The following is a 144,179-nucleotide window of genomic DNA, read 5'->3' as shown; positions in this document are numbered from 1 at the left end:
GCATCCAGACAGGCCAGGATCCCAAAAAGCCAGTCCATGCAGACGAAACAAGACCCAGTGCCACTGTCAATGGCTTCTTAGTCTTCATTTGGACCTTGGGGGCTCAATCAGCCCCCATGTCAACCACATTCAGAGAGTCCGGTTTGATCTCATGCTCGTTCAGTCCCGGTCCAGCTGGCCTTGGTGAGCTCTCATTCGATCAGACCCCTTGTATCAGTGGGTGAACGCACCCTTCGCGGTCCTGACTTCCAGTGCTCCAATGTGGGTCTCAGTTTCTATCTTCATCCATCGTCAGATGAAGGCCCCCTCTGATTTTGCTTTCCTTGCTCACGATCTCGCTCCCTCTACTTCTCATTTGGGCGTAGGGAGTTAAGTCCAGTGTTCCAATATGTGTCTCTGTCTCTATCTCCATCCATCGCCATATGAAGGTTCTGTGGTGTTATGCAAAATATTCATCAGTATGGTTATGGACCAAGGCCAGATCAGGACCAAGGCCAGATCAGGCACCCTCTCCTCTGCTGCCCAGAGTACAATCTGGGGACCTCTCCTTGGGCCTGGGAACCCCTCCAGAATCAAATCTCTTGCATACCTTAAAATGGCTCCCTTAGTTGAGATATAAACTTCCCTGCTCCCATAACCATCCTTCGTCCCTCCCCCCTCCCATTCCCCCAATCCATCCCCCATCCTCCCCCTCTCCCCTCTCCCTAACCATCTCCCTGTACTTCCGCCCCCCCAACCCCACACTGTCAGTAAGACAAAAAGGCTACCTTCGGACTGGGAAAAGATCTTCACCAACCCCTCATCAGACAAAGGTCTGATCTCCAAAATATACAAAGAACTCAAGAAACTAGACACTAAAACTCTAATTAACCCAATTAAAAAATGGGGTACTGAACTGAACAGAGAATTCACAACAGATGAACTTCGAATGGCCAGAAGACACTTAAGGACATGCTCAACCTCCTTAGCGATCAGGGAAATGCAAATCAAAACCACTTTGAGATACCATCTTACACCTGTCAGAATAGCTAAACTCAAAAACACCAATGATAGCCTATGCTGGAGAAGATGTGGAGTGAGGGGAACACTCATCCATTGTTGGTGGGAATGCAAACTTGTACAGCCACTGTGGAAATCAGTGTGGCGGTTTCTCAGGAAACTGGGAGTCAACCTCCCTCAGGACCCAGCAATTCCACTCTTGGGAATATACCCAAGAGATGCCCTATCATACTACAAAAGTATTTGTTCAACTATGTTCATAGCTGCATTATTTGTAATAGCCAGAACCTGGAAACAACCTAGGTGCCCCTCAATAGAGGAATGGTTAAAAAAGGTGTGGAACATATACACATTAGAGTTTTACTCAGCGGTAAAAAACAATGACATCTTGAATTTTGCATGTAAATGGATGGAAATAGAAAACGCTTTACTGAGTGAGGTAACCCAGACCCAAAAGAGGAATATGGTATGTACTCACTCATAAGTGGTTTAGCCATAGTTAAAGGTCTTTGAGTCTATAATTTGTGATCCTAGAGAAGCTGAATAAGAAGGTGAACCTGAAGAAAATCATATAGTTATCCTCCTGGATATTAGAAGTAGGCAAGATTACCAGGCAAACTAAGGGTTTCCTTTTTAAACCACAGATTGTTAAATAGATTTACCCAAAAAAGGATAAAATGTATGCATGTCTATAAATTTGTTTTTAAACCGAAGGAGGCAATTTTCCAAAAGACTTCCTTTTAGAAGTACAGAACCATCAGATCTGTAGAACTGCTCGTCTATAAACCGGCATTCACCACACCAGAAACATGACCATGGGATTTTACGTTAACAAAGAAAGTTTAATAAGGAGCAACATTTAGCTCTTTTTGATGCAAAACTCAAAATAGGTTTGGAAAATATATTAATGAGATTTTTCATCCTTACACTGTGTGTGTGTGTGTGTGTGCACGCGCACACGCGCACACGCATGTGTCAAAGGTAACAGAACAAAGCAGAGTGGAATGAAGAATTAACAGAGCGTTTTTGGAAATAATTTTCACAGTATAATTATAAAGTAGATTGCTAAAGCTTTGTGAAATTATATTAATTAATTCTGTATCTTTACATTTATATAAAGAATGCCAGCATTTTCCTTTCAGAAGAATTTGGAAAGATTAGAAAAGGGTAGTTACCAATTTGATTACCTTTCTAATAATAATCAAATGAGGACTACATGTGACAGAAATTGTGGGCTTAGCCTATGTCCTAGAACACATTTGTCTCAGCAAAGCTGAATAGTTACTTTCCTTTTCAATTTTTGTTGTTTTTCCTTTAGGTAAGTTAAATAAAATGTTTCATTAAAAGCTCATATACATCCAAAAATCTAGTTAAAAAGAATCACCCAATCTATTCTTTTGTATTACACACTCAATGCTGACATGGCTCATGTTCAAGCATTCATTATATCTCATGGCATAAAGTTGAAATCTTATGTGGCCAATGAGATGTAGGTGGGCAGTAGTGGTGCATGCCTTTAATTCCAGCAATCAGGAGGCAGAGATAGCAGGTTTTTGTGAGTTTGAGGTCAGCCTGGTGTACAAAGTGAGTTCCAAGACAGACAGGACTACACAGAGAAACTCTGTCTCAAAAAGCAAAAACAAAAGATGAGTTCTATTCTTTTGCCATCAGAAAAAAATCATTCTTTTAAAAATTATTCAACTTTTAAAATGAAATTTCTATTTTATATGTATGCAATTGGTTTATTTTGACTCAAAATCAAAAGACTCAGACATCTGAATATTAGGATTATAACTTGCTTTGCAGATTTCAAAAATGGGATACATGAGTTGAATAAAGTTTCTGGACATACCTCTTTTTCTTTCACGTTGTCTAAATGGTCTAAATATATGATTAGGAAGAATTAGTTATTTCATAATATTTCTCAGAAGCAAAAGATATATTTTGCTGTTTTTAAAATAGATAACAGGCAATAATAAATGTGTGTCTTGAAAAAATGCATTTGTGAGAGATTTAAATTTTTACTGCTTCCTGACTAGATTTTTCACGGATGAAAGTATATTACACAGATACATCAAGGATTGTACAATGGTTTTGCTTAGCCAACAGTTCTAATATCCTCCCTCATCACTGTCTTCAGGAATCAAACCATGCGGTTTGGTGTGTTTCTTTATCAGTCCATTTGAAAGTAAACAATATTTTTTTCTTTGAAATTTGGCATCAAATGCTTTCTGCCTTATAATACAAAAAGCATATGTACTGTCAAGCATTAGGAACATATGTAATCTGAGAATGTAATTTATGAAAATCTACTTGTCCTTCCCTTTCTAATTTATATTATGATGAGCAATTCAATGAGCTCACATAATGAGATGTACACTTCAGGAACTTTTCATTCAATTAGTCAATACCACTGAGTTCCAATTCTCTTTTTTTGTTTTTCAAAGTTTATTAAAATATAAAAGTTTCCATTTTCGCCCCTCCTCCCAACACCCTCCCACTCCCCCCACTCCCTCTCCTCTTCCCTCTCCATCCCTAAGAGCAGTCAGGGTTTCCTGCCCTGTGGGTAGTTCAAGTTCCTCCCTGCTCCCTCCAGGACCAGGAAGGTGAGTATCTAATCAGACTGGATCCCCAAAATTCCAGAATATGCAGAGGAAACAAGTCCCAGAGTCATTGTCAATGGCTTTTTAGAAAGACTTCGGGCCAGCCACATTCAGAGAATCCAGCCTCCTCCAGAGAATCTGGTTGGATCAATGCGGCGCGCTTCCTGACCAGCAGGAATGAACGGCCACGAAAACGAGATTCCTTCCCTATCACATCTTTATTCAGAGTCACTTGGTTGAGGAAAATTGGGGAGAAAAGACTCAGAGAGAGAGCGAGCTGAGAGCACAGGGACAAGAGAGATTAGAGAGAGCAGGAAGCCAGAGAGAACCTAGAGAACCTAGAGAGAGGAAGCCAGAGAGAAAGCAGAGCCCAGAGGCAGCTGTTTTTAAACAGTGGAGAGGCTTGAATGCTGTCCTGATTGGTTAATACCATTTGCTGGTCTGCGCATGTGCAGGCAAGGGTTCTCAGCCCCACATGGCTAAGCCAGGTATGGACTTGTATACCTCCAAACTGCAGGACCACCTGTGCCTCCAGGTGGCTCCCTACAGATCAAGCGCTCCTTCAGTCCCAGTCAACTGGCCTTGGTGAACTCTCATTAGATCAGTCGCCTTGTATCAGTGGGGGATCGCTCCCCTTTGCCGTTCTGATTTGCTTTTTCATGTTCTTCCTCCTTCTGCTCCTCCTTTGGACTTTGAGGGGCTCAGTCCAGTGCTCCAATGTGGGTCTCCGTCTGCATCGCCATCCATTGCCGGATGAAGGTTCCCTCTGATCTTGCCCTCCCTGCTCTCGTTCTTCTTCCTGCTGCTTCTCGGTTGGACCTAGGGAGTTAAGTCCAGTGTTCCAACGTGGGACCCCATCTCTATCTCCATCTATTGACAGATGAAGGATCTATGGTGATAAGCAAAATATTCATCAGTATGGTTATGGGCCAAGGCCAGTTCAGGCACCCTCTCCTCTGTCCAGAGAACAATCTGGGGATCTCTCCTTGGACCTGGGATCCCATTTACAATCAAGTCTTGGGTCTATAATTAGTGATCCTAGAGAAGATAGATAAGAAGGTGAACCTGAAGAAAATTTATATAGTTATCCTCCTGGATAATAGAACTAGGCAAGATTGCCAAGCAAAGTCGGGTGCATGGAGGGTGGGGGAGTGGAAGTAAGGGAAGATGGTTAGGGTGAGGGGAGAGGGCGAGAATTGGGGATGGCTTGGGGGAATGGGAGGGGGGAGGGAGGAAGGATGGTTATGGGAGCAGGGAAGTTTATATCGCAACTAAGAGAGCCATTCTAGGGTTTGCAAGAGACTTGATTCTTGAGGGGTTCCCAGTAAAAATTAAATAAAAATAAATAAATAAAAAGAAAAATAAAAAAAAGAAAAAGAAAACGCTTTACTGAGTCAGGTAAGCCAGACCCAAAAAGAGGAATAAGGTATGTATTCACTCATAAGTGGATTCTAGCCATAATTAAAGGTCTTTGAGCCTATTATTCGTGATCTAGAATATTCGTGATCTAGAAGCTAAATAAGAAGGTGAACCTGAAGAAAATTCAGGTAGTTTTCCTCCTGAAGATTGGAAATAGACAAGAGTTCCAGGTAACCAAGGGTGCATGGGGGGTTGGGAGGGTAGTTGGAAGGGTAGGAGGTTAGAGAGAAGGGAGCAGGGGAGGAATGGGAAATGCTCGGGGGACTGGGGGGGAGGGAGGAAGGATAGATATGGGTTCAGGGAAGAATATATCTCAACTGAGTTCCAATTCTTTTCTTTTCTCTCCAGTTGTTTTTGACATCAGAACCTGCACAGGGCTGGGGAGATGGCCCTATCAGTAAAGTACCTACCTGAGTCCTCCCAGGACTTAGCAGGACACAGAGTCTAATTCTAGTGCTGGGGACGGGAGGCACAGGCTGATCCCTAGGACTTATTGGTTAGCATACTTAGCCTACATGATGCGCTTCATCACAATGAGAGGTGATATTCTGTCTTCAGAACTATGTGGACAGCTTGAGTTGTTCTCTGGTCATCACATGCACATGCATCTATATACTATGGACAGATGTGTACCTGTACACAATAAACCTGCACACATGTGAACACACACACAAGCTAAACAAAAGGTAATAACTACTTTTATTTGTAAAAATTCTTGCATAGTAGATGTTAATTTGATACAATAGATAAAAACAAATGGCATAAAAATGATTGCTGTAGGTCAGAGATGTCAAACAAAAATACGACACTGATCACTGTGATCTTAGAAAAGCACTGGGTTCTTCTGACGTGGTTTATTCATCAAATAAGTGTGTACTAAGAGTCTCTGTTTTACACTTTCATGAATCATAGCTAAGGTCATTGCTTATTCTTATTTTAGTACAGTAAGTCAGAGAATGATACTCTCAGTTTTCCAGTGCTATGAGCTTTTCTAAAATTATTGTGTTTAGGTGGTTTGAATTTATGTTACCTGGTTGAACAATGTCAGAATTTTCCAAAATCAGATAAACATTTCATTAATTAATCCAAGGCATGTTGATTGAAGGATTACATCTTGTTAGAATCAGAGTTAAACTTCTAAGCTTTGCATTTTGAATCTATCTGTTTGAATTTTCATTATGGACAGTTGAGGAAGAGAAAGAGTGTGACATAATGAGGGTCAATGATAGCCAGTGAAGGCAATGTTGCTTTCACTAGGAGTGGTTAAGTTGAAATATTTGGCTTTTCAGGAGTGTGTACATGTTGACCTAATTTATCATTATTCAGAATGATAAAATTAAAGTTGTGGGCACGCTATAGGACAAAGAGATGGGAACAGGTAATATTTAATTTTACTATTTCTGGGCAATGTTCTAATTCTCACAATTCTCAATGGTTTCTCTCTGAATCCCCAATTTTCTCTTCACCTTCTAAGAATCCCATCATGTTCAAGCCGTTCGTAGAATCTGCTCTAAAGACCTCTCATGTTCGTATTAACCCTAAATCACAGTTTCTTGTCAAAATGTCTCTTCAGGACAAATCTAAACTATATTTCTTTGAAAACTGTCCATAAACATCCTTAACAGTTATACACCATAATTTTGAGTCTGTAGCTCTATTTAGTTTTTGAGAATGATCAGAAGCCATCCATTATTCAGACACATAAAGTTTAATATTTTTCCTGTATATACTGTAGGGGTGATCTGGTTTCCTCATATGTTTTTAATAGTTGTTTTTTAAAGACAGTGTCTTGTCATATTTTGAGGCTAGTTTTGAACTGATAGGAAAGTGACACTCTTAGGTTAGCATCCCCACTATTTACACTGCATAATGTGGCAATATATCTGACTCCAGTCTATGTTCTGTAGTAGGAGGACTGCTTGTTGTTCCTGGCTGCTCAGCTCTGAATAACCACACAGAAACAATATTATTTAAATCTATGCATGGCCAATTACTTAAGCATACTGGTGCTAGCTCTTATATCTTTGGTTAACTCATTTCTATTATTTTATGTTTTGCCACAAGGATCATGGCCAACCAGCAAGTTTCCAGATAGCAACTCATGTATTTCCCCTCTAGTAGCTCCATGGCATCTCCTGACTCTGCCTTCTACCTCCCAGCATTCAGTTTAGCTTTCCCAGCCTTGCTCTGTTCTTTCCTGTTATAGGCCCAAAGCAGTTTCTTTATTAATCAATGATAATCACAACATACATATGGGAATCCCACATCACCTTCCCTTTTTTGTTTAAATAAAAAGGAAGGTTTTAATTTTAACATAGTAAAATTACATATAACAAGACAGGTATCAAGCAAGAATTACAGTTACATCATTTATATCTATATTATTTTTTATAATAACTAAGGAAAACTATAACTATGTATCAATTCTTCAACTCCATCAAAGACCGCAGAAGGATATAATAATACCGAAGTAAACAGGAAGTGCATTGTAGGCAGCTTCCAAAACTCTAGAATTGACAGAGTCATCTCACTGCCTGTTCAGTCACCCAAAGTTCTTCGGTAATGTTGTGGGCACGCATCCTCAGCCTACTCGCCCATAGTATATGGCAGATTTTTTCATGAAGCAGGAAATTTCAAAGACAGCTCCACTAATATTAGCAATTTGTCAGTTGCTTTCTTCTGTGTCCTGCAGAATGTCTGGGAGATTCTTTCATAAAGCAGGAAACCCGAAGAACCATCTCACCATTAGGCAAATTCATCAGTCATTTTTCTATGGGTCCTACAAGTTCAGTTTATACAGCCTATCACCAAACAGTCCAGGAAAGAGCAGTTTCTTGCCCAAATGGAGCCTCTTCAATGCCCATCATTCTCTTAAAGCAGTTGGTGCTGCCAGGAGCAAATATGTCTCATTGTCATGAAAAATCCTATGAGTTCTTAAAACATTTTAAATGCCATATTCTGAAGGTCTCTGAAATATTTGACTAACACTTTTCTAACTGAAATATATCTCTATATATCTAGAAAACCTAACATGACTATGAGCTTGACTATTATAGATAGCTATCTATTAACCTATATTTCTTAATTACACATTACATTTTAAATGATCTACACAAACACAATGTCTTACTCAGGAACAGAAATATACATATAACAAAATTGATCTTAAATTTGTATCAATAAACCAAGATCAATACCAATGCAAATCTCTATGGCATATCCCCCTTTAAATGTAAACAAACATTTATAAACAATATGTGGATATTTGGACATAGTTCTATTCAAACTTCTTCCTTCTTTTTGTTGGGTAAAGTATTTTTGGGGGTGTTCACAGTGACTTTTTTGGGGATCTTGGTCCATTAAACCAAATTAGTCTGGAATTAATCCGCAGGTTCTTATCCTTTGTGGAAACAAAAGCAGAACCTCTTTTCCAGATTAACATATCCTTAGATCCAGATTCTGAAGTCATGATACCTTTAAAATATATAGGTTGATTTGAATTAGCAGCCCATACATTGAGTTGTCTCTCTGTACTTAGCCCCTTCACAGTCAAAAAATTCAATGAAAACACAATAATATACATAATCCACATGCTCTGTGTATATTTAATCTTTACTTAAAATAGGCTTATTTTCCTTTCTTTTCTATAATATTTATTTTATTATCTTTACTGCTTTAATCTATGACTGTACTCTTTTACATTACATTTACTGTCTCTTTTTCTTTTTGTTTTCTCTCCCAAGCCTATGTACATTTTTAAAAACACACTGTGTCTCATTTAGAGGTATTTTATGTCTGAATCTGTCTTTATTGTGTACATGTAATCATATTCTGACCAGAAACACTCTTTTTATTAAAATGCTAAGTGGGCTTAGTTAGGGTCAACATGGCCCTGCCTACTTGTTCCACTCAATCCAACACGGCAAGAGGCATGTTTGCTGCCCCCAAGAGCCACTTGTTGGTGCACCCCAGGTCTATGCCACCATTAAACAAGTTGTTGCACAGACCCCATTTAAGTGTTCCATAGTCAGACCTCCTGAAAGAGTTTGAGCCCTTTGTGTTGGTGAGTCTGAAATCTGCAGCTTTTTTTAAAAAAGAAGCTGTGCAGTTTTTACTGCACCTTCCTTGCAAACATAGCCTATCTGAAAACTTGCTGCTAGCAAGAAACTGCTCTTGGCTCCTGTTTTTGTGGGTCTAGAGACCTTTAAAAAACTTTCTTTAACTTTCTGTGGAAATTTTTTTCCCCATGCTGGTGCACCAATTTGTGGTAGGATGACTGCTTGTTTGTTCCTGGCTGCTCAGCCACGAAATAACCACACAGAAGCTATATTATTTAAATACCTGCTTGGCCAATTACTTAAGTTTAGTGCTAGCTAGCTCTTATATATTTGCTTAAACTATTTTTCTTATTTTATATTTTACCATGAGAATCGTGGCCTACCAGTAAGGTTCTAGATGGCAGCTCACATCTTTCCCCTCTGGTGTCTCCATGGCATCTTCTTACTCTGTCTTCTTTCTCCAAGCATTCAGTTTAGTTTTTCTGCCTAGCTCTGTTCTTCCCTGTTATAGTCCCAAAGCAGCTTCTTTATTAATCACTGGTAATCACAGGATTCAGGCAATGGTAATGGTAAACACAGAGGGGAATCTTACATCAATGTTCAAATATTCTATGGTCTACCAAACAGATGCTAGTTGGGACAAAAGGAGATAATAGTTACAAATGAGACAGAGCATGAGATACCTTCTGCCAGCATCCAAATATATCCTGAGATCACAATTCCTGTGAGTGTCTGTGATTCTTCAGGTCAGAGGTGACAGTACGCAGATCTCATACATCCCAGACAAAGCATCGGAATTGAGTTTATTTTTTAGTTAGTTTTAGAGACCACCTTAGGGATCAGCATGCATCAGAAATTTTCATTTACACTTGCAACAAAAGACAATCAGAATTCAGAAGGAAAAGGAGATAGGTCTGAAGGACCATTGGGATTAATTTACTGAAAAGAGGATGTAAGGAGTGGTAATCAGCACAGGCAGAAGATGCTATCATGCTTGGACTTGGAAGAACAATGTAAGGAGGGAGATTGCCCAGACTTCCATGAACTCATTTTCAAAACACCATAACTCAGTTAATTTCTTTGTTGCATTCACTACAATATTCCGGATTGCTAATGTCTCCCTCTAAAATAAATCTGATGAGACTTGAGGAATGTGTTTAAGAAGGTTATTATTCTTTTAATGTAATAACGCTTCTTATTGTCAAAAACTCAATCTGTGTTTAAAAGCTGTTGTGTATGACATATGTTACATAAATTAATTCCTTGCATGGTTCATTCAAGTTGTCATATCTGGAATTTGAATTTTACTTTATCTGGTTCTATGATAAGATTAACTTCATGTTATAGAAGAAAAAAAGTAACCTAGAAATATTAGGCAAGGCAATAAATGTTGGGACATGATATAGAGTGGAGGGAAGATCTGATCAAAATCAAATAAGTGCTGTTAGTCAGGGGGAGTCAAATTTAACTGAATGGAGACAAGTTCTGACGCTGCTTGTACTTACTAAAATTCACCAGCTCAGTGAAAAATCATTTATAATATATACATACATATATATTATATATGTATAATATATACATATATATGTATATATATATATATATATGAGTTATATGATAATGGGAATTGTGAACTGGCACAGGATAGGCCATATACCTTTACTTGGAAATGGTAAACAAGGTTTGAAGCTGTGAGGAAACAGCATAACTGAAGCCTTCAGCTGTTGGGGGAGGAAGAAATGCAGTCAGTTTGGGAGGAAAGGTGATTGTTTGAACATAACATAAATGAAGCATAACTTCTATGAGTTTCTGAGAATCATTATCTCCTTCCCTGAGCATTCCTGACAAGCACTGTTTCATGCTTGTAGAGGTGTGCGTATCCAGGGACCCTCTATTACTGCAAGAGGAAGGGTCCAACACTTTACTTCTTGGACTTTCTTGTAGACTATTGAACTTGAGATCCAGGCTAGATGGAGTTCATACTTGCTTTCCTTTAACCTAGAACATTATGAAAATGCAAGTCACTTAGGAGACTAGCTGTGAAGGATAGCTGTCCGGAGAAGTCAGATCACTACTGCCCTGGAGAACTGTGACTATGCCACTTAAATGGATATCATAGATAAATAGAGACATTGCACTTTCTTTGTGAAAGGTCACATAACTATCTTACAGAGATTAAAGTGTTCATTGTGCCACGTGACTCATTTCTTCATTTTTACTAATCTTGTCCATTGGTAGAAAGATCATGACACAAGAAAGAATCATTCATCATTCCAGCTTCTCTCAAAATCTGAGGGTTTGAAAATTATCAGGCCTGACAATGGTCATGAGTTGTGTAACAGCTTCACCTTGTGGATGGAAAATGCAATTGTTAGAAGCTAAGAGTGACTTTAGTGAATTGCTGAGTTTGGGGATAAAGTCTCTAAAGACACAATCAAGATTCAGTGAGGTCATGGGAGTGGAACCCTACCCTTATAGAACTGCTGTCTGTTAAAAGAGTCTTCTCCCCTCCCGTTCTTTTTCCTTGCTGTCTTACCCCCTTTCTTCCCTTTCCCTCTTTCCTTTTCTATCATCATTCCCCCTACCCCCAACTAAATAATTCCTTTACAGACATAAGGTCGAAGCAGCAGCAGCTGGTTATAAGCCAGCAGGAGTGGCCTTACCAGACATTGACTAGATCAGTGAGAAAATATTGTTTTGCTGTTTATAGCATTTTGATTTTTAGGTCAACTCTAAGATACTCAGTCTCACTTTTTATATGCAACCTCTATGGATTCTGTTCTGTGAACTTGGAAGTTAAGAGCAATGAAGATCCTATTACTCTGCTTGGTCTACTGGCAGATGAAATACAATCCTAATTAATCTTAATAATAAAAACCCAGAGTCAGATATTGAGGTAAAAGCTGAAAGGTCAGAGAAGTAAAGGACCAAACACAGTCACCACTTACCTTTCTGCTCAGACCAAAAAAGGGCCAAGATCTTGTCTATGCCCCTCCTTATCACTTCCTCTCTCCACCCAGCCTTATCACTTCCTATTTCGCTGTACAGACCGCCAGATCTCTATGGTTAACTAGTGGCAAGCTCCACCCTCTGCTTTCCAGGCAAACTTTATTTGTCAGAAGACAAACAAAATATCACAACAGGCAGAGACAGACTTTTTAAATAAAGGACTTGGAATGAGTAATGCACAGTCTGATATCAAAGGACTGCGATGACACTGGATAGGATGTTAGGGAGAATACAGCAGTCCTTTTTGTGCAGAGAGAGCTTTCTTTACTTATTGTTTTAATTTTATGTATGTATGTATGTATATATGTATATGTGTATAAATATGTGTGTTTTACTTACAGACAACTATAGGCAACATGTTTGTGCAGTACCACAGAGGCCAGAAGAGGGTGTCGAGGACCCTCTGGAACTGTGGTGACAGAGAGTTATGAGTTACATGTAAGTTCTAAGAGATGAAACTTGATCTTCTAGAGAAGCAGCCATTGTACTCTCTCTCCAGTCTAGAGATAACAGTACTTAAAACATTCACCCTCCAACTCTCCAGGAGACATTGTACAGCAACTAATGGCTAAATCATAATCCCTCAGTCCTCCTTCTCCAGGGCAAGACTCCAGTCCCAAGTCAGTGACACAATGGGACAGGGTTGGTGTAGCATGACGGCTGGCTTGTTGGGGTTTCTGTCCCGCCCAGTACCCCAACAAGCCGGCAAGTCCCAAGGAAAATCACACACAGGACTCCATAAGATTATAAAGCTGATTGGCCCATTAGGTCAGGCTTCTTATTAGCTCTTATAACTTATGTTACTCCATTATCCTTATCTACATTAGCCACATGGGCTTAGTACCTTTCTCAGTGTGACAGCTTACATGTTGCCTCTTCGGTGGTCTGCGCAGGAATGGCAGAAGAACCCCTGCTTCCCAGAATTCTCTTGTTCTCATTGCATCACCTCTACTTCCTGTCTGGTTTTCCCGCCTATACTGCCTGCCTGGCCAATCAGAATTTTATTAAAATATGATTGACAGAATACAGACAATTCTCCCACATCAGGTTGGCTCCCAGAGCTGTTTTTTATCATGGAAAACAATCAAAGCTGCCCTTCCCCAGCCCTGTTCCTTCCATTACAGCCATCATTTCTGGTCCACATGATTCAATAGTTATTTTACGGTGAAAACCAAAAGATGAATCAGATTTTCAGGGTGATGCTTTTCTCTAAAGATTAGTTCCAGGTCCCCATTCCTCTCCACCTCAGAAGTTGTGTAGGGTTCTGGTTGGCCCACCCTGCACTTATATCACAACTCCTAGTCATGAGCAGCAGAATCTTTCCCACAAAGTATAAGACTACAAATAGGTTTCTGACCATACATCATCTCTACAATGGAACTCTTACCCCAAATTCCTACTGTCTGCCCAAAGTATGAGCCTTCACTCTAAATGTTGCACCTCACATGATTATATATAATTACTTCACACATTACTTCATAGTGTTAAAGATGAGAGATGTTTGATGATTGAAAGTTATTTTGGTTTCTCATATTAACATTGACACTGACTGAAAGAAAGGACTATGCTTCATAAAATGACTACTTGGGGAAACTGTCAGGTTGAAATTTATTTAAAACTGAGCTTCAGTCTGAGTCTTATCTAAATGTAACATGAAGTTACTTATTCTTATAAACATTGATTGCTCTTCATAATATTTATAACTAGTGTCTGTATGATTTCTTCCTGTGAGTTACCACTGCTTTAATTTATGACTAGGGAGGAAGGCTCAGTCATTATCTTCAGAAATGGAGCCTCTGATAGATTGACTGCCCCAATTAGTGGTCTTATTCTAATATGTACATTGGCAGCATAAAGTAGAATCAATAAGTTTTAAAGTGACACATTGAGTTGGCAAGGAGAAGAGGTGGAAGAGTTATGGGGGTGTCTCTGTTAGGGTTTTATTTCTGTGAAGAGACAATATGGCCATGGTAACTCTTATAAAGAAAGCCCAGTTACCTAGATTCAGTTCATTATCATCATGTTGGGGAGCATGGCAGCATGAGCACAGACTGGAGAAGTAGCTGAGAATTCTACATCTTGCAGGCAACAGGAGGTCTGGGTGGTACCCTGGGGCAGTTTAATGACCCAGTATATGATCTCATTAGGTGTAAAGTTACATGTCTCAATTCTTGCATTAGAAATAATGGTGAGATAAGAAGCCCATAGTGGCATTAGGATGGACCTGCTGGACATAAAGTATGATTTCTAAGTTTTAAATTTTAAGTGAATTTTTAGACTCTACTAGGCAATGGGTTCAGTTGTCACAGGGATAATGACTCAGAAGGACTTCCTGTGTCGTTAGTTAAAGGCCAGAAATGATTCCATTTCTGTGCTGGGCCCTTTTGGGACCTTGAACTACACCCCAGCTCTCAGGATAAGCTGAAGGCTGTAGGACCACTCTTTAGGGGAAGTATTAGCTAATGAAGAAACCTAAGTTACATAAAGTTGCTGACAGCAGCCCGTTCCCACACAAAACTTCCCCTATCAGCTGGGTGATATCAGCTGGGTAATATTTTAAGCAGTCCCTGCAGATAGCACAGGGTCAGTAGATATCTGGAGGGTGTAACCAGGGGAACTGTTGCTATCCCCCTTAGATACTAACAGCCTATTAGGAACTATCAGCTGAGCTTTACCTCACTTTTAGCCAATTGTGATATAGGATGCATAGTTTTATATCTTGAGACTGTAACCTTGTGATTGTTTTATGGTTTTTGTCTTTATAAACCCCAAACAATAGTAGATGGGTTCCTTCTCCCTCCATCTGCAGTGTCAGACTCTGAGGCAGAGGACTGGTGATAGCCTGTACTGAATAAATGAAACCTTGCTTTTGCATTTGGAAGTGTGGCTCCGTGGTGATCTTCTTGGGCATCCATAGACTCGGGCACAAAAATTAGCCACTACTGTTTCTATTCTGTTGGTAACCCAAGCGAGTTCCAATTTTCAAAGCCCCTTTCTATAAATTTCTAATTTATCTACATTGTCCTGTTCTCTGATGGAAAATTTCCATTATACTAAAAAAGGTTATATCTTCTACCCTTTCCTTAATAATTTCTCCACACACTTTCATGACTTCTGGCTTATTGTGATTCTCTTTCAATTCTGTTAACCTTTTTGCTTTCATTCTTTTTGGCAGGGTTTGGTTTTTCAAAACAGGGCTTCTTTATATAACAGTACTAGCTGTCCTGGAACTCACTCTGTAGACCAACTGGCCTTGAACTAACAGAAATCTGCCTGCCTCAGCCTCCCACATGCTGGGATTAAAGGTGTGCCCCACCACTGTTCAACATTTGTTATCATTCTTATAGAGACTGATGGTTTAGGATTCTGAGGGTTGTGCTTAAGAACATTGGATTTAGGCTACTGTGCTGATTAGTTTTGTTCACTTGACACAAACTTGAATCACTGAGAAATAAAGTGTCTCAACTGAGGAACTGCCTTTATCAGATTGGTCTCTGGGTATGTCTGTGGGGAATTTTCTTAATTAATTATTATTGATATGGGTGGTATCATCTCTGAGCAGGTGGTTATGGGTTTGTGTAAAAAAGAAAACTGAGCAAGCAAGTAAACAGCATTTCTATATGGTATTTGTTTCATTTCCTGTTGGATTTCCTGACCTGATGTCTCTCAATGATGGGCTGAATCATGGCATTGTAAGCCAAATAGACTCTTTCCTTCCCAAGTTGGTTTTGGTTAAGTGTTTTCTCACAGCAATGAAAACAAACCAGGATAGACATCTTGGTTTAATATGGAATAATTTTATAGACTAATTTAATTTTACAGCTTTCCTTTCCTTTTTTATAGTTGTCTTATTCACTGTTATATTGCTATGAAGAGACAAAATAACCAAGGAAACTCTGATCAGAAGAAAGCATTTAATTGGGGACTTCCTTACATTTCAGAGGCTTAGTATGGTATCATCATGGTAAGAAACATGGTGCTAGAGCAGTTGCTGAGATCTACTTCCAGATATGCAGTCAGAGAAAGAGCTGGGTTTGGTATAGGTTTTTGAAACCTCAAATCCCATGCCCACCAGTGTTTAAACACCAAAACTATTTAGTAATATTGTTCCACTGGGAGTCACTGTGGCCTCAGTGAAATCAGTCCAATCATGCCCACAAACTATTTGGTTACATAAATATGACTTTCAAACATCTACCTGAATGTTCCTCAGCTCTTTCTGATAATTATTATCAGAAACAGTGGACATACATCAGTTTCTGAAAGACCAGTTTCCATCAGAAAGACAAATGTTATGAGACCATTTCAAAGACTTTGGACCCTTCCCCTCAGGGTAGGAGTCTCAGCTTATTGTTGTTCTTTGTGACACAAGGGCTCTTTGCAGTGTATATTGAACTATTTTGTGATTAACTATTTACAGCTTTTTGTTGTGTAGTCTTTTGCTCATTTCAGCTACTACATGCCCACCCTTCCTATGTGTTTCTCTCAGTCAGAGGTAGGTGGTGGATCCATGAATACTACCCCTGAAAGAAGGACTAAATGAAGGAGGCATTCAGGGATATCCTCAGCCCAGGGATAGTATAGACACTGCTGTGGGACAATGGTCTTGTACCCTGTAAAGATTTGTCACTTGTATTGGTTTAAAAAAACACTGACTGGCCAGTAGACAGGCAGGAAGTATTGGCAGGGTGACCAGAATAGGAGAATTCTGGGAAGAGGAAAGGTTCAGTCTGCACTTGTCACCCATAAACAGAGGACTATGTTGAGAATACCTCACTGATAAAAGGTGCAAAGCCATGTGACTAACACAGACAATAATTATGAGTTAATGTAAGATGTAAGAGTTAATTAATAAGAAGTCTATGCTAATAGGCCAACCAGTTCATAATTAATGTAGGTCTCTGTGTGTTTCTTTGGGACTAAATGGCTGCAGGACCAGGCAGAACAGAAACTTCTGTCAACAGTTTGTGCCAATGTGACCAACTAAATCCACTGAAAACCTGAGAGAGTTCCCTTTTGAGGAGGGGTGATGCCCAAAACCTACTTCAAGTCTGGAGGCTTCTGTGCCCATTTGGGATCAAGAAGAAAGTAACTGAGACCATGCCCATGGCTCAGCATTCTCTGCCTGGGCAGGCAACAAATCAGCTCTGCTAGGCATGCACAGGCAGGATGGTATGGCAGATTTGGGCTGCCATACACAGAGGTATTTCCAGACTACACAGTGAGTTGCTTGGTGGATTTTCCTTTTAGTTAGATAAAAAGGGTTTATGTGCTGTACAATCAGAGTTGAAGTGGTGAGGACAGCTCCCACCCAGAAGTCCCAGAGAAGGCAGTGAACTAATTGTCTCGGCCATATTAAAAGCCTGAGAGAGGCAGATCCAGCATACAACATTGATGAGACCAAACTGCTTACCATTTTAAAAGTGCTCCTGACCAGAAAATTATTATAGATATTCAATAAAGACAAATTCAGGTGTAAGATGGTATCTCAGAGTTGCTTTGCATTAGTATTTTCCTGATGGCTAAGGATGTTGAACATTTCAAGTGTCTTTTGGCCATTTGAGATTCTTCTGTTAAGAATTATCTGTTTAGTTATGTACCTCATTTTTTAATTGGATTATTTGGAATTTTGATGTCTAATTTCTTGAGTTCTTTATATATTATGGAGATCAGTCCTAAGACCCTAAGCACTAGAGGAGAGGATGCCCAAACTGTCCTTGACCTGTTATCAGACTGATGAATATCTTAAAAATTACCATAGAACCTTTGTGTAGCAACTGATGAAAACAGAGGCCCACATTGGAGCACTGAACTGAGCTCCCAAAGAACAGTTGAAGAGTGGGAGAAATGAGAATATGAGTAAAGAGGTCAAGATCATGATGGGGACACTCACTGAAACAGTATACCTGACCTAATGGGAAGGAACAAGCTTAAGATGAAACTAGTCCCTCTGAATGTTGACAGTTGCATGGCATGGGCAGACTAAGGGGCCACTGGAATTGGCACCAGGATTTATCCCTACTGCTTGTACTGGCTCTTTGGGAACCTATTCTCTTTGGATGAAAACCTTGCTCAGCCTAGATAGAGAAGGGAGAAACTTGGACCTTCCCCAAACCAATGGGTCTTACCCTCTCTGAGGAGTAGATGGGGTATGGGGTGGACAGGGGTAAGTGGAGGGAATTGGAGGAGGGAGGTAGTGGGAACATGGATTGGGTATGTATAATGAAAAAAGATAGTTTGTTTCCTTTAAAAAAAGAAAAGAAAAAAGACAAATTTAGATGCAAAAGACCTCTAAATGGGTCACAGTGTTGGATAAATGTATATAGGCTTAGGAGAGATAAAAAACAGTTAAAGAGTAAATGGTTTTTAAGAAAAACCAAAAACTTTAAAGATACAGAGTATAGACAATCATAGATTAAGTGATGTAGAGACAGTCATAGATTAAAAGAGTAAATAGAAAAATAAGCAATGCAAAGATGAAATATACATGGAGAATCTGGATTATGCATATTATTGCATTTTCTTTAAATTTTTTGACTGTGAATGAGCTAAATACAGAGAGACATCTCATTGTATAGGCTGCTAAGTAAACCAACATGTATAATTTAAAGATTTCTTGACTTCCACAGCCTCCCTCAGCTTCTACGGCAGGGTCTTCGGTGTTCCACGGGACACTTCCCTGCCCCCACTGTCGTCCTTTGGTCTCCTGTGTCCTTGGAGTACCGGCTGTCCCTGCTTCAGTGCTGAGGAGTTCCATCCAGAGAGGAGGAGATGGGCAGGCACCAATGCAAGAATTCCTCAAACAACCTGAAAGGCAACATGACATCAGCAGAATACAGGGATCATGAAACTAGAAGAATTGAACACCCTACTTCAGAAGAAATAGAAGAAATCAACTCTAAGCTGAACTTTATGAAAATAATAGAGGAACTTAAAAATGAGGTGAAAATCTGCCATAAAGAAATGGAAGAGAAGTATAACAAAAAGATTGAAGAAATGAGTAAAGAAATGGAAGAGAAGTATAACAAAAAGTTTGAAGAAATGAGTAAATCCGTAAATGAAACCCTGGGAAACCAAGAAAAAACAATCAAACAGGTAATGGAAACAGTTCATGATTTGAAAACTGAAATGGAGGCAATGAAGAAAACACAAACCAAGGGCCGGCTGGCTATGGAAAATCTAGGTAAATGAACAGAGACTTCAGAAACAAACATAACCAACAGAATATAAGAGATAGAAGAACGAATCTCAGACTCTGAAGACACCATAGAGAAAATAAACACTCTGACCAAAGAAAACAGCAAATCCAACAAATTCTTATCACAAAACATTCAGGAAATGTGGGACACAATAAAAAAAAAACAAATGTAAGAGTAATAGGGGTAGAAGAAGGAGAAGAATTTCAGATCTAAGGTCCAGAAAATATATTCAACAAAATTATAGAAGAAAACTTCCCCAACCTAAAGAACGATATTCCTATGAAGGTTCAAGAAGCATACAGAACACCGAATAGACTGGATCAAAAAAAAAATCCCCTCGCCATATAATAATCAAAACACAAAACATTCAGATTAAAGAAAGAATATTAAGAGCTGCAAAGGAAAAAGGTCAAGTAACTTATAAAGGTAAACCTATCAGACTTACACCGGACTTCTCTATGGAAACCATGAAAGTCAAAAGGTCCTGGATAGAGGTACTGCAGAAACTAAGAGACCATGAATGCAAGCATAGACTACTATACCCAGCCAAGCTATCATTCACTATCAATGGAGAAAACAAAATATTCTGGGATAAAAGCAAATTTAAACAATAAGTAGCCACAAATCCAGCCTTACAGAAAGTATTAGAAGGAAAATCACAACTCAAGGAATCCAACATTGCCAATACTGCCTACAATAACTCAGACATCTAGCGACCCTTCACAGGAACATCTCAAAGAAGGGAAACACACACTCTACAACCCAGAAAAAAGGAAAATATCCAGAGTCAACAACCACTGGTCATTAGTATCACTGAATATCAATTAACTCAATTCACCTATAAAAAGGCACAGACTTAGAGATTGGATACAAAAACAGGATTCAACATTCTGCTGTTTACAAGAAACACACCTCAACCACAAAGACAGACACCTACTCAGAATAAAGGGTTAGGAAAAGGTTTTCCAAGCAAACAGACCTAAGAAACAAGCGGGTGTGGCCATTCTAATATCTAACCAAATTGACTTCAAACTAAAATCGATCAGAAGAGATGGAGATGGACATTTCATACTCACAACAAGAACAATTCATCAGGAGGAAGTCTCAATCCTGAATATCTATGACACTAATATAAAGGCACCCACTTATGTAAAAGAAACACTTCTATAGCTCAAGGCAGTTATCAAACCACACACAATAATAGTAGGAGACTTCAACACACCTCTCTCACCACTGGACAGGTCAATTAGACAGAAAACTAACAGAGAAATACGAGAATTATTGGAGGTATTAAATCAAATGGACTTAACAGACATCTATAGAACATTCCACCCAAATAGGAAAGAATATACCTTCTTCTCTGCAGCTCATGGAACCTTCTCGAAAATTGACCACATACTCGGTAACAAAGCTAACCTCCACAGATATAAAAAAATATTAGTAACCACCTGTGTCTTTTCAGATCACCACGGATTAAAGTTAGAATTCAACAACAATGCTACCTCCAGAAAGCCAACAAACTCAAGGAAACTGAATAGTAAACTACTGAATCACCCCTGGGTCAAGGAAGAAATAAAGAAAGAAATTAAAGTCTTTCTTGAATTTAATGAAAACAAAGACACAACATACTCAAACCTATGGGACACTATGAAAGCAGTGCTAAGAGGAAAGTTCATAGCACTAAGTGCCCATTAAAGAAAACGGAGAGCACACATTGAAGACTTAACAGGACACCTGAAAGCTCTAGAAAAAAGAAGCAGATTCACCCAGGAGGAGTAGAAGACTGGAAATAATCAGACTGCAGGCTGAAATCAACAAAATAGAAACACAGAAAACAATCCAAAGAATCCATGAAACAAAAATCTGGTTTTTGGAGAAAATCAACAAGATCAACAAACCCCTATCCAAACTAATAAAATGGCAGAGAGAGAACATGCAAATTAATAAGATCAGAAATGAAAAGGGGGACATAACCACAGACACAGAAGAAATTCAGATAATCATTAGATCTTGCTAAAAAGCCTGTATGCCACAAAATTGGAAAATGTAAAAGAAATAGACTGGTTTTTAGATAAGTACCATATACCAAAGTTGAACCAAGAACAGGTGAACAATCTAAATAGACCTGTTAGTCACGAAGAATTAGAAACTGTTATCAAAAACTCTCCCTACCAAAAAAGCCCAGGACCAGATGGTTTCAATGAAGAATTCTACCAGAACTTCCAGGAAGAGCTAATACCTATACTCTTTAACGTGTTTCACAATATAGAAACAGAAGAGTCATTGCCAAACTCCTTTTATGAAGCTACAGTTACTCTGATACCAAAACCACACAAAGACACAACAAAGAGAGAGAATTACAGGCCAATCTCACTCATGAATATCGACACGAAAATTCTCAATAAAATACTGACAAACCGAATCCAAGAACTCATTAGAAAAATTATACATTATGATCAAGTAGGCCTCATCCCAGACATGCAGGGCTGGTCCAACATACGCAAATTTATCAATGTAATCCATCATATAAATAAACTGAAAAAAAACCATATATATGATCATTTCATTGGATGCTGAAAAAGCATTTGACAAAATTCAACACCCCATTGTGATAAAGGTGTTGGAGTGGTTGGGGATACAAGGATCATACATAAATATAATAAAAGCTATCTACAGCAAGCTGACAGCTAACATTAAATTGAATGGAGAAAAACTCAAAGCCATTCCACTAAAATCAGGAACATGACAAGTCTGTCCACTCTCTCCATATCTTTTCAATATAGTGCTTGAAGTTCTAGCAATAGCAATAAGACAACATAAGGGGATCAAGGGGATTCAAATTGGAAATATGAAATTAAACTTTCTTTATTTGCAGATGATATGATAGTGTACATAAGCGACCCCCAAAACTCTACCAAAGAACACCTACAGCTGATAAACACCTTTAGTAATGTGACAGGATACAAGATAAACTTCAAAAAATCGGTTGCCCTCCTATACAAAAAGGATAAAGAAGAAGAGAGGGAAATCAGAGAAGCATCATCTTTCACGATAGCCACAAATAGCATAAAATATCTTGGGGTTACTCTAACCAAATAAGTGAAAGACCTATTCAACAAGAACTTTAAGCCTTTGGAAAGAGAAATTGAGGAGGATACCAGAAAATGGAAAGACCTCCCCTGCTCTTGGATTGGGAGAATCAACATAGTAAAAATGGCAATTCTACCAAAAGCAATCTATAAATTCAGTGCAATCCCCATCAAAATCCCATCAAACTTCTTCACAGACCTTGAGAGAACAATAATCAAGTTTATATGGCAAAACAAAAAACCCAGGATAGCCAAAACAATCTTATACAATAAAGAAACTTCAGGAGGCATTACCATCCCTGACTTCAAACTCTATTACAGAGCTACAGTATTGAAAACAGCTTGGTATTGGCATAAGAACAGAGAAGTCGACCTTTGGAATCGATTACAAGACCCGGATATTAACCCACAAACCTATGAGCACCTAATTTTTGACAAGGGAGCTAAAGGTATACAGTGGAAGAAGGAAAGCATCTTTAACAAATGGTGCTGGCATAACTGGATGTCAACCTGTAGAAGGATGAAAGTAGATCCATACCTATCACCAGGCACAAAACACAGGTCAAAATGGATTGAAGACATCAACATTAATCCATCCACTTTGAACCTGATAGAAGAGAAAGTGGGAAGTAATCTACAAGATATAGGCACAGGAGGCCTCTTCCTAAGTAGGACCCCAGTAGCACAGACAATAAGAGAAATAATGAATAAATGGGATCTACTGAAACTGAGAAGCTTCTGTAAAGCAAAGGACACTGTCAGTAAGACAAAAAGGCTGCCTTCTGACTGGGAGAAGATCTTCACCAACCCCTCATCAGACAAAGGTCTGATCTCCAAAATATATAAAAAACTCAAGAAACTAGGCACTAAAACTCTAATTAACCCAATTAAAAAATGGGGTACTGAACTGAACAGAGAATTCACAACAGATGAACTTCGAATGGTCAGAAGACACTTAAGGTCATGCTCAACCTCCTTAGCCATCAGAGAAATGCAAATCAAAACCACTTTGAGATACCATCTTACACCTGTCAGAATAGCTAAACTTAAAAACACTAATGATAGCCTATTATGGAGAGGATGTGGAGTGAGGGGAACACTCATCCATTGTTGGTGGGAATGAAAACTTGTGCAGCCACTGTGGAAATCAGTGTGGCGGTTTCTCAGGAAACTGGGAGTCAACCTCCCTCAGGACCCAGCAATTCCACTCTTGGGAATATACCCTAGAGATTCCCTAACATACTACAAAAGCATTTGTTCAACTATGTTCATAGCAGCACTATTTGTAACAGGCAGAACCTGGAAACAGCCTAGGTGCCCCTCAATAGAAGAATGGTTAAAAAAGGTGTGGAACATATACACATTAGAGTTTTACTCAGCGGTAAAAAACAATGACATCTTGAATTTTGCATGCAAATGGATGGAAATAGAAAATGCTTTACTGAGTGAGGTAAGCCAGACCCAAAAAGAGGAACACGGTATGTATTCACTCATAAGTGGATTCTAACCATAATTAAAGGTCTTTGAGCCTATTATTTGTGATCCTAGAGAAGCTAAATAAGAAGATGAACCTGATGAAGATTATTTAGTTATCTGCCAGGAGGTAGGAAATAGTCAAGAGTCCCAGGTAACCTCGGGTGCATGGAGGGGGTGGGAGGGTTGTTGGAAGGGGAGAGGGTTAGAGAGAAGTGAGTAAGGGAGGAATGGGGAAAGCTCGGTTGACAGGCATGGGGGGGGGAGGAAGGATGAATATGGGATCAGGGAAGAATATATTTCAACTAAGGGAGTCATTTTAGGGTTTACAGGAGACTTGATTATATATGGAATCCCAGGTCCAAGGAGTGATCCCCAGATTGTTCTCTGGACAGAGGAGAGGGTGCCTGAACCAGCCTTGGCCCATAACCATACTGATGAATATTCTGCTTATCACCACAGATCCTTCATCTGGCAATGGATGGCGATACAGACGGAGACCCACATTGGAGCACCAGACTGAGCCCCCCAAGGTCCAAATGAGGAGCAGAAGGACGAAGAAAATGAAAAAGGAAATAAGGACTGCGAGGGATGGTATCACCCACTGATACAAGGGGACGGATCTAATGAGAGTTTACCAAGGCCAGTTGGACTGCGACTGACCGAGGACATGATCCAACCAGATTCTCTGAATGTGGCCGGATTCTCTGAATGTGGCTGGCCTGGAGTCTTTCTGAAAAGCCATTGACAATGACACTGGGACTTGTTTCCTCTGCATATACTGGATTTTTGGAATCCAGTCTGTCTGGATACTCACCTTCTTGGACCTGGAGGGAGGGGGGAGGAACTTGAACTTCCCACAGGGCAGGAAACCCTGACTGCCCTTAGGAACGAAGAGGGAGGAGGAGAGGGAGTGGGGGGAGTGGGAGGGTGTTGGGAAGAGGGGCGTAAATGGAGACTTTTATAATTTAATAAAATTACTTTCAAAAAAAATTAAAAGGAAAAAAAAGAAAACAGCTTGGCATTTGCATAAGAACAGAGCAGTCGACCTATGGATTCGAATAGAAGACCCAGATATTAACCCACAAACCTATGAACTCCTGATTTTCTACAAGGGAGCTAAAGGTATACAATGAAAGAAGGAAAGCATCTTTAACAAATGGTGCTGGCATAACTGGATGTCAACCTGTAGAAGAATGAAAGTAGATCCATATCTATCACCATGCACAAAAATCAAGTCCAAATGGATAAAAGACATCAACATTAACCTTACCACTTTGAACCTGATAGAAGAGAAAGTGGGAAGTAGTCTACAAGATATAGGCACAGGAGACCACTTCCTAAGTAGAACCCCAGTAGCACAGACAATAAGAGAATCAGTGAATAAATGGGACCTCCTGAAACTGAGAAGCTTCTATAAAGTAAAAGACACTGTCAGTAAGACAAAAAGGCTACCTTCCGACTGGGAGATCTTCACCAACCCCTCATCAGACAAAGGTCTGATCTCCAAAATATACAAAGAATTCAAGAAACTAAACCCTAAACTCTAATTAACCCAATTAAAAATGGGGTACTGAACTGAACAGAGAATTCACAACAGATGAACTTCAAATGACCAAAAGACACTTAAGGTCATGCTCAACCTCCTTAGCCATCAGGGAAATGCAAATCAAAACCACTTTGAGATACCATCTTACACCTGTCAGAATAGCTAAACTTAAAAACACTAATGATAGCCTATTATGGAGAGGATGTGGAGTGAGGGGAACACTCATCCATTGTTGGTGGGAATGAAAACTTGTGCAGCCACTGTGGAAATCAGTGTGGCGGTTTCTCAGGAAACTGGGAGTCAACCTCCCTCGGGACCCAGCAATTCCACTCTTGGGAATATACCCAAGAGATTCCCTATCATACTACAAAAGTATTTGTTCAACTATGTTCATAGCTGCTCTATTTGTAATAGCCAGAGCCTGGAAACAACCTAGGTGCCCCTCAATAAAAGAATGGTTAACGAAGGTGTGGAATATATACACTTTAGAGTTTTACTCAGCGGTAAAAAGCAACGAAATCTTGACTTTTGCATGCAAATGGATGGAAATAGAAAATGCTTTACTGAGTGAGGTAACCCAGACCCAAAAGAGGAATATGGTATGTACTCACTCATAAGTGGATTCTAGCCTTAATTAAAGGTCTTTGAGCCTATTATTCGTGATCCTAGAGAAGCCAAATAAGAAGGTGAACCTGAGGAAAATCATATAGTTATCCTCCTGGATATTGGAAGTAGACAAGATTGCCAGGCAAACTTCGGCGCATGGAGTGGGGGGTGGAAGTAAGGGGAGATGGTTAGAGAGAAGGGAGAGGGGGAGGTTTGTGGATCGCTTGGGGGAATGGGATGGGGGTAGTTAGGAAGGATGGATATGGGAGCAGGGAGGTACATATCTCAACTAAGAGAGCCATTTTAGGGTTTGCAAGAGACTTGATTCTGGAGGGGTTCCCAGGCCCAAGGAGAGGTCTCCAGATTGTTCCCTAGGCAGCAGAGGAGAGGGTGCCTAAACTGACCTTGGCCCATAACCATACTGATGAATATTTTGCATATCACTATAGAACCTTCCATCTGGCGATGGATGGAGATAGAGACAGAGACATACATTAGAACACTGGACTTAACTCCCTAGGTCCAAATGAGAAGCAGAAGGAGGGAGAACTTGAGCAAGGAAGGCAGGATCAGAGGGAACCTTCATCCGACGATGGATGGAGATAGAGAGAGAGACCCACATTGGAGCACTGGACTGAGCCCCCAAGTTCCAAATGAGGAGCAGAAGGAGGGAGAACATGAAAAAGGAAGTCAGGAACCCGAGGGGGTGTGTTCATCTACTGATACAAGGGGACTGATCCAATGAGATCTCACCAAGGCCAGCTGAACTGGGACTGAAGGAGCATGTGATCAAACCGGATTCTCTGAATGTAGCTGACATGGGGGCTGACTGAGAAGCCATTGACATTGGCACTGGGTCTTGTTTCGTCTGCATGTACTGGCTTTTTGGGATCCTAGTCTGTTTGCATGCTCACCTTCCTAGACCTGGAGGGACGAGGTAGGAACTTTAACTTCCCACAGGGCAGGAAACCCTGACTGCTCTTAGGACTGGAGAGGGAGGAGGAGAGGGAGTAGGGGGAATGGGAGGGCATTGGGAGGAGGGGAGGAAGTGGAAATTTTTATAAATAAATGAATAAATAAATAATAATAATAAAAAGATTTCTTGACTTCAAAATTTAGGTCTGAGGATATATTGCTTTGGAAAAGAGGTTCTGCTTTTGTTTCAACAGAAGATGAGAACCTGTGGATTCCTTCTAGACTAATATGGTTTGATGAACCAAGAGGCTCTTAAAATCTCTTTTAGAAGCTGATGACCCAGATGATACATCATTTCAGAGGACCTCTGATGAAGTTTTCTCTGAATTATACATCCAGAACAGCTTTAAGACTACTGGTTGAGATGGTCAAGCCTCACAGAATATTCTAGTCAGGACTTTATCATATTCTAAATTTTCTTTAGGTCCCCATAAGATTATCAGCACCCTCAATAAGCAGAATGTATATACCCAATTCCCCAAAATAGATTATGGGTATTTGTCTTTGTTTAGAATATTGATTACAAGTTGTTATGGATAATGCTCAAAAAAAAACTAAACAAAGGAGATATGATTCAGAGTTCTTGTTATAAAAAGGGGGGAAGGTGCTAAGGGAAAATGGTCTTGTACCCTTTAAAGATTTGTCACTTGTATTGGCTTAATAAAATGCTGATTGGTCAGTAGTCAGGCAGGAAATATAGGTGGGATGAATAGAATAGGAAAATTCTAGGAAGAGGAAAGGCTCAGCCTAGTCATTACTCAGACACAGAGGTTGCAAGATGAGAATGCCTCAGTGATAAAAGTTACCAGGCCATGTGGCTAACATAGACAAGAATTATGGGTTAATGTAAGATGTAAGAGTTAATTAATAAAAACCCTGAGCTAATAGGCCAATCAGTTTATGCAGGCCTCTGTGAGTTTCTTTGGGATTGAATGGCTGAAGGACCCAGAGAGGTAGAAACCTCTGTAAACTGGATACAAGTTTCCATGTACTTGTATCCCAGAACAATAACTTACACACATAGCTAGAAACAGAAATAGATACAATTTATTAAGGAAAAGGTAGACTACTTCTAATAATGGGAGTTAGAGAGTGAGTTGGGGTGCATGCCTTTCATCCCAGGAAAGTGGAGACAAGAATATAAGGTCAGTAGAGACAGGATGCCTACTCCCATTCAGTCTGAGGATTCATAAAGTTAAGAAATTTCACTAGTGGCTACCGCTTTGCTTCTCTGATCTTTCAGTTTTCACCCTAGTATCTGAATATGGATTTTTATTTAATAAGACAAATTAGGATTGCCCTTCATATATGTCTTGTTCTTTTCTTTTCCTTTTTCCCCTTTGGTTTTTTTCACACAGGGTTTCTTTGTGTAACTCTGGCTCTTCTGGAACTGGTTCAGTAGACCAGGTTGGCCTTGAACTCAGCAATTCGCCTTCCTTTGCTTTCCAGTTGCTGGGATTAAGGCCTGTGCCACCTGCCTGACTTCATTCACTGCCCTTAATCATGTTCCATTTGTTATGCATTGCTCAGGTAGGAGAAAGGTTCCTTTAGGTTTTCCTCTATCAGAAGTCTCACCTGCTAGGATAAATTGTGGCTTTGTTGAACATACGACTTTCTTAGGAATCATTGAGGACATTTTTCCACGTGACTTTCTGGTTTGTAAAATTTTTACTGGCTGTGTTCCAACATCTGTGTCTTCACAGATTTTCTGAGCAAGATAATAGATAAACTACTAAAGAGTAGTCTTTCGTTGTCCCACGCCTAGGTTAACTGGGAGCAAGAGCCTCCAAACTATCCATTCTTTTAAATCTTACATTTACTATGTTTGGCCTTCAAGTTTGTTTTTGAAAATCCTGCAGGTCATTTATACTAACTAGTCTTAAAAAAAAAACTTAGAAAACAGAAAAGCACATCTGGTTTCTTTTGCCTTTGATAAAACAGACTCACTTTGAGGATGGTATTGAATCACAAATTGTCAGTTATTGGTCATTTATTTAAAAACAATTGACTTCAACTTTCTGTTGGTATTGTACAAGCCCAAGATAACATATTTTTTAAGGCTTTGATAATTAATTTGTACAAATTATGGAGAACACACCAGAAAATAAGCCAATATGTCTTATTTAGGGTTTACATTGCTACAACTAAAAACCATGACCAAAAAGCACATTGGGGAGGAAAAGGCTTTTTCAACTTGTTCTTCCACATTCCTGTTCATCAGCAAAGGAAGCCAGGACAGGAACTCAAGCAGGACAGGAACCTAGAGGCAGGAGCTAATGTAGAGGCCATGACCATCCCCATTGATCACTAATTAAGAAATGCCTTAGGAAGCATTTCCTAAACTGAAGCTTCTTCCTCTGATGACTCTAGGCTGTGTCAAGGTGACATAAACCTAGCTAGTACACAATAGTATTTAAAGCAAAGAATTAGTCCAATCTGGTTTAAATGGTCTACTTTTTTCTGACTCTTACAAGTCAGGACCCATAGTAGAAATCAGCAGTAACACTTATCACTCAATCCTGCAGTTACTATGCAGTTGAAAAGCAAGGTTCAAAAGTTTACTGGTAATGGACCTAGCATACTCTCATCAACTCTGGAGATACCTTAGTTAGTGGTGACTAACTTTCTGAACTAACAAATCTCTGGACCCACAAATTAAAGGAACCAAGCTTTACTTAAAAAATCAATTAAGAGACAGGAATTCCTCTTTCAGATGTTGCATTGTTTTTCCTCCTGCTAGGATCTGGAGTGACTTGAATAAATCTACAAGAGTTACCTGTAGACGTCCATAGACCATGCTGCCATTGGTGATCATGTTGATGTGAGTGGCCTGTGCAGTCACCCAAGGCCATGTAATGTGTAGGCATGTGCTGCTGCTAAAGACCATGTTTGGAACTGTGGCCCTAAAACTGCTGGAATCTATGTAGATGTCTATGGTATGTGTTTCTACCAAAGACCAGATGGATACCTGTGTTCTCTGGCTCACTGGAGGCCATGTTGATGTCTAGCAGCCATGCTGTCACTGGGACCATACTGATATGAGTGGCCTGTGCTGCTGTGGTGACATCTGAGCCTAACCTGCAGCAGAGGGTCATGTCTAGATCTGTGGGGGATTTGTGCTGATGTGCATGGCTCAGGCTGCTGGCGAAGGTCATGGAAAGCTGGCCCTTGTCTTGGGCACCAGAGGGTTGGTCTTGACCCTAGTGAGCAATCTCAGTTGGAGAAATAATCCCTCCTCCTAGGAGAACAGGTTTTAGTGTCATGGTCATGAGATAGCTGGCCATGAGACCCTTGATAGCACTGGGAAAACTGTCTTCCAGCTTGCCAGTCCCTGCAATAGGAGAACTGGCCTGCACTCGAGAGATCTGCCCCACACCTCACTATCTGTGCAGGAAAGCTGTGAGGGAGAGTTGGCCCTGACCTTCACCTGAGTAGAGGCCCAGACTGACCAATTCAGCTACCACATCCAGGGCCATGAGTTGGATCACTCCAATATCTACTCCACTTATTACCTGTTGGAAAACATGAAGGGATTGGGCTCCACAGGATCTCCATGACTCAGGACAAAAGCAAGATATCCAAGAGAGGTTTCAGTGAGGATCTAGTATTGGTGGTGTACCAGAAGGCCTTGAATCAGCAACTCATCACAATGAACATTTGCTAGTAAGGCAATTTGGGCAAAGGACAGACTGGGTTGACACATTGGTTGACAAATGAATATGTGATGGAAAGGTGGAAAGACGGAGACACAAAATTTTTTTCTTTCCTTCTTTCTTTTTCTTTTTGAATTATTTTTGTTTTTGAAATTTTCTTTTGTGGAGACTGTAACATGAATAATAAAAACCTAGAGGCTTAAGATGAAAGATCAGAGAAGCAAAGCAGTCAAGTTCTTACCTCTATGAAATCTTCAGACTGAAAAGAAAGCGAGTTCCTGTCTTATACCACCTTATGTTCCTCTCTAGTGCTTGGATTAAAGGCATACACTACCACCACCCAGCCTCTAAGGCTAACTAGTATGGCTGCTGGGACTAAAGGTGACTGCCACCACTGCCTGGCCTGGATGGCTGACTAGTGTGACTAGCTTTGCATTCTTATTTTCAGGCAAACTTTATTTATTAAAACACAAATAACTTATCACCATAGGGGGTTACAACGGTGGAGGGTGGACATTGAAGTACTGGGAAAGGAGTTGGATTGGGGTATATGATGTGAAATTCCCAACAAATCAATAAGATTTATGTTAATGTCAAAATATGTGTTAAGTATGCTGAAGTGTGGCTCTCCACAACTAATAATTTCTGGTGGGGGGCTGTAGGTAGGTAAATACTCAGTTTATTTTAAGGGCTGACCACTGCGACTTTGACCATTCTCCAGTGGGTATACGGACAACACAAATTGGATTAGTGTTATTTTGTTCTCTTTTTTTCTTCCTTTTTTTTTTGCAGGAAGAAAGGACACAAGTGGCGGGGTCTGACCTGGGAGGACTGGGAACTGAGTGTGATTGGGGTACATTATATTAAATTCCAAAGTAAGCAAAAATATTGTGTTGGAAAAAACAAAGAAAGCAAAATCATTTAAAAGATAAGATTTCTTGTCTTATATGTTACATTATTTTTCCTTCTGTTCAGATTTGGAATGATTTGGAGAAATCCCAAGAGCTATTTATTATAGCCACAAATGTGTTGTGTTAGAGGTTCATAACTACTGAAGAATCTGCAGGACTCAGTTCATACACTGTATAAAATAGCTGGCACAAAACCAGAGGAGCCCACAATAAAAATCTGTTACTACCTCCTTATTTTGAAATAGGAGATATATTTACCTAACTACATGAAAGTTCTCTCCCCACTCTTACCTATCTTGGAGTAGAGTCATGAAGGCAGCTGGTGTACAATGCATGTCGTATTATTTCCCTGGATTTCTACAAACGAGGCACAGTTGCAGGATGCTGCTATAGCTTAAGCTTCAATTATTTCTCAAATTTCCCCTATTACCTAGCTTGCCAAGAGTCTGGGCTTTACAATATTTGTGTCTTTTCTTCCTCTTTTTTGGTTATATTTTTATTATTTAATTATATTTTTACTCTCCTCCAAGTTCTTCCAAATCCTTTTCTCCTCTCTACCCCTAAAATGTTTAAGTTCTTTCTCAAAAATCAAACACAAATCCAATCTAACAATCCCTAACCAAGAAAAACAAACATCTCCCAAATAATTCCACAATCTGTGAACAGACAAAAGCACACACATAAAACAAAGCTGTGGAGTCTGTTGTTTGTGGTCAGTTACTCCTGAGTATGAAACCTGTTCTAGAGTGCTAGGTAGTTCCAGTGTCACTCTATTAGAATAAATGTCCCCTTTCCTAGCAAGTATAAGCAACAGTTCAGTTGTTAACTTTTACCATTGTGGCTTGATATTTATTTGTTCATTTACTCATTTTTAAAGAATATAACAAAATACAATATAATAAGATAAAACAAAAATTATCACATCAAAATTGCACAAGAAAAGTAAACTGAAGGAAAAGAGCCTCAGAGTAGGTACAATAGACAGAGACCTACTGTTTCATAAACCCAGGAAGTCCATAGAACAATAAGCTGAAAGCCATGATGCACACCCACAAAGACTTGGTGTACACCCATGCAGGCCCTATGCATGCTGTTTCAGTCTCTGTGAGTTCATATAAGCTCAGCTCATGCTGATTTAGAGGATCTTGTTTTCTGGGTGTCTTCTATTCCTTCTGGATCTTACATTTTTCTGCCTCCATTTTCATGGGGTTCCCTGGTTTCTGACGGAGGGATTTGAAGGTGACATTCCATTTATAGCTGAGTGTTCCAAGGTCTCTTGCTCTCTGCATAATCTATGGCTATAGATCTATCTATCTATCTATCTATCTATCTATCTATCTATCTATCTATCTATCTATCTATCTATCTATCTATCATCTATCTTTATATCTATATCCATCCATCTATCTATCTATCTATCTATCTATCTATCTATCTATCTATCTATCTATCTATCTATTGCCATCTGCTGCAGGAGGGAGCCTCTCTGATGATAGCTAAGCAAGGCATTGATATATGAAAATTTCAGAACATTACTAGAAATTATTTTATCATTACATCTACCCCTCATTTTACTTTTTTAGAATTTATTTATTTTAAATTTTGTGTTCATTTTACATATCAGCAACAGTTCCCCCTCTATCCCCTCCTCTCACTTTCCACCACTTCCTCCCACTTGAGCCCCCATCCACTTTCCAGAAAGGGTAAGGCCTCCCATAGGTAGGCAACTAAGCATGGCACATCAAGGTGAAGCAGTAACAAGCCCATACCCCCTCCACCAAGTCTGAACAAGGCATACCACCATAGGGAATGCAACAGAAATAAACCCTGGTCCCAAAGTCAGCGGCCCCATAAAGAGAACAAGCCACACAACAGTTGCCCCCATGCTCAGGGTCTTGCTTGGTGCCATGCAGCCTCTCCAGCTGTCAGTCCAGAATCTGTGAGGTTCAACCAGTTCGGGTTAGCTATCTCTGTAGGTTTCCCCATCATGATCTTCATCCTCATTTCTCATATAATCCCTCCTCCATTTCATTGACTGGCCCAGTTCTTAGCTGTGGATCTCTGAATATACTTCCATCAGTTACTGGACAAGGTTTGATGCTGACAATTAGAGTAGTCAGTAATCTGATTACAGAGAAGGGCCAGTTCAGGTACCCTCTCCACTATTGCTAGGAGTCTCAGCTGAGGTTACTCTTATAGATTCCTGGGAATTTCCCTAGTACCAAGTTTCTCCCTATCTCATGATGGCTCCCTCTATAAACATACATCTTTCATTGCTCTCCCTTTTCTTTTCTCCCCCAAGTTTACCATCCTATTCCTGCACGTTCTCATCTCCCATCCCCTCCCTGTTACCTCTCTGTTGCCCCTAGTTAACTCAGGAGATTTCATCTATTTCCCTTTCCTAGTACTGTCTATGCATGTCTCTCTCAAGGTCCTTCTTATTGCTTAGCATCTCTAAGACTGTGGATTGTAGCCTTGTTATCCATTGCCTTACATACAATATCCACTTATGAGTGAGGACATACTGTGTTTGTCTTTCTGGGTTTGGGTTACCTCAGTTAGGATGAATTTTTCTAGTTCCATTCATGTGCCCACAAATCTCAATATGTCACTGACTTTTACCACTGAGTAGTACTCCATTGTGTAAATGTACCACATTTTCTCTCTCCATTCTCCTGTTTAGAGGCATCTAGGTTATTTCCATGTTCTGGCTATTACAAATAATGTTCTATGAATATAGTTGAAGTCTTTGTGGTCTGCATCCTTGGCATATATGCCCAAGAGTGGTATTGCTGAGTCTTAAAGTAGATTGATTCCAAATTTTCTAAGAAACTGTCATACCTATTTTCAAAGCAGCTGTGTAAGTCTGCATTCCCACCATTAGTGAGGGAGTGTTCCCCCATTCTCTTCAACATAAGCTGTCATCAGTGTTTTTGATCTTAGCCATTATGACAGGAGTAAAATGGTATCTCAGTGTTGTTTTGATTTGCATTTTCCTGATGACTAAGGCTGTTGAGCAATTCCTTAAATGTCTTTTGACTATTTGAGATTCTTGTGATGAAAGTTCTGTGTTTAGAACTGTACCCTATTTTAAATTGAATTATTTGGTATTTTGATGTTTGGTATCTTAGATTCCTTATATATTTTGGAGATGAGCCCACTGTCAGATGTGGGGTTGCTAAAGATCTTTTCCCATTCTGCAGGTTGTAGTTTTGTCTTATCTATCATATCCTTTGCCTTACAAAAGCTTTTCAGTTTTAGGAGTTCCCATTTATTGCTTGTTGCTCTCAATGTCTGTACTATTGATATTATATTTAGGAAGTAGTTTCCTTTGCCAATGTGTTCAAGACTACTTCCCACTTCCTTTTCTATCATATTCAGAGTAGTTGGATATTCACAAATCCAGTATAACTGAATTTATATTGAGGTCATTGATTCACTTGGACTTGAGTTTTGTGCATGACAATAGATGTGGATCTATTATCATCCTTCTATATGTCAACATCCAGTTATGCCAGCACCATTTGTTGCAGATGCTTTCTTTTTTCCTTATTTTTAGCTTATTTGTCAAAAATCATGTGTGTATAGGTGTTTGAATTAATGTCAGGGTCTTCAATTTGATTTCATTGATCCACATGTTTGCTTTTATGCAAATATCAAGCTGTTTTTATAACTACAGTTCTATAGTAGAGCTTGAAGTCAGGGGAGGTGATACCTCTGGAAGTTACTTTATTGTACAGGACTGTTTTAGTTATCCTGGGATTTTTCTTGTACCATATGAAGTAAAATGTTGTTCTTTTGAGGTCTATGAAAAATTGTGTTGGGATTTTGATAGGACTGCATTGAATCTGTAGATTGATTTTGGTAAGATTTCCATTTTTACTATGTTGATCCTACTTATCAAAAAGCCTGGGAAATCTTTCCATTTTATGATATCTTCAATTTCTTTCTTCAAAGATTTGAAGTTCTTGTCATACAGGTCTTTCACTTGTTAGGTTACTGTTATTCCAAGATATATTCTATTATTTGTGGCTTCTGTAAAGGGTGATGTTTATCTGATTTCTCAGTCCATTTGCTATTTGTACATAGGAGGGCTACTAAAGTTTTGGCGTTAAACTTGTATCCTGGCACATTACTGAATGTATTTATCAGCTGTAAAGGAGATCCTGCTAGAATTTTTGGGGTCTCTTAAGTATACTCTCATAACATCTGCAAATAGCAAAGTTTTGACTTCTTATTTTCCTATTTGTATCCTCTTGATCTCCTTTTCTTGTCTTATATCTCCTCTAACTTCTTTTTTTTTTGTAGTTCTACCTACAGCATCAAGTACCATATTGAATAGATATAGAGTGGGCAACCTTGTTCCTGATTTTAGTGAATTCAGTTAAGCTTCTTCTCCATTTAATTTGATGTTGGCTGTCAGCACGTTGTATATCGCTTTTATTATGTCTAGGTATGTTCCTTGTATCTATGCTCTCCCCAAGACTGTTGCTACGAAGTGTTGATCAATTTTATCGAAGGTTTTTTCAGCATCCAATGAGATGATCGTGTGTGTGTGTGTGTGTGTGTGTGTGTGTGTGTGTGTGTGTGTGTGTATTTTTTATATGGTGAATTACATTGACAGATTTTCATATGCTAAACCCTCCTTGCATCTCTGATGTGAAACTTTACTTGATCATGGTATATCATTTATTTTTTGATGTGTTCTTAGATTCAGTTTGCCAGTATTTTATTAAGTATTTTTACATCAATGTTTACGAGGGAAATTGATATATGACTCTCTTTATTTATTGTATCTTTGTGTGGTTTTGGGTAGAAGGGTAATTGTAATCTCATGAAAGGAGTTTGACAATTTTTTTTCTGATTTTATTATGTGGAACTATTTGAGAAGTATTAGTTCTTTAAAATACTCATAGAAGTCTGTGCTGAAACCATCTGATCCTGGGCATTTGTTGGTTGGGAGACTTTTAATGACTGCTTCTATTTCCTTAGGACTTCTATGTCTTTTTAAGTTTCATATCTGGTATTGATTTCATTTTGGTATGTGGTCCCTATCCAGACAATCGTCCATTTGTTTTAAATTTTCCAATTTTGTAGAGTACAGCTTTTTTAAGTATGACCTAATAATTCTCTCAATTTCCTCAGTGCCTGCTATTATGTCTTTTTTTCATTTATGATTTTGTTAATTTGGATAATCTCTCTGTCTTTTGGTAAGTTTGCATAGGGGTATATCTATCTCATTGATTTTCTCAAAGAACCAACTGTTTGTTTCACTGATATTTTTGTATAGTTCCCTTTATTTCTATTTTATTGATTTCAGATTTCAAGTTGATTATTTGCTATTATCTCCTTCTCTGGAGTGAGTATGCTTTTTTTCCCTAGATGTTTCCAGTGGGCTGTTAAATTGCTAGTGTGAGATTTCTTGGAATTCTTTATGTGGGTGTTTAGTGGTATGAACTTTCTTCTTATCACTGCTTTCATAGTGATACATAAGTTTGGGTATTTTGTACATTGATTTTCATTGAATCCTAGGAAGTCTTTAATTTCTTTCTTTATTTCTCCCCAGTGGTGATTCAGTTGAGCATTATTCAGTGTCAATGATTTTGTAGGCTTTCTTTAATTTGTGTTGTTGAATTCTAACATGGTGATCTGATAAGATACAGGGTTTTCTTTTGTATATTTTGAGATTTGGTTTGTGACAAAGTATTTGGTCGATTTTAGAGAGTTTCCTGAGATGCTAACAAGAAGATAATATTTTTTGTGTGTTTGAGGTAGACTGTTCTGTGAATGTCTTTTAAGCCCATTAAAACTAACATCTGTTAGTTCCCTTTTTACTCTGTTAAGTTTCTGTCTGGCAGACCTGTTCTTTGGTGAGAGTAGGGTGTTGAAGTGTATGGGGTTTGAGGTGTGATTTATGCTTCAGTAATGTTTCTTTTACGTATATGGCACCCTTATATTTGAGGTATAGATGTTCAGAATTGAGATTTTATCTTGATGAACTTTTTCCTGTGATGAATATGAAATGTCCTTCTCCATCTGTTTTGATCAATTTTAGTTTGAAGTCAATTTTGTTAGCTATTTGGCTAGCTATACAAGCTTGCTTCTTAGGTCTGCTTGAATGGAAAAATTTTTTTCAAGCCTTTACCCTGAGGTAATGTCTGTCTTTAAAGTTGAGTTGTGTTTCTTGTATTCAGCAGAGGGATGAATCCTGTTCTTTTATCCATTCTGTTAGCCTGCATCTTTTAAAGGACACATTGAGTCCATTGATATTAAGTGATATTAATGACCAGGGATTGCTAATTCCTGTTACTTTTGCTTTTCTCATTAATAGTGGTAGTGTGGTGTGTGTGTGTGTGTGTGTGTGTGTGTGTGTGTGTGTGTTTCCCCTCTTTGGTATTTTCTGGTGTGAGGTTACTACCTGTGTTTTTCGAGTACAGTTAAATTCTTTGGGTTGTAGTTTTCTTTCTAGTACTTTCTGTAGAACTGGATTTGTGGATACGTATTGTTTAAGTCTAGTTGTGTCATGGAATATCTTGTTTTCTCTGCATATGGTGATTGAAAGCTGGGCTGGCATCTGTATTCTCTTAGTGTCTTCAGAATGTCTGTCCACGACCTTCTTGTTTTTTGAGTCTCCAATGAGAATTAAGGTATATTTCTGATAGGTTATATCAGATTGGTTATATCTGATAGGTTATATCTCTATATGTTACTTGGCCTTTTTCCTTTGCAGTTCTTAGTATTCTTTTTTTATTATGTATGTTTTTTATTTTGATCATTATGTGGTGAGGGGACTATTTCTTTAGTCCACTCTATTTGGTGTTCTGTAAGTTTCTTGTAATGTCATAATCATGTCCTTCTTTAGGTTGGGAAAGTTTTCCTCTATGATTTCATCGAATATATTTTCTTTGCCTTTGAGATGTAGCTCTTTTCCTTCTTCAATTCTTATTATTCTGAGGTTTGGTCTTTTCATTCATGGCATCCCATATTTCCTGCATTTTTTGTGCTAAGAATTTGTTGGGTTTAACATTTTCTTTGACCAATGAATCTATTTTATCTATTGTATCTTCAATGCCTGAGATTTTCTCTATCATCTCTTGTATTGTGCTGGTTAAGCTTGCATCTTTATTTTCTGTTCATCTACCCAGATTTTCCATTTCCAAAATTCCCTTGGCTTGGGTTTTTTGTTATTGCCTCTATTTCACTTTTCAAGTCTTGAACTATTTCCTTCACCTGTTTGATTGATTTCTCTTGGCTGTGTTTAAGGAATTTGTTGATTTCTTCCAACTTTGTCTTTTCCTCCATTTCTTTAAGAGAATTTTTCATTTCCTCTTTAAGAATGTTTCTCATCTTTATAAAGTTATTTTTAGGTCATTTCTTCTGCATTAGGATGTTCTAGTCTTGCTAGTGTAGGACAACTTGATTCTGGTGGTTCCACATTTCTCTTCATATTGTTGAGTATATTGTTGCACTAGTGTTTATGCATCTCTGCCTCCATTTGGTGCAGGTGATACCTTTAGCTCTGAGAATGCTCTACCTTCAATTGGTGCCGGTGGTACCTGTGCCTCTAGGGGTGGCTTATCATCCAGTCTGAAGAGGTGGAGTCCTTGTCTCTGGGGGCTATTCTTCATGTGATTAGTGTGGGTAATGTCTTTGTTCTGGAGCCTCACTTCATACAATCTGTTCAGGTGGTGTCTATGCCAGAAGCCTCCGACAGTCCAATCGGTGCAGGCAGTGTCTGCGTTTCTAGGAGCTGCTAATGCCAGGGAGGGTGGTTGGGGTTGGCACAAAGAGCTGGTCATGTGATTACAAGGCCCAACTGGGATATGGTGATGGAGAGGCCTGAGCACAGGTGCCTTGCCTGCTGGCAAGATAGTGGGGCTGTAATCAGTAGGGAGAGGTCTGGGGCCTAGAGTTGGTGCTGTCCCAAGTGGGAGACCAGTCACTCAGCACTTTGTACAATCAGTTCAGGTGGTACCTGTGTCTTTAGGAACTACTGATACAGAGGGGAATGGTGGATTTTGAAATATAATGGGCCTTGTAGATTACAGAGTCCAATGGGGGTGGTGGTGGAGAGACAGCCTGCAGGCACCTTTCCTACTGACCTGTGCTCATGGGAGACCCATCAATTAGCACTTTGTGCAGTTGGTTCAGGCAATGTCCCTGTCTCCAGGAACCACTAGTGGCATGGGGAGGGCATGGTTCTTGTTTGTCATTTGTATATAGGGGGACTATGGATATTTTTTGAGTTAATCTTGTATTCTGTCATTTTGATGAAAGTATTGTTGTAGGAGTCTCCCAGTAAAATTTTTAGTGCCATTTATATATACTCTCATATCTTCTGAAAATAAAGACATTTTGGCTTCTTTCTTTCCAATTTCCATCCCTTTGATCTTCTTCAGTTCTATTTCTCTAAGACTTCAAACATAATATTGAAAAGATATGGAGTGGATAACTTTGTGTTGTTCCCGAATTTAGTGAAATTTCTCCAAGTTTCTCTCAATTTAAGGAGATGTTGGCTATTGGTTTGCTATAACTGCCTGTATATTAGCCTAGCTGTTTCCCTGCCTAGAGTCAGCTTCTTTTCTTTAGATTCTCAAGATCAAGCTTGTTTTGATTCTTGAAGCTGCAATCATAGTGTGGGGAAAAGGGACACCCTCAATGGAGTGATAAGCTTTACAAGAGTAGATACGTATCCCACCAGTCCATTCTCAGAGTTCTCATGAAGATCTATGGTGCGTCTCTTTTCTCATTACTCCAACCTAGGCATCCTGAGACAAATCTCAGTCTTCATAGGTGAATCAAAGACTGGTTTCAATCTCCAACAGTCAAACTCATCCTTACCCTAGCTGGAGTTTTGACTAATTGTTTACACTTATATTGCCTCTGTTCCAGAGATAAGTCTATAGTCCATGTTTTGAGCATATTTGGGCTTTAGTCTTTTACTTCAGTGTAGGGCCTGATCTGCTCTTACTCCCTGGGGTGCATCAAGGACAGTTTTGGTCAGCCAGCAAAGCTTCCTGCTAGTTCTTGTGCTCACTCTGCCATAGCCTGATGATTTAGCTGTAGGGTATTGTTTCATCTTTGGTATGGTAATTTCCCACCTGCCCGGGAGGAGTTCCTACACAGTGTCAGGTTCCCCGCTACCTGGGAAGGAATTCCTTACGGTGCCAGGTTCCTTACGGCGCCAGGTTCCTTACAGCGCCAGTTCCATATGGCGCTAGGTTCCCACCTGGCTGGGAGGGAATTCCTTTACTGGGGCCAAGTATATCAGTTTTGCAAAAAGCTAAATAAAGTGGCATTCGGCTGATCTCCTGACGAATGACCCAGGTCGCTTGTGTGTGTATCTTTTTTTCAATCTCCAGGCCTTTGCCCAAACTTGTGTAAGATACGGTTGCACACAAACTGTACCGAGAGGGTAACACAGAATTGGGTGTTACAATTGGAGGCACCGCTGGGATCAGCAGCAGCTACAGTCGGAGACTCGTCTGCAGAGACCCATCTGCGAGATTTGGGAAATAGGGATCCCTAAGAGATTGCCCTCGGGACGCTGGCCAGCCGGTAAGTGGTGAGGGAGTATTGGCTTATGGGTGCAAGTAATTCTGTTCCAGTGTTAAGGGGCTGGTTAAAGGGCCAATTGATAGTGCTTTTAGAGAAGCAAGGCAAGTAAGGCACCAGTATTAAAGTATAGACAGCACAAGAGTTCCTTAAGACAGTTTTCTTTTGTGTAAGGTATTTAATTGTCTAATTTTTTGAGATAGTTTAGTCCCTGGTTTCTACATACAGGGGGCTTTAATATTACTAATTGGTCACAGGTAAAGTTAAAAGCTTTGAAAGAATGAGGGCCAGAAGTTTCCATAGCTATATTTTCGCTATGGCGATTAGTCAGAGATGCTCTTCTCAGTAATGATGTGATAGTAAAAGAACAGTTAGAGATTTTGAACAAAACCCTTGAGGAGATTCAGAAAGCAGAATCTGTGAGTTCTATTAAGAGTTTCGAAGAGCAGGAAGTTAGGAGTGTTGGGGATATAGAAGAGGAAGAAGAAATTCTAGAAAAGGAGATCGCACTTTTAAAAAGGCAGTTAGAAAAAGAGGAAAATGAGGAAGCAAACAGATGTCTCTCGATGAGACCTCCACCGCAAAAAACTTTCTTTGCCACTTCTAATCATGGTACTACTGCTTCCACCCCTATAGACCGAGAGGTGGAAATATGAGAGATTCAAGACAGACTAAATAATCTAAGTAGGGAGAGGCAGATTTATCCTGTTGTGGAAATTATTGATCCACAAGAACAAAGGACCAGGTAGCATAACCCTCTGGCCTTTAAGGAGATTAAGCAGTTAAAAGAAGCAGTTGTGGCCTATGGAGTGCATGCTCCTTTCACTGTGGCATTATTAGAATCCTTTGCAAAGCTCAACCTTACACCCAGGGACTGGATGCAGCTTTGCAGGGCTTGTCTCTTAGGGGGAGATTATTTGTTATGGAGAGGTGATATGCAGGAAAATTGCAAGAAGACCACATGGAATAATGCCATCGCGGGTTTCCCCCAGCATAACCTTGACATGTTAACTGGTGAAGGACAGTATGCTGGCTCAGCAGCACAGATTGCATATGATCCTGTGATTTATGCTCAGATAGCTGCTGTGGCTGTTAAAGCTTGAAAAACTTTACCTAACAAAGGAGAAGGAGAACAGCTTTCTGAGATCTTTCAAGGATCTTCAGAACCTTATTCTGAGTTTATTGACTGCCTTTTACAGATGGGAAGTTGAATTTTGGGGGATGTGAGCTCAGCTATGCCAGCCATAAAGCAATTAGCCTATGAAAACGCTAACAGATTTTGTCAAGAGGTTTTGCACCCCCATAGAAATGGAGACTTAAATGACTTTATCCGATTATGCAGGGACATTGATGGCACTCATGTGGTGGGTCAGGTAATTGTTCCTTCCCCTAGGGAAGGTCAAGGCAGAACTAGATCTCAGAATTGTCTTCATTGTGGAAGGTCAGGATACTTCTAAAGGAACTGCCCTGCAGGTAAAGGGGCAATTTCAGCCCAGGGAAAAAGCCAGGTGTAGTGACACGTCCCTTCAATCCCAGCTCTTTGGAGTCAGAGACCTACAGATCTCTGTGAGTTCAAGGCCAGCCTGGCCTACAGAGTGAGTTCCTAGAACAGCTAGAGGCAGGATGCGTAGTGGCATCCACTTCTCTCTGGAATACTCCTATCTCTATTATTAATAAAAAAGGTCTGGTAAATGGAGGTTACTGTAAGATTTTAGAGCAGTAAATGGTTGTATGGACATTCTACAGGGGAGTCCAGATCCTACTTCCTTTCATGAGTTGATAATCTTTCCCTCTCAGCATAGTCCTACTGGAGTTTTTTGGCAGAAAGGACCCATCCTATGGGTACCTGATAAGGTCATTACACCATATACCCAGGCAGAAATAATTTGGCTGCAGAATTTTGCTGTAGATTGGACCTTGTTTTTATGCACTAATCCCTCCTGATTTTGACATTCAGCCTGTTGATGCTAAATCTGCTCAGGTGGCTGAATTGATCGCTGTACAAATGACCCTAGAGAAGTATGCTGACATTCCATTTAACCTTTTTACTGACAGTCAGTATATAAGCAAAATTCTTATGCCTTTGGAAACTGCAGCTTATATTGCTTTTGTATCTTGAATCCAGATGCAGTTATTGGCTATTCAAACTTTGCTTTGGGCCCGATCTGTTCCCATTTACATAGGACATTTGCGGACTCATAGTGACCTCCCTGGTCCCTTGAGTGAGGGGAATGCTTTGGCTGATCAGCTCACTCGCCAAATTTATGCAGTGAGTCAAGAATCTTATGAAGCTGCAAATAAAGCTCATAATAATTTTCATCTCAATGCTGGGTCTTTAAGATTTCATTTTAAAATATCTCGAGAGCAAGCTACTGATATTGTTAAAAAAATGCCCTTTTTGTACAGAACTTTTAACTGTTCCCCATTTCGGAGTTAATCCTTGTGGACTTGCTCCAAATCATTTGTGGCAAATGGATGTTATCCACGTTCCTTCTTTTGGGCACATGCAATATATTCACGTAACCGTGGATACATATTCTCATCTCATTTTTGCCTCAGCTCATACAGAAGAAAAATTACGGGATGTTAAAAGTCACTGTCTCCAGACTTTTGCCTACACGGGAGTTCCAAAAATTGTGAAAACTGATAATGGACTAGCCTACATCAGCACTGGCTTTGCTAAATTTTGCTCTGAGTTTCCAATTTCTCATAAATCGGGTATACCCTATAATCCTCAAGGACAAGCTATAGTAGAACGAGTGCATCATATGCTCAAAGCTTATTTGCATAAAATAAAAAGGGGGATTATGGTTCCACCCCCAGAGACCATTTGTTCTTTATTTTATACATTTTAAATTTTCTGACTTTTGATGCTCATTCCCAGACCGCTGCTGAGTGACATTGGCAGCCAAATTCTTTTGGGATGCCTCATGTTAAATGGAAGAATCTAGCAGATGGCACCTGGTATGGTCCAGATCCTGTACTAATCTGGGACAGAGGAGCTGTCTGTGTCTTCCCGCAGGATGCTGACAATCCAATTTGGGTGTCTGAGCCTCTGGTGTGTGCTGTGGATTTTCCTGTCCAGAAGCCTGAAGACAGGACAGAACCAAGAGATCCAACAGACACTGACCTGCCAACTGAAGAGCTGCTGGGGTCCTGAGAAGCTGGCTGTGGTGGTCCAAGTGCCAAGGACTCTTCCTTTACCCATCTACCCTTCCCATGATATTGACAGCCATTGCTGTGACTGTCAGAGCGGCTAATGCTGCTGGATTTTCCCTTAATCAGTTAGTTGCTTCTGCTAGGCTATGGACACCCTCTCAGGGCAGGTTGCAAATGCCTTGGCCGTTCAAATAGAGCTAAATTTACAATTGAATACTGCAGTTAATTTTACAATTGGTTGTGGTTTTTGACCTCTGCTATGTTACAGGAAAGGCTTTTGGAAGTCATTCATGGACCCTGGAGTACAAGATTTACAAATTGGCTATCAATTATTATTCTAGTTAACTATACCAGGGTTCCTTCCACCAGTGCTGAGACCTTACTTAAAGGGCTCCATTTTGGGCAGACTTATTAAGGATTGAGCAGGCACAGTCTTCTTTTGGAGTGCTTGTATGTGCTGGAGCATCATCTTCATGATTTCATGGTGAGAGAGCCAAAGGCAAGCTCAGGTCAATGTTGCCACGTAGCAAGTCCTCTTTGCTACTGTCCCGGAGTATCTTTCAGCATAAATCTGGCTGAACTTGGTGATGGGTGACTAGTGAGCCAATGACAAGTAAGATTTTTGGGGGGCTGCCCCAACCTAAGGCAGGAAATGTGTTTTGACCTGGATGCTTTCCCACGATGGGTAAAGGGTATTGCCTGATGTCCAATGCCCCCCAAGACAGGCCTAATCATATAATTTATACAAAAGGGGGACCTGTAGGGCCTGGTCTGCCCTTACTCCCTGGGGTACATCTCGAGGACAGTTTTGATCAACCAGCAAAGCCTCCTGCTAGTTCTTGTGCTCACTCTGCCTCACCTGGTGATTTAGCTGTAGGGCATTGTTTCATCTTTGGTATGGTAATTTCCCACCTGCCTGGGAGGAGGTCCTACATGACGCCAGGTTCCCCCCTACCTGGGAAGGAATTCCTTACAGTGCCAGGTTCCCCCCTGGCTGGGAGGGAATTTCTTTACTGGGGCCAAGTATATCAGTTTTGCAAAAAGCTAAATAAAGTGGCATTTGGCTGATCTCCTGACGAATGACCCAGGTCTCTTGTGTGTGTGTCTTTTTTTCAATCTCCAGGCCTTTGCCCAAACTTGCGTAAGGTATGGTTGCATGCGAACTGTACCAAGAGGGTAACACAGAATCGGGTGTTACACTTCAGCATCATAAAATCATTCTTTTACACTCTTCTGAAGAAACTCTTTAAAAATCCTGACTTTTTTTTGCATAAAGAAATTTGGCTTGTTTTTTTGTTTTTTGTCTTTTTTTTTAAAAAAAAATATAAACCTGAGTTGTTATTCAGGTGAACAGTGCATGTAGTGGGAATTTTCTTTGGGTCTAAAGCTCAAAGCAATGACTTTTTTCCTTGAGTTATTATTTTCATAACCTTAAGAACAGAATTATTTGCAGTAAATGAACAGTGAGGAGTTGAGAGAGGTTAGAACAGTGGTTTTTCTAGCTTCCTAATTCTGTGCACCTTTAATACAGCTCCTCATGTTGTGGTGACCCCCAAAGTGAAAATTATTTTATTGCTACTTGATAACTAATTTTGCGACTGTTATAAATCTTAATGTAAATATCTGATCTGTGAACCCTGTGAGTAGCTCAACCTACAGGTTTAGAATTACTGAATTAGAGTATAAATGAAGGAACAGAAGCATGTCTGACACTTCCTGTTCCCATCATCCTAGCAGACATCTTGGAGGGTGGAAAGAAAGTTGGGGTTGTAAAATGAATTCATTGCTATGGGAAAATAAAGTGGTTTGGTGGGATTTTGGGCACCCACTGGCTTTAGGAAGCACATAAGCTTCATGATCTAGACAGAGGCTTCTCACAGATTCATAGAAAGAATCTGTTGGGAGAAAGGAGACTTATCAACCAAGGAAACATGTTTTTGTAAAAGGAAGGAGCAGTGGGCTGTGTTCCTGCCCGAATCCTGGCTAGCTTACCCCTGAAATAATTACATGGAAACTGTATTCATTTAAAACATTGCTTGGCCCATTAGTTCCAGCCTCTTATTGGTTAACTCTCACATCTTGATTAACCCATTTCTATTAATGTGTGTAGCACCATGAGGTGGTGGCTTACCAGGAAGGATCTTAACCTGCATCCATCTTGGAGAGGAGAGCTATAACGTCTGCCTCACTGCCTTCTTCCTCCCAGCATTCTGTTCTGTCTTCCCTGCCTACCTATATTCTGACCTATCAAACCAATCAGTTTTCTTTATTAATGAACCAATGAGAGTAACACGTAGACCGATGACCCTCCTCCATCATGTTTTGCTATCTGTAGGTTGTGCAGAGACCTCTCAGGATGTAGCTTTTGTGAGTTGTCCCCTGTGTTGAGTCATTTCTATTCCTATACATATCCCCTCATCAATACTCCAGCTAATCATTCCAGTCAGTACTTATTGGTTCACTAACTGGGACTCCAGAGCAGTTGTTACTTTAGTCTATCACAGGTTCCTGATTTGGGGTGAGTAGACATGCTTGTACATCATTGTGAGTGTCACCTCCTTTGGAAAAGTCTGTCACACGATAGGGACAAGTACAAAAGAATTTGTGTCTACTTCCTGGCCGGCTTAGCAAACAGTATAGGTGTGGATCAGGACAGTGCTAGGTGTTTTTTTGTTATTGTTGTTTTGTTTTTTTGTAAACTTGGCACAACTTGAGTCATCTGAGAAAATATCTTTATCAAATTGGATAGTAGGCAATCTGTAGGGGCATTTTCTTCATTAGTGGTTAATGTGGGATGACCCAGCCCACTGTGGATAGTGCCACCCTCAACAGGTGGTCCTAGGTTGTAAAAGAAAGCAGGCCGAACAAGCCATGAGCCCAAGCCAGTAAGAACATTCCTCTATGGCTTTTGTTTCAGTTCTTGCCTTAAATTTCTGCCCAGACTTTTCTTCATGATGGACTTCAACTGTAAGCTGAAAAAAACATTTTATTCCCAAGTTGCTTTTTGTCATGTTGTTTTATCTCAGTACTAGAAAGAAAATTAGGATGGAAGGCATTTGCTCCAAAAGCACTGGACTATGAGGTTTATGCCTCTTTACAGGTAATTTAAAATAGCACCTACTTCTCTCACCCATGGCCTTTACTGACCCATGCTCTGGTGTGTGTGTCCCAGATGTTCCTCTCTCTGTCTCTGTCTCAACTGCCTTCCTTTCCCCTCATTTCCCTTTCCCTCCTTCTCGCCATATAATTATTCTGCAAAAATGGAAGCTACATTTTTAGACTAAGTACAGGCAGAGCATCAGCAATAGCAGTAGTACAGTGCAAGTAGAATAGCTGTGAGGAGGTTTATAGTTACAGAACAGGGGATGGTCTAGATGGTTTGTAAGTATTGGCTAACTTGTTTTTCTCTTACAGTAGTTTTTAGACTAAAGATGGAAGTATAATTTGAGTTTATAGGCAGGAAGAGATATGACCAATTTGATTAAGAAAAACTAAGGTTCTGATTAACCATCAAATTTATTCAAATTTTAAATTTTTTTATCCAAATATAGAACATTTATTTTCTGTTTAAAAAAATGGGGGCACTGATGCATATTAAATAAGTTTCATGCTTTGGAGGCAGCTTCAAATCCATCTCTTTTTGTTTACTTCAGTATAATCCCGAGGAATGTGTTAGTAGTATGTTACTCCTTGGCCCTCAAGCCTTTCCTTCCCAAACCCATTAAGTTTGAATTTTAATTCATATCTTAGAATATCAGAAGCTGTCATATTCATCAAAATCAAGCTCCTTAAACAAACTGCATATCAGAATATCCTGATAGAAACAATATTATTAAAACCAAAATAAAATGTCATTCCTATAACATTTAACCCACCTTGGCAATAAGTCTTCAACAATAAAAGAGTTCATTGTGATGAGTGTAGTGGCATTAGATAGCATTAGTTTGTTTTCCATATACTCAACTTGATTTTTAACTGTAATATGGAAAGTAAAGTGATGTGCCATAATTGACCCTCGAAAATGCTGGATGACAAATCCTACCCCAGGTCAGAGGGATATAACTAAGTTTACTTGGCATAGCAGGCAGGTTCAAAGGGTTCTCTCTCTGAGTGGTTGAAGCACACAGGGAATGTGTGATGGCTATTCTTGGTTACCAATTTGACTACCTCTGCCATTAACTAAAACCAAAAAAAAATGGAGGGATTTTTGCTTAATTTAAAATAGAGAGATCCACTTCTAATCCAGATCTATGATTGTGGGTACTGGTGAGTTGCAGGTCTGGAGACCTTTTACTCAATATTGTTACTCATCAAATAGCTGCATATTGCCCAACTCTGTGTTTAACTTAACTTTGTAGTGATCATTAGATAAAACCCTTTAAGGATTTGAGCTTCCACCGTTCTAGAGGCTACGAACATCCTAAGGAACATATGAAGCCCACAGCAGAGATTTCTATGCTTTGCTTTGGACTGCTGCCCTAAGTCCTACAAACATTTTTAAAGAAACACGGACCTGGAGGGAGGGGGGAGGAGCTTGGACTTCCCACAGGGCAGGAAGCCCTGACTGCCCTAAGGGACGAAGAGGGAGGAGGAGAGGGAGTGGGGGGAGTGGGAGGGTGTTGGGAAGAGGGGCGGAAATGGAAACTTTTATAATTTAATAAAATTTACTCTAAAAAAAAAAGAAAAAAAAGAAAAAAAAAAGAAACACAAAAATTTGTGACTTTTTTGTTTTATTTCTAGAAAAAGCTTATGAAATTGTTACCATATTAGAAAGTTGTATTTGGGACAAACAGAATTTGTGTTCTTTTTCCACGGTCACTAACATTTGGCTCCTGAATAATTTTTTTCTTATTCTTTTTGAATTGAGTATTGCTGTTTTGTATCAACATAATCTAAGGGTGTCCCGCCCTCTCTCATTTGCTCACACACACTCTCTCTCTCTCTCTCTCTCGTGCTCTCTCTCCCCCTGTAGTCCTTTCCTTGGTCTACATGACTTTTGGTCACCAACTTGCATTGCCTGTATTGACTGGCCGTCTTTGTATGAACTGGCACGGGAAACTATCTCAGCTGTGTTTATAAATTGCCAAAAGGTGTTGTGGAAGAAATTTTTCTATGAATACTGTAGATTAGATTATGGTATTTTTAGTTAAATGAGCATTGTACTGAAGGAAACTGGATTCCTTGCTTAAAACTCTGAGATTCATATCTCCATGAACTATTTGATTCCTTCCATTGTTTTTGCCATTTTGAAGATATGAAGAATGAAAGGAAAATTACGTATTTGAAAATTAAGAATACAGTTTCCTGTCATCAGATTGAAGAACCATTGACATCAATATTTGTTAGATTATTATGGCTAACAAATAAGACTATTATAAACTATCAAGGTGACTAGACTTTAAGACTAGTTAAGAAAAGCTGGGAACTTAGTTTATTATAAAGCATCAGAATATAATCTGTTTAGTTTTCATTATGTTAGCAGATAGCATGAAGGAAGTCAATCAGATTCTGGAGAAACAAAGTTTTCATTTCTTTCCCATGCTCACTACATATCTCTTCAGAGTATTCAAACTGTGCTTATTATAAGGCTAAAAAAGAAGAAGAAACATAGTTCAATGCATTTACTCAAAGTTATATTTTTTTGGTGCTGTTGGAAGTAAATAAAAACAGGAAGAAATCAATGCAGGACTTCATGAGCAAAGAAAGGATGGATTCAGGTGATGCAGAAGTTTGCCTTCTCAGGGGAAGCTTTCCTGAAAGGATTAATTGCACATTTCAAACCAAAGGCAATTCATTAGGAAGGTTGCTTGAGGATATACTTAGCAATAAATTTTACGCAAAGCATGGTTTCCTTGCATGTTGGCTTTATCTGGGATTCTGGAAGAAGAAAACCAAATTTGCCTTTATCACGGAGCTCAAAGGCAAATGTGTGCTTGATGCCTGCGTTGTAAGCCCAGTCTAAAGAAGAACCTGATGTTGGGTCTGCAAAACAGAATCAGTAAACATTTCATTAGAGGCAAGATTATTTTTTTAAGACATGGAGATTGTTGATGCAGAAGAGATAGCACAGTTGGTGAAGTATTTGCAGTGTAAAGATTAAGTCCTGAACTTGGATTCTCAGCACCCATAAAAGAGTCAGATGTGGTGGCTCATGCCTGTAATGACAGTGTGTTGATAGGGTCCCCAGGGCTTGTTGACCAATGAGTGGCCTTGTCTCAAAAAAATAAAGTATAAAACAATAGAGAAAGAAACCCAGTGTTGGCTTCTGGCCTCCAAACTCAACACATACACACACACACACACACACACACACACACACACTCAAAATTGCATGTATAAAATTAACAATAAAAGTACTTATATGTATGGGTAATTGCAGTAATGTCAAAATAGTGTAAACAGTACAGAAAGCACTTACTATCTACCATATATTTAAAATATGTACCACATTCAAAACTTTTAATTTTTTCTTTCTTTTATTACTTTAAAATTAGTGTAAAAATATAAAGTGATTTCATTATGACGTTTTAATATATATCTTCTTTTACACCTTTTTTCACACTTTTGATCTCTTGTCATTTATACTCTCAGAGAAAATCGTTTACAGTTATAAGACCAAGAAAATTCAAGTTAGTTACTTTAAGGATATATTTAATACTCTAATTTTAAACTTTATATCATTTTTGAAACTTTACTAAAGTTGTCATTATTTGGAAAAATGAGTAAAGATATAAACATCTACAGAGAGGTTTCTCTCAATGTGTATGTGTGTATATATTTACAGTGTGTATGAAAATGCTTGCTAAATATAGGTGCATACACATGTTATATAGCATACTCAAACAACATACTGTTAGTGCATGTATATGTTTTCCTTTATACAGTGCAATAGTACTTTCATGTGTAAAATAATTGATGTTTTATTATACACTTAATTGATACCAATATTTTAAGTTTGAAAAAGAAGAAGTTAAATATTTTATAAATAAAGAAGGGATATTTGGGTCGGAAGGGTTACAGTTCAATTATTCAGTAACTACTTATGGCCACTCATATGCCCAATAGACTTTACATGGGCTGAGCACAGTAATGAATCTATCTAATTCCAACAGTACAGAGATTTAAACAAGAGCATGGTGTGAGGCCAGTGTGGGCTACATTGTAAGACCTTACATCAAACAGAAAAATAAACAAAAGCAAAAACAAACTTAAAACAAAAACACACTACCTAACCAACCAAAACAACCCCCAGAACAATACATTTATTTGTCCAAGAGAGGGCAGACAATACAGGGTTACCAAGGTGACTTATTGTTTCAGGATCTTTCAATTTAAAGAAGAGACATAGGGGTAAAAACCTTAGTGTAGAGCACAGCTGTAATTACCACAGGAAAGGAGTATGACTTGGTAAAGATTTGAAAGAGAAGCAATGTTGTGCTTGGTGAGCAGGACTCATACTCAGACATGTCAAATTCCACTTTCATTATGCAGATCATATTCAGGAACTAAAGAAATATATATATACATATATATATATATATATATATATATGTATGTATATATATATTTCCAGGTGGAAGTAAAGAAAGACATTCTGGCAGGTGAATACCAACAGTTAAAAATCCAGGAGCATTTTAGGGACCTGTGAGGTCTGTTTGGGCTGGAGTTAAATAAGCAGTGAGTGGGAAATTTTGTAAATTTTATAGGTTCAGACTGGTTTTTTTTTGAGAGGCAATAGGCACTTTCATATTCTTTATACTATATGCAATAACAAGCCTTGGCAAGGAAGTCTAGACAGCAAAATGGTAGGCACCATGAAGTGAAAGGCAGAGAGAGCCAGAATAGAGACAACACACCAGAAATAGCAATGGGGTAATGGATAGCCTAATTTGATAAAACTGTCTAAAATTTCGATCTATGTAGTGGGAAAAATCTGTATTGCTAACAAAAAATTGGGTGAAGTAATGAAATGGGAGGACCAAAGAAGAGAAAGGAAGTGGCATTTGGTCTTATTAGGGAGACATTCAGGAAGGAGGCTAGGGAAGTCAAACTGTTACTAACAAAGTGATATGTGCAGAGGTGATGCATATATACTTAGGATTATTTCCTTGTTGGTGGATGGATGTTTGGTTTTGCTGTGATACTATTTGATAATTAACATAACTTCTTCTTTTATTTTGCTTAATTTTTATTTTTTTATTTCAAGCTGTCTATATAGTTAGATTAGAAATCAGTTTTTTATTGTTTATATTCAACTATATAATTTTTTCAGTGTCCCTCACTTCCTCACCCTTTCCTTCTACCCTCTCTCAAGGTCCCATGCTCCCAATTTATTCAGAAGATCATGTCTTTTCAATTTCACATGTACATCAGATCCATGTATGTCTCTCTTACGGTTCTCTTTATTGTCTATGTCCTCTGGTGTTATGAATTGGGGACATTTTTTGCCTTATGTCTAAAAATCACTTATGAGTGGCTTTACATGAAATACATATAATATTTATTTTTCTGGGTATGGGTTACCTCACTCAAATTGATGTTTTCTTGATCCATCCATATGCCTGCAAATTTTAAGATGTCATTTTTTTCTGCTGTGTAGTACTTCATTGTGTAAATGTACTACATTTTCCTTATTCATTCTTTGGTTGAGGGGCATTTAGGTTGTTTCCAGGTTCTGTCCATGACAAATAATGCTGCTATGCACATAGTTGAGCATATGTCCTTGTGGTATGATTGAGCATCCTTTGCGTATATACCCAATGGTATTGCTGGGTCATAAGTGATCCCACAAATTCTACCAAGGAACTTCTACAACTCATAAACGTCTTCAAAAATGTAGCAGGATACAAGATTAACTCAAAAAATCAGTAGTCCTCCTTCACACAGATGATAAATGGACTGAGAAAGAAATCAGAGAAATATCACCCTTCACAATAGCCACAAATAAAATATTTTGGAATAACTCTAACCAAACAAGTGAAAGACCTATATGACAAGAACTTTAAATCTTTGAAAAAAGAAATTAAAGAAGACACTGGTAAGTGGAAAGATCTCCCATGCTCTTGCGTAGGTAGAATTAACATAGTAAAAATGGCAATCTTACCAAAAGCAATCTACAGATTCAATTCACTGCCCTTCAAAAGCAATCCACATACAGATTCAATGCAATCCCCATTAAAATCCCAGCAAAATTCTTCACAGATCTTGAAAGAACAGTACTCAACTTCATATGGAAACAACAACAACAAAACCAGGATAGTCAAGACAGTCCTGAACCCTAAAGGAACTACTGGAGACATCACAATCCCCGACTTCAAACTCTACTATAGAGCTACAGTGCTGAAAATAGCTTGGTATTGGCATAAGAACAGACAGGAGTACCAATGTAACTGAATATCAACCCACACATCTATGAACACCTGATTTTTGACAGAGAAGCAGAAAATATAAAATGGAAAAAAGAAAGCATATTCAACAAATGGTGCTGGCATAACTGGATATCAACATGCAGAAGAATGAAAATAGACCCATATCTACTTCCATGCACAAAACCCAAGTTCAAATGGATCAAAGATCTCAACATAAAACCAATCACACTGAACCTCATAGAAGAGAAAGTGGGAATTACATTTGAATGCCATGGCACAGGAAAACACTTCCTAAATATCACCCCAGTAGCACAAACATTGAGACAAATAACTAATAAATGGGTCCTTTTGAAATGAGAAGCTTCTGTAAAGCAAAGGACATGGTCAACAAGACAAAATGGCAACCTACAGAATGGGAAAGTATCTTCATCAACCCCACATCAGACAGAGGTATGATCTTCAAAATATACAAAGAACTCAAGAAATTGGCCATCAAAAGAACACATAATCCAATAAAAATGGAGTACAGACCTAACAGAAAACTCTCAACAGAGGAATCTAAAATGGCTGACAGACATTTAAGGAAATGCCCAACATCCTTAGTCATCAGAGAAATGAAAATCAAAAACAACTCTGAGATTCCCTCTTAAACCTATAAGAATGGCCAATATCAAAAAACTAATGAAAACTTATGCTGTAGAGGATGTGGGGTAAAGGAAACACTCCACCATTGCTGGTGGGAATGCAAACTGGTACAACTACTTTGGATTAGAAAATTAGGAAACAACCTACCTGAAAACCTAGAAATAAGTTTCTTATAGATGACACATTGATAATAAAAGCAAGTTATCTTTAATCTTTACACAATGAATTTTAGAGGAAAGAATAGTTTTTGATTCAATCATGAGGACATGTTATTATTACATTATGTATGAAGATATGCATATATCTCTTTTATCCACTAACCTATCTCTTCTCTCTACTTCCAGTCCACTATCCTTTCCTCCTGCACTTCTCAGCCTTTTTCTGTTGTTATTTTCTTTGTATTTAGAAAGATTCCTTTAGCAGTTATTTAAAGGTAGATCTGAAGGTAACAAGTTTTCTGTTTCCTCTGTCTATTTCCCTTTTTGCTCATCTGTAGTACCTAAGTTTGCCAGTCCTTTATTTTCAGCATCTGAAATTACATTGTTCTTTTTGATCTTCATGGTTGCAATGGAAAACAGTCAAATAAATGTTTTGGGGTAAGTCAGAAGACACTTTTCTTTGAAGGAGTGTATAGGAATCAATTCTAGTTCCATGTCCTATTTATGGTAAGGTTAGGACCTATGACAGGATAACTAAAATACTTTCATTAACTTATAGCTATAACTCCTTTTAATCTTTCCTTATATTGAAAACAGATTTTTTCTCACATAATATATCCTGATTATGGTTTTCCCTCTCTATACTCTTCCCAGTTCCTTCCCAGTTCCCCTCCATTTGGATCTACTCCCTTTCTGTCTCCAGTTAGAAAACAGACAGGCTTCTAGGGGATAATAATAAATAAAATATAAAAAGATAAAATAAAAATCAACACATTGGAACTGGAAAAGAGAGACGGTGAAAAAAGCCCTAGAGAAGGCACAAGACTCAGAATTTTAACACTCAGTAATTACACAAAATTATTAAGCTGGAAGTGATAATATAAATGCAAAAGACCTGGTGCAGACCCATGCAGGTCCTGCACATGCTGCCTCAGTCTCTGTATTTCATATAAGCTGTGCCTATGTAACTTAGAGGACATTGGTTTTTTTTTTTTTGGTGTACTGCTTCCCTTCTGGCTCTTACACTCTTCTTGCCCTCTCTTGCACAGTGTTCCCTGAGCCCTGAGGGGAACAGTTTGATGGAGACATCCCAGCAACTATAACTCCTGCTATAAGAAGAGAAATTACCTTGATCCACAGAGTTTGGTCTTTGGAAAAATAAAATAATGTTTTGATTGTTCATTTTATTATTTGAAAATAAGAAAGCTTATTTTCACAAATAAGTCACAAAAACCAAATTAGGAAAGTCATATGCACAGCAGTGAGGACTTTGGTTTTGTTATAATTTAACCTTGTAATTCCCTCGCCAGTCTTTGTAACTGGGAAGGAGTATTTGCTCATGGCTTGGTGTGTTTTGTGAGGATTAATTTAGATCATGAGAATTAAGTGCTGAGCCTAATGGCTAGCATATTAGTTGACAAACAATTACAAATGATACTTAGAACACATTCTGAGACTTGACAAGTTATTTCCTCCTGTTTTTGAGAATGGAGGTTTATATGAACCTAGCCATGCTCATTTTTAACTTATTGTCTGTGGCTGCATTTGAATTATAATTCCCCAGTTGAGGCTCTATTGAGTTTCAATAGAGCCTATTCTAGTATTAAAGTCAAAACAAATAGCTGACCTTGTGGAAAGTTCATTGATTCCACGTAGAAAGAAAAAAAGATAAGAAAGTTCTGTAAGGCTAAGCAAACTAAGTAAAAATCCAATAGCAAGGAAAGTCTATAATATTTTTGAATGTGTATAATATTAAAGCATTAGAAATTGTGATGAGGATCTAAATAAAAGAAGAGAACTCAAACCTTACCAACTCCTTTCTTACTATACCACACATATTCATTTACCTGTAACAGGAAGAATGGATCAGAGGGAAAAGAGACTATGAGTCAACACATGCACTTACTATAGATTAAGGGGAAGACATTACTAGAATGGAGACAAGGACAAAGGAGAGAAGATTCAAATCAACTTAAATAGATGAAACTAGATGCTGCCTCTGCCCCAATTAATTCTTGTTCTGGCAAAGATTAAACATTCTGTTATGAAACAGAACAGTAGATGAAGTAAGCTATAAATTTCCACTGATTTAATAGTTTATCTTAATTTTATAGGTTTGTAGAAATTCATTGTGATTTGTTTCACAAACTGTTCTAACTCAGAAAACAGGCAAGCCTGTCTTTCAGGTGCACATATAATGTAGAGCCTCTTGCAACAGCTGGAATCTATAATCTACAAATTTGATAATTTTATTTACTAATAACATAGAGATAGATAAACAACCATAGTAAATGAGAGGAAAAACTTACACATTTTTGATGCTATTGGGCCATAGGTGTAACGGGTTTCATATCTAGTTGAGAGAACATCAGTCGCAATTCTTGAAACCTTTAACTAGAGAGAAAAGTGAGATTGGATTACAGAATACTATATGAATACATTTTTTAGGAGTTAAAAACCAATTTTACAGGTTATTTAGTATTGGAAGATCAAAATAATATAATTGACTAGGTAAAAATATTATCAAAGTGCAATCAATATGGAATAATGTTGCATTTTATCTCTTTCTCTGTATCCTTTTAGAAATAGTTTAAAGATTTGTATATAAATGTTTGAATATTTTGCTTATATGTATGTATGAGCATCACACTGGTGCCTGGTGCCCATGGAGGTCAGAAGAGAGTAACAGATTCCCTGTAACTGGTGTCAGAGGGTCTTCTGTCTCTGTGTTGCTTTTATTGGTTAATGAATAAGGAACTTCTTTGAGCCTACAGCAGGGAAGAACAGAACTAGGCAGGGAAAGCTAGACTGTAGGGTGGGAGACTAAAGGGTGGAGTTAGAGAGAAGCCATGGGGCCACCAAAGACAGATGCTGAGAACTTTAGTCAGTAAGCCACAGACACGTGGTGATACACAGATTAACAGAAATGGGTAATATTAATATGTAAGTGTTAGCCAATAAGAAGTTAGCACTATTGGGCCAAGCAATAATTGAACTAATATGGTTTTTGTGTGGTTTTTTTTGGGTCTAAGACAGCCAGGCGGCTGGGAACCAACAAGCAGCTCTCCTCTGACATGTAACTGAAATTACAGACAGTTGTGAGCTACCATGTGGGTGTTGGGACTCAAACTCTGATCATCTTCAAAAACAAGTGCTCTATACAAAGAAACCATCCTTTTCTGGTGTGTCCTTTCTTTCAGATTCTCTTTTGGATTCATATATTCAAAAATCATTTTCTTCCATCCCTTTCTCTGTAATAAGTTCATTATTGATACAAAATTTTCTCTACTTGTGTAATAGAAGAAATGTAGTTAATTCATTTTTTAATTCTTCATTGACTAAACTTGTGTGTGCCATTCATGTGTGGGAATCTTATTTAGAATACTGCATAATAGCCAAACACTTGACCACTGAACTGCATCTCTGGTATAGCTTACTCATCATTAAAATGGTCCTGTTTTTTAGGGTTTCTCCTGGTATGGCACTTATTCATATTTAATCAGTTGCTTGTAGTAGAAAAGTAATTGTTGAAATGAATGCTTATGAATACAGTATTTAATATATTTGAACTCCAAATGATTGCTTTTCCATTGCTATGTATAATGTATTTGATTAAGGAATTTATTTTAATTAATACATAAATAAATATGCTGCTGTGTAAAACTTTCAATTTACTCAGAAAGACTTGCTATGTATATCTGTGTGCATTTTCATCCCTACCTTTCTTTCACAATATGCAACTGCCTTGCTGTATCTGCACAAATTAAATAACTTATGGGTTAAGTTTCTTAGCTAGATTGGATCATACACTACAGTGCAATTACAGAATACTAATGTATTTTCTTCATGTATAGATAATTAATGGTTTCTTGAAATCTCAAATTTAGCTAATATTAAATGCCACTGTGAAGAATACAATTGAGTAAGGTCGAGATAAAAAGTATGACCCAAATTTCTCTTAAGTTGTTTTGAAATGTCTGAGTTACAGCATTAACTATGTCTGCTACCTACTATGCAATTTGGGACACCAGACCTTGTATGCTGCCCATCTTTTCTTCTACAGTAATTCAGGAGAGTTACCTATGTATGCAGGTTAACTATGTGTTTATGGTGTTTTTTCTAAAGCTTATATGATCAAATAAGATGCAGAGAAAGAAAAATAATTTTAAGTGGATCACTGATTTGAAATGATATCATATTATTACTGACAGAGCACTATAATATTCTTGTGTTTTCTATATAGCAGAAGAATTTATTGTTTCAGATTATTAATAGGGAAAATTGTCTTGGCTCTCTTTCTGTCTGGGTGTCCAAAAATTAGAACTAGCTGTCTCTGCTGCTCAATTAGGCTTTTACTTTGCATGGTTTTATAGTATAACCCAAAAAAGTATTAAATACTATTGTATTAGAATTCTATTTTACTGTATATATTAGAATTCTATATCTAGATCATTCAGTATTAGAATTCTATTCTAGTTGGTCTAGATTCTTTTTCCTTATAAATTTTTTCTTATAATCACATATAATATTTTATTGTGTTTATAACTATCAAATAAAATATTTAAAGATTTAACTAAAGAGTAAACTTCACTAGTCCTAATTTTTGGTATTTAAAATGTGAGGCCTTGGTTTGGTGGCAAAAGTGTATTTCTAGAATTTGGGAAGCTGAGGCAGGGTAGATGGTGAGTGTAAGTTGAGGGTCTGTCACATATTGAACTCAAGGCCAGTCTGAATTACATACTGAGACTTTGTTTCTAAACAACCAACCAACCAAAGTGAAACCATTTTAGCATACCTCAAAGCTGTTAAAAAAGAGATTCAAAATTAATGATGGTGTAAATGTACACACACATATGTGTATGCATTTGTATATGTATGTATTACATACCAGATCATCATAGTTGGGTGGCAGTTTGGATGTATAGCCATACGGAAATAACAGCACTTGGGAGTAGGCATGAAAGGTGATATAAGCCTTGATTGAGTTCTTATGTCTTCGAATGAAGTTAGTGACAGCCTTTGTCTCTTTTTCAGACTCTGCTGCAGGGCCCCTGTATACATGCAGGCATGGGTTTGCAGTGTTTGAAGAAGCTACAGAAGAAATGTGGATGAGATCACAATGCTCTGCCCACTAACACCACCCCTGCCTCTTTTGGTTCAACTAAAGTTTAAGACATGAGATATCTCCAGTTACGTGGTCATTAGAGGTTTTGTGGACATATGTCCCATAGATTGTGGAAATATTCTTAGCCTTATTTGTCATCCTTTTTCAGGTTATAGTAGAAACACAAGCATCCCAAGGCTTAGAGCCTAGATCTACACCAGTTCCATTCGACCCAGCTCTGACTATTGAGAACAATATTGTAAATCTCCTGTCTTGAGCCCAGGTTTCTTCAGTTTCTTTCAGGAGAAGTCTGTCTAATGATTAGGGATAACAGATGCTATTTCAATATTCATTACAGTAGAATAGCGTTAAAAGGTATGGTGACCTTTTACAAACCAAGGTAGGTAAAAAAGAAATGCACAAATTGGGGCAGAGGTATAGTCTCTCTAATGTCTGGAATGATAAAATTGTGTGTGTAGAAATGAATGCATCGTCTGAAGTAACAGGTATAACTGATCATTGTTTTTCATTGAGCCGCTGAAGAATCATTACTTGTATGTCAGTTTTAACCACTGGTATTTCTCAACTTCTATAAAGTTAAAAAGTGGTAAGGCCCCAAATCACCAAAATATCTGTTTGTGTGTGTGGTGGGTTTTTTTTATGTTCAGTAAGAGGTGACTCAATAGATATGTAACAACTTTTCCTGTTTCCTCCCACAGAAAACCTTCGAAATCTTTCCATGGTACTGATGATTATCTTCTATTTAAGAGATAAGGAAATCATCACTAACTCAGGGGATCTCTATTATCGATGAAATAAATAGGTAATTTATTTAAACTCATGGTCTAAATGAAAAACCACTTTCTTGACAACAGATCTGCAACTCACAGTTCCATGAGACATCGAAGTTCCTGTTGAGACCAGTGCCAATGCAGGTAGAATTCTTGTTCTTGGAACGGTTTTTTCTCCACATTCGGTCCTGCCAGAAGGGATATCAGAGTGTGGACACATGTGAAGCTGCACTATTCAGAGTTACTATCTCAGATTTTCTCTGTATGGTTTCTACAAGTTTATTTGAAATATCTGTAGCAAACCTGATCTCCTTTATTATAAAGAAATGCTTTCTTACAATACCTAATTTTTAGACACAATTTTTAATCTTAATGTTTTTAGCATTGATGAAAATTTTCCATAAGTTTATGGAAAATGGTTGATTAGTTTTCTGTATTAGAAAGTGACCATTACCTGCCTTGGAAAGAAGCAAAACATTCATATTGTTTTAGTAATACCCTTGCAACCAGAACATCACAGTTGATCAATGAGCAGAACATAAGAAATTTGGGAATGATCAGCCCTAAATGGTACTTTCCTTAGTGGGATACCTGTATCACACTTTTCCCTTTCCTAGGGGAAAGAGAGATTGGAAAGAATGTGAAGAGCCAAAAGAGGTGGTTGACATCAAGAAAACGTTTTCTAGACACAACAGGGCAGACACATGTGAACTCATGGTGACATGACAGCATGTACTGGATACATCAGACAAAAGTTCAGCATCAAGTGTGGAGGTGGGCAGAAAGTCCCTCCCTAACTGAGGAGCTATTGACATTTGATTGCTGCTGGGAAAAGAGAGTCAGTTTTCTTTAGTGATACTGGGTATATCAAGCACTCCAGGGCAAGCCCCATACTCCAGAGTAGTCAGCTGACACAAACTGGACTCCACGATTTTTGTTTGTTTGTTTTGCTTCATTTTTTAAGAGAGACAGAAAACATGAAGTTGGGTGAGTATGGATGTGAAAGTGATTCTGGAAAGAGATGAGAGTGGGGAATAAAGAAGATAAAAGTGTATTGTATGAAATTCTCAAAGATTAAAGAAAAAATATTTCTTAAAAATTTTAAAAGTTACTTTTCTGAATAGGAATCAAAAATAGTCACCCAAACTTTAAACATAAAAAGCAACAATGCATGTGCATTAAAATCAGTGACTAATACATTTCTTAAATACAATAAGTGTATATATAGAACAGTACCTGTGTCCATGACCAAATATACCCATCTACATTGAATACAGGCAGAATGTAAAAAGTCATCCGGTCCAAGAGTTTGGTCATGATTCTGTTTTTTCCATAACTCTTAGTGGCCTAGACGGGATAGAAAGTGAGGTTGCTATTGAGAAAGCTAGATTCTATTAGCCATAGCTACCACTCCTTGAGTTGTTTTCCAAGGTTATAAGACTTTAAACATTTTTTAAAAATACATAAGGATAAATGACCCATATAGATTATAGGGAAAAAGCACTTAACAAATGCAGGGGCATGAACTGAAATGAACATTCTTCAAAGGTTCTCTTAATTATCCATAATGAATACTGCTATAACCACAGAAGAAATACAATAAGGTGGAAGGGGATGACGCCAGGTACTTGATAAGGTAATTGTCCTGTGTTCCTGAAATAAATATAGCTCAAGTCTGTGAACCTAGAAACACAGGAATGTTGGAGAAGATTCATAAATATTTATAAATATGACTGAAGAAAAATCATTTTCTGTGCTGTAGATTCAACCCAAGTTCTTGCACATATCAAGCACATATGTGCTGTTGATTCATACCTCCAAGCCAGAGAAATTCACACATGCATGTATGAACAGGTGTGTTGTGTGCACCTGGGAGTGAAGGCCTGAGATTGACAGCAGGTTCAGGTCACCACTTTAATTTTTCTCTATTCTCACTGAACTCAGAGCTTGACCATTTAGCAAGAGTGAATGCCAGAAGACCCCAAGGATCATTTGTCTCTGCCCTATCCGAGTCCTCTCCCCCAGTGTTAAGATTGTAAGCATGCACTTTGCCCATTATTTTTTACATAGATACTGAGGGTTGAATTCTGGTCTTCATGCTTGTGCAGCTAGCACTTTACTGACTCAGTCATTCTCCTGGTCTCACATGATTAATAAAAATCTCTGGCAATGGCATATGCTTCCTAACAATCACAAAACATTGGGTTCAATTTCTAACAATAATGATAAAACAGAAACTTAAATGTCAAAAATTCAGACATTGGCCTGTCAGTATTTCTATTTTCTGGCATAAATTCTAACAATTGTATGAGCTTTCTGTGGCTATCAAAATTCTCAGAAACAAAAACAAACAAAACCCCTCCCCATTCTTGGAAAATTCTTCTCAGGACACGTGCATGCATGCATGCGTGTGTGTGTGTGTGTGTGTGTGTTTCAGAGACAGAGACAAAGGGAGAGAGGAAGTGTGCGTGAAGATCTCATCATGTAGACCAGAACAGCCTCTATCTAGTTCTTTTGCACAGCTGTCCCAGGGCTGAGATTGACAGCATGCAGGAAATTCCTTGCAGTCATAACACTTTGTATTTGTTGGTTAAGAGGAGGTTTTGGCCTTTAGTTGGAATTGTCAAAATAACCAAAGTTGTAAGTCAATATTATGCAGCATCTTTCCTAGTGAATGTATCTGTGGGTCCAACATTCATTGCTGTGGGTGTTCCAAAGTGCTATGTGAAATAGTTGGTGAAGAAAGTTAAGATAGGATGTGTCAAATACATTGTCAGTAGATATTCAGAAACATACAAATTAGATCTATTAGTATAATACAAGCTGTTTCTCAGTTGAAAAGAAGTTAAGTAGGAAAACCCCAAGTTTGTATATGACCAATGAAATAAATTAAGCAAACTAAAAATTTATGTTCTGAGTTTATCAAAGAAAAATTTTCAGTTTATAGCATAAAAGAGGTATCAGATTATTATATAACTGCAGGATAAATGTTAGTATTACAGCTAAAAGAAGGTGTTTTCATTATCAAAAACTTTCGGGTAGAGTTTAAGGATTTATAAAATGATGAGTAAATCTCAGGCCTGTATTGCTAGCAGAGGAAAATGGAGATTTCTCTAATTAGGTGGAACATCTCTCTTTTGGAAAAAAATGTTGTCAGTCAGTAAAGTCTGGAGACCAGTAAGAGAGAAGCTGATTGTGACTGGTTCACTTACCTGATAGACAAACCACTGGCAGAAAGCTGGGGAGATCCATTCTCGTGCATGAATGCCACAGTCCATGAAGATAGCCTTTCTTTCTCCATCTTTTTTCCCAATCTGTTAAAATAAGGGATTATTTTGCATTAGTTCACTTTTTAGTTTCTTATCATTCAGTAATTCATTTTCTCAATTATTTTCCTTGTCTATTGTTGAACATGAACCATGCTTATGCTTACTATCCTCAGGGAAGATGATGGCAGCTACTCTATCTATACATAATTCTTCATTTACTACAGGACAATTTTTTTTTCAAAAATTTTTCCAAGGTTTCAAGTTGCTTTTAAGATTTTCTAAAAAGCAAACAAAACAAAAACAACACATTCGGGGGATAGAAAGATAGTTAAAGTACTGCTCTCACAGTGGGTCCGAGTTCTGTTCCCAGAGCCCATATCTGGCGACTCGCTACTGCCTGGAACTCCAGCTCCAGGGCAACTGACTCCTCCTTTTACTCCCCTGGATACCAACATTCACATGTACATATCCATATGCAACTATTCAAGCAAATGCATCCTATAAAGGATAAAATGTATCTTCAGAAAATGAAATGTAGTGTCAGTGAGAAGGCTCAGTGGATCAAGGCACCTGATGCTAAGCCTGATGACCTGAATTCAGTCTTTAGGATTCATATGATGAAAGGGAAGAACTGACTCTGAAAGTTTGCCTCTGTCATCTATATGCTCGATGACACACATGCAACTACACACATGTACACACACATGTACATACACACACACACAAATAATAAAAAATTTAAAGCCTACAACCTCTTCTTGGACAGGATGTCACATGCATACCTGTAATCCCAGCACTCCCGAGTTTCAGGTCATCCTGGGGTATGCAGCAAACTCAAAATTGTATCAAAAATATCTATGTTCCCGCAAAAATGAAATAGCAACCACACTATATATTGTTTTCCTTACTCCATTGTTAATGTTCTGTGCTAAGAATTTTAAAGATAGCTCATAAACTGGAAGCATTTAGCCTGGGGTGTGGCCTAGTACTGTATGTTAAGTGGCCTGGTACTGTATGTTAAGTAAGGTACAGGATCTGCATCTGGTATTTGAAATGTTTCTGTTTTAAATGGAGTTCAGATTTAGTTTGGGTGGATGGAGACACTGATTAATGGAGATATATGATGTGGATGCCTTCCTAGGTATTAGTGAGCTGCCAGGGAGCACAATCTTTGTGTCTACAGAGTCTGGTAGTAGTTGAGTGGCGGTTCCTTCATGAATCCTGATCTCTGATAAGCTCTAGTCTTATACATGCGTGATATTTAACTTTTCATCATGATATTCATTCACTAGTTTCATTCCATCTCAATAGATTGGAAAGAGGTGTGTAGACAGGGACACGGCAAACCATTATAACAGAGTTATCCTGTGAAATATTTCTTGGTTTGCTCATTATGTAATCTCTAGTAAGTGCATGTTCCTATGTTTTGATTGCATCAGAGATTGTAATAAATGTTCTTGAATTGACATTCGGAGTTTAAACTTTCAAACAATGAAATGATTTCCAAATTTAAATTTATCTCAGCTATCACTAAGTGACTTTTGTGCCCATGTTTTAAGATAACAAGCTAATTAGTGGTTCTTTAATTGTTTTTACCTTGAGAACATATAGTGGATTATCTTCAAAAGTTGATCCAATTTTGATTCTTGACACCATTTCAGGATATTTCTCTACAATTTTTTCAGTCCAAGAAACAATCTTAAGAATAAAAGAGTTAGCTTTTATACATTATTAGAAGTAAAGTATAGGAATGACTTTCTTCACTAGTCAAATTATAATTCCATGACATGAAATAAAAATAATTTGGACTTGAATAAAATTTAAGCAGCATCTTTAATCCTCCAATTTACCTTTCAAAATAAAAACATTTAAAAACAGAAAAAAAGAACAAAATCAAATTCAAAGAATTAAAATAAAGGAAAATTACCATGGGCAAAAGAACACAGTCATTTAAAAAGGACTATACTAGGCATTGTACACCATACCTTTCCCCAGTCATTGTATTTTGCATAACTGTGCCTTCCTGAGACTTCATCAGTCACATCGAACTGTTTCTCTATCTCTTCTTGTAGATCGTGTATCAGAATTCTGTTTGACAGCAGAATGATAAAACACATTTATCACATGAACATTTTATCACAGGAAAGAGAACATTTATCTTTCATTTTCAGAAAGTGCCTCTTCCTCTCATCTATCTAAAATAAATCCCATTTTATGATTGCTCTGCCCTAGTCATCTCCTTTAAACAAGTATTGTGTGGCGTCTGTTTCCCCATCTATCTGGGCTATGTCTACCATTATGATAGTTCTGGATTCATGTTGCTATTCAGAACTTTTAACAACCTTGCCCAGAAATAAAGATTATAGTAAATGTACATTATGCTTGACATTTCAAAGAATTTATATGTAAAATAATTCACTAATATGGTTGATATTTCTTATATGCTTAAATAGTATCATTTGCTCTATGTTTAGTTAAATAAAAGTAATTATTTCTACTGCTTTTTTAACTTACAATGAGCAGTGGCATGTTTGAAACCATACATCTGACTCAGACTGTATCTATATAATGCACCCAGCTTCCAAAGTACACACAGGCACATCTTTACCACCTAGGCGGCAGTGAGTATTCTCATGCACAAATCTACAAACCAGATTTTATTGCTTAGCTTTCAAAATCTGGGGAGAAAGTTGAATAACAACAATGATGGTAATAAAACTGGAAATTCAGCATTTAGCACAAACCAAGTATTTTTCTAAATTTTTTGTTCATTAAGTCACTTCATCTTTTAAAGGAATTCTTACCCTCATTTGACTGATGACAAACCTATGGCACAATGTCTTCAAATACGTTATCTAGCGATAGAGCTAGAATATGAGTGGCTAGGGGGATTTTGAGGGGGCAAAAAAAGAGTCAGAAAAGGTCATTGAGAGGGTGAAACTGTTGGGGTCAGAAAGCTTATGCCTCCACTTTCAATTTTCATCTCTTCTTGCATCAACTCATCTCACTGTTTCCAAGATCTTATAGATTGGAGTATTTCTGGCCACATAAGGTCAATATGTATTGAAATTTCAGTGTTGATCTTTCTTCCAAACTTCTAAACACATCAAACTACTAACTCTTAAATTTTCTCTTGTATTCTGATCTAAATGTGTTTAACATGGTCCAGATTCTGTTTTATATACATTGTTTGATCCTGTTAATGTTATTACCATATAACAAAGAAGGAAGCTGTTGCTCAGAAATACTATATGCTTATAATTTGTAACTTTCACACATTCATTTGTTTATTTATTGAGTGTGTGTATGCATATGTGTGTGCATGCATGCGTGTATGTTTTGTGTGTGTAGAAACCAAGGGAAACTTGTAGGAGTCAGTTCTCTCTTCTCATGTGGATGTCTGAGACCAAACTCAGGCAGACAGACACATCAGCAAACTCCTTTACTCATCCAACCATGTTGCCAACCCTGTAGTTAAAGGATCTGTGTATTTGGAGTTGGGAATTAGAATCCAAAATAACTTCAGCTTTGTTTCAACAGTGCTATTTTCATTATGTGCATAAATATTTTAATGTATTTTTTGTTTGTGGATTTACTATCCAGGATCATGAACTTATTCTTGAAACTCATGTGTAGACATAGATTGCTTGTTCATTTCCTGGTCACCCAGACCCAAATAATAACAGAGAAACTGTACTAATTGCAACATTGTTTGGCTAATAGCTTAAGCATATTTTAGCTAACTCTTCCATCTTAAAATAACCCCCTTTTTTATTAATCTATGTATTACCACTAAGCTGTGGCTTACCAGTGCCGGCATGTTACTCCTTTGGCAGCTACATGGCGTCTCTCTGACTCCACCTTTTTTTTCCCTCTATCTCTGCTTGGAGTTCCCACCTTATTCTATTCTGCCCTGCCATAATTTCAAGGCTACTTTTAGAGAGTCTAAAAGAAAGGTAAGAGGTGAGATATCTATGGGCCAGTGTCTGACTGCTGTGTGTGTGTGTGTGTGTGTGTGTGTGTGTGAGACAGAGAGAGAGAAAGAGACAGAGACAGAGAGAGAGAGAGAGAGAGAGAGAGAGAGAGAGAGAGAGAGAGAAGCGGAGCTTGTTAGCTTGTTTTATACAACTGGTCTGGGCTCTCTTGATGACCATGTTATAGCAGAGCTATTTTAAAAATATACTTTTAGATTTTATAAAGTTAGATTTTGATAGTTTCCTAATTGGGTTACCATGTGCATTGAACTCTGGATTTGATGACATGGATTTCCTAATGTCTGAGGAATATCATACAGTGAAAAATAAACCTTATGGTATAGACTTGTTCTCTAGAGAGAGGGAGAGCATCTGATAAGAGTCTTCATTTCTCCATTGCACTGATGTGTTTGTGTGTGGGAGCTTACGTACACATGCACGTGAATGACCTTTCCTCTTCCTGAGCTAATGAAAGGAACCAACCCTGTAGAATCAGTCACTCCTCATAAAAATCCTGTGAAACGGCTCCTTTAATATCACATTTTAAATAGTGACAAATAACCAATTTGGATGAGCCTGGGCACAGGCAGTTTGGCTTCAGAATGTTTTTCCTACCACTCCACTAATCATTTTTATTTTATTTTTATAAACCATGATCTTTATTTCTTGCAGCCAAGCTCACATGTCTAAGAAATAACAGCTGTATGTTCAGAGTAGGAAGAAAAGTGAATGGAATAGCACTCTAAGTAAGTCATTAGCTTTATCTGATTGAGGCAAGTATTTAAAATGACAGATTTACATTTGAAACATGAATTTGTATCTGGATGAATATTATTAGGTAATCAAGCATTGACCTAAAGTGTTGAATGTCACTGTGTGAGCTTATATACTTGTACCTTGTAACTCCATATAATCTTTTGGAGTTCTTATTATGATTTTATTCTATCGTACCATCTTAGTTTTATTGAATTAACAGCTTGTTTCTGAATTAATTTTTATGAATAACTGTATTTTCCAATTTTAATTTTTGATCAAAGAAAAGACAGTGTTAGTGATTATCTCAGTGTGAAAAATTATTAAAAAAACACATATGGTTTTAGCTGCCGTTGAAATGTGGTATCTGCCCCCTGGATCCCAATTCAGTATATGTATTTTTCCCATTTTCCAGTCTGCTTAGGCTTCTTAGTACATACTTATTATTTTTACTTTGTATTTGATCTTTTATGACTTTGTAAAAGTATAAATAAAAAGAAACTAACATGCTAGTTTAAAATCAAATCAGTTTTAGTAGCTTAATTTTCTTAAAATTAAAAAATACCATGCATAGGTGCCTTAGATGAAATAATGGTCCATGTGCCCTGTTTAATAAAGAGTGTCTAGTCTGTGAGTTATTGCCTTCAGCCAATTTCTGCGGCTTTAGTCAGCTAAGCATTTTTCTTAGAACTCTCCTCTGTTATGGACTGACACCAAGTAATACACATAATTCATTTGCAAATAAAATTATGTACTTGGGTACAGAATTTTAAATGTTTTTTGTTTTTACAGATAGCTTTTCATATTTATATTTATGAGGGAGATATTTAATTACCTGTCTTCCACATGTCTGAAACAAAATAGAGACACTTTCTGGAAACACTGTAGTAAGTAGATAAATCTAATTTTAGTAAATAGTTTAGCAGTTTGCTTCTTGATACAGGAAACAAACTCTCTGGGTCTCAGATGAAGTGACGCTTGTGAGGCTCTCATTACAAGGCCACTTCAGATAAAAGAGGCCCGCATGATCCAAGAGGGGAAGGACAGTGCCTGATTAGATGCATGGTGTCAGCCCCTTGCCTCAGTCTTCCTGTGGTTCACATCATCATCTACAGTCATGTCAAACATTGTACACTTTGTCTGCGTTAGAAGAGTAATAAGGAAAGCAGAACTCTTCATTTTTGACCCTGCTGTTCAAACCAGATTATATAGAATTTTTCCTGAGCACTACTGTGTTTTACTTTGGGCTAGATACTTTGTGAAAATTAAGTAATACTAAGAACTTTCATTATTTGAACCTCTCTCTTTTGCAGTTTAAGTCTTTTTCTATTGCTTTGATTTTGTTGAGGTTAATTTTTCTCTCCTAAAGAATAAAGTTAATTTATTGATTTCTCTCTCTCTCTCTCTCTCTCTCTCTCTCTCTCTCTCTCTCTCTGTGTGTGTGTGTGTGTGTGTGTGAGAGAGAGAGAGAGAGAGAGAGAGAGAGAGAGAGAGAGAGAGAGAGAAAGAGAGAGAGAGAGAGAACGAGAGAGAGAGAGAGAGTGAATATTTTTTATATATCAGGTCAATTTAAAAAAAAGACAGTGCTGATCATTACAATTAGTCCATAAACCCTGACCTGTCATCAGTTATGACGACATGCCCCTTCTTAGGCTGCCCTGCTTGTTCACATCTGAGCCCTCTCCTTATGGAGCTGCAAGATGCAGGTTGCTGCCATTTACTCAGGTCAGAGCAAATGTAAGATGGAGACTGAACTGCCAATAACCTTATCACCTCCATAAATGTACTCCAATAGTCTGAAAGAAACTGTGAATTTTATCTTCTATACATAGTACTTTAGTGTTTTGTAGTTCCAATTTTAAAGTAGTTTCATTGTATGGATGTAACTGTAAAATATTTTGTTGAATGAAGTAACCCATATCCAGGAAGACAAATGCCAAATGTTGTCTCCTACTTGTGAACCAATTCTTTAGATGTGAGTAGATCTGGAATAAATACAGAAGCCTGGGAAGTAGAAAGGGAGAGGAGGACAAACAGGGAGAAGAGCTTAACCTGGGGAGGTTAAAGAGAGAAAGCTGAGAAAACTAAAACACTAAAATATTTGAAAAAGCTGTAGAAAAGCATATTGTTTTATTAACTTATTAACAAAACCCTCAGTTCCAGACAAGGGAAACATCTCTTCATGCTGTTGGTCAGGGGATCCAAGTTATACCCTTCAAGACAATACAGGCTATTCGAAGGTAAGACCTATTGCTGAAGACACTACACACTTCAGACACATGACTTGCTGAAACTACCTGGAAACTTTCTCCCTGAGTATTAGATTGTATAATATCAGAAGATGTATATAAGCTTCCAATGGAGAGAAACAGTCAACAGTCATACATGTTTGAAAAAATCTATGTACCATAGCAATGATCATCTGGCAAGATATCCCCTAGTAACACTTTTATCTTTCTTCCTGTCTTTCATTTTTTCTTTCTTGCACTTTTAATGGTTGTTGCTATTTGGTTTTTTCAGACAGGGTCTTTCTATGTAGATCAGGTTGTCCTTGAACTCACAGAGATTCTCCTGCTTCTCCTCCCAGAGTGCTGGGGTTAAAAGCATATGCTACCATGCCAGACCACTGGCACTTTCATATTAAGGATAAACAATAGCTTTCTAGTTGGGCTTAAAGCCCATTCAATAGAAAGCAACTCATTACTGATACTGTAGACCTAGTCAATTCCTATGGCTAGAGAGGTCATAGAACCTACCTAGAGCAGTGGTTCTCAACCTTTCTAATGCTGTGATCCTTTAATGCAATTCTTCATGTTGTGGTGACCTCAAACATAAAATTATTTTTATTGCCACTTCATAACTGTAATTTTGCTACTGATATGCATCATAATGTAAATAATTTTGAAGACAAATATTTTTCCAAGGAGTCACATTGTGCACGTTGGGAACCACTGCCCCAGAGGAAGATCTATTACTGCTATTTCTTATAAATCAGTATAGCTTCTAACTACATTTTAAATCCCTATCCATATACCCAATAGACTTGGCTCACCAAAGAAGCTTCATTTTGCAAGAGGTGAAATTTTGCAAAGATCCACAGCTGGTAAACTGTGGGGTGCTCAGCCCTAGTTTGTACATCTAGGATACAATCTTTTCAACTAATTTTTGAGGACTTGGAAGAGAAGGTGTAAGAACTGTAAGAACTACAGGATCAGGATTTCTGCTGAAAGATAGTGACTTCGAGACACAACCAGTTTTCTGCACCTGTGAAATCCCAACAATATAATTGTCTACACAAGGTCTGCATAATGACCATAGCAGTAAAGACAACAACATGGGTGGGACAAACTTTGCTAGTTGAAGAGCTACAAGAAGTCTATAACTGCTGAAGGAGAGATGATCACTTTTCTTCAGGGATGAGGCCCTTGATAGGTCAAATAGTCCTATGTGGTCATCCCTAAATACATGTGCCTATGAACAATGCTAAGTGATCGCAGTAAGGATGTGTGCGTGTGTGTGTGTGTGTGTGTGTGTGTGTGTGTGTGTGTGTGTGTATCAATAATTATAGAAGACGACGTCATGAATTTCGGAGGCTGTGGATGGAAGGACTCTGGAAGAGTTGGAGGATGGAGAGAGAGGGCTGGAAATGATGGAAATACAGTGTAGTCAGGTATAAAATCTACCCTCAAAACCTCAAAGATTTGTAAAACATCCCCAAAACTTCAAAGTTACCCAAACTCTGATTATGAAACATAAATGGATATTTCTTCAGGACTTACTGATAGTTCATTTTATGTTGTTCCAAGATAGACTGGATAGTTTGAGAATCCTTCTCACTAACTCGGAAATCCACTGTCATATTAGCAGCGACATCATGAGTAGCATCTGGATACCAGAAATCAAGCTGTGGAGACAAGCCCATTGTTAGCTCTTGGTTTGTTTGTTTGATAAACATGTATATATTTAAAAAGTTGAATGTGGCCATGCACACCTGTCACTTCAGAGTGGTAGGGAATAAAAACATGAGGATTTCCAGGGCTTGTTGGTTCCTGGGTTTAGGGAGAAATCTTTTCTCAAAGAAAAAAAAATGCAAAGTGATAAAAACATTTGAAGATTTCTTCTGGCCTCTGTTTTTAGATGGGTATCATACATGCTACCCACACACAGGAGAACATGCACTACAGTAAATACAGATACCACACACACACTCACCACATATTATTCATGATAAAGTAGTGTAGAGTTCTGTGTAATGAATAAGGTAATGAAAAGTTTTTAGAGAAATGTATTTTAAAACTATTGAATATCAAGGAGCAAGAAAGAAAATTATACTAACTAGAATTTTAGGACAATACATTTATCAGAGAAAATAAAAGAGACAACTACTTTAGTTAATCTCCCTTTACTTCTATCATTCTGGATGTGAACAAACTTATTTCATAACTGATTTAACCACAATTGGCTGTCATCCAGCTTTTATAATTTTCTGACTCCTCGCATGTATTTCTCTGTGAATTCTGGAATTTCTGGAAGGTTTGTATTTGTCAAGAAGATATATTTTATTAACCTCTTTTAATTTTATTATTTTAGTAGTACATCCTTAATCAAATCATTGGAATTGATTGTTTTTTTCAGTGTTCCTTAAGAAAAAAAAATATGGCCATTAGGATTACTTGGTGAGTCCTGTGGATATAGTGAGGTGAATATGCATTCTTAGACATCCTGAGATTTCATAAGAGATGGTTTCCTCTTTACTATGTTCCCATAGCTGAGAATCTCAGCGATTTGATGAATAGTCTGACAAGGAAAGCATTTCGATTAAAATAGAGAAAAATCAATTTCTTGGTTCTTTAAAATAGCTGTCACGTTTGAAGTCAAGTGAAGTACAAATTCCCAGTCAGGGGGATGTGAAGGAGATGCTCAGTCTCTACCACCACACACCACCACCGAGATGTGAAGAAGATGCCCATTCTCCACCATTATACCCCACCTGGGAGATATGAGAACAGTATCCAGTCTCTATCATCACTGCAAGATTGAGGCATGTCCAAGTCGCCTTTGCTGTCTGCATGTTAGCTCTTGTGCAGTCCAATATGGGACAACATGATATTTTTATGAACCAATCAACACATCTGCTTACTTTGAAACATCACCATTACACAGTAACAAATCTGTGTTAAAGCAAGAAAATGTGGAGGAGGAATTTTAAGATCAAAGAACTGTTGTGACATTTATTAAGCAGTAGATGCAGAGGTGGATGCCACAGCAGTGTCATACAGGGAAGTTGTAAGAAGAGGTTTTGTGTGGCAGACAAAGCCAAATATGCATATTTCCATCAGGTAACAGCAGAGGAAGGGGAGGGCGTCCTAACAAAAAAGAGCAAGGCATCTTCTTTTAGGTTTTATGGGCTGATCTGAGTCTTGTAGAAACAAGAAGACTCAGCCAGATAAAAAATACTAGAAAATAACATTTTTCATGAGAAAACACATACAAGATGGTGAAATTGTGATGTCCATGAAACTCTAGGGTCAGGAAACAGAGAGGAGGGTCTTGTGCTTGATAATAAAGAGGCTAGCCAGGTGGCAAATCTTGGAGGACACTGGCTAAACCAAAACCCACAGTAAATGCTTTAATAGTTTTTTTTTTCAAACAAAACCAGAAGCCTGCGATATCCATTGCTGCTGCTGCGTGCAAGATTATAAGCTATATGTTACAGAAGAAGAGGTCGATGCTCCATGAGCATCTGAAACTTGCCTAAAGCCACAAAGCCAGTTTAGCTAGGATTTGAACCCTTGTATCTGGCTCTGAACAACAGGCTGTCCTCATAAACATTTTCAAATTAGGAAGCACAGCTTTCAAGTTTTAAGATTGTGGAAGGTGGAACCGAAACACGGGATGCTGGTGTGCTAGAGAAGGGACACCAGAATCACTTTAGTAAGAGGCAGGAAGGACTTGCCGTTGACAGCACAGAGGAGGTGATCCTGTGGCTGTGAGGAGTGCTCAGGAATTAGAACTGACAGAATTTGACTGATTTCACTGAAGAGATGAGTGTCACTAGAATGAAAGTCAGGCTTGGTTCTGGGTTTAAATCTGATTGTAATTTTGGCCATTTAACTTACTGTCTTTTTACTTCCGGTCCAGTGTTTCAAAGGTGTTAGACTGCAAACCTACTGGTAAATATGAAACAGAAGAAAGGTGACTGCGACAAAGAGTCTTGTGTAAAAGAAGTGGCTGAACCAGTGATAGAGAATGTTCCCTTTTCTTTTGGAGTTTAAGGAACTGCATTATAGTTAAGAATTTCATTTGACAGAGTAACCATTCTTGGCAAAGTACTTTACAGTCATCAGTTTATACTTGAACGGAAGTCTCCAGGAGAAATTGGAGCAGATATTGGGATGGGCTGATGCAAAATACAAACAAGAGGGAAACGGGGCAATGAGAAAGGTACCAACAATGTCCCTTGATTTATATATTTATTAAGAAGTGATTGCTTGTGAATCTGGAAAGAAAAACAGTGCTATTGAAAGAAAATAAAGTGGTGTGTGATCCAAATGGTGCCTGTCATTTCTACTTGTTTGTCAGTCTTTGGTGTCCCTGTGGTCATTGAAGAGAAAATAAAAAGAATATCTCTTACAGAATACAAAAGAAAGATGTAACACTCTTCTGAATGTTTTACCTCAATGGATTGGGTCAAGTCCTTCAAGACGCTTGCTTGCTTTCCATCCTGGGGTTTCACTCGGAATACCTTCTCCCTTCAAATAAGAGAAAGACAAAAATCAAAGAAGCAAAAATAAATAAATAAATAAACAAAAAAACCAAAAAATAATAAAAAGACAAACTAAACAAAAACTGAGTGGATTGTAAAAATATATTCCTTCATTTTCTTCTCAGTCAGAGACTGGATCAAAGGAAGGCAAGTTTACCTGTCAAAGCGAACATGAGCAATCACAAGTGTGGTAGAGATCACAACCATAAGCAAAGAGAACTTCATGGTTGTTCTTTGCTTAACCTGACCCTTCTACTGGTTTTATAACCTCAGCTTTTATCTCAAGGAGCAGTTGATTTCCTCTGGGGTTTTAAGGGATGAACTGTTCTTTCATCTCATGTTTTTACAGTTGGAAGGTGGGCAGGCATGTGAATATCCAAGCTTCTCTCAACGGGTTTTTAGTGGGTTTTTTTTTTTTTGGTTTTTCAAGACAAGATTTATCTGTGTAACAGCTCTGAATGTCCTGGAACTGCTTGATAGATTAGGTTGGCCTCGAAACCACTGCTTCCCAAGTGCTAGGACAAATGGACACCTGGTCTTTTCTACTTTTTTGATTATAGGAAATATATACTTCTTAGGGAAAGAATGGAAAGAAAATTGCTTTAGCAGGTAAATTGCCCAAAGTGATAAGATGGAGCTATTCATAGAACTGGGACAGGAATTTAGTTTTGTTTGTTCTAAAATACTAGCTTCTTAATAAGCTTGAACTGAATAGCAGATAAAATCAATTCATATGTTTAAATGCAAAAAATGTTAATATAGTTAATTTTTATGTGTATGTGTATATGTGTGGAGTGGAGTTTGTGAATACCATCACGTGTGGGGGGACCAGAGGACAACTTACATAAAGAACAGATTCTATCCTTCATCATGTAGGTCCCTGGGGATTGGAACTCAGGACATGGGGCTTGGTGGAAAATTCCTTTACATTGAACTATTGAACTAGCCTCTATCTTCATCTTAAAACTTACAATTATAATCTCAAATGAATTTGGGTGACTGTCAGAGAATTTTGATGCACAGTCTTAAGTAATGAAACTGTATAGAGTTATTGTTTGTTCTCCTCTCCTCTTCTCTTCTCTTCTCTTCTCTTCTCTTCTCTTCTCTTCTCTTCTCTTCTCTTCTCTTCTCTTCTCTTCTCTTCTCTTCTCCTCTCCTCTCCTCTCCTCTCCTCTCCTCCTCTCCTCTCCTCTCCTCTCCTCTCCTCTCCTCTCCTCTCCTCTCCTCTCCTCTCCTCTCCTCCCCTCCTTCCCTCCCTTTTTCCCTTCCTCCCTCCCCTTCTCTCTCTCCCACTTTCCTTCTTTCAGGTGGCAGAGACAAGTTACTGCCCAGGTGAGCCTTGAAATCAGAAACTTCCAGCCTCAACATTGTCAGTGCTGGGATTACAAGTACATGATACCGTGTTAAGCTTGATTACATATTATAATTATCAAAATAATAATATTTAAAGATGTCCTTATTATCTGAGAAAGAGTTAATACTCTGTACAAGAGTTTCATGTGTTCTCCCAAGAATCTTGTCTAAACTCTGAAGATAAGAACAAGGAAATTCTTACAGATGCTTTTTTTTAATGTCTTCATTGGTCAAAGTTGTCAAGGTTAGAAACTCTCAGAGCAAAGGCTTACTCTGTTGCTTTTCCCTGAAGATGTATTTAACAAGGGCAAACTAAAAAGGAAAACTTGTTTTTAGATTTAAACTGATACAAACTCACAATGGCTCCTATAGAATGGCTCCTAAACCTCTGCTGTACCAAAGACAGCAGGATTTTGCCTTTGCTCCTTGTCAGTAAAATAAGGATGCTAAAAAGATGCTGATGAGAGATGGTTGGGGTTAACTGTGACAGTGAATGTAAGGGAATTGGCATCTGGTAAAGACTATGCAGTGAGAACTCACCTTCACGTGCTAAGAATAGAGATTTACAGCTGGCCACTGTCAGGGAGGAACTGATTGGTATCAACCTGTATTATGTGGTAGAATCAAGGTGAGACAGTAGTAAGCTTTAGGGATGAAACCTCTGAATTTATGTTGATGTCTCCTACTTCAAAAAATGGAACAGTTTTTTTCTAGGCACTTTATCTTCAGGTTTAAAAGCCTCCAGTTGATCACTGAAAATAAATTTACACATTATAAGAAGGAAAGAAATCTTCCTTAATTCTGGCAGTCTCAGGTATTTTTTGAAGTTGTTTTTGTTGTTGTTGTTGTTGTTGTTTTATTGGTCTTAAAACTCTGCCACCAAGCGTGATGACTGAACTGGATCTCTGGGAACCACAAGGTAGAAGGGGAGAACTGACTCACCTAGGCTGTCCTGAGTGTCTGAGTTTTCCTTGTGTACAGTTGGGAAGAGACTTGATTTTCGTAGGGATCCAGATGATTTGAAGACAGCGGTAATCTCATGATAGTGCTCTGATAATAAACTAAGTGCACTTTGGATTTGTAATATCTATTGCCTGTTGATAACTCCATGTTTCTGAGTAATATTTTGGCCCACCATACATTCAGTGTCACTGCCCTCCCCCACTCTGCCAATCCATTTACCCTCGAAACAAAGGACAGCAGATATCAAGAATATTCAGGAACTCAGAATTTGTTATTCCTTGGCGGGCAGAGTTCAATATAGCTTCATATAGCCAAATCAAAGTTTATAAAACGGCTTGTCCTAAGTGGAGAGCAGGAAGGATAGCTGTGAAAACTCATGCTATTTCGAGATGGGCTGTGTCAGACTGTATTTCACAGGATAAATGAGTCTCCTCAAATTAAATGTTTAACACTTCACATAGCAGTAAGGTTTGTCCTTTGGAGCTTCAGGCTCCCAGAACTTTACGGCCATGCTCATCTCCAAGCATATGTTAAGATACTGCTTCATTGTTTGTTCTGCATTTCTGCTCTCTAACATTGCTAACTTCAAAGGAATGTCATGGAAAATGGAAGAGAAAGTTTCTTGTGAGTTAGTAGAATCTTTCTAAAGATTCTCCTTACTAAATTTAAGTCATTGAACTGCCAGAATATCTTTAGATTTCTCACTACAAGGTGCACTGAGAGAAAAAAATCTGGATTAAGTTGTAGTTGTTGGATTTATTAATTTTTTTTCCTATGGTACTGGAGTTAAACTAAGGGATTGGATTCTGCAATCAAAAATAATGTTGACTGATAGATTGTGTGTGTGCTTAAATGTAGTGTGTAGAGATCAGGGCATAATTTTGTGGATTTGTTTCTTCCCTTCCACCATGTGGGTTCTAAGACTTTGTAGAAAGTGTTCTTATCTATTAAGATGTCTCAATAGTCCAGAATGGACCAAAGTAAGCAAAGTACCTTGTACACGCTATAAAGAAATTTGTCTTCTTTAGTTTCAGACAAAGGTAGCATTTCTCTAAACGAATATGTAAGTATGTGATGCAGGAGTGACTATCTGCTCCAATGAAACAGCTTGACAAAATTCCACGTGGCTTCCAAATGAACATGTTAAGTTTTCAAGTTTTTTAATCTAAAAAAAAATCTGTCTTTGATCAATTCACACGGTTTATTTACAAAACCAGGGGAGTACAAATCACTGGGTGTTAGATATGCAGAGATTACATAAGAGGGACCAGAAAATATACTGCTATTTTTAAATCAAATAATGACAGACAATAATTTAGCATAGTCAATAATGGTTATTTTGAGAGCTTGGAGCAGGAATGGCTGTGCTATGGAACTGGGCTCACTAAGTGGAAGAGGTTAAAAGAGGAAGAAGAAGCTTTCTCATGAGCTGAGCATGGGTGCTCACGTAAGGGCTGGGTCATTTCGACAAGAGCTCACTGGAACGATGTATTGGGAAGGAGTGAATCAGATTTTTGCATTTCATATTTTATGTATCTTAAATGCACATAACTCTTAGCCAACTACCAGTTAATTTTCATTAAAAAGAAAATTATAGCAAAAATGGTTTGAGTGTAGAAAATCTCAAATACTCATACTCCTGACAATATTTGCATGTTTGCTTTTTTATTTCTTACTATTCTTAAGTTATCTTGCCAAATTTTAGAAAAGTCTACGTGTATTCTTTGACATTTCAAAAAGCGTTCAGGTTAAGACTTTGGAAGGTTCTTATTTATCTTCACGATTTGCATATTTTGCTTTGCTGCATTCTTTAGTGAGGCATGGGTAGTATTGGCCAGAGGCCAGATAAGAGAGTGTCCTGTGGAACAGGAATTACATGTCACTGCAGAAAAATTTCACTCATAACTTCAGTTGAATTAACTCTCAAATTTACAACACAAGCTATAACTGAAAAAAAAGATGAGGGAGAGCTACTTATACACATTCATGGGAATATACATAGCATACATATGCAAGCAAATATATATTCAAGGAAATTTACTTTTTGCATTTAAGGATCTCTCTCTCAACTTAAATGATGGATTCCTAACTACTTTGGTGATTGATGAATTTTAGCAATTGTACTGCTGCCATCTTGTGGATTATCAGGGCATTAGTCAGTCTTCGGCTTGACAGCTTTTCCTCAACCTGTAACTTTTCCTCATGCCTGTAACTTTAATCGATTTTTGTTTTAGAACATTTAAATTTTAATATATTATGTTCATATTGTATTGAATATAGAATCTTATTTTCCATGGCACTACATGTTTTTCGATAAAACACTCTCAAATTATAAATTAGGTATATATTACTCTACTTTAAAAATTAAACTTGATGTGATGTTATGTTAGTCCACTTTTTCCTAATTCCAGAAAATATCAATTCATGTGTGATGCATAAGTTGTGGACTGACTTTTATCTCTTTTATTGGCCCAGCTGGTTTAGCGACCATCTCTTGTCTTGATTTCAATATGTTGGCCATAATCATCTGTTCTAAGAAGACTGTGGTAATGTCATTCAAAACTCATCTCTTCCATCGTTTATCATGATTCCTCATGATTCTAAGCTCAGTGCCTCAAGTTTCAACACAGGTGTTGGCTCTGTGTGACTTGGTCCTTCTCTCCCATCCCAAGTCTACCCGTGCCCTCCCTGCCAACTCTACCATTTCCTTACTGACTTTCTTCCATTTTCCTTAGAATAATCACAGGAAATTGTTTGTCAGTTGTACAACTTATTGTGACTCATTTACCCATACTTAACGTGTCTTAAAAGCCTTCTCTCCACAGCAGGAAGTATACATCTTACATGTTCTTTTTGAGCAGTATAACTCAAACAGCTAATTATTTTTATAAGTTTTTTTTATTTTATCAATTAAAATAACTAATTATTTTAGCTGATTACTTGTTAAATGTCTGTCTTATCTAATGGCCCATACACACAGAATAGGAAGATGTATAATCATTCTCTTTCATTGTTCTGTCTTCAATTACTTAATAAAACTCTTGGAATGCTATGTGTATATTTCATTATGTCTCTTGAAGGAGCTGAGATAAAACTTAAGCCAAGGTGTCACCTTTTCAACTGTACTGTCTTGCAATCTTCCACTTCCCTCTGTATTTCTTCTTATTCATAAGCTTCCCCTTATAACTAGGAATATCTGTCAGTGTAGGCCAGCTCTCCAAGGACTAGCTTCTCCACAGTGTATCATATCAGCACAAGCACCTAGCTGGCTTGTTTATTGTTCAGTCACCCTCCCTCCCAAAGCAGGTAATCTACTATGTTTTCCAGTGATAATATGATTTTATTAGGATGAATTTTAGAGGTCCATGTAGCTTATTATACCCAGAAAACTAAAAGAAAGATTAGAATCTACAAAGTCTCCAAACAAACAAAAAAGTCAGGACAAACAAAAAAAAGAACAGTGAACACTTTGAATAAGGTGTGCTGTGATCTTCACTAATACAGATTCTTTCGGACATAATTGGCTATGTACTTGACTGCAAGCATTGTCTCCTCACAGGTTGGGCGGATCTGGGACTCAGGAAGGAGAAAGCCATAGGTGCCTGTATCCCGGAGTTCAAAAGTGAAAGAATATTTTATTCCTTGATCATAAGCCCAGTCATCAGAGCCCCCGGCAGCAAGATCTGAAATGAGAAAACAGCAAAGGAAAAGAAATTAGCAGCTTCTCTGTGTAACCACAAATTCTTCACTGTGAAAAATATTATGGATAGACTAACTATTCAAAGAAAAATGAAGTATTTCAAAAAATCAATCAAATTTTGCCCTAGAATTATTTTATGAGAATGATCTCAGAAAGGACTTTTTAGAGAGATGAAAGTCTCAGTGCACTCATATGTGGTGGGGGAGCGCATTAGGAAGAGTTCACTAAAGAATGGATGTCTTCAAGGGAAGCATAAGCACCTTCAAGTGGAAAGAGGACAGCACCCCAAGTTTCTAGAAACCTAAGAATCATGAAGCTTGGCAGCATGAGGGTTAAGGGTGTCCCACTTCTCTTTTACTACTGGAGACTCAACCTGGATCCTTGTTCATGTTAGGCAAGGCCTTTAACACCAAGGCACGCTACTCCTACTCACTAGGTTTGCACCTTTTATCTTTGGTGTCTGACAACTGCCCTGGCATAATTATTCATTCAGCTGATTCATTATATTATAATTTTGTTGTCACTAATATGTTTGTTTATTATTGTTCATTGATTTAAATCAAGAACTGACCTTCTCCCACTGAGCTGCAAACCATGTGCTCATCTCTAGAGATGCTGGGACAAGAAGAGATATTGTCCCTACCCCTTATTGTCTTGCAGACAGTGGCAAGATAAACATAATTGAACTTATCTGAATAAACCCATGGTTAAAAACATTGGTGAGCAAGTAAGTCATCTCTGCTAGAACCACCTTAAGAAGACACCTTATAAAATGAGGCCACAGAAGGTACTACTCCATTGTCAGCTTAACAAACGCAGCAGCTAAGGCTGGAGTCTCCTCAGTTGCAGTGGAGGCCCTTTGATGACACCAGACTGAGTCTTTTTCCTTGTGTCGTTTTCTAATCCTTTCAGAATTTGGGCAAAAAGAAATCACTGGAGGGGAGAGGAAATCCAAAATTGGTTCTGAGGATTGTGCCTTTTAAGGTAATTTTGAACTCTGCAGTGACCATAATGCTGAGGTCTAGTTCAAATCTTTTCTTTCTGTTGTGTGTGTGTGTGTGTGTGTGTGTGTGTGTGTGTGTGCATGCTCACACGCATGCTTGCGTGAACACGTGCATGTTGCATTGTGTAGACGGCGGTACTGAATTCCTTGGAACTGGAGTTATAGGAGTTTGTGACTCAACCATGTGGGTAGTGGGAATTGAACCAGGGTTCTTTGTCAAAGCCGTGTCATTCTCATATTGTAGCCCCTCCTTTCTTCTTCCCTTTAAGACCTCTTCCCTACCCTCCTCTCCTGGCCCTTCTCTAGTTTCCTGTCATTCATATACACTGGCTCTGGAACAAATACACACATATGTAAAGCCAAGATTTGCAGTTAGTGAGAACATGCAGTCTTTGTTTTTATAGTCTGGGTGACTCTACTCTGTGTAATATTTTCCAGTTCCACCCATTTTTTTCTTAAAATTGTACAATTTCATTTTTTCTTTATGGCTAAATAAAATTCCACTGTGTATCTATTTGCCTTGCTGTGTGTGTGTATATCTGTGTATGTGTGTGTGCGTGTTTTGTTTGCACACATGGAGAAATTGGATTTTTCTGAAGAGCGGTTTATTCCTCAAGAAACCCTCTTTCCTACCACTCTTTTAACGGATAAATTACTTACTACTGTGTTTTCACACTGCAAGGATCCTTCAGTTACGCATCTGAGTGACCACCTTGGATATAATATCCTCAGCACGCACGACACTTGGTCTGGGTGTGTTCTTACTTTGTAATATTAAGGTCATCTCTCTTAGCAGCTGTGTCTTTCCATGCTTTGCGATGGTGGCTTCTTTGAACATTGCCTTTGTCTACCTGCTCCCTCTCTTCTTCCTGCTTCCCTACTTTGTATCCTTCCTTCCTTTTTGTTTTTGCATCTACTGAGATCTTGGCACACAGTGGAGGCCCAAGAAATGCATATGGAAATGTGGTTTGGAAGGAATATTTCTTTCTCTATCTATCTACTGAGTAGAAGAATACATATTTCACTTAAAAGTCACTGTGTGACAAAGTTATATATTTTCAATGGGGAGAAAAGAAATGCAGTGGGAAGCATTTGTTCCTTCCTAGACATATGATTTCTTTGCATAGTTGTGAACCCTGGACTCACAGATTGTTGTTGCTCCTGGGCCATATGTGTACTTGGTGCCATACAGAGAGGCGAGTTCCTTGGCTGCACCTTTCACCAGGGCATTCTGGAAAAGAATCATGAGGAAGTGAAAAAATGAAAACAACCATGCCTAACAACCACACACCCTGTACACTTGAAAAAAAAACGAAGATATTTATGACACATTTGAGGGTTAATATTTTACGCTTTTTCAATGTCTATTTCAAGTTTTCCAGTTTAGTAATACTGAAATTCACAAGGAAATCTTGAGAAAGGATGTCTTCCCCAGTGCAAAGCAAAGACCAGGAAGGCTTTATGCTATAACAAAGGTTGTTGACGTCATTGCACAGGAACAATACTTGAAAAAGACAAACAAAACAACCATGACTTGACCATGTGATAGGTAAAGAGCAAACACTGAGTCATTACAAGATGGTATGATTAAGGGCCAGAGTACTAGCAACTGAGCACACAATGATTGTGTAGAAAATGTAACTGTCTTTTGGAGTACATTCCTGTCTGAGACTGACATTGGCTTCTAAGGGCTGTTCTTTTATTGTTATCACTATTAAAGGAGCATTTAGTGTGTGCCTCAGCCTCTCCAGCGCCTGTCCTCAAACGCTCTCTCATATGGACAACCATTTTAGGATTACCTCACCATCCATCTTCAATTACTCTAACTTCCTCTTCTGGTGAAAAGACTCAATGTGAACTCACTTCAGAGGTCTGTCTCAAGTCTCATCTCATATTCTTTCTGATGTAGGATTTCCTAAATGGGCCCCGTACCCCTCAACTTCTTCTCTTTATTGCTGACTTTAGGTATTCTTCTTCCTTCATTGAATGCCCTTCCCCCTCTTGGCTTAAACAGAGAGTTTTTAATCATCTCTCAGGTGTACTTTCATGTTATCTTCTCTGTGAATTTGCTCCCTCACTCTCTTTAAGAGCAATGGTCTCTATTTTGCAGTAGTTCCTGTCTATCAGAGTTCCTTCAGCCCATTGAAATCAGTTTTTCGGGCATCTATTATTTATATTATTTCTCTGGAGGATTTGTGGCTAGTCTTTTTTTGAATTTTTGTTCTGTATTCTTTATATATAGCTCAATTGACATTGAACTTAAGATTCTTATGCCTCGGCTAGGGTATTCATTTCTATCCTCAGAAGGCCACTCAGTACAGGTTGGTTGAGTGAGTCCTGTACTGGGCTCAGGAACATTATAAATAGGACATATCTGGATGGGTCACATTGTACCAAGCTTTTCAAGATGGATTGTGACTTCCTGAGCAAGCAGAGACTAAGGATGGTATGGAAGTGGGCATGATATCATGTATTTATGGCTGATTGAGTGTCATATTTAGATGCTGACATTAATTACAAAGGGAGAAACCTAGACTCTTTTTCTAACTCATTTAAAGCTAAAAGACATAAAAAAGACAAAACAATATTAATCAGTTAAAATATTGTATGTTAAATTCTAATTATCTTAACAAAATTCCGTACAATCAGTATAGGTCTTTTCTTTTGACAAATTCAAATAATTTCACCACATGTACTCATTTGTCTTCCCAATATCATCAGTCCACATTATAATACCATAGAATTTTCCAGCAGAATTCAATGCTGTGTGGAAGAGCACACTCAATGGGAATGTTGCAGATGAATACCTAGCCCCTGTTGAAAACTGTGGGTGAAAGTGTGATTCTAGCATTTGCCACAGTGTGTGTGTGTGTGTATGTGTGTATTTCATTTAAAAATCACTGTATATATGTGTATACATACACACACACATATAAAAGTGTATAAATATACATACATTTATATATGTTTGTTTATATATGGGACTAGGGAGCCAGAAGAACCAAAAAATAAAAATAAAAAAATAAAAAAAAACCAATGCAGAAGACCTACAATTCAAAACTCTGGTTAAGGACACTGTCATTGGAACCTGTCATTTGAGGAACAGGGTTTGAAACTATGACTAATGCATACATAGTACATTAACCTTATACTTCATAAAGAGTTCTTCCTAACAGCTAGAAGCAAAATGCAGAGGGACTAAAAGAACATGCCCAAGGGTATGTAGCCAGCTGTGGCCAGCTTGAACTATGACATTCTTTCAATTTACTCTGAAAGAAGTGTTTTTGGAACTGGTTTCCTGATTGCCAAGAACAGGAGGAGTTTAATATACATCAGCATAGATAAAGTCAAACATGGCCTTTATTAATCCTTAGCTTTGAGTGTCCTACTATATTTTATGCAGGTTTTCTTAATGTAGGAGCATTTAAAGAAAAAGACAGTGTAAAATGTCACAAACCTGAGGGAAAAGAGTACCACACTAGTCACTGGGCCTTAGGTTGTTGGGGCCCAGTGTGATGAACAGCAGACAGAGTTCTTCTCGAACCTGTGCTCCAGAGACCTCAGGCTAAAAACATCTCTGCACATGACGCTCATCCAAGTCCTTGCACACTACTAGAATTGGGCTAAATTTCCAGAGCCAATTATTGCAATATAGGAAAACAAGATCCCACAACCAAGTCTGAGGTATGAAATAATTCTAGAAAATTTAACTTGACCACAATTTAACTGCCCTTGTCGATGAACACATGTGATAATGGGAACCTCAAGTTATCTCTAACTTTGGTTTCCTTCCTCCTGTCCTGTGATTATCTCAACTTATACCAAGGGGCCAATAGGAAATGTTACTTTTATAATTTTGCTGCCTAATGAGGTCTTTAGCTTCAAGCCGGCACCAAAGAGAAAGCACTTGGACCTGGGAAATTCCTGGTTCTGAGGAACAATAGCAGTGAAGAAAAAAGTCAGGAAACAACTGGTGTAGGCCAGCTGGGCTGCTCCCTCCCCCAGATCCTGGGAGCAATGTGGGCTAGAGGAATGCTACCATTGACATGAAGCAACTTTTCCCTTCTCTTGACCTGCATGCCTATTCCTTACTCTTTGACGGTCAAGGAAACTGATGGTGAGTCAGTTGAATTTGTAGTCCACAGAGTTTTTCTTTTGGTAAAAATGGTGTTTCTCCCAAATACATTTTAAAAATAATTATTGCATAACACAGGAAAGGGGTAACCTTTGGCTACTGACATTTGCAGAATGTCATATTTCATTTTTGAGGAAGATATAAGATCCTGTGAAAGCCAAGAGCCTTTGGTCAGAAATGTGACTCTGCTCTTACCTTTGTGTAGAGAAGTTTCTCAATCTCTGCTCTCCTGGTATTTGACTGGATTACTGTGTGTTTTTATGGGGGGAAGGTAGGTCTCCTCAGACACTGTTGCATGTTTATTAGCATTCTCTGTCCTCTACCAGAATATGTCAGTAAGCTCACATAGTATGCCAATCATAATGTCACACAAACATTACCAAATGTCTTCTCTGGGTATGAGTGCATAGAAAATTGGTACAAAGTGAGGTAAAAGACACAGTTATGGCAGATGAGAATTTAGGAGAAAAGTTAAAAAGGAAGATATAGGTTTTGAAGGTGTCTCTGCTGATGATGTTTTAGATATGCCTCCAGCACCTTGGTTCCCCAAAATACCATCTTGCCAGCAAGATTAATAGATTTAGCAAAAATATAGACTCCCAATTAAATGTAAACTTCAAATAAACTAGGGACATTGTTCTATTATGAGGATTTGAGAAACTATTAAAGTAAAAAATTAGTGATTTTATGGAAAACTAAATTAAATAGGGAGTCATGTAACAAACCTAACTAGTATTTACCACATCTTTAGCTTCATGGCTCACTGTGATATATGCTCCTATTTTGACATCCAGGGTCTTCCACAAGATGTTCAACTTTACTGCCCACCTTTTTTATTTTTTTCTTTTTCTTTTCTTTTCTTTTTTTTTTCCAAGAACACTCCTTAACTCTGTTTTTCATCCTGACTTTTGATGGTTTTATTCTATGTTTTCAATGCTCCCTCCTTCCCTGTCCATCTGAATCATGTCCAATCCTTAACTCTCAGAATAAATATCACATCACCCTCTCTCTCCTCCTCCTGCTTTTCTAGATAAGGTTTTTCTATTTAGCCTCGGCTGTCCTAGTACTCCCTATGTAGATCAGGCTGGCTTTGAATTCACAGAAATCAACATGGCTCCACTGCCTTTGTGCTGAGAATAAATGCATGCGCCACTTCTCCAGCTGCTTTCTTATTGAATATGTAACACTTGTTACCATTTCCCTCCGATGAATCCTACAGCTGTGCACAGTTAAACATCTGGTTATGTACTGTATAGTTTCCTGCCTCTGAGTTTCAGTAAAATCCTAAGTTTTTAAATGGCAGGGGCCTTAATTTATGAAACCTAGTATGCACTCAGTACAGTTTCTCTTAAGTCATGTACTATTGTCCCAGGAGGAGAATTTTATCAATCCAGGAACTCTGTAATGATATATTATCAACAAGCTTCTCTGTTAAAAGACATTTTATGGTTTCATCTAAAATTTTTGGGTAGTTTTTTGTTTGTTTGTTTTTGAAATGAGAGATTCTGAGAAAATACTTTAGATACTTTATGCCCCAACCTCTATTCTCCTTAGTTGTTAGCAGCCCATTGACTGTGGTATTATGTCCTTGCTAATCCAGTGATTAGGTAGGCACATAGTGTCAGCTGTGATGGGCATGTGCATAGCACTGTCTTTGTCTATCTTCTAATTAATATTTATTACTTTTTAATCTTTACATTTGTTTATAAATGTGACTTTACATTTCATTTATATCCTTGTGTAAGGTGTTAGACATCCTTGTGTAAGGTGTCAAGATTCCTTTTTTTTGAGACAAATTAAATTGTGATTACCAATTTGTACTAACACACTCAGCTTGACAGGATTCTATTTTTGTAGCTCACTAATTAAAGTTTCATGAAGAAGCAGTGAGTGACATGCCATTGAATTGGAAGGTGGTTTTAATCTGTGGTGACATTTAACAGTTTTTCAGAGTATTGTCATTTTTTCTGGTTATTGTCATCTTTCTGCTTTTGGATAATGAATATATACTCATTAAAAGAATGGTCTGTGATTTAAGATTTTACCCTGAGAAGTAAGTGTTATCAGTCAATCTAAGTTAATACTTTGTAATATACAAAGTCAGTGGTAATCACAGGTGGAATGCAAAAACATTTTTAATGAATTTCCTCAAGAAAGTTGATAGTGTACCATAATAGAATATGTAGAATGTGTAGAAGTATGTGGGCCTTAAATTGGTAAGTAGTATTGACCCAGATATAAATCTACACACCTACGAACACCTAATTTTTAAAACAAAAGAATTCAGAAATACACATGGTAAAAGAATAACATCTTCAACAAATGGTGCTGATCAAACAGGATGGGAGAAAGTAGAAAAATACAAAGAGATCCATACTTATCACCCTGCACAAAACTCAACTCCAAATTCATCAAAGACCTCACCATAAAACCAGTACATTGAACCTGACTGAAAAAAAAATTGGAAGAACAGCCATGAACATATTGGCACAGGAAAAGACTCCTTAAACAGAACACAAATGGCAAAAGAACTAATATGAGCAATTAATAAATAAGACCTCATAAAACTGAACAGTTTCCACATGTCAAAGGACATTGTTAAGAGAACAAAATGGCAGCCTACAAAATGGGAAGAGATTTTTATCAACTACACATCATAATAGAGGGCTAAAATACAAAATATATAAAGAACTCAAGAAACTAAATATCAAGAAAATACACCAACTTAAAAATAGGGTGCAGATCAAAACAGAATTCTCAATACTGGAAATCCAAATGACTGAGAAGCATTTAAAGAAATATTCAATATTCTTAGCTATCAGGAGAATTAAAACCAAAACAATTTTGAGATTTCATGTTATACCTGTCTGAATGGCTAAGATAAATAAAACAAATGCCAGCTTAAACTTGCAAGAATATGGCATGTGGCGTAGGAGGTGGGGGTCACTCTTTAATTGCTGGTAAGAGTTAAACTTGTATAGTCACAGTGGAAATCAGTGTGGAGATTCTTCAGGAAGATGTGAATCAGTTTTTTTCAAGATTCAGCTACACCACTCCTGGGCACACACTCAAATGATGCTTCATCTTACCAAAAGTACACTTGCTTAACTTGCTGCTCTTATTGCTGCTCTATTCATCCTAGTCAGAAATTGGAAATAACCTAATTGTCCCTCAACAGAAAAGATAAAGAAAATGTAGTACTTTGACATAATGGATTATTATTCAACTATTAAAAAAACTGACATCATGAAATTCAAAGGTGAATGTATTGAACTAGAAAAAAATCATTCTGAGATCCACAAAGATACAAACAGTATGATTCTAATTATTTGTGGATATTAGTTGGTAATCAGGAATCAAAGGTTATGTATAGAGTAAGGGCCTACAAGGTGACAGAGAAATAGAGTAGATAGTTAGGGATGGATGGTGGAGGGACTAGAATGGAAAGATCAAGTGGGTGAGAGGAATGGAGTGGGACGTGATTCAGGGGATATGAGAAGAGACAGTTAAAATTCAGGGACATTTGAGAGGTAATATGGAAATATAGTAGGTACTTTCTAGAATATGTATATGAAGGTGATCTAATTGAAAAAAAATAATGGGGATATCGTCTATCAATCTGCCATTTCTTGTCACCAAACAAAAATTCTGGTACTGAGATTTGGTTACTGGGTCCCATGGTGTGCTGGTCTGAATGAAAATAACCCCAGTACTTTCATAGGGAATGGTTCTACTTGACAATTATAAAGTATTGTTTCTTGGAGTAGGTATTGTCTTGTTGGGGGAAGTGTGTTACTGGGAGTTACAAATGCTCTAAGACACGTGGAAATTTCCAATCCACGCAGACTTTGCAAGACAATTGATTGCTCTCTACAAACATACAGCAGGTTCCCATTTCTGAGGACAACACCTAGAAAATTCATTGAACATGGAGAAGCTGAGCTTATGCCTACAAGAGCCTTCACCCCTATGTTTTAGCATCTTTTGTACATGAAGGTACTCTGCATACTATAAAAAGAGAAATGTAAACACAAAGACAGCCACAAACCCCTTGATCTAAAATGGTGTACTACCTAAAAGATATGATAGGGGAATGTCAGCAGAAAGCTTGTGGGAGTAACCAACTAATATCTGATTTCACATAGGCCCACTTCACAAGATAAAATCCATTTTAACATTGCTTGGGCAATCAAGAACTGAAGACTAGATATCTCAGGGACCTAGGGTAAATCTAAATACTATTGCTATAAAAAATACAAATAAAATGATTTATTTTCTGTCACTCATATGAGTATTCTGTCACTCATAGATCAGTGCTTTGCTGAGCCATCATCAGAGATGCTTCCTCCTGCAGAAGATGGGAAGGAACACAGAGATTCGCAGGTAGACATTTTGTAGAAGGTGAGAGACCTTGAAATTTTTCAGCTCTACTTAGAATGTTTCCTTCAATTCCAGCCCCCTCTGGAGTTCAGCAATCCCTGAGAAAGAGGAGTCAGAAAGGGTGTAAGAGCCAGAGCAGATGGAGAACAACAAGAAGCAAGGGCCTCTAAATCAAAATGATGAAACTTCATATGAGTCACAGACTGAAGCAGAATGTGTAGAGTCAGCACAGGTCTGTATCCCACCCTCTACATAGATTATGGCTTCAAGTTTAGTATTTTTATGGAACTCCTGAGGGATCAAAGAGACAGGTTTCTGATTTTTGTGTTATCTCTTGATCTCTTTTCCTTCTGTTGGTTTGTCTTATCTAACTCCTTTATGATAGATTTTTATTATAATTTATTTTGTTATATTAAATTATCCCTTATAACTATTATGTTTACTAATTAGAGGCAAAAAGGAAGTGGATTTGGGTGAGGGGAGGAAGGGCAGAAATGGGCAAAGTGGAGGGAAGTAAATCATAATCAGGATATATTATGTTAGAAAAAAACTATTTTCAATGAAAGAAAAAAAGTTCTTGGATATGGTGGCAAACTAAAAAATTTTCCAATAGCCGCTATCTCAAGGCTCAGGGTTACCATACCCTTACTATTAGTTTCAGCTTCTCTAAGCCTTCATGTCTAGGCTGGAAAATGAGAAGCAGACCAGAGGATTTCTTAAATTATCTTATAATTTCTAATGTTGAAAGATCTTTTTGTTCTGGACTGGCAGTGTTGGGTTTACTCTGCTTTCTTTTGGATCAGTGTGTGAGGTGGGATAAGGAACTTAGCTGCTGTTCTTCTAGCTTCCTGCTTCTCACTTTGAATTATTGCAATATTATTTATTACTGTTGCTAACTAGTCTATATGTATCAACCAAGGACTTGGATATTTTTCACAACTGGTATATGCAGTCTTATGGTTAGTACTGGAGAGATTTCCATCTATGTCTCACAGTTTTTAATTTTCTCTGATCATAAATAAATCTCAAAGTTTATACTTCCTTGTCCTTTAAAATTTTGAAAATCCAAGTATAATTTCTGAGCCTTAAAACTTCATTTGAAGATAAAATAGCATTAAATAATAATGTCTACAAGAAGGACTGCATGGTTTGTGAATCCAGAGGAGTCATGAGCACTTTGTGTTCTTATTCTAAATTATATGAAATGGATAAACACAAATTGCACTCCACATATTCTTACTATTCCTGCATTTTTATTGTTCCTCTGGATATGTATTTTTAGAAGTCATTTTTAATCTATAGAGCTACTTTTGTTTTAATTTGTGTGTGTGTGTGTTACCAATTCAAATGCTCTCAATCCTGTCTTGCTCTTTTGGGCCATTGGTCTCAACTTCTTATAGCCAGAAACTTAAAAATATTATACATATATATATATATATATATATATATATATATATATATATGACTTTAAAATATATTTGCATCGATGTTTGATACTAATGTGACTTCTATGAACTTATAATAATTAATTGCTTTCGCGATTATATCTTGATCGTTGAACAATACTGCTAATATTTTCAAAGATACTTAAACTTTTAAAAATTGTTCCCTATATTTAGAAAGCCTCAATCATACTATTTGATTACTGAATGATTTATTATTGTTTTATCTGATCAAACAATAAAACAAACAATTTTAGAATCTCACAGTAAGTAACAAAACCACTAAATGTTACAACTTCTTAATGCCATTTGCCATATTCTGTTCAAGTCAAATCTACATCAAGCAGATTGGCCAAACATACTGACAAAAATGAGTTGTGCTCATCAAGGACTTTGTTGGTTATCTCCAATATGACAAATAGTCCTTTGATAAGTGTTGTGATTTGAAAATGAAATGTCCTCCATATGCTCATGTGTCCCAATACTCAGTCTCCAGCTGGTGGAACTGTTTGATCTTTGGGAGTTAGAGTCTTACTGGAAGAAACATCTCACCAGGGACAGGATTTGTGGTTGTGCAGCTTAGCCCTACTTGTGTTCTTTTTCTCTGGGTTTTCCCCCCATGTGTGTATAAAATGTGTCCTCTCTGCTTTCTAACTGCCAGAGCAGCCTCATGCTCCTGACCTGCCTTCTCTGCCATGATGAACTTTAACTCCTCTGGAACCCTAAGGCAAAATAAATCTCTTTTGCCTTTGCTAGCTTTTGGTCAGGGTATTTTTTATCACAGCAACAGTAATCACTATTGTGGAAAATCTAAAGGCAACTACAGTCATCTTGAATATTAGTAAATAAATCACATTCAATGGAAATTTTTCTCTGTATCAAAATTCCATTTACTCAGATAATTCAATTCCTTAATATATAGTATACACATATATACAGGCCACACACACTCACACACACACATGCACACACATACACAATACACAATCTTTACTCATGATACTAGAAAGTGAACTTCCAGAAATTGTTCTGACAACTTTTTCAGAATCAGAATAAAAATTTTCAACACTGAAATGGTCTACTCCCTCACCCCACATTGCAAGCACTCACCAATTCGTCATTGTTACTAGGCAGCTTATTGGCATAGGAGTAAGGGTAGAGCATCATCTGGGAGTACGAGTGAATTGTCAAATAGGCCTTGATAGAGGAGAGGTTCTGGCGGATGAAATCTGCCAAGGCCTTTGTCTCCTTTTCAGACTCTGCGGCTGGTCCACAGTAAGTGTCAGAGCAGGGACTTCGAGAAGCTCCCACTTCTGCAAAAGTGTATATTTCTATTAGTGGCCCATAATCACCTGCTGAAGTTCTCATAGGAGATGTTAGGTGTTTCAGATTTTCAAATTAGAAAGCAAGATAATATAAGGCATTATGTTAGGAGTCTTTACAACAATTCTTTATGATTTCTCATCTATCTGCTATCTATCTATCTATCTATCTATCTATCTATCTATCTATCTATCTATCTATCATCTATCTACCTATCTAATGTATATCTATCTATGCATACATTTGGATGTTTTTAAGCAAATATAATAAGGAATTACACATGAAATCACTAATATTTTTCCATTTTAGGTCTTTTTTAACATCAGTTTTTATGAAGACAAGTAGTATCTGTATGTTCTGACTGTACTTCAGTCTATACTGTATATATGTATACACAATGAGATCAAGACAATATAGGAAAATTAATAGTTTAGTTTTTATTAATCATATTCATGAAAAATCCTATGTTACTATGATCACTTAATCACATCACAATTTTCTTTAAATGATTATTTTTACTAACTGTGTCTAAACGACAGTTAGATTAGATTCTATAAATACATTTCTCACATTATTGGATTATGTCAGGTATGTCAGTTGGAGCTTTCAGAATTTAACATAAATATGTTCTGGGAACATAACACAAAATTTTGTTTCATATATTTTAATCAAATGAATCGATAAACTATTTTCTGTGCTTTGAGAAAGCTAAAATTCTAAAACATTAAACTTACTTTATAGTTTTTCTCACTTTGAATATTTACCTCTTGTTGTCTTATGCTACTTTACCTCTTACACTTTTTAAGAAATGGTTAGTCAGACAGATACTCACCACACCAACCAGCATTAAAATTTCTGTTTGGGTCTACACCCACACAGGAACTTCCAGCCTTAGTAGAGCGGGTCTTTCTCCACATTCGACTCTGAAAGTAGATTATATGGCTAGATCAGATATCACAGGAAGTAACTGGTAAGAATTCCATAAGTCTTTCTGAATTTATGTACCTTTGTCCAGGTGTAGACATAGCCGTCAATGTTGACCACAGGCAGAACATAAAAGTCCAGTTCATCAAGAAGCTGTGTCATCTGGCTCTCTTGTCCATAGGTGCCAACAGCCTGTATGTGAATAACAGTGTGGGATTTCATGGGATGAAAGGGATGATGCTATCAAAATTTAGATGACCTGTATACATGTTGACTTTGGTAATAGAAGCAGGGTTCTCTGCCTTGTTGCCAGCCTACATTTAAATTCAAACTTTCCCTGGACTTTCTTGGATGAAACATTGCAAATTAATTCAGAAGTTCTTTGAACAAAAGAAATTAGATTTCATATAACAAATTTGTATATTTTTAAAAATATCAATGTATGCAGTTTAGATTTACAGAAAAACTATAAAAATAGTGCAGGGAGTTCCTACACATTTTTATCTAGACTTCCCTAATATATCTCCTAAAAGTCTCATGATCTAATCTTTGTAGCCGTCAGAGGGTTTACTGAAATCCTTATTAGTATGATATTGTAAAGGCAAGGTTGTTCAATATTTTGCATATATTGGCTGGAATTCTCACTCTTTTAGCTGTCAGTCAGTCAAACAAAGGCAGGTGAGAAAGTACAATTTAGAGAAATTGAAATAAACCTGTTTTTCTAACTTAAAGATGCATCTGTCAAAGGTCTGTTGACACATGTTAAAACTAATTTCCCTCAATAGGAACTGGGAATTTTGGCTTTTGCGCGAGCGCGGGTGGTGTGTGTGTGTGTGTGTGTGTGTGTGTGTGTGTGTGTGTGTGTGTTTTGCTTTCTCATGTTATTAGATTATAAAGGAATTAATCAAAATTATTATTTCTATTTGTCAAAAATCATACTATGGACCCACCTCTTTTACAAACCACTGACAAAATGCAGGAGAAATCCACTCTCTTGCATGGAAACCACAATCAATGAAGATGGCAGGTTTATTTGGTTTAGTTTTGCCAACCTATTGTGAAAAAAAAGAAAGGAAGAAATGTGATTCACCTCTTAGCACTCAGGGGTTAACTTCCATTCCCTTTCAATATGTGAATGTGAATTCACATTCAATATGTGAATCCTGCCACTCAAACTGTTTTTGTCTCTGGATGCTCACAGTGTTTAAGCTGAAAGCTTGCATTATTATTAGACTTATCAAGCCTACATTTTTACAAGAAGCTTGATCACCCTCTTAAACTATATTCCCAAACACTTAATTCTCAACTATTGTTGTTAGGTGATGTGACTATGACAACCAAATTACTAATTATGATAGTTGCTAACTTTATGAAAAAATTTCATCTCTACACTTATATTTTTTCTTTTAATTTGGCAATGGAATTGCAGATCAGAAGTGGCATTGAGAATGACGAAAACAAGTTGTTGATTTTTACTATAACATGGCCTAATAAATGAGAGTAGCTCTACAGATCAATTCCAACAACAGCTTGCAACTTGCAAACGAACTTGGAAAGCTTTTCTGGAAGAGGAGAATTTCATCACTTAGATGCTTACAGGTGTGTGGTAATATTTATAAGACTTCTCATATTTTCTTTCTAAATCAATCAAAAGCAATTATGTAAAATGCACATAGAATGAAAGAATCCAATAAATCTGAGCTTTATAGGATTTTTTTCTTTTAGATAAGCAGGAAAACTATAAAACAGATGCTAGTGAATCAAAATTTATTGATTTAAATCACTCAGCTCATGTTTAGAGATTGTTACCTTGAGGAGATGTATGGCACGTCCTTCAAATGTGGTTCCAATGGTTCTCCGAGAAATGAGGTCTGGATTACCATTGGCAACTTCTTGAATCCAAGCCTCTATCTACCAAATGGAATTGTCCTTGAATTAATGTGAAATTGTTGATTCAAGCCCCAAACTCCAGAAAAAGAATCAGAATCAGGGGTACCCATACCGTTTCCCACTTGTTGTACTTGGTGTAACTGTGTCCACTTGCACGGGTGTGGCTATCAAACTGGGCTTCCAGAACGTTTCTCACATTGCTTATCAATACCCTGTTGAAGTCAAATTGGGTGTTTCTTATGAGTATATTTCCTTTCAGGGAACACACAAGAAAATTAGAGCCACAGCTTTAGTGGATGCTGCAGTACCTGCACTGATTTACACACTGCCTTCTGACTGTTACTGAGTTATTTAAGGGAAATTCTATTATAAATTGCAAAATGTGAGACATTGAGTACCCCAAGGATCATGAGTATGATGAAATTTTACAGGGCCCATACATCAAATACTTTAGTGACGCTAAACACAGAAATGGTTTTCTTTGATATTCTTTGCCTCAGGATCATGGGCATCCACACAACAATGCATATCTGAATCATATTTCTTTTATTTTATTTTTTAAATCTTGGATATTTTCCTGATTTTAGCATTGAAAGCCCCGTGTCCCAGAAACCTACTCCCTATGTAATGTGAGAGTTGGCCACTGAAGGCCAATCTTCAGGATTTTAGGAAAACAACTTACTCGTTAGAAAACCACAAAACTATGAACAGTACTAAATACTTTTTAGGTAAAAAGACACTAGGTTTAAAGAACTAGTGTCTGTTCTAGAATATTAGTTAGCTCCTGCCTGGCTCTGAGTGGCATAAGCTATGATTCTCTTACCCTTTAGTAAATAATTAAATATAAATTATTTATTACTTTAATAAATAATTAAATATAAATTATTAATTACTTTAATAAATAACTAAATATAAATTATTAATTACTTTAATAAATAATTAAATATAAGTTATTAATTACTTTAATAAATAATTAAATATAAATTATTTATTACTTTAATAAATAATTAAGGAAATTAATAAGCAAGTAAGCAGAGAAGTTCAAAAGACTAATTATTTAGAGCCTTCCAAAAACAAAAACTATGTAAGGAAATGTTTTAGAATAAGCAAAAACATGTCTCAAAGATCCAATTAGCCAGGATTCTTCTCCTTTAAAAAAAATAAAAAATAAAAAAAATTCAGAAAAATTACTTAAGATTCTTGAGATGTCATGTTAAATATACAAATCTAAAATTCTTCGAAAGCTAGGATCCGTGTAAAAGAAAGAACATGTGGTGTTTGTCTTTGTGAGTCTGGGTTACCTCACTCAGGATCATATTTTCAAGTTCCACTCATTTTCCTGAAAATTTCATAATCTCGTTGTCTTTACAGCTGATTAAATTCTGTTGTGTAAATGTAATTTTAAAAAAAAGAAAGAAAAAAACAAGTGTTTCTTTATTGGTGGTTAGCCTGATAATCCAAGCAGAATCAGACAGAATCAATCCAGACAGAACCCAGATGCCTGCCTATTCCTATAAATTCAGTTGAAAATTTCTACATTAGGGTCATACGTATGTGTGAGTGAGTATGTGCATGCATATTTATCTTTATCTCCCATTATTACTTTGAGAGAAAAGTATGCTTGGAAGGGAAAAACATCTGAGATGTCCTTGATCTCTGAATATCCCAGACAAAACAGGGCCAATTTGAAAGCTTCTCTCATTCAAGGTTAAGTTTTGCAGTGGTTTTATCTGACACGAGAGAATTGTAGATACACATCAATCATCTTCTTTTGCCCTCTTGTACCAAGGGAAAGCTATCAGGGACACCCTATGAACCTCAAATGTAGTCCCCTTCCAATTGGTAAATTTGGGTATTAGCATGTGTCTGTATATAGAAAATACAATAAATTAATGCTAAATTTGAGTTCTAAGTAAATTCTTTCTTAAAACTTAAGTCTCTTACTGTTTTAAAAGATAAAAAGGAGTAAATCTTACAGTTTATTTCAGCAAAGAAATTTTATTTGGAATAGTCATCAAAATTTTGTTAATGAGTTAGTATTCTGTGTATCACCCCAAACTTAGTAGCTTATAGTCACATAGGTCTATTAAAGTATAATTCTGGAGGTTAAGAGTTACACATAGGTCTCACTGGGCTAATAAAAAGGTTATCAATATGGATATATTTTTTTTTCTGGAGCTTCTAGAAAAGACCTGATCCCTGGCTAACATTACCTCCTCCATCTATAAGGCAAGCTATAGTAAACTGACTCCTTGATTTCAGTCATTTGGGGACGACATTTGAAGATTAAAATTCAATTTCTTTCTTTATACTCAACATTTTTACTAGAGGTCCAAAAATTTGAGAGGAAAGTAGAAGGAATTATGAGTTGGGAATAAAAAGGTCAAGGTAATGGCTTGGCTCAATTTATATATGAACTTTAGAAAAATAATACACTCCCTGAGCCTTAATTTCATGATTTGAGAATGGGGCTTTTGATGAGAGGATACTCAATATGCCTTTCAATTCTAAGATGAATTAAACCCATTGTTCTTGGTTCTCTACATAGAAGTAAAATAAAAACTCTTTGTTTACAATCTTTATAAACTAAGAAAACAGAGATATTAAACTTTCAGCTAGAAAAACACTGGGAAAATTATCTCCAAGGATAATTGATAGTGAAAAAATAGTCAAACACAAACAAAAATGAAAAATATAAATCTGAAAATGAAAAGGAACCAACTGACAGAAAACTTTAAGATAACAATTTTTTTCAGTATCATCCAATAGAAAGAAGAAATCCTGCCAAACACAGATGAAATACTTGGAACGGAAGAAAGATCCAGTAGAAATGGCACATGATGTATACCTTAACTTTTTATTTTATTCATACATGGACCTAAGTCCAGGGCCTTACATATGCAATGTGAACATACAGTTGAGCTGTATCCCTAGTTTTTATTCATAAGACATGCAAGAAAGTATGTAAGTTACATGGCGTCTCACCAGGTGTCTGAGGAAAATATATCCTAAATTAACTGCCTGAAGACTTTCAGTAGACATCTCTTATTTAAAGCCGTAATCATGGCCATTGTTAGTATTCAGCAATCAGTGTTAGATGGATGAATCAATGAAGCTCATAGAACATGTAGTTATCCTTTTAACACAGCCAACTTCAAGTTCAAATGACTTAGAGAAGACTTAGCAGCTATAAAAGACTTCTGGTAGTGTTTTGTTGCAAAAAGAGACGTTCTTTTAGAATTCTGATGTAAGCATTTTTTATCACTTACAATTCAGATGACAGGTTATTAAAAAAACATTTTGAATTAAAGATGATGCTCAATAATAAAAATATCCCTTTGCACCTTAGAAAAGAGCATTGGAAGACTTTTATTGTTGATCAGATTGAAATGCAATGCTAGCTACTTGAAAGCTGGGGTTCACCTCAAATGATGCTTTGCAGCATTTTAGTTTGATGGCTTTATTAGATTTAGAACAAAATTTTATTATACAAAATATTATTAAACAGTTACTATTGTAAAAGCTTAAAACAATGCCTCTTAATATAGTAAGGGTGTCATTGTGGCTCTAAAATACATAAACATATACACTATATACTTTCATATGTTTTTTATGATCGTGTCATCCAGTTTCCAATTAATTTTTTAAAACTTGCAAGCAAATTAGATCACTGTGATTCTCAGTAAGATACAGAATATTATACCTGGAAAAGACAGGGAGACATGGTATAGTTTTGCCTCCTCTCTTGCCCCACAGATTCTGGAAACTGGACTATTAAATCACTAATCTGTTGGTCATTATTATTCAAAGACACTTGCCTGCACAATATTTTTTAAGATTTTTTTTAAAAATAAATATGTGTATGAGTGTCTTCCCTGCTTGTTTGCCTATGTACCATGTTCATGTAGTGCCTATGAAGGACAGAAGAGGGCATTATATCCCTTGGAACTAGAGTTACAGATGGTTATGGGCCACCATCTGGGAGCTGGGGATTAAATGCTCCATCCTCTGCAAGAGCAGCCAGTGCCCTGAGCCATCTCTCCAGCCCTATGCTAAGTTTCAATATGATAGTCCAAGCAGTTAGCAACATTAAGTCTCTGATTTGAAGTAAGGAAGAGATGACTTTCTTGGGATCTTTAGGAAGAGGCCTTGCAGAGTACTGTCAACCAAAGGATTGTGTCAATTTAGCTTCAAACAAGACTCTAAAGGCCAATATTTTTCAATCTCTACTCTTTCTACATTCAAGGATACAATCTTAGCTTTTGAAACTATGGTGCGGGAGAATTGTCTGTATTCTGTCAATCATGTTTTAAATAAATGCTGATTGGCCAGGCAGGAAGTATATGTGGGAAAACCAAACAGGAAGTAAAAATGATGCAATGAGAACAGGAAAATTCTGGAAAGGAGGAAGTTGATTCCTCACAGTCCTGCCCAGACCACATAAGAAGCAAGATGTAATCACTCTGGCTGAGAAAGGTACCGAGCCATGTGGCTAACAAAGATAAGAATAATGGGTTGATATAAGCTACAAGAGCTAGTAAGAAGCCTGAGCTAATGGGTCAATCAGTTCTATAACTTATGGAGATCTCTGTGTAATTTTCTTTAGGGCTAAACAGCTGTGGGAACTGGGCAGGACAGAAAACCCCATGCTAGCTGGCCCTCATGTTACAGAACTATAGTTTATCTTTCTTTTGGTACACATTTTGAAATTTGTTCCATGATAAAACTCAAGATATGACTGAAATTGCTGAATGATACAAGTAATAGAGAAGAGTATAAGATCCGCTGTACATATTTGAACCACATTTGGTGGAACTTCTGCACTTGATAGTTTCTAAATATATAAAAACATTTAACTGTAAGTTTTTGTCAGTGAGAAACCAGCTTATACAAACTAATTACTATCTGAAGTTATAACAGGGTATATAAGGTACGCAGCTTATGACTTGCACAGTTATTGCTGGAGTGATCTTCCAGGATTCCTGGGAACTTTTTTATTATTCAGAAATATTATATATTACTTAGAAATAAATATTCTAAACAGAAATGCAAACATTAAAGGGGAACACTCCATACTGCAATACACAACATGCACCCATAACCACATGGAATCTGCTGTTAGAAAAAGGAAGGGAATCTTCTACTTTATGTTGTTATGAGAACTGACAGGAGGTTGGAAAATCTCAATGTATAAATGTAAAAAATAATGATGTAATATATGAACAGAATCAAGACATCTTTTTGGTTTCTACTTGTATAGTTCACAATCACAATTCTTTGCTTTTGTGGGAGAATTCTATAGAAACTCATCTTTAAGTAGGTTATTAAGGCATTTCAATATGAGAATTTAGACGTCCTGGCCAGACTATAAGAACAAAGTATCAGACATGACTCTTAATGTGCAATTTACAAGGTTATATTTTGTTTTTAAGAGTAAAACCTATTAAGGTAGCATTTTGATACTTTTCTTAGTGAGGATCAGAGAGTTAAGTCAGATAAGGCATGATAATGGAGCAAACCATAGCAGTCATGTGATATCTTGAAAAGCTACCATATTGTGTTGGAGAGATAACACAGCATTCAAGAGTAGGCACTTCTAGCAGACTTGAGTTTGTTTCCCTGCATGGACATCAGGAAATCTACAACAGCCAGTAACTCCATTTCCAGAGAATTTGATAGCCTTTTTGGCCTCTGAAAGCACTGTACTCATGTACACAAACCCACACTCATACAGACACATACATGTATAATTTTTAAATATATAAGTCATTAAAAAGGCAAGTGCATTTTCTATCTTTGTACAATAGTAAACCAGAAAAGAACTTTCAATGGTGGTAAGATTATAAATGCAAATTAATAGCATATTGTTCACTTATCACTGTCATCTTTCCTCATTGCATCCTCATCCTTTGGCTTCAGCTGAGGCTGGGAAACTTAAGCAAATCTTCAGGTTTCATGCCAGGAATTTGCAGAGGCAATGATAGACACTGGTATGGTTTTCTCCAAAGCATTTTCTGGTTGTCTATGCCACTTCTGATAATGGCATAAGTTTTATTGTTGACTTCTGACATGTTCCTTGACACAGACACTATTTTCTACATTTTTAAGATGCAAAAACCCAATAAAGTAATTTTGATGCTAAAATTGTGTACTTCATATTTTCTCAAAGCATAATGCATATTTGCATGTTTGATCAGGGATTTCTGGATAAGCATTTGCACATCCTAGACTAAAATTCAAGAACTTTTTGTTCCTCCTTTAGCCATCCCTGAAGGAAGAGATGCTGCTGAGTCAGCATGCTCTCTCCTAACTCTAAGCTGTAGCCTGTAATCTGTTCTCTACCCACAGGATGGCTTTTCCATGTTGTAGTTTGGCTGACCCCTACATGCACCTATTTCAACATGAGGTCCCAGCATGACCCACTTCCTGCCTATTCTCTCTCTCTCTCTCAGTTCATTTCTCAACCAAAATCTCAATTTTTCTTTTGGTGATCCTTCCATGAGCCATACATTTCATCCCTTCTGCTCAATTTCCAGCGCTTTGCTCTTCCTAGTAACTATTTTACATCACTACAATCCCTCATTTTTGAAGTTTATCTTCTCCTAATGAATGTAAAGTCCTAGGCGCCCTGTTCTGTATCTAATTACCCGGATACTAAATCTATTTTGGGTTGTCAGCCAATGGACAACTTTCTCTTCTTTAAAAGACACTCTCACTTGAATGTTGTAGACATAACAATGTAGTATTTGGGGAGAGCAATCTTACAGTTTATTCAACTCCACTCTTGTTATTTAGAGTTCATGTTCTTTTCTTTTGACTTTTCTTCATGACTCCCACTGGTGGTGGGGGTCCTTAAAAAGGATATATTATCTTTAGTTTTACACTACAGGAGCATGAAGAACCCTCACTGCCCAAAAGAGGTGTGGCTGGCCACCCAGAGAGAGGAGTTGAGGATAAATCTAGATCCAGACGATAACAATGTCCTATGGCTTGGCCTTGACTCTCTATATAATTTTTAAAGCAGTAGTAGGCCATATATTTACCTGGTTAGAGACTGAAAAACATTTTCATTAAACCATTAAATATTAATCTATGTGGTCTGGTGCCAGCGCCACCATTGCCACTCTGTGTGGGAAAATATTCCCTTCTCATTTTATCTTCTCTGGGTTATTCACAGACTTAATAAAAGGGAAGGGAATTTTGATAGCTATAAAGTATAAACTTACTCATAGTGAAATTCATTCTGCTCCAGAAATTTCTCCACAGTTGCAACATCTTCTGCTTTAACATGAAAGTCAACTGTAGTGAGAGGTTTCACTTGTGTAGCAGAATCTGGTTTCCAGAAATCAATCTGAACAGAAAGAAATATGAAATAAACATTTATAGTTCAATGACAAATTAGTATATGAAAGCATCTGAATGCTCTACTTCATAAAATTATCTTAAAACTTCCGAACTTCATGAAATCTCCTATAAATATCTAATTTGAATTAGAAAGAATCAACAAGTTTTATGCCAAAAAAAATGTCTACAAGGCTGGGGAGATGATTTTGTGTGTAAGAGTGTTTGCTGCATACGCATGAAGTCTGAGTTCAAATGCCCAGAACATATGCTACAAAACAAGCTGTGTTTTGGGAACTTCTTCAGCTAATAGCCTTTGAGCTCCCAGCCTACATTGAATGTGATCTCAAGTACTATAATACAGATGAAAAGTGTGCACGGCTCCCCCCCCTCCTTTTTTTTTCTCCTGGATTCTGTTCCAGTTCCCAATGCATGCAGAGTACTGCAGTTCACTATTCTTACTGTGAGCTTATCCCCAAATAAATAAACTTTTGTTATATTCTATTCCAGGCTATTGTTGAACTCTTTGATGCTACCACAATATGAGTGTAGCTGCACGTACCAAAAACACCAGTGTTTAGTGAGGAGCAGGGAGAGCAAAGATAGAAAGGTCCAAGGCTGGCTGCCAGTCTTGTTCCAGGTACAGTGAAAAACCCTGTCTCAAGGGAGTAAGGTAGAGAATGATAGATGAGATATCTGACATCCACCTCTGGCCTCTGTGTGCACAGATGGGTATATACAGCAGCAGCCAATCAAAGGTGCACATAAACCTTATACACATACACTGCATTATCACAAGCACACATACACACTCACACACAAATACATACAGACATATATGTAAAATTGAAACAATGATTAACAAAAAGCATGAAGAACATAATAGTTTCTCATAATACTAGTTTATTATAGTATTATCTAGCTGTCACTTTCTGTTTTCCAATTTTTGGGACACTTGCTTATTATATTATTATATATTATACTATATATTATTATATTTTAAATTATGATAATATTATGTATACAATATTATATATTGCTGTCTCTGTGATAATTGATAAAGCTGCTGGGTGATAGTAAGTCCACTACATAGCAAAAAGGTAGTAAAGAGAATTTGAGCTTCCCTCTCATCATCTTGGAACTTATTTCTGTGAAAGTCACAGTATTATGAGTACAAGAGCATCATCCCTATGTGTTCTCCAGAGTGCTCAGAAACAAAATACTCTTGAGTGATCTGTAGTATGCTGAGATTTCTATCTTATTTAATAACTGTTATTGGGACATATCTCATAATGGGTTTCAGGTTGGTGACACAATAGTGGGTTAATCAAATATGATTTTTGTTTTCTTGAGGAAAACTTTAGAGAAAAGTAGGAAATGATAGTGTGACTGACACAATTGATTATTCTAATGCTTTTATTCACGTATAAATCATCACAAATATTTATTTTCATGGAAAAATATCAAATAGGTTGATATTTTTATTTGATAACAAGTAGATTGTTGTACAGACGCTTTTCTATTTCTACTTTAAATTGAACAGAGGCCTGGAAGTCTGTGATAAATCTGACATTAGGTCTTGCCTTGCTACTGTGTCTCACTCAATACCTGGCTAGATGTTTGTAATCTAGACTCAGGGTAATATATGACTACTGCTGATACGTGGGGCCATTCTTGAGAAACTTGTAAGGACAGATTTAGTGGCTGTTCGCCTGAAACTGAAGAGGCAAGGTTTTAAGGCAACCAAGTTTCTGATGTGCTTGCATGGAATCTAGTCACTGTAGCTGGCCCTGATGAACTAGTACTGGATGGTGAGCCACTGTGAAGGCGATAGAGGATGCCAGGACAGAAGGACATGTGATTCCAATGAGAGGGATCTTAGAAAAAAAGTGTGAGTGTGAATATAACAGACAGTTAATTGGCTACTTTATCAGTAGGTAGGAGAGGATTGGTTAAAGAGTATAACTCAGAATTGAAGTAGGGAGGATGCAGATTGGAGCTAAAATGACAGTGGTGATGATATAAAGGTAGACCACAGCAAACACAGAGGAAGTAACACAGGTGAAATAACAAAGCCAGCACTATAAAGGGAAAAGCTGAGGATAGAAGAGAACACTAACTCTAACTTTGTGTTTCTGACCTGCCAATATCATCTTAGTTGTAGACACAGGGATTTAACATTGGTGACCTCAAAGTGTCTGTGGCCAACATTGACAGTGCTTGTCTCACGTGTAATTACTGTGACTTTTTAGTGTACTCAGGACCTCACTTCCAAGAACTATATCTTTTCTTTTCTTCCAAAATCATGAAAAGACAAATAAATGCTCCAAGTAGACAGGGGATGCCGCAAAAATTACTCAGGGAACATACTGAATATATGACCTTAGGAAATAACTTCTAGGTTTTAAACCCATTAGTCTCATAGGTGGAAGAATTTTGAAATGTGTGGTTTGTACCATTTCCTGGAGATTCCCTGTGGGTCACTCTTCAGCTATTCTTTGTGACAGTGGTTTATTAATGCTGCATTGACTGTGTTCCCGGCTCTGTGTCACCTCTCCCCCATGTTTACATGATGCTCACTGTACTTTCTAATGAGCTACTTTTCTTTCAGTCTTGATTCTGGGTACTTATCGAGATGTTAATTTTCTGCTCAGAACAACAAATGCCTGCTTGATATGTTTGAGGGTGGTTCTAACATAACCTCTCTTTCTGTTATCAACCTGTAAATTACATTTTCTGACTTTCTCACTTCTTACTCATTTTCCTAGCTCTGCTAAATATTGGAAAAATAGAAGTGTTTGTGTAACTTTTCTTGAACTTCTGCTGTAAGAATGATGGATTCTTGAAGAGGGATTATTATAATGTTGAACAACACTTACAGGCCTAATTTGAGGCTGTTAAATATTTTCAATTTGAAAGGCTAAATATAGAGCACAGTGTTAGAGTGCTTATGTACTCTAGGGAAATCTCTGGACTCCATCTGACACCTAGCCCTGCAAAACGAAACACTAGAACATTCCTTTTGACATACAGACAGTTAGTGTGGTTAACATCCACTAATGTGGACCACTGAGCACTGTGAGTGTGATGCAGACCTGCAGTCCTGGAGACAGACCCATTGCTTCTTCAGAACCAGGGAAACAGAAGTAACACTGTATTCTCACAGTGGTTACCAATTACCAAGTGGTTACAAATGATAACATAAGGAAGGAGGATGAATTTCAGGAGATAGACTTGTGAAGGAGAATTAAGGAAGTGAGGTGAGATATAAGATAAAAAAATATGAGAAATTGAGCTATATTGGTCAGTATTATAAAACTAAAACTGTAACATTATATTACAGAGCACTTAGTGACAGAGATCCACATGGAACATTTGTTGAGTTATAAATGACTATCTCTAAGTGGTAATCTTGTAAGACTATAAATCTAGTCAATCAGATGTGGGTAACTTGAGTCCCTACTAAAATACAGTACACAAAGGCAAGATAAACTGATGTAGCAATGTGAGATTCAGGCTGGGTATGTTGCTCAGGTGGGACAGTGCTTGCCTAGACCGAAAGTTCAGGATCTGGTCTCCAGTACCGCATAAAGCCATACATGAGTGTGAAGGCCTGTAATCTCAGTACTTAGAAGGTAAAAACTGGAAGACAAGAAATCCAAAGTTATCCTCTGCTACATAGCGTATTCAAGGTGAGTCTGGGCAACATGAGTTTCTTTCTTTCCTGTTAGATTCCTTGGAAGGTAAGTTTAGCAGATAAGAGCAAAACTATTGGTACTGGGGAATTAGAGTTTTCACAAATATGCACTGTTTGTTTCACACTGTGAGTGACTGGGAATCAAACAAGCAGGTCTCTGATTTATCTTGAGGATTTTTTTCTCACTTGAAAGTAAAGCAATTTCTACTGTAGGCCTAATTTAGACAGCAGGAAGGAACTTTTTGATATGTCAACAATAAAAGAGATAGTAATAATTTTACTTTATACATAGAAAAATATACTTAAAAGAGAATCCAAAGAAAACCCAGAGGACAGAGAGTGTCACTATAAATGCCTTGAGTGAAAGGACCAATTATAATGTGAGTGTAAGGGGTACAATAAAAGCCCCACTCTGCAATTACACATCACAAGACAGAAAATGCTGAAGCACACTGTGGCTCTGATGCTTCAATACATCCAGCTCTTGAAAGGACATGTTCAAAAGCTGGGAGGAAGGACACACTGACCAAGGATAAATTAAAAGACTAAGATGCTCCTTTGATGATCTTATCAGGAAGGCTACATCCCACAATCCACTGCACTAAGCAGAACTTAGACCTTTTGAAAATTTATGATGGAAATAAAGAAAAACATAAGGAAGAAGCATGTGACTTTCTGTGTTGAGCTGGAGTGTGCTGCCACAGCTGCGGGAAAGCTGGTGTATTTATGTCTCCTGTGACTTCCATCTTTCCCAAGACTTTTCAGCTTCCAAAGAGAACATTGAGGTTCACGGTAGATGAGGAGAGAAGTGATTATACTGTCATGGAAACTGTATTCAAAAGCTCAATCCAATGACACACTTATATTCCTATTAGAACTCTTACAACAACCCTCTTGGGAGACAATATTACTACCATCACAAATGAGGAAGTTGAGGTGCAGAGATGAGCACAAGATTAGCTACAAGTGGTTTATCCAGAAACTAAGCCTGGTGAATCTGAGACCAGCCCCTCTGCTTGACATAATGAAATGGAAGAATTTAGATGACTAAAACAGTGTGTTGGATAGCATTGCTATATTGAGGAATAAAAAAGGTCTAGGGGGTCACTGGGGGAGGGCAGAAATTCCTTGGGAAATAGATGAAGAAGAAATGGTAACCTCTGGGACCCAGAATTGATGCCAATAAGCTACAGACCCAACCTGAAACAGATGAACCATGAATGCTCAGGAAAAGGAAGAGTGATACCTGGGAGGCATCATGGGTTAAAGTCCCAGTTAATTTAATCTGATAATTGGAAGATTCAACTACTAGCCTTGTTCTCTGAAACATTTGATAAACTATCTCTCCTGATAAATAAGCCAGAAAGCTACACAGTGCTATCTTTAGATAATACCCAGCTTACATAAGATAGTTGAGCATACTTATCCTAAGGAGAGCAAGCTGATGAATCATTTTCCTTTTAAATGCCCTACATGGTACATTGGAGACTGATGATTAAAACGTATTAACTAAATGAACTATAATGAAGGTCTCTTTGTGCCCCTTATTTACTCAACATTTTCTTCACCCATGAAAAGCATAAATCAAGAAGATATGCTCGGGACACTGGAGAGGTGGCTCAGAGGTGAAGAGAACTGGGTGCTCCTCCAGACAACCTGGGTCTGATTCCCAGTACCCAGATGGTGATTCACAACCATTTGTAACTCCAGTCCTAGAGGATCTAACCTTGTTAAAAGAATTTCAATATGTTGGAAACAGGCTATAAATGTAAATTTTGAAAGGCAAGTCTAAAATCCCAAATTTATATTAAGGTGAGCACTGAAAAGAGAGGACTACTTGCTTGAGGGTAATTTGTGTGACAAAAAAAATGATTCATATTGGACCCAAGTTTAGTATAAGTAGAGTGTGTTCTAGTATCCCTGAGGTGTGGAAAGGTATGTTAGACCAGAGTAATAAATGTCTGTTATTCAATGAAGGCAAGCGATAGTCCTATAGTATATATCCATCAAGGTACTCCTGGAGGCCCACCGCCAATTATGAAAGATAAACTTTCAAAACAAAATAGGAAGATTGAACTGTCTCCAGAGGTGACCCAAATGCTCCAGACTCTGTAAGCTAATAAAAGGAAAGGTGATAGAAAAGCAAAGATGAAAAACCTTAGCGCTAACTGGCATCTGACTCAGTTGCTTCTAACGAGTCCAAGTTAGAAGGAAGGCACCTCCATCTGGATAGATTACAGAAAACCAACAGGGTGGTTTGTAAAGTGTTCCTATTGTCCCTAGAAGCAATTACTAATCAACGCTAGCAAGTCAGGATGCCACTTCCTAGCAGAAAATTCTAGATTTGAAAGAAAGGCTGGAGTAGATGACTGTGTTCTCTTTCAACTCAAGCTTCACATTTTATGATTATGACAATTTCTGCCCTTTTTACACCATTTCTCCACGTCTACCTTAAAAGTGAAAACAGAAATAATACACTTAGATGATACATAAATAAATAGATGGATGGGTGGATGAACAGATAGATACAAGTGTGGACTGGCGGATGGACAGGCAGACGGACACCTAAGAGCTAGGACATTGTTTTGCCTCACATTCTCAAGAATAAATAACATTGACCCAGATGGTACTACTTGTACTCAGAAGTAGATTTCTGTCACACTATACACAGAAGAAAAAAATGTAAATTCTAATCTCATGATATTTTTTGAGTAGCATGATTTTATTTTTTTAAACCAAAAGATTAATATGGAAATCACTTGTGAGTTTTACCTTCTTTTTCTCTCTCAATTAAGGCTACCACAGTCAAGGCCAGGGAAACTCAAGTTCTGTGATTAGAAATGAGAGAAAATCAAAGGGAAATATGACACATGGTTTACGGAAATGAATTTGAAGTTGGAAAAAAGCCTGGTTTTTCAGTCATTTCCAAATTGGTCATTTTTCTCCTTTGACTTGGAAGGGAAGTGACTTGCATGTTAGATGTTCTATGACCTTCAGGACAGAGCCTACTTATTGAACTGTCATTGCCAGCTCTTCTAAAAGGTTGGTTGGATTTATAACACATCAGGGCTTGCTACAATCTAATTTAAGCAGCAAAAGAAAGCACTGTGGCATTAAGTACTTTTCAAGTTTATGTCTTGCATATAAAATTTCTGCAGTAATATTTCCTGTCATTGCTCTTTGGTAGAAACAACGTAAATCAGGCTTTAAAGTTAGTGTAAAGCAGAGAACTGTCACTTTACCTGCTTGCTGTTGGCCAGCTCCTGAATTAAATTGATATGATCTTCATCAGGTACACTGACACGGAACACCTGATTGCTAAATGGTGAAAATAATGAATAGAAACTTAAATTTCAGCAATGTGTCTGAAATTATCAAACTTGCTTTGTAAGGAAGGATGAATTTACCCATCAAAGTCCTCCGGAGCAGGTTGAGCCAGAGCCACACTCACCAGAGCCAGTAGCAGCAACATTGTATCTGATAAAGACTCCTCCGCAGCAGGATCCCACCTGCTTTTATAATCCAGAGTGTTCTTTCTGTTCTCCAGGTTAAAAAAGGGGGGGCACTGTCAGATCTTGATTAGTAATTTTCCTGGCACAGTTACTTTGGTAGGCATATAAAGTCTAAGAAGTTATCTTTCTCAACACCTGTAGAAAGAGCAAATCATCTCACGTTCCAGTTTGCACAGAACTAGTTTGTATAGGTCTAGTTTGCACGTTAAACCTAGAACCATTGGGAGGGATTAAATAAAATCTATTTTGTAGTCTTTTCATTTTCATTTTGAAATAAGATTTACATACAGTAAATCAGGTATATTAAAGTATGTTTAATGGGATTTGGCAAATCTATAATCTCGCAAAGGCAGAAGACATTTTCTAGCTTAAGAAATTTCATTAGCACCTTGTCTTATATATTTTAAAACTTCCTTCAAGAAATTACTATTGAAGTTTTTAGCTATATATTAATTTTGTCTATTCAAACTTTATGTAAATGAGACTATATTTACCATGTGCATTCCTTTATATAACAACTTCTTTTGTTTTTGAGATTAATCATCTTTTAATATTCATGTCTTTCTACATACAATCACCATTTCACTCTGAGCATACTCCAATTTTTCTAGTTGCTTTTATCATCTGTAACTTTGTGCTACTATAAATAACACTTGAACAAACATTTTGCACAAGTCTTTTTCTTGACATATACTTCCATTTGGGTGAAATTGATGAATAATAATTTGGATGCAGGCTTACCATGATCCTACCAAGCATTTTCCGCAGTGTTTACATGTCTTTAAACTTTGGCTAGTTGCTTTAAATTCTCTACATTTGTCATCTTTCATTCTGCTAATTCTAGTAACTGTGAAATGACTTCAAAATGATTGTAGGTTGCATCTTCCCAATAACTGAAAATGCTCAAGACCCTTTCATGTGTTTACTGACAATTTATGAATCTAGTTTTGTTAAGTATCTACTGAACTATTTTGAAAAGAAATTCATTGCTTGCTTTTTTCTCTTCATTTTTTGTCAGGACTTCTTTATAAATCTTGAATATATATGTACTTTAAAACATTTTTTATTTGTGAGTGTGCACATACAGCTGTGTGTGTGTATGTGTTTGTGTGTGTAGGACTTCTTTATACAGCTTAGACACATTTTTAAAAATGTTATTTGTGTATATGTGTGCACATATATTTGCATGTGGTAATGTATATGAGTTTGGAGGATAACTTTCAGGAGTCTTTCCTCTTCTTTCACTGTGGGTTAGAATGATTAACGACCGGGCATTAGGCTACAGCAGCTCCTGAATTAAATTGATATGATCTTCATCAGGTACACTGACACAGAACACCTGATTGCTAAATGGTGAAAATAATGAATAGAAACTTAAATTTCAGAAATGTGTCTGAAATTACCAAAAGAATGAATTTACCCATCAAAGTCCTCGGGAGAAGGTTGAGCCAGGGCACACATACCAGAGCCAGTAGCAGCAACATTGTATCTGATTAAGGTGATTTTTATCTTCTGAGTCATCTAATGGGCCCTGAAGACAGGTTTGTTTGTTGGAAATCTATGCTGCAAATATTTCTTGCTGGACTAGAGTTTACATTTTCATTAATGTTTTCTTTAGAGATATAGAAGTTTTATGTTTTCTTAAAGTTTCATTTGTTTCCAGTTTTTATAATTAGAGTCTGTTTACCCTTTTCTCAAAGAGATTATTGTCTATCCCAGGATCTCAACCACATTCCCCTGTTTTCTTACAGAAGCTTTGCCATTTTAGTTTTTTTGTATAGTGTTAACTAATTTTTAAATATTTGGGTATTCAGTAGATCCAGTTTTCTTTCCTTGCTGAATTACTTTGGATTCTTTGTCAAAATGTATTATCCATGCATGTCATGAGGCCATTTCTGAACTTCCAGTTATTCTCCATGAACCTTTTGGTCTAATGTAAAATACTACTACAGTGTCTTGGTTACTATTTCTTTTTTTTTCACTTTTATATTAGCTTATTATGTTGCTTTATAAATAATACCGTCCAAAATTTCCACCTTCTCCTTTCCTCCCATTTCCCTTTCACTCCCCTACTCCCTCCCCCTCCAGTCCTAAGAGAGGAAAGGGTCTCCTGCCCTGTGGAAAGTCCAAGGCCCTTCCCCCTCCATCCAGGCCTAGGAAGGTGTGCATCCAAAAACACTAGGATCCCAAAAAGCCAGTACATGCAGTAGAATCAAATCCCAGTGCCATTATTATTGGCTTCTCAGTCAGTCCCCATTATCAACCACATTCAGAGAGTCTGGTTTAATCACATGCTCGTTCAGCCCCAGTTCAGCTGGCCTTGGCGATCTCCCACTGAGATCATCCACCATCTCAGTGGGTGGATGAACCCTTTGCGGTCCTGACTTCCTTGTTCATGTTCTCCCTCCTTCTGCTCTTCATTTGGACCTTGGGAGCGCAGTCCATTGCTCCAATGTGGGTCTCTGTTTCTATCTCCAGCCATCGCCAGATGAAGGTTCTATGGTGATATTCAAAATATTCATCAGTGTGGCTATGGGACAAGGTCAGTTCAGACACCCTCTCCTCTACTGCCCAAGGACCTAGCTGGGAACATCCCCTCAGACACCTGGGAACACCTCTGGAGCCAAGTCTCGTGCCAACCTTAAGATGGCTCCCTTAATTAAGATATCTTCTTCTCTGCTCCCATAGCCGCCCTTCCTCCATCTCAACCATCTCACTCCCACAAGCTCTCCCCAATCATCCCCTTCTCCCTTCTCTCTCTTTTTCTCCTGTTCCCCCACTCTACCCCCCACCCCTATGCTTCCAACTTTTCCCCGGCAATCTTGTCTTCTTCCAATTTTCAGGAGGATCTATATATGCATTTCTTTGGGTTCACCTTATTATTTAGCTTCTCTAAAATCAAAAACATCAATGATAACCTATGATGGAGAGTTTTGTTCTTTAAAAAATAATGTTTGGGTGACGTGATCACTAGTCCAGGCAGAGACAGCTAGAGCGGTACAGATTCCCTGCAGTGAGCGCCAGAGCTGGCAGGAGCGTGTTCTGGACAGGCTAGTACCATGCGGCAGGGAGAGTCAGGCGGGCGGGTGACCAGGTGGTGGATAAAAGGCTTACAGGACATAGTAAATAGACATAAGGATAAACATAAAGGTAAACATTTATTACTTAAAGAAGAGACAGAGAGACAGAGAGACATGGAGACATAGAGGAGACATGTGTGCACACACCAAGAAAGGGAACAGAAAAGGGAGTTAAGATGGCGATGGGAGGTCAGAAGTCGCTGGGAGTGGGCGTGGCTTACCCCTTAAAGGGACCAGACCAAAAGAATAACAGAGAGGATGTGGAGTAAGGGGAACACTCATCCATTGCTGGTGGGAATGCAAACTTGGGCAGTCACTTTGGAAATCAGCGTGGCGGTTTCTCAGGAAACTGGGAGCCAACCTACCTCAGGATCCAGCAATTCCACTCTTGGGAATATACCCAAAAGATGCCCTATTGTACTACAAAAGCATTTATTCAACCACGTTCATAGCAGCACTATTTGTAATAGCCACAACATGGAAACAACCTAGGTGCTCCTCAATGAAAGAATGGATAAAGAAAGTGTGGCACATATACACATTAGAGTTCTACTCAGCAGTAAAAAAACAATGACATCTTGAATTTTGCATGCAAATGGATGGAAATAGAAAACACTATGCTGAGTGAGATAACCCAGACCCCAAAAGATGAATACAGTATATACTCACTCATTAGTGGATTCTAGCCATAAACAAAGGCCATTGAGCCACTAACTTGTAATCCTAGAGAAGCTAAATAAGAAGGTGAACCCAAAGAAAAACATATATAGATCCTCCTGGAAATTGGTTACTATTTCTTAAAGCACGCCTTAAGATCAAGCAGTAGAATCTTAATTTTTTGTTTGTTTGTTTTTTGAGACAGGGTTTGTATGTGTAACAGCACTGGCTATCCTGGAACTCTCTTTGAGAACATGTTGGACTCAAACTCACAAAGATCTGCTTGCTTCTGCCTCCCGAATGCTGGAATTAAAAGTGTGTGCTCCACCACACATGGAGAAATCTGTTCACTCATAATATTGTGTTTGTTGTGGTAAGAACTTTACATTTACATATATATTTTAATTTTCATGAAAAACTTTACTTTCACTGGGATTTGCACCAGATGTATATACAAATTTGAGGATAAATTATATTGTTATACTGGGTCTTTTAAAAGTAATGCTTGCCTGATTTTTTTTTGGCAATCCACAAACTAGCTAGTTACCCTGGATAGTCCCAAGCATTTTGGCGGAAGACATGAAACTGAAGTCAGAAGCAAAGGAGTTCATTATTCATGGTTTCGCATGAAACACAAGAGTTTAATTTTTATCAGTTTTATTTCTTCTTGGTGGGATTGAAATCTTGTATGGACCAGCTAGCTCATGTAGATCTGTACCTTGTGTCACAAGGGAAGGCTACTGAATTTAGAAAACCATCTCATGAAGTGGATGTTTGCAAATTCAGGCAAGCTTTATTCCAAAGAAGTTTTATTATCCTGGTATCAAATAGGCCTTTCCTTGTGTTGGAGTAAGGGCAAAGAAAGAACATAACGTCTCCATTTTATGCTTTTCAAAATACAGGGACAGTGCAAATAAAGCTGTCTTAAAAATGGGGAAATAGTATGACTCACAGTGAATCGGATCTTAACAATTCTAAGTTGTTCTTACCTTCTTTAATGGACCTTCCCATTAATATGTCACTTGCTTAAATACTTCAGTTAATCTGATTTAAGAGAACTGGAATTAAATACATTTAGCCGGTCTAACATGGCATGAACTAGGCCTAATATTGATGGAATTTCATGTAATATAATGAAGTTGGTCTGTAGCACTGATATCAGGGCTTCATGCCCAAGGTATTGGATCCAATGAGTAGAAAAATTTGCCTTCAAAACTTGACAGATTTCTGAAGTTTCAGTATTGACTGCTTTAATTCTCATTCATTCTGACTAAAAGAAGATCCATTAAGGTAGAACAAACTCTATGACAACCTGTAATAGGAAAGTCTAGGTCACTTTGGTGGTTCACAACAACATAGTTCAAAGAGTAGGAGCTGATCTTATTGTCTTCCAGGGCATAGATATTCAATATACTGTATGCATAAATTATTTAGGACCCAGTAAATAGTATCATTTGTTTGTTGCTTTTCTCTTCAGTCTTTCTTAAGGAGGACTGAAATGTAAATATTTATCTTTAATATCTTTTATATTTTTTAATGAGTACAAGCCAGTTGTCCTTTGTTTGATTATTTCCTTATTTCTCCTGATTTCATTAAGAATTTATAAACATCTAAATCTCAATTGCATGGTATTCCGAATATGAAGGCATAAATGATTCATTTACCTTTGCAGATAAAACTAAGTAGTAAGTTGAAATTTTAGGCTGCTTTGATTTTGACAAGTTGGTTTGAGATAGTCCCTTCTGTCTGCTATCTTGCAGAATTTTGCTTTTATCTATGTACTTTAGTTATTTCATTTTGGATCTTGGTAGAATCTTTCTGAACCTTTTCTTCTCCCTTAGATTGCAGTCTTCCAGACAGATTAAACTGGGTCACATTAAATTGGTTCTTATTCAGTATTTTGATGATTTTATTTCTTATTACATTTATACATTTAGTGTGTGTGTACATGTGCATGTGTCCATTCCATAGTATCTTAGGGTTATTATTGCTATAACAAAACACCATGACACTTCCACATTGTAATCCATCTTCGAAGGAAGACAAGACAGGAACTCAAACAAAGCATGAATCTGGAGGCAGAAGATGTTTCTAGAGGCAGTGGAGGGATACTGATTACTAACTTCCCTTGACTTTCTCAGTCTGCATTCTCATACAACCAGGACCACTGTTCAGGGATGGCACCACTCACTATGGGCTGACCTTTCCCCATCAATCACCAATTAAGGAAATTAAGAAAATCTCATAGGCTTGCCTACAGTCTGATTTTATGGAGGCACCTTTCCAATCTAGACTCCTTCTTTTCAGATGACCTTAGCTTATGTCAAGTTGACATAAAACTAGCTAGTACATGTGGCTTGTGTGTAGATGTCAAAAGAAAAATTGAGGAAGCTGGTTCTCTTCTTCCCAAATGTGGATCTCACAGGCTCTGGACTTTATTCATCCTAATTTATATTTTTAGTAGGTACAGACTTCTTTGTTGATTAGAAATAAAAAGAAATAATAACAATCTGACATCCACAAAATTCCAATAACTTTAGTACTGTTGAAATGAGACATTATAGGGAGATTACAATTAAGGTGGGTAGTCTTTTTATAGGAAGTTCAAATGATTTTCCTTTTGGTTGATAGGAATGATACTTTCCAGAATCCCCTCTTATCTTTATAAATATATAGAAAGTCACATGAAAAAATTAGAAATATCTCAAATCATAATCTTGCTCCAGCTATGTCTACACTCTTAGAGTTGATAGTTTCTGTTGAAAGAGTCTTCTTAGAACTCTCTCTCTCTTTCTTTCTCTCTCTCTCAATGTGTGTGTGTATCTATTTCTCTCTGTTTCTCTGTCTTTTTCATTCCTTCTTTCTTTCCTTACCCCAATCCCTCCCTCTATGTTCTTCATTTTAGACATGATCCACTATGTACCCAGCTTGGCTTCAAGTTCACTCACAGCCTCCTCCTGTCTCAGCCTCCATCGGGTTGGGTTTACAGGTGTAAGCCACCATCATACCCAACTTATATGATGTCATTTTGATTATCATTCCCATATCACACATTGTGCTCTGGTTCCCACATAAATGGTAAATGATATGATTTATTCTTTAATCATGAATCTACTCTGAAATATCTTAAACCAACATATTATGCATATGAATTTTATCCTACTGCAGAATTTTCCAAATTCTGATTTCACCCAGTTCTATTCAGATCTTGAGAAGTCTTCTCTGGGTGTCATTATTTCTCAAATGAATTTTAAACTTAATAGGTCAATGTTTTTACTACAAGGAAAGTTGGGAGAGTTAAAATCTACTTCCAATTTTGCTAATGGGAGGATTTCATGCTTCGTAGGGTAATTTATTTGGAGAATTCTCTAAATTCAGATAATGAGGTTAGATTCAAAAGGCTCAGAATCATAAATATTCACTTAGGAAGGACACGATCATCTATGTCTGACTTCTACTTTGAACTGTGAAAATATTTGAGAGTTTACCTCAAATTAGTAATTCATAAATCTAAGTAGAGGGAAGTTAGGTTCCGTAATTTTTCATAGATACTGACATTTTGTTTCCTGTTTTATGTTTATATTTTAAATATTAATCACCAGTAAAAATACTGGTGATTAATAAAGCAAAAGGCACCATTGTGTCTTTCTGTGTTTTTTGTATTTGTTTGAGATTTTAGAGTATCTAAAAATTGTTCTATGGTGTTATAATTCACCTATATAATCTTTAAGTATGTGGAAATTTTTCCATAAACACATTCCATAATACAAAAAGGTTTCTGAGGTCAAGTATGTTTGCTTTAAGCTAAAATAAACAAGCTCCTTTTTGAGCAATTTCTCAGGGTCTGTAAATCACCATAAGTGGAATTTGGCATGCAGTGTTTCCAGAACACATTTCCCAGCTGTGCCTGCGGTTGACTGAGTAGAGTTAAACCAAGGACTTCAACCCAATTCTACATTCCCATGCATCTGGATATGGATCAACTTCTTCATAAGCAGTGCTTTGGCCACAGTTTGGGAATAACTAGACTGAGTTCATGAGTTGGAATTATAACTACCTTACCTTAAGGTTTGGTACTGTGAATTTCTAATCTTTTTAATTAATTAATTTTTTTTTATTTGACAACTTTGTGAACACGTATATATTCTGGTTACTATTTACCCAACTCTTTCTTATTTACCACCTACCCAATAAACTCACATCTCTCCCTCCCAGTTCTTTACCCAGATTCTTCATTTTGGGTTTTGATTTCTGAGAGATTTACTTAAACCAGTAACATTCATGGTAATTGGAAATACCTCTTGAAGCCTGGTGGAGTCACCAGAGGGCGCATTTCTCAAGGAAATAATTCCCACTTTCCCTAAATCTATCAGTAAAAAATATCTCACTGAATCTATCAGCAGTGGCAAGTACAGCCTTTGATCATCCCTCCATCCATTTCTGACCTCTGATAGTGCTTTCTTGTGCAGAGCTAGTGCAAGCAATCACAGTTGCTTTAAGTTCAAAGTTGTGTCTTTCATTTTCCATCTCTTCTTCCTATTGCCTAGCTCTTACACTAGCTCATCCACTGCATCTTAAAGGGGATGTTATAAATGTCTTCTTTAGCTTTGAGCACTAACCTCTCACTCTTTAGTGTTGCTTGCAGACGTGTATCTGCATTCACCACTATTCACCAAATTCCACATCTGAAGAACTGTTGCAACCCCAGCAGTCCATCATCTCTAGTGCGTCCCCTCTAACCTCCTTCCCCAACTCATGGCTTTAACCAAGACCCCAACTCCAGCAGGCACTTCCTGAAAACCCATAGACCATTCTAACCAAGAGTGCTGTTAGGCTAACTAGAGATCTTGACCTCTTTCTCCATTCTTCCAATTCATATCACTAGTCCTAATCCCAGCTCTGCAGCAGAACATCTGCTGTAGACTCTTTCACCCTCTGCACCCATCGCCAGTAGATTACACAGATCTTTTCCTCCTTAAAGTCTTCCCCAACCCATGATATTGTCCCAGATCACAACTCCAGCAGGCACTCAACCCACAGCCTAGTCTGCTAAGGGAAACAACTAGCTGCAATCTTCTCTTCTCCTTCTATTCCCAGTTCTGTATCAGATCTTCTGCTATTGCCTCTCCTCTTTCTTTGTACCAATTCCCATGGTACTACCTAAGCAGGTATTGGGGGAATACACTGATTTCCTCACTCCTTTGAACTTCCTCCATGCCCCCATCCATACCTAGCCCTAAGTATATGTTCCCAATACCCAGAAACAGATTTTACCTGGAACTCCGAGTAGCCACATGCATCAGGATCCCAAAAGAATTTTCTACAAGACTACATGCTGCCGCCACACTCCTCTAAGAACCAGAAAGGAAGCAGAAACCAAGAAAAAGAATGCGTACCAAAAAAGACAAGACCAGATATCAGCAGCTAGAATAATAACTTTCTCAATTTCAAATGCCTAGACTCTGGCATAAAATTAAAATAACAACATCCGGAACAATATGTCTCCAACAGAGCCCAGCAACCCTACCATAGCAAGGCCTGAATATTCCAACATAGGTGAGACACAAGAAAAAAGACCTTTTAACAGCCTTTATGAATGTGATAGACATTTCCCTTAAAAAATCTATAAAAACAAAAATAAACAGTGAAATGAAATAAAAATGACTATTTAAAGCCTAAAAGTGGAAATAGAATAAACAAAGAAAACCCAAAATCAAGAGAAATCTGGAAGGAAAAAAACTTAGAACTAAAACAGGAACCTCAGAGACAAGTTTTGTGAACAGAATACAGAGAATCTCAGACACTGAAAACACTACAGAAGAAAGGAATACACTGGCCAAAGAACGTGTTAAATCAAAAAACTGCTAGAATTATAACATCCAGAAAATCGGGTACACTATAAGAATAATATAAGAATAATATTAATAGAGGAAGGAGGAAAAAACACAGATCAAAGGCACAGAAAACTTTTTCAAGAAAATCATAGAAGAAAATTCTCTAACATAAAGACGGAGGTGCCTATCAAATTACAAGAAAGCACACAGAACACTAAACATACTAAACCAGAAAAGAAATTCTTCTTTCCACATAATAATCAGCAAACTAAACATAAATAATAAACAGGAACTATTAAAATCTGCAAGGGAAGAACACCAAGTATATATAAAGTCAGATCTATCAGGTTTAGACCTGACTTCTCAGGCAGTTATAATTTCAGATTTTAAGAGACCACATATGTCAGCCCAGACTACTGTATTCAATAAAATTTGCAATTAACATAGATGCCAAAAGTAAGACATTCCATGATAATGCCAAATTTAAGCAATATTTCTACACATCTAGCCCTAAAGAAGGTGCTAAAAGGAAAACTCCAACGTAGAGCTTAACTACAACCAAGAAAACACAGGGCACAAATACGCCCCTGACCAGACCAAGTCAAAAGAAGGAAGTCTCTCTCTCTCACATACACACACACCACCACCACCACCACCACCACCACCACTACCACCACCAACAACAACAACAAAATAGCGTGAATCAACTATCATTGGTCACTAATATGATCACACCAGTGACCTCAATTTCCAAATAAAAGATGGACGTGAAAACAGGATCCACATGTAAGAATCACCTTAACATTAAGGATAGATATCACCACAGGGTAAAGGGTTGGAAGAAGCTATTCCAAGCAAATGGACCTAGCAAGTAGAAGTAGCCATTTTAATATCTGACAAAATAGATGTCAAACGCAAATGGTGTAGGTGGTCCTTCTGTCTTTGTGTTGCTTTCATTGATTAACAAAGAAACTGCTTTGGGTCTGTTGACAGGGCAGAACTTAGGTAGGCAGGGAGGACAGAACTGAATGCTGGGACAAAGAAGGGCCATGGATCTGCCAGAGATAGTTGCTGGGAATTTTACTTGGTAAGCCACTGCCATGTGGTGATACACAGATTAATAGAAAGGGCTAAATTAATATGTAAGAGTTAGCCAATAAGAAACTAAAGCTAATGTGCCAAGCAGTGATTTAATTAATACAGTTTCTGTGTGGTTATTTTGGGGCTAAGCTAGCCCTGTGGCTGGGAAAAACAAGCCTGTAACACCCAAACTAATCAGAAGAAATAGGGAAGGGCAGTACATATTCATCAAAAAAAATATACCAAAAAGACACCGCAATTCTCAATGTCTATGTACCAAACACAATGACACCCAGATTTGTAAAAGGAATACTGCTACAACTTGCCCCCATAGCAATCATGGCACTATAGTACCAGTATGCACACTTTCAACAGCTTTAAAGATTTCTGGTCAGTCAAAGTTGGTTTCTGAGTCCTGCAACCAAATTGTGTGATGTCTACAGCAATGGGGTCTTATTGTATAGTTAAGGTTGGAAGTCAAAATTAATAACAATAGCATTAGTAGTTGTGGGAGAAGTGACTGAAACTTTCCTGACAACTAACTCATGGGGATGTTATGAGAGAGAGAGAGAGAGAGAGAGAGATTCATTCAATAAGTTCTGTAAGTTCTGTGATTCTAGAGAATCTTAATACAGGTATGCAATATGGCGTTTTTGATAGATATATATTATGAGATGGTTAAGTCAAGACATGTAATATGTGAATTATTTCATGGAGCATTTTGTTTTGCAGTGATGTTGAAGGAAAGCTGGAGAGGATGAGGAAGGAAGTCCTGGAGAAAGCTACCCCAAAATTACTAAAGGAAGATGAACCTCATAGCCCAGCACTTTGGAAACAGATTTTCTTGCTCACTAGTCAACTACTGTTCTCAGGAAAGGAATTTTCCCTCTTTCTTTAATTTTTTTCTTACATTTTTGAGACTTTCATATAATTACATCATTTCTCCCTTACTTTTTCTCTCTTATTTGTATAAATATAACCTCACCTCATACAGTGTTACTTCTATGTATATTTTCAGGATTGACCCTTTGATATTGGATAGCCAATTGCTGTGATTTTCCCTGGAGAAGATGATTTCTCCTATTATAAGTTTTCCTTAGTCACCTGTTATTTTTTGTGTAGGGTTGAGGCCTCATGGACTATGACACATCTACTTTGGCATGTCTACTGGTGATTTACTTATTCAGCTCATATTTGTATAGTCATATTGATGAGGTTAGGGGTGCATATTCTGAAATAACAACAGGTGCAATCTCACAGCAGACTCCATGATTTTCTGCTCTTACAATTTTTCTGCCCTCTCTTTTGCAGTGTTCTGTGTTAGGTGTGGGAGTGTTTTGTAGATGCATCCTTTGGGAATGGGTGTCACAACTCAATAAACTATTTTTAGTTTTATTTCTAACTACGTGTTCCTGGTACAGTTGATTATCTTAGAACCCAAGAACCTAGAGATGTCAGTATGTGGACTCCAACCCCATCTCTATGCCCAAAACAAGAACACTTAAAATGCACTCCTTTAACAATATTTATGTGCATAATATGGTGATATAAATTTATTGATTTATTGTCACAATGATTTGTAGTAAAACATGTGAACTATTTTTCCTGTACAACTAAAGCATTGTGTCTTTTGGTAGGCATTTGAATAATGGTAGACATTCAAATAAGAATAAACAGAATAAGAAATTTTCTCAGTCTGCTTCACAATCTCTATTTTATACAATCCTAATTCTTTCAGAGGCAATAGATATATTTCTGTCAAACAAGTCAATATAAACTGAGAGCATAAACATGGAAATTCATATTGGTGTTCTCATGTGGAAGTAGTTTACCTTTTATTATCAATTTCAGGTATCTTTGGTAGCATTTTGGAGAAACAGTTGTTGAGGGAGGCTGGTTGTTGTTGCCTGGCAGATCATTGTTTTCTGGCTGCTCAGACCCAAAATAATTACACAGAAACTATATTATTTGCAACACTATTTGGCCAATAGCTTAAGTGTATTTCTGGCTTACTCTTATATCTTAATTTAACACATCTCCATTAATCTGTGCATCACCACAAGGTCATGGCCTCCCAGCAAAGTTTTAGCATATCTGTCTCTGACAGTGACTCTATGACTTCTCTCTATCTCTGCCTCCTTTCACCCAGAATTCAGTTTAGTTCACCCCCATATCTATTCCCTGCACAGACCCCAAACAGTTTCTTTATTAACCAATGATATTCACAGCATACAGAGGGGAGTGGAATCCCACATCACCTCCTCTTTTCTGTTTAAATGAAAAGGAAGGTTTTAATTTTAGCATAATAAAATTACTATTACAAAACAAGTATCAAGCAAAAATTACAGCTACAACATTTATATCTACTTTATCTCTTATCATACTAAGGAAAACCATAACTATCAGTTCTTCAACTCCATCAAAGACTCTAGAAGGATATAATATTATCTAAGTAAACAGGAAGTGCATTGTAAGAAACTTTCAAAGGTCTAGAATTGACAAAGACATCTCACTGCCTGGACACTCAGCCAAAGTTTTCCTGTACTATTTGGGCATCCATCTTTAGCCTATAGGTTCATAGTATGTAGCAGACTTTTCCACAAAGCAGGAAATATCAAAGACAGTTTTCCCTATGTTGGCAATTTGACAGTCACTTTCTTTTGTGTCCTGCAGAATGTCTAGCAGACTGTTTTATAAAGCAGGAACCCCAAAAGACAGTCTCACCTTTAGGCAAGGTCAACAGTCATTTCTCTGTGGGTTCTGTATGTCCAATTCATCAAGTAGTCCAGGTAAGAGTTTCTTGCCCAAATGGCTAACCAACTCCTTAAGGAGCCTCTTCAATGCCCATCTTCCTCTTGAAGTAGATTGGTACTGCCAGGAGCAGATGAGTCTCATTGTCATGAAAAGTCCTAAGATCTTAAAACATTTTAAATGCCATATTCTGTAGGTCTTTGAAAGACTTGAAGAATATCTATCTAACTGAAATATATCTCTCTATATCTAGAAAATCTAACTAGCATGACTACAAGTTTGACTATTATACATCACTTTCAAACTGTATTTCTTAATTATATATTATATTTTAAATGAACTGCACAAATACAATACCTCAATCAAGAGAAGAAATATGTATACACAGTATAACAAAATTGACCTTAAATTATATCAATAAACCAAGATCTATACAAATGCAAATCTTTATAGATTATCCCTCTTTAAATGTTAAGAAACATTTACAAACAATATTTTGGAATTTGGGCATAGTTCTCTCTCTCCAAACTGCTTCCTAATGTTTATTGGGTGAAATAATTTTTTGAGGGGCTTTCAAGGCAGCCTTTAAAAGAATCTTAGTCCATCAAACCACATTAGCCTGGAATAAATTCACAGGTTCTTATCCTCTGTGAAAACAAAAGCAGAACCTCTTTTCCAAAGAGATAAATTCTTAGACCCAAACTTTGGAATCAAGGTACTTTTAATATACTATCATAGGTTTAGCATAGCAGCCCTTTCAATGTAATGTCTCTTTGTTCTTAGCTCATTCATTGTCAAAAAATTCAAAGAAAACACAATAATATGCATAATCCAGTCTCTGGGTATTCTCCATCTTTATGTGGCTTATTTTCCTTTACTCCTTTTATCTATGACTGTCTGGTTTTTTAAAAAATAATTTACATGTTTTTCAACTCTCTATACTCTTTTTATTCTCTCTCCCAAGCCTATGTACATTTATCCAACACTGTGACCCATTGGGAGATCTTTTCCTCTGGATTTGTTTTTATTGCATATCTGTAATAATTTTCTGACCAAAATCACTTCTTAAAATGCTAAGCCCTTCTTATGAAATTAAGCTGTGGCATTACTAAGGTATGTACAGTAGAACATGAGATTCTTAATCTCAGGGTCATAGTTTTGTGCCCCGTGTTGGGCACAAATTTGTTGGAGGAGGCTGATTGTTGGTTTCTAGTAGCTCAGACCCAAAATAATCCCACAGAAAGTATATTATTTGAAATACTATTTGGTCAATAGGTTAAGCATATTCCTGGCTAGCTCTTATATTTTTTATATCTTAATTTAACCCATCTCCACTAATCTGTAAACCACCATGAGGTCAGGCCTACTAGTAAAGATTCAGCATGTCTGTCTCCAGCAGCAGCTCCATGGTTTCTCTCTGACTCTGCCTCCTTTCTCCCAGCTTACAGTTTAGATTTCTCTATGTACCATCCTTTCCTTTCTTCTCCTCTCGCTACTTTTCTTCCCCACTCTGTCTCTGTCTCTCTGTCTCTTCCTTTTTAAGGCAGAATGTCCTGCAGACCAGTTGGCACTCAACATGCTATATAGCCAAGAAAGCCTTGAATGTCTGATCCTCTTTCCTCCATCTTAATAGTGCCAGGTTTATAGATCTGTGTCACTATGTCCAGTTTATATGGTGTTGGGAATCAAATTTAGGGTTTCATGTGTAGGAAGCAAGCATTTTACCAACTGAGGTACTTTCTAGAGTCCCCAGAATTATTGAGAACATGTGTTTTAACGGATTTAAAAGTGAGTATCTTTAAGTGTGAAGTCAATGTGTGTTTGTCTTAGAAAGAGAGAGTACTTTAGTTGAAATTTGATTGTAGAGGGCAAGGTGATGTGTAGAGGAAAGAGATTATGGACGATCATTGTGTCTGGGACAAGAATATGTGACTTTAAAATAAAGTGTTGAACTCAGGGCAATTTAAGAAAGCAGATACAGAAGAATGTATGCCTGAAAAAGAAACAGATTTGGGACTGAAGGAGCGCTTGATCCAATCAGATTCTCTGGAGGAGGCTGGATTCCCTGAATGTGGCTGGCCTGAAGTCTTTCTAAAAAGCCATTGACAATGACTCTGGGACTTGTTTCCTCTGCATATTCTGGATTTTTGGAGATCCAGTCTGTTTGGATACTCACCTTCCTGGACCTGGAGGGAGCGGGGAGGAACTTGAACTACCCACAGGGCAGGAAACCCTGACTGCTCTTAGGGATGTAGAGGGAAGAGGAGAGGGAGTGGAGGGAGTGGGAGGGTGTTGGGAGGAGGGGCGAAAATGGAAACTTTTATATTTTAATAAAAAAAATTATTTTATATTTTATATTTGCCCATTCTACCAAAGAGAGTAGAGTTTCACCATTGAGCACTGCTTTGGCTCTTACTGGTTTGCCATTAGAAGAATTCCTATTGTAGATTCTGTTATCCTGTCACTATACTTCTTGCTCCTAGAGCTATCATGTACTTTTTAAAAAATTACTGTTGTTTGGTAAAGATCCTATACACACACACACACACACACACACACACACACACACACACGTGCACGTGTGCCAGCTAAAAATAAGAGTTGGGCTTAGAGATAAAGCTCAGTGACAGAGCAACTTATCTCAGAAGCACCAGGTTCTGGGCTCAATCGCTAGTATCACTAAAAAAATATAAATAAACGAATAAACAAACAAACAAACAAATAAATAAATAAGCCAGCTAAACTCTGTGTGTTCTTCCCTGGGTATGTCCTTTGCACATATGAACGACACAACTTAGTAAACATCTTTAGTCTTTATTACCCTATTTTTTATGTTGTCTGTTCCAGTGTATCCTAAGTACTATGTGCACTATCTTTCTTCTATAGTCTAGAAGGTCATGAGTGGGCTTCTACTTTCTCGAGATTCTGCAGATGGCATCCTGGAATACTGACAGTAGCTAGCATAAGAATAGAAATTAAACTAAAGTCAGATATTCTAGATATTTGGCTGTAGTGCTCAGTTGTTAGAGGAAAGCAAAGATATCTCGGCAGTTATTCTTTTCCAAATTTAAATGAACTACCAGGAGAGAAACATCTGTGAGAGTTAGTTTGAACTATGACTCTTGTTTTGGGGTACCCATTTGTTTTAGGTCTGTGGGTACCTATTTTTCCTGTTTGTTTGGTTGACATCCTGAGAACCTGGCTTTGTGACCAGTTAAGGTTTCTCTGGGCTTTAGCAACTGTTCTAATATAAAGGTGACAGTAATAGGCTGGAAACCATACCACCTTGCAAGTAAGGTCCCAGATCCTTAGAGGCTTTGTCATTTCAACATTTCCTGCTTTTGGTTGGTGTTGGGAGGAAACATCCTATTCTGACAGTGAAAGTCCTGTGACATGAATGATCAGGAACAGGAGAGGAGACATCCCACATTTTATGGAAGGCTATCCACATAAATATTAGCTCTTGATGGCTTATGTCAACTAAGGTTTTTACTTTGTTATCTGTCTCTGAAAATGGACATTTAGCTCATAGAGGTTGTATTCCTATATTCTTTGAAAATACCTTGGGCATCATGGTTAATCTCTAAATAGGCATTTCACTGATATTTTACAATGATTGCTAGTGTTAGAGAAATAGATCTGAGTTCAGAGGTCACCACTGAAGTTTCAAGGTTCTTGTTGTCTAGAACAAAGAATTGTACAAGGGACATATAGTAAACTAAAAGAAATAGAGATAATTTACTGAAAAAGGGGTAGTTTATGAAGAAAGAGAAACAGAAATACTCCTCAGAATTAAAGTAGGCTAGTGAGCTAAGAAAAATAACTTCCTTAAAGTACACACTAGACCATTTGGCTTGTCATTTATATGGCATAGCGTCTCCTGCTTGTGTATCAGGGACTTTTCATATAATTGCTCTATTTGTTACATGTAGTCCAAGTGGATGAGGTGTCAGTCTTTATGGTCAACCGACTTCTTTATTCTGCCACAGCTCCTTGATCAAAACTTTTAAAAGAAATATTCTTCTTGTTGTTGTTAGTGTACAGAAAGGGGAATAACAAACATGAAAAACTGTGTAGATTTGGTTCTATCTTCCCATATTTGATGGGTTTTGGAGATGAATTGTTATGGTAAGCTCCTTTCTTTACCATACAAGTAATCTCCACAGACCATGAACCAGTTTTTCTTAAATAATTATTTTCATGCTGATGATGGGCATATTCACTGTCTAGTTTTGCACTTACCACAAAGCTTTGTCTTCACTTTATCTATCAGGTTTCCCAACATAGAATTCCTATATCATAAGGAATTAGGTGTGAAATTGTCAAAAATCTTACAAGACACAAATTTTGCAAATTAGGTATACATTTACATGATTATGTCAACCAATAACCCCAGAAATGACAGGAGTTAGGATAGCCTATTTTGTACAGCTTATTCTTGGAAGTATGATCAATTGGACTGTTAAAAAAAACTACTCATAGTGACACATTAAAAATGTGGCAAAAAATAAAAAAAGAATCCAGTAGTATAATAAAACTAAAAGGATAATAGTGGGAAGGTATAACCAATGACTGCCAGTAGAAAAGTAAAAAGAAAAATGATGAGTTAAATCAAAGCAAGCTTAGAATAAAACTAAATTTTGTTTTATTGCCAGGTTGATCTTATTGTCCTACATAGCATGCTAGTAATTCATACTCCAGATTTATGAAAAGACATATGAGGTTTGAATCAATTTGGTGGTTATTTTTTATTGTTTTTATTGAGCTATATATCTTTCTCCACTACCCTCCCTTCCTCCCCCTTCACTTCTTCCCTCTTCCATGATCCCGATGCTTCCAGTTTATTCAGGAGATCTTGTCTTTTTCTATTTGCCATGTAGATTAGATCCATGTATGTCTCTTTTAGGGTCCTTTTTGTTGTCTATATTCTCTGGGATTGTGAATTGTAGACTGTTTTTTTCTTTACTTTGTGTCTAAAAACCACTTTTGAATGGCAGTAATATTATATTTGTCTCTCTGGGTCTGAGTTACCTCACTCAATATGGTTTTTTCTATATTCATCTAAACAAGTTGGTGTAGTTATCCTAATATCTAACGAAATAGACTTCAAATTAAAATAAATCAAAAGAGATAAAAAAGAACAATTCAGATTAGTCACAGGAAAAAATCCATCAAAAGGAAATCTCAGTACTGAACATCTATGTCCCAAATATAAGGGCACCCTCATATACAAAAGGAAAACTACTAAAGCTTAAATCACACATTAAACCCCAGACACTAATAATGGGAGACTTCAACACCACACTCTCACCACTGGACAGATCTGTCAGACAGAAACTTAACAGAAAAATAAGGGATCTAATAGATGTTATGCATCAAATGGTCTTAACAGACATTTATATGTTATATGACGGCTGGCTTGTTGGGGTATCTGTCCTGCCCGGTATCCCATAGCCAGTAAGTCCCAAAGAAAATCATATGGAGTCTACATTTGGTTATAAACTGATTGGCCCATTAGGTCAGGCTACTTATTAGCTCTTCTATCTTATGTTACCCCATTATCCTTATCTATGTTAGCCATATGGCTCAGTACCTTTTTCAGCTGGGCAGGTTACATCCTGCCTCTTTGGTGGTCTATGCAGGAGTGTGGAGGGAGCTTTCTGCTTCCCAGAATTTTTCTGTTCTCTTTATATCACCTCTACTTCCTGTCTGGTTTTTCTGCCTATACTTCCTGCCTGGTCAATCAGCATTTATTTAAAATATGATTGACGGACTATAGACAATTCTCCCACAGCATTCCCCCCCTTTTTTTAAGAAAGGAAAATATTCATAGTCCATAGTTATAGTTTTCCTTAGTTATGATAGAAGATAAAGTAGATATAAATATTGTAACTGTAATTCTTGCTTAATAACTGCTTTGTTATATGTAATTTTTCTATGTTAAATTGAAAGCCTTTTTTGTTTAAACAGAAAAAGGGGAAATGATGTAGGCGGGTGTTTCTATGTGTTACTTTCATTGGTTGAATAAAGAGACTGCCTTGGCCTTTGATAGGACAGCAGCTTAGATAGGCGTAGTAGACAGAACAGAATGCTGGGAAGACGGGAAGTGAGACAGACGCCATAGATCCAGCTGCCAGGTCAGATATGCTGAATCTTTTCTGTTAAGCTACGACCTCGTGGTGGCATACAGATTATTAGATATGGGCTGAATCAAGATGTGAGAGTTAGCCAATAAAAGGCTAGAACTAATGGGCCAGGCAATGTTTAAAAGAATACAGTTTCCATGTAATTATTTGGAATGTAAGCTAGCCGGAATCCTGGTGGCAGGAAGCGGCCCGCCGCTCCTTTTGCAACATCTATAGAACATTCTATTCAAACATAAAAGAATATACCTTTTTAGCACCTCATGGAACCTTCTCAAAAACTGGCCACATACTAGGTAACAAAGCAAACTCAACAAATAAAAAAATGGAATAACCCCATGTATCTTGTTGGATCACTATGGTTTAAAATTAGAATTCAACAACAGCACCAATTTCAGGAAGCCCACAAACACATGGAAATTAAACAGTGCTCACACAAATCAACTAATGGTTCAAGGAAGAAATTAAAGACTTTTCTAAAATTCAATAAAAATAATCACACAACATACCCAAATTTATGGGACACAAGAAAGGTAGTGTTAAGAGGAAAGTTCATAGCACTAAATGCCTACATAATGAAGCTGGAAAAATCCCACACTAATGAGTTAACAAAACACCTGAAAACTCTAGAACAAAAAGAAGCAAACTCACCCAGGAAGACTAGATGGCAGGAAATAATCAAATTGAAAGCTGAAATGAATAAATTAGGAAAAAGAAAACAGTACAAAGAATCAATGAGACAAAGAGTTTATTCTTTGAGAAAATCAACAAAATAGACAAACTTTTATCTAAACTAACCAAAAGGCAGTTTGGTCATTTTAAAAGTCTTGTTTACTTTTTGTTTTGAATTGTTACTAGTCATTTTACTTTTTGGATATACTTTCCTGCTTGTTATGTATTTGACCCAAGTTAATCATTTTCATTTTCACTATTGAGTTCAGTTACAGTCTGCTTAGGGATTCGTTTAAGGGATAGGAGAAGCTTCATGGTTCCTTTACTTTTCTTCTACTAGTTGTACCATCTTCTGGGATGAGTTAAAGTCTAACTGACTTTTTACAGTTTCCCTTGGGAACCCTGAAGATATTTTATTTCAATGTTAAACCCATTCCCCCTTTTGCAGCTTTTACACTGGTTAGAGTTCAATCTCTGGGGTCTCCATATCCTTTCTGATCAAGAGGACAGGTGACGCACTAGAGCTATACGACACTTTTAGAGGTGTTCTGTACTTTGGTCCTCCATTACCTACCTGATGTGGGGCTAATAGACAAAATGGGCAGTTTTGCTAACCTGTATATTTTCAATGACATTGGCCTCTAAGCATGCTTATTGAAAACCCAGAAGGTCAGTTACATTAGTAGTAAAACTCAAATTATGGGCTAAAATTTATCTGTTGACTATTATCAACAATAAAAGGCAAAAAAAAATTAAAAAATATTTTGAATTGAAATTAGAACATAATCCCCCGTATTTATGAATTTTAAGTATGCAAATCCTTTTTCATCTGTAATAAATGCTTTAATTTATGTATCCAGCAAATTATTTTCTCAAGTTTTACTTCTACTTTTTTATTTTGTCTTTTCTGTGGCTGTGATAAAATACCATGACCAAGATCATTTGGATTTTGGTTCCAGAAGGTTAGAGTCTGTGATGGCTGGCAGGGAGGAGGCATCAGGCAGGAATGGCAGCTAGAGTAGATAGTTGAGAGTTCATATATCAAGCATGAAGCAGAGAGAGCAAACTGGAAATGGCGTGAGTCTTTCAACTCAAGACCCTTCCAATGACATACTTCCTCCAACAAGGCTTCACTTCCTAAACATTCCCAAATCATATTACCAAATGGGGACAATATATTTAAATACCAAAACTGTGGTGGACATTTTTCATTTAAACTAAATAGTGACATATTTTTATTTAAAATTATTTATATAAATAAATTTATATATTTATAAATAATAAATAATTATTTTAAAACAATATTTTCTCATTTTACATACTAACCGTAGTTCCCACTCCCACCCCTTCCCTGCTCTCTTAGCTTTTCTCCACTCTACTTCCCCTCCACTCCTCAAAGAAGATAAGGCTTTTCATGGGGAGTAAGCAAAGTCTGGCACATCACTTTGAGGCAGGACCAAGGCCCTCCCCACTATATCTAAGCTGAGCAAGATGTTCTTCCAATGATAATGAATTCCAAAAAGCCAGTTCAAGCACTAGGGATAAATCCTTGTTCCACTGTCAGTGGTGTCACAGACTGACTCTGTCATACAACTGTAACCACATTTAGAGGGTCTAGTTTGGTCCTATTTTGGTTCCCCCGCAGTCAGTCCAGAACCAGTGAGCTCCCACAAACTCTGGTAAGTTTTTTCTATGGGTATCCCCAACATGGTCTTGATCTTTTTGCTCATATTATCACTCTCCCCACTCTTCAACTGGACTTTGGGAACTCAGCCCAGTACTGAACAAATCACACTGACATATTTTAGCAATTTGTTTGTTTTAATCTCTATTATTAGTTTGGAACAATTCTGTGTCAAAACACATGGAAAAATCTTTCCTATTTAAAATCTTTCTTCTTTCTATACTTATATCCATAATTTCATCTTTTTGATGTTTTATTATTAGGATACTACTTCAATAATGAAAGAGTGAGAGGAGAATTCTGAATACTTGTGAGAAAACTTCAAGAAAACAAAAATAGAATATTGTGGCCTCAGTTTCTTTAAAACATGAAATTGTTCTTGGGATGTGTTTTCACATACCTTCCAGGTATAGCAGATTAAAGTGAGTTTACATTAGATTATTCACTATAACTGGCTATTGTTATTTGTTTATACACCTGTATGGAAAAGCATGGTTTGACACATACAGCTTGGTTGCCATGTGCAACTTGCCCTTATGACTGTGTACTCATGTGATTCCTCTTAACCCTAATAGTATAAGTTGGATTATGTTATGAATAAATTTGGCTACTGCATAGTACTTTAGTCTAGCTCACTTATTGACTCGATTCTCCAAGTTCTCCCCACCATAGAGTGGCAAACATTTTACTTATCTATTCTTTCACAATTTTATTACACGAACATATATAATGCACTTTAAACACATTTTTCTCTATCATCATCTCTTGTCCCTTTCTTCCCATTGAACTTCATCTTCCTAAGTCACACTAGTATTTTCATATCTTTATGTTTGTTTGTGGTCCACTGCATTTAATTTGAATTGCCTAAGTTACTATGGTTGTTTAAGCAAGACATGCCCACTGATGCAAAAGTGGCATACTGTTATGTTGATAACCATTTCCTGATTCAATGTAAAGCTCCTTTTAAAGGAGAAACTAGCTCTTAGTACTGTGCACCTGCTCAATATCTCTAGGGTTTGGAAAGAATCTACTACTGTTGCTTTAATAGACTGACAGGATCTCAAAATTCTTTCTTAATACTTGGGCTTATACCAATACATAAGTGCTGATCTCAGCTTTGGTCAGAGAAGTTTATGCTTGAAAGTTGTTTGCAAAATGGACAGACAGTCAGCAGTGTTCATTGCTATTTTATTCACAATAGCCAGGAAATTGAAACAACATAAATGCTTTTCAGCAGATGAATGATTAATGAAAATATGGTCTATATACAAAATGTGATACTATTCAATTGTTAAAAAAATGGAATCATAAAATTTTTAAGTAAATTGTTGGGCCTAGAAAAGATTTTGTTGAATGAGATAAGCTGGACCCAGAAATACAAATGCTATATGTTCTCTCTCATTTGTGATTCTTATCTACAAATCCCCAGACAGGAACATACAACATGGAGTAAACAGACACCAGGAAAGTATAAAGGGATCATTGGTTGGGAGGGCATCTCAGGAAAAGAAAAGTAGGATACAGGTATTATGAAGTGTGAAAGGTAAAAACAGGGAGACGGTTCCAATTGGAGAGTAGGATAGATGTCAGTACAGAAAGAGAAGAAAGGACATTATAACCCCATGGTAGTTTGATAAGGCAAGAAGGAATTGCATTACTTTATAGTTACCTAAAATTATAGGCAATACATATAAGCATATAAGTGTGCATATATCTTGAAACAAAGTGCTTGGTTTGATAATGCTTCCCACAAGAACTATAGACTAGCAAAACCTCCTGTATCAGTATCAGGAAACCCAGGAAACCTCCCTCCCTTCTTTCTTTCTTTCTTTCTTTCTTTCTTTCTTTCTTTCTTTCTTTCTTTCTTTCTTTCTTTCTTTCTTTCTTTCTTTCCTTATTTTTTTGAGACAGAGTTTCACTGTAGTTTTAGAGCCTGTCTGGGAACTAGCTCTTGTGGACCAGGCTGACCTTGAAACTCACAGAGATCTGCCTGCCCCTCCCTCCCAAGTGTTGGGATTAAAGGTGTGTGCCACCACCACCCAGTTTGGAAACCTCCCTTCTAATGGTTGGCCAGGATAGTTTATGTGATTCCCTAAACCTTAGAGATTATCAATATTTCCCTTGGTTGCCTTGCAGGTGCTGAAAGTAGACTTCTATTGATGAAGATATAACACAATTAGGACTTAGAACTTGGATAATTTAAGCTAGATATGACCCAAAAGCCTGTTTCCTGCAGTCTAATTTTCATGCTTCCAGAAAGTACTATAAATGCTGCCAAGGGAAAGAAGCAACTAAATAGTTCTAACCAGCCATAACATTGATCAACATAACATTGTGAACAATCACAAGCATAGTAAGACATGTATAAAGGTGCAATAAGTGTCTCTCACATGCAGATGCCAAGCAACAACTGTCTAAATGAACTTAAGACCCACTCACTGGAGGAAAGTCTTGCTGGCATTAGAAACCTTGCCTGCTTCCTGGAGCTAGAAAGGTTATGAACCTTAGAAAATAACTATTTCTACCACTTTGCTAAACCAGTATAAATCCATATATATATATATATATATATATATATATATATATATATATATATAAATTTTATATATATATATAAAATCTTCCTGGACTGGAAGAAAGGGTGGAGAGAAATTAACACAATTATATTTTGATTAACAACACACAAAAGATTAAAATGGGAGCAGCAGGTTAAAATAACAATGAAAGACTTTGAGCTTCCTTACATTAGAAGGGAATACAATACAATTCAAAAAATACAAATACAGCAACTAATTCGAGAGACATTGAATGTATTATAGAAAATTGAATATTCACCCTGGTGGGAATAAAAAGGACTGAAGTACAGAGGAAAGAAAGGTTTTGTCAGTTCTAAGAAGAATGAAGACTTTGGTGATAATCATCCTGGCAAGAATGGGGCTATTTTTAAAGAGACACTTGTGCCCCTTTTGACTATTGGACTATGTTTATTGAAACAATAAGCCCCAACTAGTTGGAATTTCTCCAGGATTCTCATGCTAATAGAAGGAAAAGGATGGGATCCAGAACCCAGTCAGAAAGGGATCCTATCTCTAGGAAACAGATTTCATCCAGTTTTGACAGCTGGTCAAGTCACCTTGCAGTACATATTGAAGATGAGACAAAGATGGGTTACTATAGTGCAACATGGGCTTATTGTTCAAAGTGTAAAGGTTAAAACTCTTGGCTGAACTTCATCAAGATTACTCTGGGTTCTTTCTGAATGTTTTGTGTACAGTATTTATCATAATATTGATTCTCATTACTGTTTAATATAGGTTGGAGAATTCATATTTGTCAATGGAATTGCTTTTAAATAGAAAGAATTTCATGTTGAGCTCAAATAACAAAATAAAAACACAGCTGAGTTCATAATCTGCCAGAATTAAAATGAGATATAATCTGAATTCTATAAAATGTCTTCACTACCACAGCCCCCTAGAGAAACTAGAGGTTTTGAATATTAAGGGATACAAGAACTAAGAAACCTCCTGTTTTCTCTTAGTATTATGCATATGAGGGTGTTGACTAGCAGAGGACTTGGTTTGCCCAGCTTAGTACTTCCGTTTGGAGAAACAAGCAAATAGTGCTGTAAAAATGATCTACCTCTGGTTATAAACTAAACATTATGAATGGGCACTTAGAAGAATTATCAAAAATCCAGAAGCGAAAATAACTAAACAAAACTCCTTCTCTTTTAAGTTCAATTCTATGATTGATGGGAAATTAAAAACAAAAAGAACAAGAATAGAGATAATAGTAAGTTATAACACAAAACTTTTTAATGATATTATTTTTGAATGAGATATATAAAGATTAGAGTTTTAACCAGTTTCTTGGTTTCTAAGATCATTATTTATCATATTAAAACTATCATATTAAATTAATATTATTATTAATTTAATTAAAACATAGCTTTGGACCTCTATCAGCCAATGTTCTATGGATTTCAAAACAAAGATATCACACAATTTTAATTTATTCTCTGTAATACAAATGTTATGGTGAATTAATTGGATGGATGTGATATTTTTTTTCTTTATGGTATGCCATAGTCTAAGCATAACATATGCCTGTTTATCCTTGATAACAAATCCTGTATCTATCAGCCTGGTGAACAAAAGAAACTTGGCATGTACCACATGAAATGTAAGAAGAATAAAATAGGTGCCAAAAATAAATGAAAGGTATTTCATAAATGTTCAATCTTGCTTCCATCTTTATATTTTTCTTTTAATTCTTACTTGTTTTGAGGCAAGTTCTCATTTTGTAGCCTTGGTTGCCCTAGAACATACTACTTAGACCTTACTGTCCTACAACTCACAGGGATGGGCCTATGTCTGACTCCTGAGTTCTGGGATTAAGGTGTGAGCCACCATGCTGAGCCTTGTAGTTAGAGACATTAGCTAACAAACCTTCAATATATTATTTATTCAGAACTTACTCTGTGTCAGGCTAGTATAACAGAATGTGGTAAGTAACTTAGTGTTCATAATTTATGACTTAAAGAAATTAAACCTTAGAAAACAAGCAAACAAACAACAACAATAACAAAATCTCAAATTGGTAGCCAAGACTTGACTTGGATATCATGTTTTTATGAACTTGTTAACAAACTGACAGGGAACGCTGTGGAAACTGGAAATGAGTCACAAAACAAAAAAAAAAAAGGGAGGATTCAGATCTGGCTTTTATATAGTTATTTCTATCTCTTTTCCAAGTTACCCTTTTTGTAATGAATTGTGAATATCAAGCAACATAAAATTTATCTTGGAAAAGTGAAGTAGAAAAAATGGTTTTTGTTTCTTTATTGACTAGATAGTATAATACTAAATGAATTTCCTCCATTTAGATTCTTACTAATAATTTTGTATTCCAGATAGTGTTCTACACAAACAGATGAGTTTGCTATTGTTTTTATGAAATTAATTCAGATGGCCTTTCAAGAAATTATATTTGAAGTTGTTACATGCAAGTTATTGAAATTAAATATTTAACATTTAATGAGTTACATTTTTCTCATTGGGAAACAATTATCTCTGTTATAATTTTATGGGGCAAGAACAAGAGACTAGGTCTCCCTTGTCACACTCAGCAGCCTGAGGGGTTCCTAGAGGAATCTAAACTTTTAGGGATCTCAACTTATGTGTTAGGTAACAAAGAATGCCCCTAAGATGGTGACACAGCTACCAATACCCAAGAATGGCTACCCAAGCTAAGTTGGGACAGATGAACATAAAGAAACAGAAATTTCACCCTCAACATTCCTCAGAAATTCCATGATTCAATCACCTTGTTTTAATCAAATATTTGAAGTTTCCTCATTTCTTTCTAATGGGGTTGTCTGGCACAGGCCAAAGAACCCATAAAATGGCCAGATTGTGACAAGAACATACCCACCTCTACCGGGCACAACATGGGTGCCTTGATCTACCCAAGATAGGAAAAAGAAATCTCCCAAGAGGAAAGGATCTGCTCTTAAGCCTTCAGAAACATTAAAAAACTGCCTTGTTCCCTCTGGTTGACTGCTTTTTTCTGTCCTGAGAGACAGCTCTTTGTTTCCTCAATAACCTGTCTTTCTACCTAGTGAACAGTCTTATTTCTGTGGTCTCACTGCTCATTGCTTACAAGATGACCATGCTTTCCTGGATTCAGCACAGAAAAGAATTTCAGGACTAGCCAGTTTGTGAAGCAAAGTTGGGGTTTAATAAAGTACTTTAATAAAAGCATGAGCATTAAGAATGTTAAGGGTCAAGCCAGGCAGTGGTGATGTACATCTTTAATCCCTGCACTCAGGAGGCATAGGTAGGTGGATCTCTGTGTCAGTTCGAGGCCAGCCTGGTTTACAAGAGCTAGTTTCAGACAGGTACCAAAGCTACACAGAGAAACCCTGTCTTGGAAAACAAAAACAAAAGGAAAGAGAGAAAAAGAAAAGTAAAGAAAAGAAAGTTAAGGGCTGAGAGAAAGGATACACTGGGGTCACATTGCTTTCGCCTGAATCACGCTGTTTAGGCTAAAACATTTCATATGTGACAATGACCAGGAGCTGATAAAAACTGGAAGAGCATTACTTCAAAAATAGTAAAGAACTGGGCATAATCTACAAATCTCCATAGGATTGATGATATTCAGGACTTTCTGAATAAAACAAGCTACAAATATGTTCATTTTACAATGAAATTGTGGTAGATATCCTCAAATATTAATATAACATGGCATGAATTCTTAACTAATGCCTTAGTGAGGATATAAATAGATACTATCAGATATTCAAAAATTGTGAATTATCTATAAATATGACTAATTTCCTTTCTAACATTATGACTTTCAGTTTTGCATTTTACAAAATAATTTGATTTCTTGTCCATCATTGTTGTCCCTTATTTGGCTGTTCCTGGTTTGCCTGTATTCAGATTCTGTGTTCCATGACTGAGGAAAAACTCAAGGGCTGAGTCAAAACTAGAAATGTAAGTCACATGAATTTGAAGGCCAAGATGAAATACATGAGCACGTTACTAATGAAAGAAGATATTTTCACAGAACCAGTATTTTTCTCTGACTGATCTTGAATTAACAACAATTATCTTGTTTCTATATCCTGAATGTTGAGTAAATGTTGAGATTATTTGCTTGAGTCATGACACTCAGCTAAATGATAGTTTTGTAATTGACAATATATTAGCAAGTCAATCAATGAAACCTTACTGTGAATGCCAGGAGTTGTCAATGAAACAGATTAGATTCTGATTTAATGGAAAATCAATCAATCAATGAAACAGGCGCAGATGAACAGTTGGAAAGGACACTGAAGACACAACGATGGCTCAGAGAAAGCAGAAAGCAGTTACTGACTAAAGGGAAAGTGCCTTTCTTTAATTTAAAATTTTGTTTCAGCCTAAGAATAAATTTTCTGTTAGGAAGTCATAGTTTAATTCAACCACATGCTGAGTACTATAATTCTCTTTGAGCTTTCATTTTCTATTCCTCATTTCTTTATTGTGTACAGTATAACTTGTGCATCTGTGTATGTATATGTATGTATGCATATTGCTTGTGGGAAAAGGATTGAATGGCAGATGATATATCTTAAGACAAATGACAACAAAAAAGAGAAAACACTAAATCTATGTCAATATAACTTTTTGCTTTTAGTGGCATGTTGATTCACCTCTTATCTTTATATTTTAGTGAGTCATTTTCCTCTCAAACTTTTAACAGAAAAGAACAATCAAAAACACAAAAATTCCTTGATTAGTGATTTTTAATATTTTTGTTTACTTATTGTAAAATCAAATGTGATTTTATTTTTATTCTGCAAGTAGTTGCTTATGTAGGGTAATATATCATGAAATTGGAGTAATTACTATAAATAATGGAGTCTGGATAGTTTTTCTCTTCATATAAGCATCACGTTAAAATAAACTTCTTGTAAAAATATTCTGATAAGTTCACAGTATTTATAGCACAGAGGTCTGTGACACAGAAATTATCAGCAATTCTATTCTTCATCATTATAGACAAATCCTCAGCCTGGGAACCCAAATAGCCTTCTTTGTCTACACAAACAAGCCTCTCATGTTCTTTGAGATTCAAAACATTGAAAATACTGGTCCAAACTCTAAAATCTGTTGCTAATGACCTTGGTTTTTTTGTATTGATGTTCTCGTGACACCACACTTCTTTGTATGTGGTTTTACTATCTTTATTTTGGGGAAAGAGAAGCTTTATTATAGAAAGGAATACACATTTAAAGAAAATTCTAAAAGTTTTGAGTCCTGAGGAGGGAAAAAGAGCTCACTAGCCAAGGAAATGGAATCTCCTATGAGGGAATATTTTTGGCTTCCGTTTAGAAAAAGGGAAGATGCTCCAGAGATTCCTGCTAAGAAAGGTACTATCCAGAGAATCACTTTTATTTGGCAAATGTCTTGTCATTAAACTTTCATGGGGCCAAAGTTCATTTCCTGCCATTGTCTAAAGCTTCTATGATTAGGCCAACATTTTTCTCTTTGTATTGTTATTGCCCTCCTTTTGTATAGCATGCAAGAGCAAATTTTAACAACTACTGTTAGAAATCATGGCATTGCCCATTGGATTGACATAGACATATCATGTCTCTTGGTGCCTGAGGGCCTAAACTGAAATTAACTATTACATTTTACATAAACATTCCTGCAAAGGCCTTTTGATAGGGTACTAATATTCAACATGGCTAATTCTTGTTATTTGTTAGAGCTCTTAATTTTTGTAATACAGAAAGATACTTTTTAATTACACATGTTGGAATTTAAATGATAAATGTCGTGTGTAGGCTCATATATTTGAACACCTTACTCTCCAGTTGGTGGTACCATTTTAGGTGTGGAGCTTTGACAGAAGAAGCAAGCTACTGGGGATGGGCTTTGAGCACTTACAGCTTTCCCTCACTTTTAGTTTGCTCCCTACTTCCTGCACATATATGAAGATTTTTGATTAGTCATCTTTCTACTCTGACTGCTTGCTACTGCACCCTCTTGCCAAGACAAACCCTTATCTACCTGGAACTGCAAGCCAAAAGTAATACTTTCTTCCTTAAGTTTGCTCAGAGAACATTATTACTACAACAGAAAAGTAGTTAATATATTTATATAAGTAACATTTCATTACTAATAATTTGAAATGGGAGGCAAACAAATCAAGTTGAAATAAAATATGAACAAGTGCCATTGTTTAAATACTATTCTTTCTTAACAGTTAAAATTTTTAAAGTATTTGTAGTATGTATTATATATGCCTATTAAATAATTTTCTGCAGTTTGATCTTGGTGAGTGTTTTCAGAATCATTGTTTTATGACCAGATATTTAGCCTCTCATATCCAGAGCTTATATTTTTGTATAGGTAATAAAAGGTCTTTTTCCTTCAGTAAATTTTGTGAACAAAGTTGTTTAAAGTAAGAGAACAACTAATTCATATTAAGCTTCTAAGTTCTTGAATGTCCCAACAGTTCCTCTGTTCTCCCAAGGAATTAATTAATTAATCTGGACAGGCAAAACCATAGGTATAATTATGATACATTTATTTTTAAGTAATTTGTTCAAAACAAAGGACCAACAGTCCCTAAAATAGGTTCTGACATTCATTCATCCACTTGAATAGTGCAGCAGTAGATGTGATATAATTATCACATAATTATTTTGTTGGAGAAAACAGTAGCTAAAGTTATGTGTAGATAACCATCAGAAGGAGCTGGTATATCAAAATAAATTGATCTTGGCATTCAGAAGTTTAGAGAAAAACAATTAGAATTCAGAAGTAATGTATATGTATTCTAAAGAAAGAAATGGTTCATTTTTTAGAACATCATGAATTATATATAAATGACTAGAAGATCCAGATGCTTCCCATCATGTAGATTTTTGTATATCTAAGTGATCAACAAATATATAAAAACTTTCCATCTTTTTACCTCTTTAGAAAATGGCTGTTATTTAGAAAATTTAGAAATTTAGAAATTTAGAAAATTTAGAAAATGCCAGAAGACACAACATCTATAGCAACATAATACATTAATTATATAAAGCTGATCTTGCAAAAATGATTCTCATTCCTCCCATAAAAACACATCATTCTTCTGACCCTCCATAGGATCGCAGATTGGAAAAAAAAACCCACAGTTAGTCATTGTTTTCAGCCATCAATCATAAACTCAAGTTTTATACTGTTTCAACCCACACTCTCTTTTTAAAAGCTGTGCATCAAGGATTTAACTGCTGCCTCCTTACACTACAGGTCTCCTTGATGTACAGATAGCATCAGTATCTGGCCGTCAGTGTACTACATCATTTCTCCTGCCCCAAATCCTCTTGGTTTCCATTTGTAGGTTCTCAGTGGGATATTTGAGTCTTATGAGAATGGAGACAGTTAAAGACTCAAAGAATGCCGGGTCATCATGGAAAGCAGGGACAGCCCTATAAGAGTGACCTGAAAGGGAAGATAATTTTTTGTTTTGTTTTGTTTTACTTTTTTGTTGCAACACAGAAATAAACTAAAAATACTCCCATTTAGTTTTTATTACTGGTTATTTTGTTTGCCTTAGAGGAGGAAAGTTTTCTGAGCCAAAATTTACTGATCTTGCCCCTCAGTTTTAAAGTCTTCATCAGGCTTTGGTTCTCACTATCAGAAAGAATGTTCAACTGGAAGGAATTATTATGGAAATAGCTCTGTTCAATATTTCCTCATTGTGGAAACTTTATGCTTGCCCCTGCTGTTGTGGATGCCAAGTCTGTCTTGGGAAAACAATTAGGTAGCTGAGTAGAAATCCAATAATTTCCATCACATGCTAGAAAAGTCATAGTCAAAAATCAATCTCCAAGGCCACAGCTAAAAATCTTTGGTTAGTGCTAGACAGGACAATACTTGTCTTATTCTTAGAGGATAGTATGACTAACATAAAAGTAGTGAAGGTGCAAATCATCTCAGAAATCCTGGATTCTGCATTGACATTAATTCATCTGTAGTGTAGACATGAAGTCCCCAGAGCTTCCAAGCGTATGTGTTTAGTGTAATTGGTCCTTATGAATCCAGTTCACAATTTACTCTGAGAAAGAAGAGGTAGATTCTATTCTGGATACTACAAAAAGGTTTCTTAGGGTCAGTGATAGAGTGATGCATTTTTTTTTTCAGGAATAATCTGTTTAAAATGATTAAAACGGGAATGAAAATATATTATGACTATCAAATGGAAATCTCCATACAATTGTAAACTAAGATTATAAAGAAATCTTAGGACATAGAATGATTATAAGTAAAATGCTGCGGGAGTATCTTCTGCTGCCTCAGCCAATAGTCGCTGAAGCACGAGCCCACAGTGCGGTGGAGAACGCCTTCCGTTTCGTCAGCCAATAGCCGCTGAAATACCAGCCCACTGGGGCGTGGTATATTTCTCTTTTAAAAAGAGACACAGATCCCGGATCAGGCCCTCTTGGTTCCGGCGCTTGGTCCCGGCTCCTGCTCCCAGCTCCTGCTCCAGCGACTAGGCTCCCTTCCTGACGGTTTATGGTGTATGTAAGTTTTACCCCCCAAAATAAATAACCCCTTAAAACATAACTGGTGTGGGATTGATTCACCGATATTTGGCGCCCAGCGTTTGGTTTAAGAACCGCCCCACCCCCCACCACCACCCACAGCTCGGCCTCTGGCTTGGCTACCTGCCACCAGCTCAGTTTGGCCAGCTTGGCTTGGCACAAGCCCTCCCTCAACCATAACCTTCACGCCTCAAAGGATACACAGGTCCGGACAATCTCTGCCGGCTTACTTTGCCCTGTTCGGCATGGATTTTTAAATTTTTCCTTGCAACGTGAGTCAAAGAGCTCACAGCGCAAGCTCCCTTTAAAGTTCCAGCAAGCTGTTTGAAACCCCTGCCATCCACCATAACTGATTGGGAGTGCTGCAAGCAGCTTGACCCTTAATCCCAGCACAGGGACACGGGGCCCAAAGCACTAGGCCTCTTTAGCAAT

At 37.4% G+C, this 144,179-nt stretch overlaps 2 protein-coding genes across 2 annotated transcripts; both read right to left on the bottom strand.

Moving 5' to 3' along the window:
- Positions 1 to 49,868: 49,868 nt before the first annotated feature.
- Positions 49,869 to 75,398, bottom strand: Cpa3 (carboxypeptidase A3). Its single transcript, XM_048452614.3, has 11 exons — positions 75,243 to 75,398; positions 74,996 to 75,071; positions 72,099 to 72,223; positions 65,578 to 65,680; positions 65,189 to 65,290; positions 63,536 to 63,637; positions 61,560 to 61,670; positions 60,421 to 60,511; positions 59,317 to 59,519; positions 56,738 to 56,822; positions 49,869 to 50,239 (listed from the first exon to the last, which is right to left on the bottom strand). Exons 1-11 carry the CDS (start codon positions 75,308 to 75,310, stop codon positions 50,052 to 50,054), a joined length of 1,254 nt encoding a protein of 417 aa, XP_048308571.2. The 5' UTR covers positions 75,311 to 75,398; the 3' UTR covers positions 49,869 to 50,051.
- Positions 75,399 to 80,720: 5,322 nt separating this feature from the next.
- On the bottom strand, positions 80,721 to 110,799 carry Cpb1 (carboxypeptidase B1). The gene is made up of 11 exons (XM_048452616.3): positions 110,644 to 110,799; positions 110,479 to 110,554; positions 103,425 to 103,549; positions 96,311 to 96,410; positions 96,118 to 96,219; positions 95,259 to 95,360; positions 94,390 to 94,500; positions 94,217 to 94,307; positions 93,172 to 93,374; positions 83,251 to 83,335; positions 80,721 to 81,084 (listed from the first exon to the last, which is right to left on the bottom strand). Exons 1-11 carry the CDS (start codon positions 110,706 to 110,708, stop codon positions 80,897 to 80,899), a joined length of 1,248 nt encoding a protein of 415 aa, XP_048308573.1. The 5' UTR covers positions 110,709 to 110,799; the 3' UTR covers positions 80,721 to 80,896.
- Positions 110,800 to 144,179: the final 33,380 nt, after the last annotated feature.

The sequence above is a fragment of the Myodes glareolus genome, chromosome 20 (genome assembly GCF_982192425.1).
Source record: "Myodes glareolus chromosome 20, mMyoGla1.1, whole genome shotgun sequence".
NCBI classification, from domain to species: domain Eukaryota; kingdom Metazoa; phylum Chordata; class Mammalia; order Rodentia; family Cricetidae; genus Myodes; species Myodes glareolus.
Note: the sequence above shows the minus strand (reverse complement) of the source record. Positions and strands in the feature narration are given on the sequence as shown.

Coding starts and splice junctions, on each gene's coding strand:
- Cpa3 (XM_048452614.3), bottom strand. CDS start 75,310: ATGAAGTTCTCTTTGCTTATGGTTGTGATCTCTACCACACTTGTGATT. Junction 65,681..72,098: donor CAACATAAAATGAACTATCA/GTAAGTCCTGAA, acceptor GCTGTCAAACAG/AATTCTGATACACGATCTAC. Junction 61,671..63,535: donor GCCAGTGGTTTGTCTATCAG/GTAAGTGAACCA, acceptor TATCCCGTCTAG/GCCACTAAGAGTTATGGAAA.
- Cpb1 (XM_048452616.3), bottom strand. CDS start 110,708: ATGTTGCTGCTACTGGCTCTGGTGAGTGTGGCTCTGGCTCAACCTGCT. Junction 94,501..95,258: donor GTCAGTGGTTTGTAAAAGAG/GTGGGTCCATAG, acceptor ATTCACATACAG/GCTGTTGGCACCTATGGACA. Junction 93,375..94,216: donor TTTTAATGCTGGTTGGTGTG/GTGAGTATCTGT, acceptor ACACTTTTGCAG/AAGTGGGAGCTTCTCGAAGT.